This window comes from Piliocolobus tephrosceles, chromosome 15 (genome assembly GCF_002776525.5).
Source record: "Piliocolobus tephrosceles isolate RC106 chromosome 15, ASM277652v3, whole genome shotgun sequence".
NCBI lineage: Eukaryota > Metazoa > Chordata > Mammalia > Primates > Cercopithecidae > Piliocolobus > Piliocolobus tephrosceles.
In genome coordinates, this window is record NC_045448.1 from 18,276,196 (window position 1) to 18,420,374 (window position 144,179).

Sequence of the window (144,179 nt, forward strand, 5' to 3'; positions counted from 1 at the left end):
TTCTCTCTTCCCAGCCATCATCCATGGAAAGTCAAGATGAGCCTCCTGGATGGATTTGTGAGAAGTAGAGCCTCTCCTCCACACCAGAGAAGCCACTGTGTACCAGCTTGCCCTATCAGCATACCACGTGCCCAGGAGTAAACAGGCAATGGTGGGACCACAGACAGATTAACCCATCACCTAAGGTAAGGCAACTGAGCTGGGAAAACCAGAGGTCTATTTAATTTCCTGGTTACTTTTATAGTGATTGAAACAAAAACTATTTATTTATTTATTATTTAAGAGACAGGGTCTCATTCTGTCACCCAGGCTGGAGTACAGTGGCACAATCATAGCTGCCTGCAACTTTGAACTCCTGGGGCTCAAGCAGTCCTCCTGCCTCAGCCCCCCAAGTAGCTAGGACTACAAATGGGTGCCACCATGCCTAGCTAATTTCAAAAAACCATTAAAAACATAAAATAAAATGATGTGCTTGGGAATGTGAAGAGTGTGTGTGGGTTGAAAAATGAATATTTCTTCCAGTGAACAGCAATTTAATAAAACTGAAAATTCAGACATTTTCTTGCTAGTATGGTTGATAGCTGTCTGGTTCATCCAGATGATGGGTTACAGACTGCTTGAAGTGAGAATCCCAAATGAGGTATAAGCAGTGAGCTAATTTTTGCAGAGTGGTGCTGAGTGTCTTAGAGTGCAGTGCTGATGAGGCATCATGGGCTTAGTCACCAGCTGAGGTACTCGGTACCTCAGGTGGTGCAGTCCCAGGACCCAGGGGTTCAACATAAAGCAAAAAGCACTTTGAATGGGTTGGGGCAGGTGCTGGTAATGAAAGACAGTGCCTCTCTTCATTGTATCATGAGTTCTATGACAAGACTTTCACCAACCGTGTAAGATTGATATGAATATTAAATGAGATAATACAATATGCTCAGCTGGAAGGAAAGATAAGGGCTTCTCTGTATTATATATCTGTTCTTTTGTAAAGTCTGGTCACCATAATACAGGGAAATCCTTACCTTCTTTTCTGGTTGAACATCTCATATGTTAGTTAATCCTCATATCAATTTCACACAGTGATATTATTTCTAGGACACAAAGAGAAACTGAGGCACAGTATTTCAGTAAGTTGGCCAAAGTCATACAAGCACTCCGTGAAAGAGCTGACGTTTGTGTAAGTTCTGTCTAAGGCCAACAGTGATACCTTTCACTCTGTGATAGCCATGCTGTGATACCTTCCATTCCTTTGCACTTTCCTGTCTTCCAGTTTAGCTCTTGGCTGCTTTGCTCATGCTGTAACCTGCTCCCCATGCCTAAAAGGCCCTTTCACTTCCTCTTCTCTCAACATGTTCTCAACAAGAAAACATGCCAGCTTTCTCGTAAGAGGGATAATCTCTCCTAGTACCATTGTACTACCTGCTTTCCACATACCAGTGACTCCTCATAATCTTTGGGGAGGACATTTAATTTTTGAACATTCACTAACCTTTAATTTTGACTTCAGGTTGCACTTTTTAGTGTTCTTTTCCAATGGACTGCCTCATAACCTGTGCAACATCAGCATCCAATCACTGTAAAGTACGCAAATGTCCTCATGTTTTTTCTGGTCTATATCCATAGTGGCCCTGATGTTGGTTTAATTCCCAGAGGGTCTTTTACAACCCCTTTTAGGAAGCCTTCATTGACAGCCTCAGGCTAGATTTATGCTATTTCTTTATGTTCCCCTAACACTGCATATTTTACTCTGTCAAAGGATTTTTTGATTCTCTAGTGAATTTTTCAATTTACTCATCTAATTTTCCAGTTATATTGCAAATAATGAAAGCAGGAGTTATAACCAACTCAGTTTGTTACCCACAGTGCTTAGCATAGGAACAGGCTAATAATAGGAATGTAGTAAATGCTTAAAAATAATGTGACTTGAGCCAGGCGCAGTGGCTCACACCTGTAATCCCAGCACTTTGGGAGGCCGAGGCGGGCGGATCATGAGGTCAGGAGATCGAGACTATCCTGGCTAACACAGTGAAACCCCGTCTCTACTAAAAATACAAAAAATTAGCCGGGCCTGGTGGCGGGTGCCTGTAGTCCCAGCTACTCAGGAGGCTGAGGCAGGAGAATGGTGTCAACCCAGGAGGCGGAGGTTGCAGTGAGCTGAGATCGCACAGCTGCACTTCAGCCTGGGCGACAGAGCAAAACTCTGTCTCAAAAAAAAAAAAAAAAAAAAAAAAGTGACTTGAATGTACTTGAATGTACTAATTTATTTAACAAAATGTAGAGAGACCTATGATGTGCAAAGCCCTATGTTAGACTTTTAAGAATGCTGAAACCAAAAATATAGTCACTGCTCTTAAGTGGCTCACAGATAGCAGAGAACCTGATATTTGAATGGATATTTGGGGCGATGTCCCATGGGTTAATGTAAGAGAATGTTTGCTATTGTGGAACTCAGAGGAAAATGCCTAGGAAATGAAGAAAGCTTTTTTCTCTTTAGTTTAGAGGACATTCCGTTCCATAGTTCTGAAGAGCCTCTTTTGCGCTTAGATGGAAATTAACAGGTATTTGATACCAGGAAATAGCCTGGTGTTTGATATTATTAGTTCTCGCGCTAATCTTAAGTACAAGTCTTGGTATATGATCTTGGGCAAATTATTTACTCTTTCTGTGCCACAAATTCCTCATTTGTAAAACAGGAGTAATACACTGCCAGGACCATCAGGTCCATCAAGCAGGGCAGGGACTGCGAGTTATGCTGCTGGCCTTTCTTTCTCTGGGTCTTCAGTTGGAATGTGGCTGGCCTATGCTGATTTTGTGCTTAAATTCTGTATTTATTACAAGAAGAATCTTTTTTAAAGCTGTACATTTATAAAAACTGATCATATACTGTGTATACAAAAATCTCAAGATGGTAGAGACATGTATGAATGTACTAAGTAGTACTAAGTATTCCACATGCTTATTGGTAATGTAGGTTTTATTACAAAATTCACACTAGGTATTTACAAATGTAGCCTGCTTCTTTCCAACTATAAAAACAGTGTCACTACTTTCTAGTTCAGTCTCTACAGACCCTTCTCAACCCTTTTCCTATAGGTAATTTTCTTCTGCATCCTTCCTCCTACCTCCTACATAAAAAAAGAAATGAGTGAACCCAAAATAAATATGGATAATAAATGTATATGCCTACCACATAGGATTGTTGTAAGGTTGAAATGTGGATGTCTTGATATCTTAGGATGATCTTGCATTCAATAAATGCTAGCATCATCAGTCTTTTCATTACAATTATTACTGTTGTCCTCAGCAAACCAGCCAACTCCATAATTCTGGGATAGGCCTTTTCAATGACATGAAAATACAGAGTAGCAGCTCCAGCCCTATATTTATGTTCACGCTTGTGCCATAGAGATTTGTGAGGGGGACACACAAAGTGAGAAAGAGATACGGATTCTGTTTGGATTCATTGGGAGAACATGCATTTTTTAAGAGCTGGAAACTTAGAACATAAAAAAGAAAGATATCCTAGAATTTGTTGCTCAAGGTTCTGAAGAGACTTCTTAAATTTTGAGAGCTGGAAAGAGGAGGAAACGTTTATTCTTTGCAACCTAATAGCAGGAGAACTGTCATGCTACAATTCACCTTTCTCAACTAGATGAGAAAAACAGGCTCGAATGCTTTCCAATGCCTGGAATGTTTAGTGAGAGATGTGAAACTGGTAGAGTCCCCTGGTCCCTGTTTGTAGCCTCATTATGCTTTCTCCTGGAATGTTCTGAATTCCTCTTGCACTCACAGAGATTGGTGGATACTGCCTTGGCTCATCACAGCCAGTTCCAGCACACATCTCCCTCTGGGACTTTTCACCAGCTCCTGAATAAATGGCACATCCCAGCTGCAACCTCTTCTTCCATTCTCCCCTGACTCCACATTCAAGTCTTGAAAATTACATTTTCTACACTTCAATCAACTCCCAAATGTAGACTTCCTCTACCTTTTGCTTTATATCTCCCAAGGTTGCGAATGTATTTCATTCCAGCACTGAAGCAATTTAAAATAACTAGCATATCTTGCCTGGAGAGAGAGGGCTCTTGGTAGCAATCTCCCTGTGGTCTATCCTACTATTTCTAGTTTCTTCTTGATTTAGAGTCTGTCACTGTGAATGGGGACCCATTGTTCTCAGGAAGAAACCTGATATTCTCAAGTAGTCCTCGACACCTTGACTGGCTGCCTCCCTTTTCTTTCTCTGTTCTCGCCCACAGCCTCTGAGGACTAACTTCACACATTTCCCCCATGCTACTTGGCCTAAGACTTGCTTTGCTCCTCCATGCTGGCCTCCCCCAGCCCCCTCCTGGTAACCTGAAGATGTAAAATGCTATAGTATCTCTGGCTTAGACTCCTTATCTGGCCCCAAATTCTTTCCTTCTCCCTCTAAGACATTGAAGAAGAAGAAGTAATGTTCATTTGTAATACCTAACTTCTCTAACTTTTCCTTCCAGTCTCCTTCAGATGACATTTTCGCTCATGCTGCCTTAAAAATGAAATGTCCTTTTCTCAATTGCCCTAGGAGATGTGGCATTTTCCCAGAATTAGTTGGGATTAGATCCTTAGGTTGTTGCATTGGATGAGAAATAGTTTTAACAAAGTTGGTGATGGGTTGTATATCAAAACAGAGAGAAGTGGGAGGCACTCGCTGCTTTGGAGACAGCATCCTCCTTCCACAATGGAATTTTTGGCAAGATCTTCAAGTTCTTGAGTTTCTTTTTCTCTTTCCTTCTCAGAACTGCAGGAAAGAGTAATTTTATATTATTTAGGCTTCTTACCACCACCACTTTATTGTCCTACATGCTTTGTAACATGCTGTAGGTGAAATCTGAATATCACACAAGGCTTCAGAATCAGGAAAATGTGTTCAGTGACTATTCTATTTCCTCTCACCCAGATATTAAACCATGTTATTAATAGTATCTTCGATTGGGTGTGCTTTAATATATTTCCGGAACACTTTCAGGCACATTTTTATTTGACTTCAAAAGTTGGTTTACCTACTTTCTGTCCAGGGGTTGTCTTCTGATCGAGTGGCTACAATGTGGTCAGGGGGACATATACCTTCACCTACCAATGTGAAAAATCAAAACCAACAGACACTAAAGACTTAGGTACACAATTATTTTTGGACCAAGTACTATGAATATGAACCCAAATAGACCTAGTTCCTTCCTAATGAACTTGCATTCTGTGCTGTCCTCAGAATACTTGGGACCCACTTCTGTTGAGTTTATAGAAATGTGCGTGTATGCAAGGCTGGATTTTTATAAAATTTCTCACATACAAAATGATTTTTATAAAATGTCTCACTTATGCTTCTTCCTTTTATAATAATACAAGCCACATACTTTATAAGACACTAAAATATTTTATGAACAATTTTTGAAACCAAATATAAATGTGATCATTTTATAGTAAAGTTCACATCCAGGTTATGAGGAATTAAGAGACTCTTGACAGATAGTCTGGATGTTGGGATGTGGGTATATATGAATATATAGAAATAAATACATCTACATGTATAAATTTATATAAATTCGCACATACATGTAGACCTATTTCAGGGTAAACGTGGTAAGTAATACATTTTTGTTTGACTATTTTACTCTCTTTGTAGATAAATATGTAAGTTTTGCTTATCCTAGTAAAGGAGTACTTCCTAAACAGGATTCTGTTCATCGCAGTGACAGGGGACTAGTGATTCTAAGTTGGAGAACTGGTGTGTCTACTGTCATCACTTACCACAAAGACCTTGGTGTAGGTAGACATAAGTTCCCCTTAATCATGGGCTTTAGGGATTTGGGCTTGTTCCTGCTCCTGGGAGAAGGCTCATAGGGAGAGAGATTTTTGTGATGGAGTAATCCAGATGTTTGAGCAGAGTTGTTTGGGCAATTTTACACAATAATATTTTGTGATCAAGTTTTGGTATGTGAAATGGCCATTGTTTCTCAAAGTTCTTTTACTCAGAAACAGAACATGAATTCATCGAGGGTCACAATTTAATTGAGAAAATGAAATATATCCGTCTGAGATGTTACACTAAAACACAAATGGCTTTTGCTCCATCCCAGACATTCACGTAAAACAAAGCATTCTGCTAAAGAAGAAACCCATAATTATGGGGCTTTTTAAAATAGGACACACTTTGATTGTGATCCAAGGAAGAACTGATAGTGAGAGATTAAAACATTTCCAGGGAAATTTATAACTTCCTGCATTTTTAAGGTTACTTTATGTCTTAATGGGCAGGCATAATTTATATTTGCCATGGCAGAAAGACGCATGGCCAGAGATTTTCTCTGCTACTCAGAATCTTGGTTGATTTAAGAGAGGAGATGCTATCTCATGCAGTACCAAATGGAGCCAAGACTTGTACACTTCACACAGCAACCAAGCCTGTCTATATATGTTGACACGTTTTATAGGCAGTACTTTTCTGAGCTGTTGTTCAAGATCAGAATAAAAATACAAATAATAATACTAAGATTAAAAAAAAGGATAGGAAAAGAGGAGCAGGAGAATAAAGTGAAATTGCTACTGTGCCAGAAATGCTAAGATTAGCATCAGCAATTAATAATCCTAGGGCTTCTGTAATTCTACAGTGTGTGTTAACTAGAGTCAGCTCAGCAAATGTTTATGGAGACTATGTGCCAAGCATTGTGCTAGACATTGAAAGATTAGAAAGGTGAATCAGACTCACCCCTTTATGATGTAGTTGGGAGACTCTCCTATGGGAATTATTGCCAAGAAAAAAAAAAGACATTAAATATGACAGAGAAGCACAAAGAAAAATACTATAGGGACAAAACTCAGAGATTATGCTAGATTTAGAGATTGGGAAAGCCACATGGAGGAAGAGAGACATACAAAGGATTTGACAGGAAGTGTGAATTCTGGTGAATGGATATGGAAAAAAAGACATTTAGCAAAATATGGCATTCACAATTTGTGAAGATGGGAGTATATATAGCGGTGGAGAATGAAGAAGTCTGAGTACATGGAATAAAGGATGCTTTATGGAGACTGTGGCAAGGAAAGTCTGAGTCATCACTAGTAGAATCTGTTCTCATTATTAGTAGCACTAGAGTGAGGTTTGCTCTAGTGTGGACTTAGAATAGGCCATACACTAAAGCTTGATGTAGGTGGGCACTGGTTTGAATCCCACCTCCTGCTTTGTTCCAGTTCTCCAAGCTGCTATCCTATGGTTCATTCTGGCATGAGCTCCTCTATATGCTGCAATAGATTTTAGGGAAACTGAAATGACCTGTCAAAGAGAAGGATCCCTTGACGGTGAAAAGACCAGGCAACACGCTAAGCTAAATAGGATGCATGGCTTTTTACTTCAGTTCTGTTCCAAAGGGACCGTCCTTGGACTATGCTTATCTTCCCCCTCCTTGGAGGCTCCAGATCATTTTCCTTTAGTTTCTAGACATAAGTTCCCCTTAATCATGGGCTTTAGGGATTTGGGCTTGTTCCTGAGAAGTGCTATGAAGTTGTGGACAAAGACTCTGGCTCTGTGTGAGTTCTGCTTACTGGCTATAGCCTAGAAGGATGCTGTGCTATGTGTATAAATCATCATTGTACCCTGGTACCCATTAAAATAGTTGGACTGAGAATCATTGGCTTGGGATTTTGTCTTGGTTTGACTAAAACTGCGCTTTATTGCCTTGGGCCAGTTACTTAACCTATTTGACCTCTAGTTTTGTCTTTTGTAAAATTATTTGGTTCTACTTGATCTCCAAGTTTTCATCCAGCTCTAGTTTTTATTGTTGTTCTACAAAGAAATTTGGATTGTATGGCTTTTAAAACATGAATAATCCAAGAGTGGCTGAAGTTTCACATTTCATATTGACTTTTGCATTAAATTTACTTTTAGCTGATATACTTCAAATTTGATATGAAATGGCAAACATATTAAGTCATTCTTTCCTTGCAAGTATAATTCTAATGTAAGTCATTAATCCTGCCAAGGAGGGAAAAAAGTCAAATATTTTTGTAAACAAACAGCTGAGGGGAATGCTAAGTTTATTTAAGTTTTGAAAATCTTTGTACACCAAGTAGTATCCTGTAGTGATTAAATCAAACAGCTATATTAGGAATTCCTTACCAAAATCAGGTATTTACAGTAAATTTTGTTGTGGAATGTTGGCTGGTTTCTGTACAGTTCTGAGGCTATTTTGCTTCATCTTGAAAGTAGCAGGGTATTAAAATACAGTACCATGAACATTTTACCCTGAAGCTTAGCTGCCTTTTATTTTAGGGAGGAAAAGGTAAAAACTTTGGAATATACTTGTGTAATGTAGCATAATGCAGTATAAAGAGGAATGCCCACATGTTTAATGCCCCACAAATGGAACTTCAGAAAACCACAGTAGCTTTTAAATGGTGCATTGCAAGAATAAAAACATGATCCAACCCTGAAAGCATTCCTGCTGGGTGGCTAGATGTTACTGCCTTTTAGGCCTGACTTTTCTCAGGGGTACATCAGACCTTGTACAGGCTTTTATAGAGTGAGGCTTAGATTGTTCCATTATGCTTAGGAAAATATGAAAAACGAGCTAAGTGTTTCAGCAAATTTTTAAGCTAATTGAATCAGTAAGGCAGAAGCCAAGAGTGGGAGAATTTCTAATTCTGGTCCTTTGCTTTGGGCAGTGATATTGGAAGCTAATGCATAAAGTATGAGTTATAAATGCCTGTTTACTTGTGTGCCTTCCTGACTAAACCGAGTTGCTTGAAGAAAGGGACCTTGGTTTATATAAATGCATATTTCTGTCTGTGGTGACTAGTACATAAATGGGACATAATGGGTCACCAGTGATTATTTGTAGAATAAAATGGAAAAAAGAATTCAATAGAAAAAAATCTTTAGAGCAGAGTAAAATAACAAAAGCAATACATGAATGAGAAGAAGAATGAGCAAACATTTCCAGGATAAATAGTGGGAATTACTAGTTTTGTGAAATGAAGAATTCCTTGGTGCTTGTTAGCTTTCCTTAATGTTCTGTTTAAAATGCATCCATATTTATTGGACCCTTATTTTTGCAATGGGATGAAATCTTGTAAAATTGGGGTTTTTACCTTTCAACAAAGATAGAAGCTGATTCCAGGAATGAAACACAGATTATCCAAAGTGTCATTCTTTGGGGAGCAGTGTGTATAGGATGGGGTTGTCTCCTAGGACCTTTAGATGCTTCAATTTGGCCCATTATACAAATACAACTTGTTACTACCCTTTTATTGACTGTCCTTAAATTGACATTTTCATACTCATTTTCTGCCAATCCATCCTGCGGAAAAGCAGCTTGATATAGTAAAGGGAGAGAATATAAGAGCCCTGGAAATCATTATACTTGGCATTCTGGAGTACAGGGTAGGTTCATAGATCAGAATATATTTGTGTGTGTGTGTGTGCGTGCGCTCGCATGCATGCCGTTGTCTATTTGACTGACTTAATACTACATATTAAGGCTGGAAATGCCCAAAGTGAAAGAAAATTAAGGAAAAGGCATTTTATTATCTGCTTTCCGATATTGATTTACAACATCAAAGCAAAGACACAGAGATTGGTGAGATATTTAGCAATCAATTTTCTATCTCTGTTTTTAAGTTTGTTGTTGGTTTATAACTGGCGTCTTAAAAATTGGTGTGTGGTGGCTGGGCGCAGTGGTTTACACCTGTGAGCCCAGCACTTTGGGAGGCCGAGGCAGGTGTATCACGAGGTCAGGAGCTTAAGACCAGCCTGGCCAACATAGTGAAACCCCGTCTCTACTAAAAATGCAGAAAATTAGCCAGGCAGGCACGTGTAATCCCAGCTACTCGGGAGGCTGAGGCAGGAGAATGGCCTGAACCCGGGAGGTGGTGGTTACAGTGAGCTGAGATCGCGCCATTGCACTCCAGACTGGGCAACAGAGAAAGGCTCCTTCTCTAAATTAATTAATTAATTAATTAATTGGTGTGTGGTTTAAATGCAGATTTTATACTTTAAATTGAGACCATCATCTCAGTTTTGAAGTAGGAAATTCCTAAGATTACTTTGTAAAAAATGAGGTCACTCAAATGGTAGACAATTAATCCCAAGGCTTTAATTGTCATCTAAAAACATAAAGAATAAAGTGTGCCATTTCCTTTTTTTATCTTTTTCTTTTGGCTTTGTTTTAGAGAAAATAAGTTTCTTACCAATTCTGCAGACATAGTGCTAGCTTATATCTTAAGAGCGGATGCTATCAGTTTCAGTACATACCCTGAAGTTCAACTATCTACATTGAGTAGGAGAGGGGAGCTTTCCTGGCATTAAACCCAAACAGAATCTTAGTAAAATTTATAATAAATCTACTTCATTATTGTGTTATATAAATGGTCTTAATCCTAGAAATGGCTATTAATGTGGTGTCCTCTGTATATTTTGATACCATAAACATAGAATGTGACACAAAATTGGACAAATGGAATTCATTCACTTGAATGTGTTCCTGTGGTTGCTTTTTTCTCCCCTGGCTATTCTAGAGGTTAAACCTAAGGAAATGTCTCTAATTTTGATGTTCATTAGGTGCAATCTAAATATGTTTCTTGTTAGTAGTGATTCTATGGAAATAAATTTTTTTAAATAGTTATTTTTGAGATTAGAATTCTTGAGCTTCAGGCACATTTGAAATTATTACTTAAAGGTGGAAAAAGTTACTTTGTAGATTTTAAAGCTGCCAATGTCCCTGATTTAAAAAAGTGGACTTATTCTGGGTCACCCAAAGGAATTAAAAAATTTCTTTTAACAACAGTTATGTATTGAATACTACAAGAAATAGGCTGGGCTTGACTGCCTTCAACAGGTGCATAATCTCTTCTCTACTTAAACCATCTCTCTATCCAAATGTCGTGTTAAGGGCTTTAGATATCATTCTTCTGGGCCATAACATACTGTTTCTATGTCCATCCCCAAATTAATTTTCTTCTATTAATTAGAACAAAATATTGAACTATGTGTTTGTCTTCCCAACCAGGCCCTGAGATCTTCAAAGTCAAGAGCAGTGTTTTGTTCAATCTTATGTTGCAAGAAAAAAGAAAAAAGAAAAAAAAAAAAAAAAAAAAACATGGATCTTGAGACTAAATACTTTAAAAGAATCCCATACTTTGGGCCATTAGATTATTTCCTCTGTCTCCCATTTTGCCTTATATAACATTGCAACAAATATTTTTTCATATGAATCTTGGTTTGCTTTGTCAAATTTTCTCAAATGTTCTTTGTATAATAATAATAAACATTTACATTTATATTTCATGTTTTAATTATATTGCTAAGTACTTCACTTGTGTTACATTAATTAATCCTCATACTAACCTCTAAACTAATTACTATTTTCTTTTTACAAGTGAATAACTTGGTATTTGGAGAAATTAACAATTCATCCAAGGCCACACAGTCAGTAAGCAAATCTAAAACTATCTGAGCCCAAAGCCTGTGTCATTATACATTATGCTCTATTTCCTTATTTTCAGGTAGTGGAATTAATAAGTCAAAATTAAGAATAATAAAACTATTCGTTTTATTAATGGATATGATAAATATATAAGATTCTTGAAAAACTGAATGCTCTACAGGAAAGGGAACATGATGTTTTGCTGCAGGTGTCAAAGTTTTGCATGGGGAGCTTCCTTAGCATGTGACATGTGTGCCTTCTTGTGTGGTCCTAAGGACAGTTCTGTACATGTGCTGATCTGGAAGAACAATGCAGCAATTCAGCACTATAGATCATTCTGGCCTCCAACAGAAAGTAGATCAGAGAAAAAGGTGTTCTCTGTTAAGTGACACCAAGAACACCTAATGATCCAAGAACATCTCACTTTTGTGGCATTGAAGCCAGGATGTCAGCTTGGTCCATGCATTGATATGCCTGGCGTGTTTGTGCCTTTTCTTAAACAGTGGGGGCTGCTGCTTTATGCTAGCAAAAGACATAACTTTGCAACACAAATATCAATGTATCACAAGTCAGAGAGCAAGGAAAGAATGATTGGCCCAAGGAAGCTAGGTGACCAGTGTATACCTTCCAGAATTCATCCCCATGTGACCTGTATCTGGCTCTGTCTGAGGAGGACGGGCCAAAAGATTCACTTTACTCAGTGCTTTTTCACATTTGCCCAAATCTCCTAGTAAATGTAGCATACATAATATAGCATAAAGTGTCCTTAGTATGGTATGTTGGAATGAGGAGACAAAGACCTGTTAGCGTCGTGGAGTAGCTTGTGTGTTCCTAAGTAAAATTTATCTTCTGCACAGAGGCTTCAGTTTCTTCGTTTATAAAATGAGGAGGCAGGGAAAAGATAATCTGTTAAATTTCTTTCCAACTTTTGAGTTGTAATCATGGAAAGTTCTATAGTAACATTTAACATTAAGAGTTCTATAAATAACATTTGGTTCTGATTTAGACTGAAAGCGTGTTCAGATTCTTGCTCTACAACTTACTAGCAGTGTGACTTTGTCCATGTTACTGAACTTTTATGAATCTCAGATTCTATTTCTGTAAAATGGAGCTAATAATACCTTTTTTAGTTTTTTGTGGAAAGACAGCTCAATGCCTAGCACAAAGTCATTCTATGAGAAATGAAGACATGGTAATGATGATGCCATCAATGATTCTGTTTACCACAGGTTTTCATAAAAAGTCACATCAGATGTTCAATGTCCCTGTGCTGTATAGTGTATGTATTAGTTTCCCAGGGCTGTTATTATAAAGCACCGTAAACTGAGTAGCATAAGCTATCAGAAATTTATTCTCACAATTTTAGAGGATAGAAGTCTTAAATCTAGGTGTTGGCCAGGCTGGCTCCTTCTGAAGGTTCTTGGGTAGAATCTGGGCTACTCCTTTCTCCTAGCTTCTAGTAGCTGCTGGAAATCCTTGGCATTTCTTGACTTGCAGTTACATCCCTCACACTCTGCTTCTGTCTTCCATATCCATCTTCCCTCTCTGTGTGTATCAGAGTCCCCATGTCTTCCTAGGATCTTCTTATAAGTACAATAGTCATTGATTGAGGGCCCACCCTAATCTAGCATCACCCCATTTTAACTTGAATACATTGTCAAGGACAACTATTTCCAAGTAAGTTCACATTCTAAGTTAGTAGCAGTTAACACTTCAGTGTATCTTTTTGGGGAACACAATTCTACACAAACTAGTCTATGGGGAACTGTACAAATATAAAGCAGTGAAGTTATGATTTCTGATAGTGATGATCACAGGTTATGCAAAATCAGAATACAAACTAGTGACTTAACTGGATTACCTTGATCTCTCTTTATGCCCATTGCTTACAGAAATCAAGTCAGGGAGGATTTTGGTTACACTCAATGTCATAGATCACTAAAGTCATCTGAGTTTTCCAATTTTGGGGAATAGTCTGTGTTCCTAAATGACTTTTGATTTCCGCCAAAATTTGTGTCTCGGCTGTCTTTGGAAATAGTGACTGCTGAAGGCAGTGAAATTGTCCTTGAACTCAAAAATGACCCATTTTCAAAATGACTGCTGATTTTGTGTCTGTCAGGCTCTGAGTCAGATGATTTATTCTTATTCAGTGGCTTGTCTCTGGTGTGACTCCTCCTGATAGCTCAGAACTGCCCCACCTGCTCCTCGGCCCCACTGACAAGAGCCAGGTCCTAATCCTGCATGACAAATTGCAGCAGCAAACTCATTTACTTCTGAATCACTGAGCAAGAATCCCTTGATTTTAAACCCATCAGCATCATGCCTTCAATTGCCATTTCCTTAGCAAGTGTGAATTTGAGGGGCATAGTCAAAGCCCTCAAGATGTACGGTTTCCACAAGGATGCCAAAGTAATGTGACATTTAGGAAGGGCTCTAAGCTAAGAAAAACATATTTCCTAGGAACCTCCAAGTATCTCCTTCCCCAAACACATGAATTTATGATCCCATGTGTGAGTTGCTGGGCCAGCAGATGATGATAGCTAACAAGCTATCTTCGATTTATTTTCTCTTGAGTCCAGTACACTCGGAAAATAGTATTTTGTTGTTCACTAAGTTCTACCAATGAATGTCTAAGCTTACCAAATGTCTACTGTTTTACTGTCTTCTTCTCCCATAAACATATCTGAAATGTTGTCTGCAGATGTAACTTTCAGGATCAGCATTGTTCCAAGGTCAGGGCATGGCACTGAAGCTGCCTTGTTTCCATTGAGGATTGATATGATTCTGGCCATTCCCCTCTATTCTTTTATGAAATCCTGGGATTATTCAGCCTTTTCTAGGATCTTAAATCTATATTTCTATCCATCATCTATCTATTGACCTGCTTATCTATCATCTATCTGCAATATTATGTTATTTCTTTGAATATATAAAATATTAAAATTTTGAATGGACAAATCTGAAAGACTAGAAATATAAATGGTGGTGGATTTATTTCCAGAAATAATAAACATCTTTTTCTTCTTGAGCTTCAATTTCCCCAATTTCCTTTTGTTCTCATTATTCTTGAACTCTTGCATTCAATTAAGCCTTGGATACTCTACTAAATTTTAATCTTCTTGATGTTTTACTTATTTTCTCCATCATGGTATATTTTTCCAGATTCCAGCTCTTTTTGCCTTTCTGTTATCATTCCTCTCTCCTTCTCTCTTGTCCTCCATCCTTGTCTTCTTATCTCCCTTCCTTTTCTACCTCTTTTATAATTCAAAAATAATGAAAAGTGTATAATGAAAGAAGTAGAAAAAGGATAAGAGGAGGAGAAGGATGAGGAGAAGGAGGAGGGGGACTAGAGGAGAGAAGTGGAGAGAGACAGGGAGAGAGAGAGGGAGAGAGAGAGAAAGAAAAAGGAAAAAGAAGCATAAAGTGGTAAGATGAGAAGATGGGAACAGGGAAGAAGAAAATACCTAAAACTACAAGGCCTAATATTAGTGGGCAATTGATTTAGCACTGAATGCTTGTCCAGTGAACACTAAAAGGGAAATATGACTAGTTGAAAAATATACATTGTTGCTAACAAAGAATCATACCATTTGCTTAATGAAATGGAAAAATATTAGTTTGAAACTACAGTAAGATAAATATTTCTTAATTGAATATCAACCCCTAAACTGGCTTTTAACAACCAAAAGTTTAGATATAATAACTTCAATTCAATGGGAAGTGAAGCCAACCACTTCACTGAAGCACTGACCGCCCAGTTCAAAGCTACATCTCCAAGCTCTGCTGCAGGAAGGCTCGGTAATAAGAACACAGAATCTAGAGTTCTAAGACCTAGGCTTACCTGTTTTTATCACTCACATGTTCTGTGTCCTCAGGCAAGCCTTCTTGTCTCTTTGTTTCTCAAGGGAATAATGAAAAAAAAAAACTCATATACATACAAGTGTTATCATTAGTTATTAATTATTGTCATCCCAAATTGTTATGTTCCAAATACATTTTAAGTCTCAGATAACACCGTTTTTCAGTCTATTGTAACATTGTTCAAATATTTGATTCCATTAAGTTAATTGAATATATTGCATATTACATAGAAAAACTTTAAGTGCTTTTTAAAAAATGTTCAAGGGCTTTTATTTTCTGGTTTTCGGGTCAAATTTTCAGATCACAGATGTTACAAAAATACATATGGAGGGCATCCACTGCAACAGCTCAATATTCTTTTAGATTACGTTTTAAGAAAAAAAAAGAGAACAAAAAACTTACAACAACACCTGCTATTCAGCAGAATTTGACCTGACCCCTTTCTCCTTTTCTTGTTATTATAAACATCAAGCTCTTTAAGTGAGAGCTGTTTAAAGGACTGAGGTTTGTGAGTGTTCCTTCCTAGATCCCAGATGCATTGGGAGACGGATGGACTTTTTGATCTTTATTTTATGAGTGTCTGATAAATTGCCTCTGGCACCTGGCAACTGAAATTTCACTATCTGAAAACTAACCCTCATGTCAAACAATGTGACCAGCCTCAGCCTCTCACTTGAGGATCTCTGTAGCTGGGTGGAGGATGCCTTATACTTCCTGGACAGGTCTACCACCATGCTCAGGGATTTACATACTTTTTATTTTAGAGGGAAGGAAGGATTATTAAAGGGCTTTATATGCTATGCAAAAATGTGTTTTTTGAAAGGTTTCATCATAACTCCCATTCTAGGATTTTTGAATAAGTCAAATAGAGACTTCAGCCCACTGTCTGGCCTGAAAAAAAAAAATGCTGGTAACAGGATAAAGATTTGCAACTTTGGGTCATGAGCCTCTCCTCACTAGACTCCATCTGTGTGTTGATATAAGAAGAATGCAGGTGGTCTTTTTCTGGGAACAGCAAAGCTATAAACAAAGTCATCAGCTCAGGCTATTATCACCTTTCTTTTAACATCTTATCCGGGGGCAAGATTAACTCAACCCCAAGGAAGAGCTCTATAGTTTTCTCTGTTTACAGAGATTCAAATATGCAGATATTTTAATTGTTTAGAAGAGAGAAAAATAACAAAATGATATAAACCCTCTGATATTGTGCTTCTTCAAAGGGAAAGAAGCCTGAGAGAGCAATGATGAATGAAAATATTAATCATCCCATAACTTCAATGAATATGTCATCATCATGGTGGGAACACAGGTCCCGCGACTTGAGACACCTATGTATGTGCCATATTACCACTTGTCACTCTTTTTTCCTCTTCCTCTGCTTTCTAAACTTGTCTGTTTAGAAATAGTTGTTACACCTGGAAGACAATATGTGTACATTTGCTCTCTTCTCCCAATCTTGGAGGAAATTTTTGTTCATCTTTTACCAAGTTTCCTTCCGGGTTGCTGCTTTATGTCCTTTTTGAGATCTCTTACAGAGGTCTAATCCTGTTGGCTAGATGGAATTGAGTTTGGACAGGCTAAAGTTTTGTTTCAATTTCTTTCTGTCTCTCAATTTCCTTCCTTCTTTTTGCAGCCAACAAGAGATTTTTAGTTTAGGCTTGGCTGTCTGAAATACAGTAATACTGTTATAAAAACAGTAATACCCTAGGTCAATCATTTACTTACCTAACAGCATTTATTTGTTATGTATTGAGCAAGCAAAAATTATTATGCTCAATCCTGAGTTTACAGAAGTAAATTGGATATATATCTTGCCATCAAGGGACTCACAGTCTCATGTGAAAAACAAACATGTACACAAACAAGGAAAAGATAATTTGTGTCATTGCTTTCTGAGAAATCTATATTTGGAAGAATGAGGCTACAAAGGGGCGAGAGGGGAAATTTACAGGTGACATATGTACTAAGTCTTGAAAATTGAGAAGCTATTCCTCCGTAATAAAATCCAGGCAAAAAGAACTACCAAGCAATGCATGGACTCTTAAAAGGACACGAGAGGTGGGGGAAGCAGGAAGCAGGTTGAAATGAGTGGATCACTGAGCTTGGCCTCGTGTGAGATGGCACATCCACAGAGGGACATCTGGTTCATCAATCCTGGCAGGGTTTGGATGCTGTGGTGAAAATTTACAGGTAGAAAAAAAAAGAAAAATGAAATTCAGAGCTTATGCATCTTTTTTTTTTTTTAAAAAAGTGACAAAAGGATATTTAATAATACAAGTTAGTTTTGAAAGAAAAATTATTCCATCACTAATATACATCTAGGACATCCATGACTATGATCTGTCATGTGGTGAAAATAGAATTTTAAGGTGAAATTCTAAGAAGAAATCAAGGCTTTGGGTTAATGTCAGCAAACCAATAATAAATGTGGATCCTAAAGTCTGGGATTCATATTGGTTTTGGCTCTTACACAATGAAACAATAAAACCAAGCAACACAAAGTTGGGGTAGGCATGACGGATAGAGCAGTAGACTGCAGGGCCAGAGACTGGAATCTGCTCCTGGTTCTGCCACCAAAACACTCGATGGATTGAGGCAGTTTCTTTTTTTTTTTTTTTTTTTTGAGACGGAGTCTCACTCTGTCGCCCAGGCTGGAGTGCAGTGGCCGGATCTCAGCTCACTGCAAGCTCCGCCTCCCGGGTTCACGCCATTCTCCTGCCACAGCCTCCCGAGTAGCTGGGACTACAGGCGCCTGCCACCTCGCCCGGCTAGTTTTTTTTTTTTTTTTTTTTTGTATTTTTAGTAGAGACGGGGTTTCACAGTGTTAGCCCGGATGGTCTCGATCTCCTGACCTCGTGATCCACCCGTCTCGGCCTCCCAAAGTGCTGGGATTACAGGTTTGAGCCACCGCGCCTGGCCGAGGCAGTTTCTTGACCATTCTGGGACCTCAGTTTCTTCATTTTATATTTCCCTTTGGAAACACTTATTATACTTGCCATGATTCATGTGTGTATATTCCACTAGATTCTAAGGTCCAAGAGCACGGGAGACATGTGCTGAAAGTGATTTTTCTTTTCTGCATGTTTTCGGAGCCCTGTCAGCTCAGGCATGTGGATGTATTTCCAAGGCTTCAGGCTTCAGGTTTTGCTTTACTTATGACGTCATGTTACAGTTTCCTTCCTTCCTTCCTCCCTTCCTTCCTTTCTTCTTTCGTTTCTTTTTTTCTTTTTTGATACTGTGATATCCTCTATAGAACAGAGACCGAAATGTACCATTCTCTTTCCTAGGTGCCTCTGAGAGGGTGAATGGAAGCTGGGCTTTCTCCACAGGGTTCTAAAGGGTTTGGACACATAGATTCAGAGGCATCTTTGGATGATCATACAGGGCTCTTAAACATCTCCCTGTGGAAGAGAGCAGTCCATGCTGCCACCTCCCAGATTCTCATCCTGGGAGACTGGGAGAATACCCTGTGTCATTTCCTGTCCCCCGAGTGCTGCCAATACACATGCAGGTATGAACTCTCGTTAAACCTGGGGTCACCTCAGCATTGAAAAAGCCAAACCCTGATTTCCTGTGAATATAACAATTTAATTACTAAAATCAAAATATGAGTGATATTTCCTCGTTAATAATTCCTCCCAACCACGTAAAGCCAGACAGAATTTAAAGTACTGAGGTAAATTGACTAAACATACACACAACAATGAGAATGATGCAAACTCATAAAAACGTGCAACTGTATCTTATGTATCAATAACTGATAAGTACAATACAAACTCTTGGTCTTAAAAAGTTTGGATCTGTAAGCTATGTATTGGACCCTCCCAAAATACATGAAAGATTTCAGAATGATAAGAAGTCCACAGTCAGTTGTTTGCACTGGCATTTACAGTGTTGACTAGAAATTGCAATTTAACAGCTACGTTTTTGTGTGTGTGTGTTTATATAAAAGAAGATTGCTTATAAAAGTAAGTATTGGTTTGGGAAGTAATAAGTTTAAAAATAATAAAATTGTTGCATTCAGCCTTCCCTCTGGCTTTTCTGCTCTGTCTCTGTGGGTTAGAAAAAGTGAAGCTGTCAGGAGTAAGCAGACTCCTATTGTGCCGAGTGGAAATAGCATGTTGTTTTATTCTTTCTTTTCTTTTTTTTTCATCCTTTCTGTTGTTGATAGTTGCACTGGGTTTTGGACCCAGGAATGCTTCAAAAAATATTTGCTGAATGAATGGAATGCCTACAATGTCTGCTGACATGTAAGATCTTTAGCTAGGTGGCCTGGGAATGAGGCATTGTAGATTAACTCGTACAATGCATTATATGAAAAATTTGCTTCCTGTTGAAGAAATCAGGCAAGAGAACCTGAGATAACAAAGACAAGGGCTGCCACTCCAACCAACCTCATCTCTCCATCAGTTAGGGGAGGGGTAGCATGGGATCATACACAGAGAGGATGTGGTACACATACGTGTGTGTGTGTAAATACGTATGTGGTGTGAGTGTAGAAGCGCATGACACATATGTAATGTGCAGAGGCAGCTTACTCTAGGGAGAAAGAAATGGGAATCTGATGCTTTTTGTACTGCCACTTTCCCTCAGAAATCAGAAGTACGAACATCTGTATTATGTCAGGGAATGCAGACATTTGAACATGTCTGGTTTTGATATTATTAAATGACCAATTTATTAAAGTCATTGAAGGGATGAAAGTGTGGCTCTCCCCACTTTACAGATAAGCTGAGATTGAAGTGTGAGATGGTATAGTCTAGCCAGGTTAGAACTGGATGACCTGCTGCTGCTGAGAGGTAGCTGAAAAATAGTTCTACTTTAATTGTTTTATTGTCTACTTTATATTATCAGTACTTCTGGGAGAGAAGAGTTATAGATAACAAAAGTGACATAACCCATGTGCCTAAGAAGCCCCTGTCAAAAGGCATGAGATGCTTCTTTGGGCATATCACATTTCATTTAGCAAGATTCTCTCTTAGAGTGTCTGAAAAAATATACAGGAAGGTCTCGTATGTACTTTTAACACACGGTCTGTAGAGAGGGTTTTAATCAAAGGTGCAGCAAACAGTACTTAGAAATGAAATAGTACTTAGAAATGAAGAGCTCACCAAAGTTCAGCCTTTCCAGTGTTTAAAGGATCATTTATGACCTCTAGAAGGGCAGATGTTTTCTTACTTTTGGAACTTCTTTAGACAGATGACAGGTGTGCTCTTGCAGTAACAGGTTCATTCATGCAGTGTGGTCATTGAGGAAGGACCCGGTCATCAGAGAGGCCTGGGCTAACATTTTGGCTTAATCGTTTAACAGCAGAGTGGTGAAAATGGATTTTATCTGTGTCTGAATCTCAGTTTTGTTGCCTGCAAAATGAAAATAATATACCTGTTATATAGTGTGAGATTAAAGGAGATAATACAAATTTAAAAATGTAATACAATGCCTGGTAAGTGCTCAATAATGATTCACTTTTATAGTTTTAATCATACATCATCAAATCTAAGACATCAACAACGATAACTTGACCACTAGATTTAATGATAACATGGCGGGGTATGGCTTAAATATGCTATTTTTATTATATTTTTAATCACTAATATACTCTAATCCATATAATAACTATTAACTTCCTCTTTAGGCTCAACATCAATATTTGAGGTGAATCTTGCCCTTATGCAGTCTAAACTTCTTCTGAATCAATTTGGCCACCAGGGATTATAGAGAATACCAGGTGACATTCTCCTTTCTTAACTCCTGCTTGTTCGCTTGACAAAGCACCTTTACTACTGGCTGTAAAATTTGAGGTTTGTCATAGGAGACCAAGTTACCTTTTTCTTTTTTAAATTTTTGCATCAATTGAATTACCTCCTCCAGGAAGTCCAGTAGTCTCTTTTGAAATAAGCCAGAACATTGCTGACAAATTTCTGATGCTTGAAAGACAGTACTTTTTGTCTGGGAGGGTGTAGAAGAGCTTGGGAGTTAATTTGTTTACCTGTCTGTCATCCTGTCTTGGTCCTAAACTACTGCTCTGTCCCCACTATCTTTCCAGCATGAGAAAGCTTAGCTAATTTTGAAAACTATAGAATTTTACTGACATTCGTTGAATTGTCTGACATGTGACAAACAATCTGCTTACGTTTTAAGCAAACAAAAAATACTTCTCTTTCAGTGTTGCTTTATAGTATAATCATCAATGGGTGGTTTTTGTTTGTTTGTTTGTTTGAGACAGAATCCTGCTCTGTCGCCCAGGCTGGAGTGCAGTGGCACGATCTTGGCTCACTTGCAAGCTCCACCTCCCACGTTCACACTGTTCTCCTGCCTCAGCCTCCCAAGTAGCTGGGACTACAGGTGCCGAGTAGCTGGGTCTACAGGTGCTTGCCACCACAACCAGCTAATTTTTTTTTTTTTAATTTTTTAAAATTTATTTATTTATTTTATTATACTTTAAGTGCTAGGGTACTTGTGCACAACATGCAGGTTTGTTACATATGTATACATGTGCCACGTTGGTGTGCTGCACCCATTAACTCATCATTTACATTAGGTATATCTCCTAATGCTATCCCTCCCCCCTCTCCCCTCCCCACAATAGGATCCGGTGTGTGGTATTCTCTTTCCTGTGTCCAAGTGATCTCATTGTTCAGTTCCCACCTATGAGTGAGAACATGCGATATTTGGTTTTCTGTTCTTGCGATAGTTTGCTGAGAATGATAGTTTCCAGCTGCATCCGTGTCCCTACAAAGGACATGAACTCATCCTTTTTTATGGCTGCATAGTATTCCATGGTGTATATGTGTCACATTTTCTTAATCCAGTCTGTCACTGATGGACATTTGGGTTGATTCCAAGTCTTTGCTATGTGAATAGTGCCGCAATGAACATACGTGTGCATGTGTCTTTATAGCAGCATGCCTTATAATCCTTTGGATATATCCCCAGTAATGGGATGGCTGGGTCAAATGATATTTCTAGTTCTAGATCCTTGAGGAATCGCCACACTGTTTTCCACAATGGTTGCACTAGTTTACAGTCCCACCAACAGTGTAAAGGTGTTCCTATTTCTCCACATCCTCTGCAGCACCTGTTGTTTCCTGATGTTTTAATGATGGCCATTCTAACTGGTGTGAGATGGTATCTCATTGTGGTTTTGATTTGCGTTTCTCTGATGGCGAGTGATGATGAGCATTTTTTCCTATGTCTGTTGGCTGTATGAATGTCTTCTTTTGAGAAGTGTCTGTTCATATCCTTTGCCCACTTTTTGATGGGGTTGTTTGTTTTTTTCTTGTAAATTTGATTGAGTTCTTTATAGGTTCAGGATATTAGCCCTCTGTCAGATGAGTAGATTGCAAAAATTTTCTCCCATTCTATAGGTTGCCTGTTCACTCTGATGGTAGTTTCTTTTGCTGTGCAGAAGGTCTTCAGTTTAATTAGATCCCATTTGTCAATTTTGGCTTTTGTTGCCATTGCTTTTGGTGTTTTAGACATGAAGTCCTTGCCCATGCCTATGTCCTGAATGGTATTACCTGTTTGCAGATGACATGATTGTATATTTAGAAAACCCCATCATCTCAACCCAAAATCTCCTTAAGCTGATAAGCAACTTCAGCAAAGTCTCAGGATACAAAATCAATGTGCAAAAATCACAAGCATTCTTATACACCAGTAACAGACAAACAGAGAACCAAATCATGAATGAACTCCCATTCACAATAGCTTCAAAGAGAATAAAATACCTAGGAATCCAACTTACAAGGGATGTAAAGGACTTCTTCAAGGAGAACTACAAACCACTGCTCAGTGAAATAAAAGAGGACACAAACAAATGGAAGAACATACCATGCCCATGGATAGGAAGAATCAATATTGTGAAAATGGCCATACTGCCCAAGGTAATTTATAGATTCAATGCCATCCCCATTAAGCTACCAATGACTTTCTTCACAGAATTGGAAAAAAACTGCTTTAAATTTCATATGGAACCAAAAAAGACCCTGCATTGCCAAGACAATCCTAAGCCAAAAGAACAAAGCTGGAGGCATCATGCTACCTGACTTCATACTATACTACAAGGCTACAATAACCAAAACATCATGGTACTGGTACCAAAACAGAGATATAGACCAATGGAACAGAACAGAGCCCTCAGAAATAATACCACACATCTACAGCCATCTGATCTTTGACATACCTGAGCAAAACAAGAAATGGGGAAAGGATTCCCTATTTAATAAATGGTGCTGGGAAAATTGGCTAGCCATAAGTAGAAAGCTGAAACTGGATCCTTTCCTTACTCCTTATACGAAAATTAATTCAAGATGGGTTAGAGACTTAAATGTTAGACCTAAAGCCATTAATACCCAAGAAGAAAACCTAGGTAAGACTGGCTAATTCATTTTTGTATTTTTAGTAGAGGCAGGGTTTCACCGTATTAGCCAGGGTGGTCTCAATATACTGACCTAGTGATCCACCCGCCTCAGCCTCCCAAAGTCCTTGGATTGCAGGCCCGAGCCACCGGGCCCGGCCTAACCTTCAAATATTTTAAGCAACAATTGGTGTTATAAATGTAAGCTTAAATCTGATTGTATGTGATGGTATCAATGGAAATGACTACCTAGAGATGACTTATGATGAATAGATAGATACCTTATAGATGAGCTATATTCACAGATGAGTAAGCAAGGAAAACTCTCTCACAAACATCACTCTGAGTAACTACTAAGAAGTTGCTTTTGACAATCAGTTTTAAGCTGTGTTTAGTTTTAAAAACAACAAACTATTTTGAAGTGCACAATGCTGTATACAATTATGATAACATCACATTGTACCCTAAAAATGTATGCAATTATAATTTGTCAATTACAAAATAATAATAATTTTTAAAAAGAAAACAAAAAGATCCAACTGCATCTTCTAAATTGAAAAAATAAAAGAAATATGGTGTTATGGATGGCATCTCCTAGCTTATTCTAATTCTCATATATAACATTTCCTCAAATGTGTATCCTCCATAAGGAAAATCTACATGGGTATACACTTGATCCCTTAATAACTCCAGGGTTAGGAACAGTGACCCCTCCCTACCAAGTTGTCAAAAATCCACACATAACTTTTGACTCCTTAAAATATTAACTAATAACACCCTACTCTTGACTGGAAGCCTTATTAATAACATAAACAGTTGATTAATATGTATATTGTATGTTACATATATTATATACTATATTCTTACAATAAAGTGAGTTAGAGGAAAGAATCTTATTGAGATAATTATAAGGAAGAGCAAATATGCTTACTATTCATTAAGTGGAGGGGGAGCATCATGAAGGTTTTCATCCTTGCTGTCATCATGTTGAGTAACTGAGAAGGAGAAGGAAGAGGAGGGGTTGATCTTCTTGTCTCAAGGGTGGCAAAAGAAGAGGTGGAGGAGGTGGAAGCGGAGTCAGGAGGGGCAAGTACACTCTGTGTAACTTTTATTGAAAAAAATCCACTTAGAGTGTACCTGAATGGTTGAAATCCATTTTGTTCAAGGGTCAACTCTGTATATATATATTTGTTTGTTTGTTTCGTTTTATTTTCTTCTATGCTTCTGCAATAGATCACCGTATTTGATTTCTTTTCTGTTACAGTACTGGGCTAGCATATCCATGGAGACAGACCCATTAGCCTCTTTGAGAATTTGAGCTCTAGAAGCAGTGCATCACGTTAGTGTAGACCCAAGAATGAATGATTCTTTTGCAAGCAGATTGCAGCTTAAATTTCATCTCTTGCCATTTGGTGGTTGTGTGGCGTTGGTCAAATAACTTGATCTCTTGTGAACCTGTTTTCTCATCTGTAAAACTGCTATAGTTTGCATTTTGGGGGGTTGTATTTGGCCTGTGTGCTCTATGATTAGATTGTTTCTCCAGTTGCTAGCATAGATCTAGGGTAGCATAAATTGTAACCATTTTGCTAACATAGATCTAACATAGCATAAATTGTAACTTTAAGATTATTGCCATAAATTATTAAAATAATACCATATATGCCTGCTGCTTTGTAGTTTACAAAATGTTTCCTTGAACACTAACTTCAGTTTTGTAACATTACTGTGAGACAGAGTAGTAATAATTTTATTAAATGACAGAAGATTTGATTTAAAAGCACAGCTCCTTACTTGTAGTGCAGTCATCTTGTCCTTTCTCCTTACCTCTTTTAGTGCAGTCATCTTGTCCTTTCTCCTTACCTCTTTTAGTGCAAAATCGACTATAAGTTTGAGCAATTAAAAGCCTTATTTGATGCAGATCTGGTTTTATATTGTATTGTTTCAGTCTAAGTAATTTTTGAGCAAAGGTAGTTTGGTATCAAATAGGAAACTGCAGATATGTGTTGGTATCATTTAGGCCCAAGAAACATTCAAGGAACTTTACTTGCAGTGAGTTAGGTATTTCAAGAAAGGGTTACTAGGCCTTCACAGTGCAAAGTAGAGGTGAACAGCCTGGGGTGGGAGTTGTGGATAAGAGGAGTGTATTCAGGGTCACCTCATTTAGCCCTGTATGTAAGACTACCAGAATAGTACTAATATGGTTTGGCTATGTCTCCACCCAAATCTCACCTTGAATTATAATAATCCCCACATGTCAAGGGCGGGGCCAGGTTGATTGAATTGAATCATGGGGACAGTTTCCCCTATACTGTTCTTGTGGTAGTGAATAAGTCTCATGAAATCTGGTGGTCTTATAAATGAGAGTTCCCCTGCACGATCTCTCTTGCCTGCCACCATGTAAGAGGTGCCTTTCTCCTCCTTTGCCTTCTGCCATGATTGTGAGGCTTCCCCAGCCATGTGGAACCATGAGTCCATTAATCTTCTTCTTTTTTTTTTTTTTTGTAAATTACCCAGTCCCAGGTATGTCTTTATTAGCAGCGTGAGAACTGACTAATACAAGTATCCTGTGAATTTAAAACCTACTTTTAAACCTCTGTGAGCTAATGTTGCAACTAGATATTTTTTTCCTGTCATCTTCTAACCCTAAACTTTTGGTACTCCATGATCAAAGTGCGATCTCAGGCCTCGAGCCTGAATGAGTCTCAGCCCTGGAATCACTAGTAGATTTTCTACGTGCAAAGTTCACGCAAAGTGCAAGGGTTTTGGAATCCAGCTTTGGTGCATCCCATCCTGTAACTATGATATATGATAAAAGGAAAAATTGCAGCCAAACTTGACTATGTTCAAAGCAAGGTGCTAGTGAAACGATGGGATGGAAAATAAGTCCTAAAGGATTAATGGCTCATGATAAATGCTTTATTATAAGAGCTTGTGAATGATTAGATAATTCTTACTTCCAAGAGTAGAATTTAAATATTTCTGCCTGGCTCGTTACCAAAGTAAATAAATCACTTATGTATCTAGTTAATAGTCGAATCTTTATGTGCAAAAATAAAATATAGGAAAGGTAATTTTTTCTTGTAAATAATCAATGTCTAATTTATTCACCACTTATTTTTTAAATCATATTTACTGCTAGTTGAACCAACTTACTAAGAAAATAAAAACATTTTCAGTAAATTATAAAAGGTATTCTATTTGACACCTATCCATTCAACAAAATAAAAATAAAGTGTAGTGAGGAATTTTCTGGCTGCTGTAGTTGTTAGTAGAAATCAAACACTTAATGAAATTGTTTGCTCATTTGCGAAAGTATTTATAACTATTCCAGGACAGTTCTCCCCTCACTAACACCCACGCGATTCCCACTGAGTAGAACACGTGTTGCCTGTTCGAGGGTAGAATCCAAATATGGTATCCATTTGAGCTAATTTTGTTTCTCAGTGTGCTGAGGTCAGATTCTCTTGGACAAACTTATGAATCCAACTGATATCTTTAATATCCTGGAAGCTTATATACCTATTGATTTAAGCATGAGGAAAAAATATTGCTAACTTAATCTAAAAGTGTGGTTGAAATGCCTCTTGTATCTGGATCAGTGATTTGGTTTTACTGGCTTTCACTCAACTCTTTCCTATCATTTTCAGATACAACTATTATAAAGAACAACTGCTTTGTTCTGATCATATTTTCACACATTGCATGTTATCTTCCTCCTAAGACACTTCAGAGCTGTATAAGGACCTTTGGAAAGCTCGGTGTAAGGCACATCTGGGAGTATCTTTTGTCTTTTGAATCAAGATAATCAAGAAGTATTTCATAGTACATACTATAGAGTCTGAAATGAACTAGTAGGTTGTGAAAGTCATTTGTAAACTCAGAAGTGGTTTTTTAAAAATGTTTTTATTTCAATAGCTGTACAAAGTGCAGCTTTTGTGAAATGGATGAATTGTATAGTGGCAAAGTATAAGGTTTTAGTGTACACATCATCCAAATAGTGTACACTATACTGAACAGGTCATTTTTCATCCCTTACTCTCCATCCACCCACCTCTCCCTTTTGAGTCTCCAATGTGCATTATACCACTCTGTATGGTTTATGTACCCATAGCTTAGTGCCCACTTACGAGGTAGAACATGCAGTGTTTGGTTTTTGATTTTTGGGTTACTTCACTTAGAATAACGGTCTCCAGTTCCAGTCCAGTTGCTACAAGAGACATTCTTTCATTCTTTTAATCGCTAGGTAGTATTCCATGGTATGGAATACTACATTTTCTTTATCCATTCATCGGTTAAAGAGCATTTTGGTTGATCCTATATCTTTGCAATTGTGAATTATGCTGTGATAAACATATGCGTGTAGCTGTCTTTTTTATTTAGTGACTTTTCTTTGGAGTAACTACTCAGTAGTGTGATTGCTGGATCAAATGGTAGATTTGCTTTTAGATTTTTTTAGAAATTTCCATATTGTTTTCCATAGGAGTTGTCCTAATTTACATTCTCACCATCAGTGTGTAAGCATTCCTTTTTCACCACAACCATACCAACATATATTGTTTTTGACTTGTTAATAATGGTCATTCTGACTGGGGTAAGGTGATGTATCATTGTTGCTTTAGTTTGCATTTCCCTGATGATTAGAGATGTTGAGCATTTTAAAAAATGTTTATTAGCCATTGTATATCTATTCATGTCTTTTGCTCACTTTTTAATGGGATTATTTGTTGTTTTCTTGCTGACTTGTTTGAGTTCCTTGTAGATTCTGGATATTAGTCCTTTGTCAGTAGCATAATTTCCAAGTATTTTCTCCCATTCTGTAGGTTGTCTTTTTTTTTTTTTTTCTGTTTGCTTGTTTGTTTGTTTTTGAGACAGTGTCTTGCTCTGTTACACAGGCTGGAGTGCAGTGGCATGATCTCGGCCTACTGCAACCTCCGCCTCCTGGGTTCAAGCCATTTTCTTGCCTTCGTCTCCTAAGTAGCTAGCTGTGACTACAGGTGTGTGCCACCAGCTCAGCTATTTTTTTTGTATTTTTAGTAGAGACAGGGTTTCACCGTGTTAGCTGGGATGGTCTTCATCTCCTGACCTCATGATCCACCTGCCTCGGCCTCCCAAAGTGCTGTGATTACAGGCGTGAGCCGCCATGCCCAGCCCAGGTTGTCTGTTTATTCCAAAGATTATTTCTTTTGCTGTGCAGCTTTTTAGCTTAATAAAGTCCCACTTATTTATTTTTGTTTTTGTTAGCATTTGCTTTTGGGATCTTAGTCATAAATTATCTCCTTAGGCCAATGTCCGGAAATTTTACTTAGGTTTCATTCCAGAATTTATATGGTTTAACGTCTTAGATTTAAGTATTGAATCCATTTTGCATTAACTTTTATGTATGGTGAGAGATAGAGATCCAGTTCCATTCTTCTACATGTAGCTATCCAGACTTCCCAGAACGATTCATTGAATAGGATGTACTTTCTCCAATTGATGTTTTTGTATGCTTTGTCAAAGATCAATTGGTTGTATTTGAATTTATTTCTAGATACTCTGTTCTGTTCCATTGATCTGTATCTCCACTTTTATACCACTACCATGCTGTTTGGGTTATTATAGCCTTGTAGCATAATTTGAAGTTGGGTGATGTGTTGCCTCCAGATTTGTTCTTTTAGCTTAGTGTTGCTTTGGCTATTTGGGCTCTTTTTTGGTTCCCTATAAGTCAAAAAAGATTATTTTTTCTTTTTAGAAATTAGAAATAGCAATCTTAATTGTTAATGATGTTGGTATTTTCATAGGCATTGCATTGAATCTGTAAATTGTTTTGGGTGGTATAAAAAATGATGTTGGTATTTTCATAGGAATTGCATTGAATCCATAGATTGCTTTGGGTGGTATAGTCATTTTTATGAAATTTATTCTTCCAACCCATAAACATGGAATATATTTCCATCTGTTTGTGTCATTTATGACTTCTTTCAGCAGTTTTTTGTAGTTCTTTTTGTAGAGAGCTTTGACTTCTTTGGATAAGTATATTCCTAAGAATTTTTTTTTTTTTTTTTTTTTTTTAGCTATTATAAAAAGGACTTCGTTTTTAATTTGATGGTTAGCTTGGGCATTGTTGGTGTATAGCAGTACTACTGACTTGTGTACTTTGGTTTTGTCATCTGAGGCTTTGCTGAATTCATTAATCAGATCTAGGACTCTTTTGGAGGACTCTTTAAGGGTTTTCTAGGTATAAGACCGTATTATTGGCAGACAGCAATAGTTTGACTTTTTCTTTTCCAATTTGGATGCCATTTATTTTTTTTTTTTCTTGCCTGATTGTTCTGGCTAGGACTTCCAGTACTATGTTGAATAGAAGTGGTGAAAGTGGAGATCCTTGTCTTCTTCAAGGATCTTCTCCCAGTTTTCAGGGAGAATGCTTTCAACTTTTCTCCATTCAGCATGATGTTGGCTGTGGGTGTGTCATGTATGGCTTTTATTATTTTTAGGTGTGTTTCTTCTATGCTCAGTTTGTTGAGGGTTTGTATCATAGAGGAATGCCAGATTTTATCAAAGACTTTTTCTTCATCTATTGAGATGATCATATGTTTTTTGTTTTAAATTCTGTTTATGTGATGAATCACATTTATTGACCTGCATATGTTGAATCATCCCTGGAATAAAACCCAGTTTATAATGCTCAATTTTTTTGTTGTGCTGTTGAATTCAGTTTGCTATTATTTTGTTGAGAATTTTTGTATATATATTCATAAGAGATACTGGTGTGTAATTTTCTTTTTTCATTATGTTCTTTTCTGGCTTTTGTATCATGGTGATACTGTCCTCATAGAATGAGTTAGGAAAGATTCCCTCCTTCTCCATCTTTTAAAATAGTTTTAGTAGAATTAGTACCAATTCCTCTTTGACTGTCTGGAAGAATTTGACTGTGAATCAATCTGGCCCTGGGCTTTTTTTTTTTTTTTGTCAGACTTTTTAAATTTTTTAAATTCCTGAGTCAATCTCACTGCTTGTTATTGGTCTGTTAAGTATTTCTATTTATTTCTGATTCAAGTTAAGGGGGATGTATATTTCCAAGGGTTATCTGTTTCCTCTAGATTTTCTAGTTAGTGTGCAGAGAGGTGTGGTGTTTATAGTAGTCTCAAATTCTCTTTTATATTTCTGTGGCATCAGTTGTAATGTCTCCATTTTAATTTTTAATTGAGCTTATTTGAATCTTCTGTCTTAATTTCCTGGTTAACATAGATAGTTTTGTTTATCTTTTCAGATAACCACCTTTTTGTTTCATTGATTTTGTTTTGTTTTGTTTTTTATTTCAATTTCCTTTGGTTCTGCTCTGATCTTTGTTATTTCTTTTCTTTTACTACCTTTGGGTTTGGTTTGTTCTTATTCATCTGATTCCTTGAGGTGTGACGTTAGGTTGTCAATTTGTAATCTGTTAGACTTTTTTAATGGAGACATTTATTGCTATAAACTTTCCTTTTAGAGTGCTTTGGCTGTATCCAGAGGTTTTGATAACTTTTGTCACTGTTATCATTCATATTATTAATTTCATTGTTAACCAAGAAATCATTCAGGAGCTTATCATTCAATTTCCATGAATTTGTACAGTTTTGAGGGTTCTTTTTCAAATTTATTTCTAGTTTTATTCCACTGTGGTCTGAGAAGATATGTGATATTATTTTGATTTTTTTAAATGTATTTGTTCTAGAGTGCAATATAAGTCCAGTGTTTGTTGTCTTTCTGCCTCAATGATCTGTCTAGTGCTGTCAGTAGAGTGCTGATGTCTCCCACCATTATTGTGTTGCTACTTATTTCTTTTCCTAGGTCTGGTGGTAATTGCTTTATAAATCTGGGAGCTCTGGAGTTAGGTGCATATATATTTAGGATTGTTACAACCTCTTGTTAAATTGATCCTTTTATCATTATAAAATGTTATTCTTTGTTTTGTTTTACTGTTGTTGCTTTAAAGTGTGTTTTATCTGATATAAGAGTAGGTGTTCTTGCTCACTTTGGGTTTCCATTTCTGTGAACTATCTTTTTCTACCCCTTTACCTGAAGTCTATAAGAATCCTTAGATGTCAAGTGTGTCTCCTAAAGACAGTAGATATTTGATTTGTGGTTTTTTTAATCTATTCTGCGAATCTGTATCTTTTAAGTGGAACATTTAACATTCAATGTTAATATTGAGATGTGAGATACTGTTCCAGTCATCGTCAGTTGTTACCTAGTGACTTTGTTTTCATCATTGTGTTATTGTTTTATAAGCCCTCTGAATTTTATGCTTTTAGGAATTTCTATTCTGGTGTATGTCAGCTTTTTGTTTCAAGATTTAGAAGTCCTTTCAGCATTTCTTGTAGGACTGGTCAAGTATTGACAAATTCCTTCAGTATTTGCTAATCTGGGAAAGACATTTTTCTCCTTAATTTATGAAACTTAGTTTTTCTGGAGACAAAGTTCTTGACTGACAGTTATTCTGTTTAAGGAGACTAAAGATGTGACCCAAATGCCTTATGGCTTGGAAGGTTTCTGCTGAGAAATCTGCTGTTAGTCTGCTGTTAGGTTTTTCCTTTGTCGGTTATCTGATGCATTTATCCCATTGCTCTTAGAATTCTTCCTTCCAGATTGATTTTAGATAACCTGATGACTATGTGCCTTGGTGATGTCCTTTTTGCAATAAGTCTCCCACAAGTTATTTGAGCTTCTTGTGTTTTGATGTCTAAGTCTCTATCAAGACCAGAGAAGTTTTCCTCAATTACTCACTTAAATAGGTTGCCCAAACATCTGGGTTTTTCTTCTCTCAGGAACAACTATAATTCTTATGTTTGGCAGTTTAACATAATCCCATATTACTTGGATGCTTTGTTAATTTCTTTTAATTATTTTTTCTTTATTTTTGCTTGATTGAGTTAATTCAAAAGCCTTTCCTTTGAGCTCTGAAATTCTTCTACTTGGTTTAGTCCATTGTTTAAACTTTCACTGCATTTAAAAAAAAATTTCGCTAAATGTGTCTTTCATTTCCAGAAATTTTGATTGATTTTTCTTTAAAATGTCATCTGTTTAGGAAACTTTTCATTCATAGTCCCAGTTTTTAACAAACTTCTTTATGTTGTTTTTCACCTTTGTCTTGTATCTCCTTGAATAATGCAATAAGCAGTCTCTTGAATTATTTATCTAGTGTTTCAAAGCTTTCATCTTGGCTTGAGTCTACTGCTGGAGAGCTAGTGTGATCTTTTGGGGGTGTAATAGATCTTCATTTTTTTCATATTGCCAGAATTGTTTTTCTGGTTCCTTCTCATTTGGATATACTATTTCTTCTAATTATAATTGAATTTGTTTTTTATTCAACTGGGTTTAAATTTTTTTTTTTTCTCCTTGAGAATGTGACTTTAATGTTTATAGTTTGTTCTCACCTAAGGTTGGCTTTGAGTGTTTTTATTGTACTGTATGAGTTATTGGTTATAGAGAATCTTTGTATGATGGCTTTCTCAGATGTTGGTTGTAGTAGCTATGTGCTGGATATGTGAGCAGGTTCACTGTCTCCTGTGGGGCTGGAATGGCAGAGGTCTACTAAAGCTTATCTTCTTCCCTAGTGGAGTGCATTTTAAATGTTTTTTCCCCTAGTATCTTATTTGCTGGGTTGAACAGTTCAAAATTTAGGCCTGTAGGGGGTGCCCACAGGTAAAAACTGACTGTGGCTAAAACAGGTGGGTAAGTGCAATACTCCAGTGATGGGCAGAGGTGGACAGAGGTCTCAGCCTTGACAGAGGCAAATGGGGAAGTTCTCAGTAAAATGCATTGTTCTTTTTAGGGGGAGGTGAGGGAGCCCCAACAGCTCTCTTTCCAGACCAGCAGGAAAGCAATCACCAGTCACACTCCTGAGTTGGTCCAGCTATTCAGTGCGACAGGCACCGCTTTTCATCTACAGAAATGCTGATTTCCACATAGATAGGGATTGTGTGACCTTGAACCTAGAGGACACTCCTCCTCTGGGAATGCAGTCACCCTGAAGTGTTCTAGAAAGGCTATCTACAGATGCATCCATGCTGAACTCCTGTGGGAGAAGCCCCAACTCTGTCTGCAGTGGTAGGTGAGGGGAAGAAGAAGTTTCCTTCTGTAAGACCCTTCATGAGCACTGGGGCTACCTGACTGTTGGGGTAGAATTGCAGACTTTCCCCATTGAGTCCAGCACTGCACCTTGGCTTCGGCTGAAAGAAACTTCCCACGAGAGGAAAGTTCAGAGACTGAAGACCTACAGTCTGGTTTCTTCAGTTCCATGCAGTGCTCCCTTAATGTGATGCATTCCTCCTTTTTCTGGGAGTAGCAGTCCATGAGGCCAGACTACTGTGAATCCTGCTGCTACTCCAGATCTAGCTGCCCATTGGGGATGCCATTCTCTAGGCTGGTGCTGGGGAATGTCTGCAAGGGACTCGGTGAGGTGACCTGTCTTCTAGTCTCCCAGAAGCAGGTACAAGCACCACCTCTCATTGGGGGAGGGTGAGGAATGATGTATATATACTCTGAGGTTTTCTTGATTACCAGCAGCCTTAATGTGTTGGCTTTCTCAGACTGCAGCTATAGTAGTAATGAACTAGGTTCATGGACAAACTGAAGACCTCCTGGTTAGGCAGGGTGATGCAGGCAATGGCAATACCTGAGGTCATGCAAAATTTTTTTTCTTCCTAAGTGCTATGCTATTGTGCCTGAAGATGCTGTAATGGGCTCTGCTGGGTGGCTTCGAGCAAGGAGGTGAAGCCTGCAAAGGAGCACTTTTGCAGTGGTAGCAGTGGAATTTATGCTTGCTTTATGTTACCCAGGGGAGGTACTGTGGTGTCTCAGGCAATGGCAGGGGCCATGGAGCTCCCAAACATCCCTGTCCATTATATTATGCTGCCAGAGGTGGTGGAGGGGCAAAGCCAGGTGGGAGCTGGGTCAGGCAAGCCATATCTGGCTCCCCACATATGTGTGCAAGCAGCAGCCCCAGTGGTGTTAACAGGGCAGTTCTCTGGCTGCTGGGTTAATGTTCTAAAGAAAAATGCAGCTGCCTCAGATATACAAAATAATCCTCACAGGCAGTGGTGCGTAGCAGGTGGAAGTATGCTCCATTCAGCTCCTACACACTTGTCAAGGCAGGTCTCACACCCATAGTGTTCTGCTAGCAGCAGATAGCTGGGTTCCAGGCAGCCTGTACTCAGAACTCAAAACTATCCCAGGCCATAAGCATTCCAGATGAAGGCAGAAACTGTGGCTTTCAGGCCACGCCCCTCCTGGTCTGCCCATGAAGTAGGGGCATCCAGCTCCTGTGTGCGTGACTATAGCCACTTCCCACTTGCCCCTCAGTTCTGGCCAACAGGGCGCATCCCCACTCAAGACTATATCACAAATCTCAGTTGGAAGCTTCTCTTAACCTTCGACTGCTGCCTGAGTTAGGTGGCAGACTTCTGAGAGGTCCTCTATGAGGTAGGATCAGGAATGGCTTCCCTCCATCCCTGCTGGAGTCTGGGAGTGCACACAAAGCATGTCCCAATGCTGTTCCTTTTTATATACTCCCTCCTACTCACTAAATCAGCTGCAGTGCTAGGTAGAGTTAAGGCCTTTCTACCTAACCTGGATTGCCTGGCTCCCCTGTGGGAGTGTCACAGAGGCTCTCTCCCCTTCTCACACTCCAAAGACTCACAGTTTTCTATCTGGTTCACAGTTTTCTATCTGCCTGCCATTTGTTTCAAAGGGTCTGTGGTTTCTTCTTAGTTTTTCTGTTAAGTTCCCATGATTCTTCTTGGGAAAAAGCTAACATTGTGAATCTCTACACACTACACACTACTGTGTCTTTCCAAGTAGAAAAGGCTTGCTAACAATGCCTCCATCTGCCATCTTGGGAAAACAAACAAACAACAACAACAACAACAAAATCTGAAATGTTTTAAAGATGACAAATGATAGCATCCATATGCATTATTCTGTGATCGAAATAATTGATAGCTAGACATTACATTGTTTAACAGTGCATAGCACATAGTAGGTGTTCATGCATTTTATTTTTTCAATAGACACCTCTTGGTTGTTTTTGTCACATCAACAAAACCCCTCTGATAAATGGCTCTAGTTTGTCACCATTTTCCCGAGCTGCCAAGCTAAAATTTGATGTTTTTACTTTCTGTTGACCAGAAATGTGTTAGAAAAGAGTCTGGATTTGTCCAAAATCCATAGCTGTGTTTCAACCTTAAGGCTGAAGCTTCTACAGGAAAGTTCTGCAGTTTTTTTAGTGCAAAGACTTGCAAAGTTAATAAACTGTCATTTATTTAAAAACCAATCTGTATCTTGGAGATTGAATATTTTAATTTTAATTGTTTAAATTTATAAAGAGAAGGGAAAATTAACAATATTAAGAATAGAATTTTCTTTCCCGTTCTTTCCAATTTGCCTTTTTAATAAAGTTAATTTTATGAAAATAATTTGAATTACATATGGTTCTTAACATTAGGATACTATTGCATTTGCAAAGTGTGTCATCGACTGCTGATTAGAAAAACTGGATACCTGACACTTTAAATACTATTTATGAGACTGATGGATGGAAATGAAAATATATGTTTATTTACATATGTGTTTCTTGGGGCCAGAAGCTGTATCCCATACAAAGCAGTTTTACCTTTCTGGAATTTCACTGTGGTACATTGTGGGAAATAAACAGTGGAAAGAATATATGGGCCACTCTGTGTTTCCCTTTACGAGGTAAAGTGAGTTGGGTGTAGATCCCCACTTGGTGTGATAAGGACTGAGATGGGGAAGGGGTGGTCCCTGGTAGGATTGAAGTCAGGTGTTGAGATCAGGCGTTCATAACAAGAGTGCCTGATACAGGATGAGGCTGGCTGGATGAACTGATAGATTGGTAGATGGCCTTGTCTAAAGGCTGAATTAAATTTCTTCTCTGTCCCTTTCGCAAATCATAAAAAAAGTATTTGGATTATAAAACTGGCCAATTCTTCTCTATGCCAAGTTCTGGTTGTAGGGACTATTCAGTCTGAAAGGGTATCCAGTGAGAGGGAACAAATTCATAACATTTGACAACAAAACTAAAGTCTGAATATGAGTGCGCAGATGCATAATCAAGTTTAGAGAATTGAATACTCAAGTACACACACACAAAATTAATTTCCTTACTAGAGAGCAAGTAACAATCATCTATTCCACTTTTAATGAGACTGATTTAATGAGGTTGATACTGAATTGCAGTGCAGGTTTCGTATAACACCTGTGTATTCAGCAGGTACTATATACTTAGCACTATACTAGCCACTTTACCAATGTTATTTTATTTTATTCTTATAATGAGCTTGTGGTTTGTGAGGGATGGGCAATGTCCAGTTATGAGAAAAAGGGAAAAGAGGCTAAAAATGTTGCTGAAATTCAGATAGCAGGTAGTTTTCCAATCCAAATTTGAGTCCTAGACTGTACGCAGCCAAAACGAAGGGAATTTAAAAGTTTGGATGAAGACTTTAAAAAATATGGTAATGTCTTTAATAGTTCTCAAATATGGTGTTCTTGCTTGTAAAATCTTGACATGGTCACATTTTACCTCTCTTTATGTGGAAGTTTCATTAGTACCACTGATGAAAACATAGGATGTATATTATCTCATTTTGTTGTGTCAGTACTTGGAGTACAGCAGCAATCTAGAAGAGAATTCTTGTGAAAATGCAAAGAAAGCTAGTAGAAATTAGGTGTCTTTATGTGTTCATACATGAGGTTATATAAGATTTAATGCCCTCAAAAAGATGTATGTGGTCAAATTTGGTCCTGTTTTCCTAGAGCTTGCACAGGCACGAATGTAGTCTTCTATAGGATTGTGAATGGGAGTGGTATCTAGTGTCATTCAGAGGATAATCTGAATCACCCATTGTGTTTAAAAGAAAATAGGTTTCTTTAAAATAAATATTTATCACAGATTTCCTTATACCAGAAAATGATTGTCTAGCATGCATAGTAACTGATATGCTTTGACTGTGTCCCCACCCAAATCTCATCTTGAATTTTAGTTCCCATAATCCTCACGTGTCATGGGAGGGACCCAGTGGGAGGTAATTTAATCATGGGGGCAGTTCCCTCATGCTGTTCTCATGATAGTGAGTGAGTTCTCACGAGATCTGATGGTTTTATAAGGGGCTTTTCCCCCTTTTGCTCTGCACTTCTCCTGGCTGCTGCCATATAAAGAAGGATGTGCTTGCTTCCCTTTCCACCATGATTGCAAGTTTCTTGAGGTCTCCTTAGCTTTATGGAACTGTGAGTCAATTAAACCTATTTTCTTTATAAATTACTAAGTCTCAGGTGTTTCTTCATAGCAGCGTGAGAATGAACTAATACAGTAACCTTTGCTTACTTTGCTGCAAATCTCATTTCCCTCCTGAAGAGTTAACCAATAAGCATATAGAAACTTTCCTGGAACCCCTCCTTACTCCTTATTGTTGTCATATGTGATTGCAGCTTGCCCATTCAGATACCTTCTGTTTCTCCTATGAGAGAAGCCTATGTGTGTATCTATATATGTGTGCATGGACATAGGAAATTGTAATTAGTTAAGATTTCCTCTAGCATATAGAAATTTTCCATTATCCTTACTTAAATGTCTTCCAAAATTTGTACATCAAAAGGCATGCCTAATTTTTAACTTTGCAAAATAAAGTGTCCTGTAAATGACCTGTATGTTATTCCTTCCCTAGTGCCTAGAGGAATGTCTGACAAATTGTACTGGGTAAGAGATGTGTGATAAACTCAATTTAATGTGATGTTTTCTGTGGTCTTTTCTAAGCCTAAAATTCATTGATTTATTGATTCAGTGATTTAATATGTATTTGAGTACTACTACATGAATCATACTGTTGTAGACAATGGGATGTAACAGTGAACAACAATTGTTCTCCCTCATTAAATTTGCATACTGGTAAGGAGAGATGGATAATAAATATACAAATGAATAAATGGGTAATAGAAGTAGTGAACTAGGGGGTGTGATAAACGTTGTGAAAGAAAGTACAGTACAGTGCAAGGCATAGAGTTGGGGTCCTTTTTTTAGATAGGATGGTCAGATGAAACTTTCCTGATAAGATGCCATTTGAGTAGATAACCTGGATGGAGTGAAATATTAAGTGAGACATATATTCACAAGGTAAGCATTGCAGGCAGAAGAGAGGCAGAAGTGAGAGAGTGATTTGAGTTTTAAGAAATAGCAAGCCCACAGTGTTCCAGGGCGGAGCAAAGGAGGTAGGTGAGGAAGTTGGGAAGTGGAGAGATGTCATTGGAATCTAGCTTACACATGGCTTTGAGGGCCTTCAGAAAGTCATTAGAGAAATTTGATCATAGGAGTATCAAGATATTGACATTCGACAGCAAAAAAGGAGTCAATTTGACTGTATAATAATTTAAGGATATAATTTACATATATATTTTACAGGATCTCTTTGATCGCTTTGTGAAAAATATACATTTGGGATCAAGTGTGGAAGCACATTCAGTTAGGAGCATTGGAAAAAACCTGGGTTTACGATGATGGCTGGTTGAACTAGGGTGGCAAAAAGTGCTTTGTTCTTAGAAATACTTCAGTGGTAGAGTCAAGGTAATTTGCTGACAGATTGGACATGAAGTATGAAAGAAAGAAAGGAGTCAAGGCTGACTCTAATTGTACAGGGGTGAGAATGAGCTGCCACAACTTGAAGAATGGAATTCTTATTTCCTAACATGGGGAATGCTGTAGGAGAAACTGGTTGTAGGAAATTGGCAGGTTAAGTTTGGAACTTCTATTAGAATTCAGATGAGAATGTTAAGAAAACAGTTGGAGACTAGTGTTCTATGGCATCTGAACTGGAGGTGTACTTCAGGAGTCAATAGCATGTAGATGGTGTCTAAGTCTGTGGATCTGGATGTCAGCGCCAAGCAAGACAAAGTAGAAAGAGAAAGGATGAGGTCTTAAGACTGAGCTTTCACATGCTTTAACATTTAAAAGTTGGAAGGTGACAGGAGGGATACAAAGAGACTGGATAATAAAAGCAGCCAGTAAGCAAGCATCAACAAGGTGTTTGTTGGTGACAGTTGAAAGTGGCTGTTTTGGCTGATTGTGGAAATGACAGCCTGATTGGAGTAGATCAAGAAAAAATGGGAGGAGAGAAGATGGGATCAGGATTATGACTATTTCTTCCTAATGGTGTTATAAAGAGAAGGCTAGAAATCTGGTGGTGGCCAAGAGGGTATGTGGGTCAAGAGAGGAGTCTGGGTTCTCTCTTTTGTTTCTGAGTTTAAGATGGCAAAGGATTTGACATGTTATATAATGTGGAAGGTTCCAATAGAAAGTGACAGCAGTAGAGATTTATATGTGTGCTTTTTGATAAAACATTTCTGTTGACTGTCCATAAAACAGATGGATTTTGGCATTAGGGCGCCTCCTGGTCCATGGTGGGTGGGAATTCCCTTTGCACTTTGTAACAGAGTCAGCACTGTGACAGAAACTCACACATCACTCCATTTGCTAAGCTAATAAAGAGGGCAATCAAAGGCCCATGTGCTCACAAGGTAGGCTGGTACGATCAGAAAAGGAGATTTATAGACTAAAGTGAACCACAATATTAAAAGGTCACAAATAACATTTCCCTGTTGCATCTACTTTCTGCATATCCTAAGGCCCTGTATTTTTGGCTGCTGTTAGAGAATTCATTTGAGTATGGTTATGAGCTTTTGTGCTAACCCATGATCGATGATCCGGGAGAGCAGAATCCCAGGTGTGTGGAATGAATGGTGGGGCGGGGGCCGGGGCTGGGGTAGTTAGGAGGTTCCTACTGAAAACTATAATTGAAAAGGGTAGAGCTCAAGACTGGCCAGGGCAGGGCAGTGCCTCTTGCTGCTGTAATGTTCTAAGACTTCCCACTGGCACTGACATCCTGTGGTTCAGTGACTGCAGAAACCGATTTTCAATAACAGAGAGAAACTGTTCTTCCTTCTACTTAGGAAACAGACCTGTGCTTTCTTCTATGTTGGATGTATTGTAATTGTCAAATTTCTCCTCAGGAAATTTAACCCTTTTTGACTTTCACCCCCTTTAAATGTCTCTTTTGCTTCAGATATCTTGTCTAAGGGAATGTTCAAGTACCTTCAGTCCTATCGTTTTCTACTAATTAAAGATATTTAGAATCGGTTATCAATAGAGGCTAAAGTTTACTTTTGCCCAATCTATAACAGAAAACAGGTTTTTACATTTGTGTATATGTATCTTGTTGAAGATGTGTTTAGTTTATTTATAGAAACTGTCTTTTCAAATATTAGAAGCACCTGTTTTTCTAGAAACAGCTGTCTTATCGTTAAAGTAGGTTGATCAGGGTGTGGGCAATATTCTGGTAGTTAAGTGATTTGTTTGCACTTTAAGTTTAAAAAAACGCTGCATTCCCTTATGTTGTTGATCCACTTCTACACTAAATATAACACTGGCAAGTAAAGGTGGTGATGAAAAGTGGTTTCAGTGAATCAGTGGTCAGTAGCACTGAAAGAAGTCCTGGCCACCCCTGGCTGCCAGGTGGACCTAGCAATCAGGGACGTAGAGATAGTGGTTTTGTCAAAAACTTTAACGGTAATAATTCACTTTCTTATCCTAAAAAATTAAATTAACAAAGGACTATTCTCATTATCAATTAGGAAGCACTAAGACACAAAACATAATCATGAAGATATTTGGGGAGCTAGAAATCTCCATAAAAGTGGAGCTAATCCCAGTGTTTTCCTTTGATTACTTTTGGTACCATTTAGTCCACTTACTGTATCATCTTGTAATTGCCCTGAACAGTTTTTCATCACAAAAGCAGTTACGTTCTCTCGCTATTTGACACAAAGTATAAAGAAAAAGTATTTAAAATGTCAGGCTACTTTGGTATGTTATACCACAAAGGATGGAACAGATGTTTTTAAATAAACATCAGCCCTGGCTGTGGGTTGTTGAGACACTGAGAGAGCACTTTTCAGAAGCAGGGGCAGCTCATGAATTTAGAGGAGGCTTAAACACTGTACTTTCACATAAAGCCATAAAGAGTTGGCAGAAGTATCAGGGATCAATGAATGGGCACAGAGCTGAGCATGTTATAACTCAAATTGCCAATAAAAACGTCAACCTTGAATCTGAAGCAAATAGTTTTGTAATTCTGAACTGAAAGCATTTTTTAATTGCTTTCGAATGGAAAAACTTCATATAATTTAATAAAATTTATCTCCTTTATAATCAAGAAAGCCATTATTGCAGCAAAGGGAAGTGGAGGATTTAAATGTCATTCCTAGCATCTAATTTCCCAGCTCTTTTATTGGGATGTTATTAAAACAAGACCAAATGTACTTTGCTACATCCATAAAAGCCAGTCAAGCAACAAGAGTTCATCTGGGCAGTGTAGAATCATGAAACATGGCCCGTGGCTGTAGCCAGGCTGGTGTGGGGTGAGACATGTCCTGGAAGCAGGTGTGATATGTCAGGAGCAATGTTTTGGCATTCTGGAACTTGTGGAGCCTAAAGAGCAGCTGGATGCAGGAAGAAGGATGCCAGGGACAATGGCTATCTTTGTACTCTAGGGATCTATTTGGTTCTTTACTGCACGTTGTGAATCAACTAAATGCTTGGAAACAAATAATGGTAGGAAACAAATAATGATAGGAATCAGCTGGGATCCTAGGCAAGGGCTCATTGGAGAGGGCTTTTTCTTTGCTGAAAAGCAGGGCCACTAGCTTGCTAGGTGGATACTTGGGTTCATCGTATAGACCTGTTGAGATAAATTCTAGGGCTAGCAAGAGGGCAAAACCGCCTGTGGATGATGCAACTATTTAGAGTAAAACACTTACCAATGAGATAGAAGGTATCTAGGCACCTTTGGCTGTGAGGAGGGAGATGTCACTACTAGGAAGGCATAGAAAGGAAGCTAAGCATGTTTAAAGTGCTAGATATTACACAGGGTGCCTTACTGGTAGTTGCAGTCCTAGTAATAAATAACATTTTCTAAGAACCATCTGCCAGTCACAATGCTTAACAGTTTGTATATTTTGTTTGATTTACAATAATCCTCTGAGGTCTTATCCCCATCTCACAGATGATTCTAAAACCCAAGTTAGTTCAATGCTTTCTATTCCCTGTTCCATGCTCTCTTTCATCAGTGCCATGGAGCATACAGTGCCAGCATGTAGTGCCAGCTTGGTTTCCTGTGAAAATAAATGGCATTACCTCCCAGTTTCAAAATACTATGGACATATATAACTGCGGGACAGTTCTTTTGGTGGCCTTAGGCTGATCCAGTTCCTCTCCCCATGCCCCCTCTTTTTTGTGTGTGTTTCTCAAGAATGACCATAGACTGTGCTGGGAATACAACATTATGAGATAAAAGGGGAGCCCAATAGCCTGGGCTCTGATCCAGCCCCCTCTTCTCACCCCAGAACAGGATGTTTTCAGTGTTTTAGCCCAGTTGTCATGTAACCCCTGAGTATATATAATCTTAAGTAGGCTGTCTGTCAGAGTTCCTTATCTGTGGTGCAAGTGGGACACACACAGTTGAGACTTCATCCACCCCAGGCAGCTTTCTGAGCCTTGGAGGGCCTGCTCCCAATGACTCCCAGGCTTCTGTTGTTCCTTGCTGCCTACTGTAAGTAATAAACCTGCTTCATGTAACTTGTTGCATATGGATGTGTTCTGTTTCCCTGGATTTAGACAAGTTGGTAACCAGTCCGCTGTGAACTCATTTCATAACAACCTTTACTAAACAATCACAAACCTATGATTCTGTATTCAAATTTCTATTCTAGGCACAGAAGTTATGTAGTGAGTCCAGAAATGCCAAGTCACATCTGTATCTGTAATGAAGTTTGTCTTATACACCTCTGAAATTAAAGAAGATAAGGAAAGGGAAATAATGAATGTAAAAAAGTCTCTATTGAATTTTTTTTTTTTTTTTTTTTTTTTTTTTGTGGTGGAGTTTTGCTCTGTCTCCAGGCTGGAGTGCAGTGGCACAATCTTGGCTCACTGCAACCTCCACCTCCCGGGTTCAAGGGATTCCCCTGCCTCAGCCTCCCAAGTAACTACAGGTATGCGCCACCATTCCTGGCTAATTTTTTATGTTTTTATGGAGTTGGGAATTTCACCATGTTGGCCAGGATGGTCTCGATCTCCTAATCTCGTGGTCTGCCTGCCTCGGCCTCCCAAAGTGCTGGGATTACAGGCACTGGGCAAAAAAAAAAATCCCCCAAAACAAAAAACAAATTGTTTTATGCTTGACTAAACTGTGTGTTCTGTCTATGGCACTATGATAGCAAATTTTAGGTTTCAGATTGTTTGGTAAAGGTTGTTATGAAACGAGTTCACAACGGACTGGTTACCAACTTGTCTAAATCCAGGGAAACAGAACACATTCATATGCAACAACTTACATGAAGCAGGTTTATTACTTACTTTAATAGCACCATTAAGGGTAATTTAAAAAATAATAATAAAAGACAAAGGAAAGCATCCACAATCTCATCAGCTAATAATATTACTGTTTTATTTCTGGGCTAATACATGTTTGTCCATATTCTGACACACTTATATAGCAACCATTATAAGCAGAAATCTTGACAAAAATTTGGGGGACAGTGGTAATCCTGGCTTTATCATTTATGGGCTTGGAAACATTCTGAACTATTTTTCCTTTCAGATTACTCACATGTAAATGGAAATAATATTAGGACTTGCCTCATGAGGCAGCTGAGAAGATGAAATGAGAAAAAACATTAAGTACTCGGCATAATATGGAGCACATAGTATGCATTCATCACAGGTTGGCTTTCATTGCCGTTTGGTGTTTATTCTTCACAGAAATCATGTTTTAAATGTACTTTTACACTACTTAAAATGTGGTTAGCAAAGTGAGGGAGGTTCATTAATCACCAAAACCACTGATAGGGAGATCATGTGGTTGTAAAGTGAGGATGACTGAGAAGGCACCATGAGGTTCTTGGTCTCTTCCATTCCAATGTCTTAAGTCAAAAAGCATAGGGTAAACAAAGATCTGACCCAGTCCGCTCAGATGAAACCTATCTTCTAAATTAAAGTCTTTGTGTGAGAGAGCTGTAATCCAAGTGCCAGAAATCAGGCTTTACTTCTATTTTGAATCTTGACTCTAACATACCTAAGTGTACCGTGAAATTTGGGCAGGTGACAACGTATACAGCCTCCTACTAAGGTCTCTAATAATAGAAATTGTATCTGGCAGGATTGTGTGGAAATTAAACAAAAATTAAATGAGATACAAGTGTCGACAAGAATGTGGAGAAATTGGAATCCTCATACAGTGCTGGTGGGAATGGAAAATGGTGCAGCTACTTTGGAAAACACTTTGGTAGTGCCTCTAAATATTAATCATAGAATTCCTATATCACTCAGCAATTCCACTTTTAGGTATATACCCCCAAAGATGCAAGACACTCTTCCTTTTCCTCACCTCAAGCAGAAGGAAGGGGTCTCTTTTGGAGCCACCAGCTGTGCAGCCTGGCAATTAGGGCCTGAGTGATGTCATTGCTCCCTTGGCTGCCCCAGCTGGGGCCTCAGTATGTCACTACCCGCCTAGTTCACTGTCTCTCAGCCTAGTTCAGTCCTAGGATTAGCCTATGAGTTGAAGTCTTTATGGCTTACACTGCCTTTCAAGTTTGCTTAGAGACCAAGAGCACTTTGGCTGTAGGTGGTGAGGCTGTGGACACTCAAGTTTAGACCTTTGAAATGGGCAATTTCCCTCTGGCTGAGGCTGGTTTAAATGATCCCTCCGTGGGCAGTCCTCAGCTGAGTTTGATCTGGTTTTCCTTTTGGATCTAACAGGACACAGCTGGGCTCAATGCCTCACAATTGCTGTTTTCTTCTTTCTCCAAGCGCCCAGAGATGCTCTCTGCACCACACCACCACTGCTGGGGTCGGGGAGTGGAGTTGGTGATTCGGGAATGTTTTTCTATTTCTTCAGTGCCTCCTTCAGTGATATGAAGTTAAAACCAGGTACTGTGAGTGCTCACCTGATTTTTGGTTCTTATGAAGGTGTTTTTTTTTCTGTGTAGCTAGTTCTTAACTTGGTGTACTTGTGTGGGGGAGGATCCGTGGAGCTTTCAATTTCATCTTGATCTGCCTCTCCGCAAACATGGGCATATTACATGTGGGAAAATTCTATTATTGTACTCTTGAGTATAAAATATGGTTTAAAGGACCCCAGAATTCTTTTCAGCTGTGTAAATTATTTAAAGTAAGGTTTTTATTGCAGATAAAATTAAGCAAAGTGAAGATAAGTGATTTTTGTTCTCTTGTATCTTGTAGCACTACTGTGATATGTTTCTCTGCACAGTTGCTCTTGATATCTATATAGTTAATCTTTCCAACTCTTCATTTACTGTTTCCTAGCCATGTATTTAGCCTTTCTCCTTCACTCACCAACACAGGTACTAATGACCTTTCTACTTAGATAAAGTAATCCTCAAAAATGGCCAATGAAACTGTAACACAAATAGCAACAGCAAAGCAAATCTAAAAGTAATAGGCTGTCAGTGACTTGAAATATTCTCTCAAGATAAAAATATGTGAGGGGAACAAGACGGCCCACAGAATGATTCCAGGATGGTGGGGTGGATGGATCACAGATAAATCTGGCAAGGTTGAACCTTTTCATTCTTGCTGCAGGAGGCCAACCCAAAGCCCTGAGCTGGGACCTATGCTACCCACTTCTCCGTGTCCTGCAACATGTGCTCTGTGCTCCATATTTCACCTGAAAAAAAGGAGGCAGGTGCCATGGAGAAGCTGGCTATAAAATCCTTTGAAACTACACTGTAGAATTCCAGAAAGGGAGTTCAGAAATGTTAATCCAGCTCCCACATTTACTGAAGGGGAAACTTGGGATCAGAAAGGATCTCTTTAAAGACATGGACTCTTTAGATTGTGAGCTCTTTAAAGACAGGGGATTAGTCTTTTTTGTGGCCCTAACAAATACGTAGCACCTCCTACAAAGTGTATGCTCAGGTACATGCACCTTGAGGTAACAGATACCCGGTACTTAAGGAAAGTGTTAAGATGAATATACCCTTGTAAACCACACACAAAATGTAACCACAGAAAGAAACTCTCATTTTTCGGCAAGCTTTACTTACCTATAGAGCTCCACAGAATGCAGCTAGGATTTCAGTTGGGTTAGGAATGGCCAGAAATGCCCAGGTGTTCTGACTGGTGCCCTTGGATAAGCCCACAGATTTTCTGGGGAAATTTAATCACGTTGACACCTACCTCTGGGACCAGGTGGGCTTGTGGAATTTTCTGGCTAACAAAGTTCCATTTAGCATATTAATATGGATTTTGAAAAGTGTATTCTAATGAACTTTAGGAAAGCCAAGATCAGCTAGGCTACTTTTATCCAAATCCAAAGAGTATGTGTATATGTGTGTATATATATAGATTTTTTTTTTCTTTTCATTGTGAAGCATCTGGAATCTAGCAGGAAATTTTGAAGCCATAGGATGTTATATTTTTTGTTTTTGTTTTTTCTCTTTTTAGGTTGAAAGGCAAATTATGACAATTTGGGATTTCTGGAAATAGTAGTTTTCAGTAGGAGTTTTTTGCCCATTTCAACTGTAATTTCAAATTCTCTTTTTGCTCTCAAGAGTACAGTGATGAATGGTTGCAGCTGTGTAGTTGTAGTTTTGGGGTTTCTCAGGAGATGGCAGTGGACCTATAAAGGCTCCGTCTTAACGGTGGTACAAGAACCTTAGCATGCTCACCTCCTGCATGTGCTTTTGTTCATGACAACATTGTAGCATCCCCAAACTGTAGGCATGCTCCCTATTTCATATCAGAAGGCAGGTAAGTTTCCCTTCCTTTATGGGGCAGAGACCTAAGCTGGGAGGTTCGGGAAGTTTGAGGAAGTGCCCAAACTTCCACCACTGGGGACAGAGATTGGCCTGACTCTATTTCTGCCTGGAGAATCCTATCCTTCCCCATCCAACTGATTCTTTCCTGCCCCCTTCAGAGCTGGCACAGAACACATTTAACAAGGATACAAATTTGAGGAGAGGGTCTGCCCTAGTCAAAGGGCTTTTCAGGAAAGTGGCCCTACTCAGACCCCTTCTCCAGCTTTGGAATCAGCACACACGCTGTCAGCACCCACCTGTGTATTGAAAGCAGCCAGGGTGGCAGCAAGGGGGTGCCGCAGCAGATACGCACAAGTCCCCCATTCTGCATCCTCAGCCAGAGGTAGCAAACTGGCAGCTTGCTAGCTGGACCTGGCCTCAGGGTGTTTAGTTTGGCTCTCCCAGAGTTGGCCCACACAGTGTTTTATATTTGATTTATTTGATTATAAAAATGGGGAGATATCACATAAATGTGTAAATTTCCAAACTCTTTTGAAAAACACTTGGGAAATGCTTGGCTCTTTTCCCTTGATTTGCAAAAAGGCTGTAAAATAGCAGGTTTTGCCACCTTTTATAGAAGCATGATATGATATCATGATTTTTAATAAGAAATATGTATTTTGGTCTTTGTTCCCAGTTCCTGAGACAGGGCACCTAGTTCCTTGGAGTGTTCTGGGTGATATAAACATCTTGGTTTTTTTTTTTTTTTTCTAATGAAGTAACTCCTATCAACAGAAAGACCAAGCATGATTAGAAGCTTGGAACTTTCAACCCCACTTCCCATCCTTCAGGAAGGAGAAAAGGGCTAGAGATTAAATTAATAATCAATCATGCTTGTGTGATGAAGCTGCCATAAAAATTATTGAGCTACAGGGTTCAGAGAGCTTCAAGGATGGTGAAAAAGAATACATCTATGTACCAGAAGGGTTGTGTACCCCCAAATACATGGGCACAGAAGTTCCTACACTCAGAACTTTTCCAAACCTTGCCCTATATATGCCTTCATCTGGCTGTTGATTGGTATCCTTTAAAATATCCTTTGTGAAAAACAAAAACAAACAAAAAAACACACAAAGACTAATGAAATAGAATAGAGAACTCACTAATAAACCCAAGCATATACAATCAACTAAATTTTGACAGGACCACCAATAAGGCAAACATGGTGAATGCATTCAACAAGTGGTAATGGGAAAATTTGGGTATCCACATGGAAAAGAATGACACTGGATCCTTAAATGGTATCCTACACAAAAATAAAATCAAAATGTATTAAATACCTAAATATAAAATCTAAAACTGTAAAAATTCCTAGAAGAAAATATATAGAGGAAAAGCTCCTTGACATTGTCCTTCGCAATTAGTTTTTGGGTTTCACAACAAAAACTCAGTCAATAAAAATAAAAATAAACAAGTGGGACTATATCAAACTAAAAAGGTTCTCCAAATAATCAACAAAATAAAAAGACAGCTTATGGATTGGGAGAAAATATTTGCAAACTATATGTCTGATAAGAGATTAACTCCCAAAATATATAAGGAAGTCACACAATTCAATAGCAAAAAAAAAAAAAAAGTTTAATAAATGAGCAAAAGTCTGAATGGACATTTTTCTGAACACATAAAAATATCCAACAGGTATATGAAAAGGTGCTCGCCATCAGTAATCATCAGATAAATATAAATCAAAACCACAATGAGATATCATTTCACATCTGTTAGCATGGCTATTATCAAAAAGACAAGACATAGCAAGTGTTGGTGAGTCAAAATTAAAACTAGAACTACCTTGTGACCCAGTGGTTCCTTTTCTGATCATATGCCCAAAATTAAAGGAATCAACACCTTGTAGATATTTCTACACTCTGATGTACTTCGCAGCATTATTCACACTAGCCAAGATAAGGAGACAACATAAGTGTTCATCAACAGATAAATGGATAAAGAAATGGTATCCATCCATCCATCCTAGAAAGAGGGTTGGGCATGGTGGCTCACGCATGTAATCCAAGCACCTTGGGAGGCTGAGGCAGGCAGATCACGAGGTCAGGAGATTGAGACCATCCTGCACAACATGGTGAAACCCCATCTAAAATACACAAATTACCCGGGTGCGGGGGCGTGCGCCTGTAGTCCCAGCTACTCAGGAGGCTGAAGCAGGAGAATGGCTTGAACCCAGGATGCAGAGGTTGCAGTGAGCCGAGATCACGCCGCTGCGCTCCAGCCTGGGCAACAGAGCGAGACTCCGTCTAAAAAAACAAAGAGAAAGAGATACTACTGTAAACTGGAGGAGGTTGTATTAAATGAAACAAGCCAGACATAGAAGGAAAAATACTGCATGATCTCATTTCTATGTGGAATCTTAAAAAAAAAGCCAAGTGCATAGAAACAGAGAATAGAATGGTGATTACCAGGAGCAAGTGATGGAGCAGAGGAGGAAACACAGAGGAGTAGGTCACTTACAGTTTTGTAGGATGAATAGATGTAGACATCTAATGTGCAGCAGCATGAGGACTGTAGTTAACAATACTATATTGTATACTGAAAGTGTGCTAAGATAATGGATTTTGGGTTGTCTTATCCACAACAAGAGAAAAGTTGAGTTGATGGATATGTCAATTAGCTTGGCTATAGTTATCATTTTATTCTATATATATATATATATATTTTGAAACATCATGATGTGTACCTTAAATATATGTGATAAAGTAAAAAAATTAAAACATGATACTATCCTCAAAAAAGAATCTTTTGTAATAAATCAGCACTGGTAAGTAAAATTGTTTTCCTGGGTTCTGTGAGCCACTCTAGTAAATCAAACCTGAGAAGGGGGTCATAGGAATGTCTAATTTGTAGCCAAGTCAGCAGACATTGTGGATAACCTGTCAACCTATTCCTTGTGGTTTGCTTCTGAAGTAGAAAACAGTTGTATTATGGGGCTAAGTGCTCAACCTGTGGGGTCTCCACTACCCTAGTTAGTGCCAGAATTGAATTGAATTGCAGGACATCCAGTTAGATACAATAGTCCTACCTTATTCATGGTTTTACTTTTTATGGTTTTAGTTACCCGGAGTCAACAACAACCTAAAAATATTAAATAGAAAATTTCAGAAATAATTCATAGGTTTTAAATTATGAGAAACATGACGAAATCTCGCTGTTGCCCTCCATCCCATCCTGGATATGAATCTTCCCTTTGTCTAGCATCTCCATACTGTTTACGCTCCTCTGCATGTGAGTCACTTAGTGGCCTTCTCCATTATCAAACTAACTGGCACAGTATTGCAGTGCTTGTTTCAAGTAACCTTTATTTCACTTCATGATAGCCCCAAAGTGCAAGGGTAGTAATGCTGGCAATTTGGATATGCCAAAGAGAAGCCATGAAGTGCTTTCCTTGTATAAAAAGGTAAAAGTTCTCAACATAGGGGAAAAAATGTATGCTGAGGTTGCTATGATCTACACAAGAATGAGTCTTCTATGTGTGAAATTTTGAAGAAGAAAGAGAAATTTGTGCTTAGTATATATGGGGTTTGGTACTAACCATGGTTTTAGGCAAACACTGAAGGTCATGAAACGTATCCCCCACAGATAAACAGGGAACTGCTGCAATTGCTAGGTGGTGAAACACACTCCACCTGGTCATGTTATTGGAATACATTCTAATGTTTAAAAATTCTGCTATTAATTTGATAATCATTTTAAATGAACTTGTAGTTAACCACAATTACATGTGAATATATTTGAAAAAATTGGTTTCCCATACATGTACAATACATATAATATATTCAGTCAACTCACAGTGATTGATGTATATTTGTATTTGTAGCCCATAGCTTACAAACACTGAGCTACAAAGAAACCATTTTCCAAATTGTGCAATCTCAACACCACTGGAATAAAAATGAAGGAAACATAAATGGAGGAAACAGTAGTTCCCTATTACCTACTCAAAGCTCTTTCTCATTTATTTCCTTACTTGGGCCTTAAAAGGTGAGGAAAGTGGGCCCCTCACTGCCTAACAGATTGTAAAATTGAAAATTTACAATGTTTTATGTAAAATTTCTTCTATGAATAAGTAATCCAAGTTTTCTAAAAAGTAGTTGATGAACTACTGTGAATAAAAGTCACCCAGAAATCTGTATCACATAAAGAAAACCAAACTGTCAATAATTTGAGATACTTTCTTCCATTGTTGGAGTGTGCATGTGTGTGCATACACACACAAAAACATGCATGAGTTGTAAGTTGTATCCTAATGTGTTTACAATTTTACAATCTCTGTTTTCATGACAATTAACATTTATTAAAAACAGGACCTTTTAAAGATTGTGTAATTACTATCATACAGATGACCTATTCTCCTACCATTGCACGTTAGGGTTTAGCCCAAGTGTCTGGCTACTGTAAGTAATGCACATTTATGAATAAAACTTTGTTCAAACTGGATTATTTTCTTAGAATAGATTCCCATATGTAAATATATAAATCTATTGGTATGAAATATTTTATTACTCTTTATTCAAATTGACTTTTAAAAGATTTATGCCAAAAGTATACTGTATTTCCATCATTGATATATGACTATGTAGTATGTTAACACATTCATTTATAATTAATATTCATTGCATGCTTTTAAGTTCATAGAAGGCCCTTTCAAGTATTATTATCTCATTTATTCCTCCATGGCAATCAATACAGTTTAATATCTCCACTTATATAGAAGAAATCTAAGGCAATAGGAAATTAAATAATTTGCCCAAAGTTTTTGCTGCTAAGTGGCATGGCAGAAACTAACTTTGAAGCCTGTCATTTCTCCTAAACCAAATTGCTAAATGAGAAAATCTGTAGTATAAAGAGTTTATAAAAAAAAAAAAAAAAAAGAGTTTATAACTTTTCTAACATTAAACAGGTGGTTAGAGATCTGGGATAAGCATTTACATCTATTTCAACCAAGTTGAGGCTCTCTCTTCCTTTAATTCACCTTTATCTCTTAAGTGTGTATTGATTCTTGTTATTCTATGAGTAATTTAAAATACTGGATGTGTGTGTGTGTTTGTATGTGTGTGTGTGCGTGTATGTGTGTTTAATTTAGAAGGTCAGTCCTCAAACATTAAAACCTTAAAACTCAATCTATTTATGTTTGTTCTAAGGCATTACTTGTCCAGAATCATTAGGGTGTTTCCTGCTATTGCCATTAGCTTGATTATTATTTATTCAGACTTTTCCAAAAATTGACTCATATAAACCCTTCTCTCTTTCCTCATTACACTTCCCTGCCACCCCCAGTCTTTCCTGAAAGATAAATCACATTATTTTTTGGCAGTGGTTTTGTAATGGGGAATTTAGCACAACACTGAGATTGACTCTGTGCAAAATTAGCTGGCCCTGATTCTTATGATTCAGTTTACCAAACAGCTATGTTAATGGACCTAGACAATGTCAGAAATACCTGTGTCGGCTCTGTTACAGAAGCTGGAGAAAATGACTATGACAGGGAAAACCTAGTATCATTAAGTTTGCTGCTTTTTTATTTAATGAAGAAGATTATTTTTCCTTTTGTAAAAAACACTGGGCAAACATATGTAAATGTCTTGATCATCTCTTCCCATTGGGTAAGTATGCCTAAGCAGGAGCAAAAGGCAGAGGAAAAGAAGCTCATTTCCTGAAATGAAATACTGTGTAGATTTGGCTCTATAGCCCAGAGGATGATTGGGATGTGTATTGTTCTTGGATGCCTCTGAAGTGAAGACCAAAAGGAAAGAATTCAGAAACCTTGAACTAGAAGGGTTGGTGTTACTCATCCTCTGATGACTGTCTTCAAAGTCAACAAAATCAAATAGCTGGACTTGAGAGGAGTCACGTTTGTGGTGAAGAAAAGACCAGGTCATTCTTGACTGCCCCCTTGATTTTTACTTCAGCTGCTTTATTTTAACTTTGTTCTTTCAAGGATCACCTGTTTTAATGAGTCTTGGAGTCCTATTAACATTTGCAACTGTCTCTTTGAGAATCTACTTTTGGTGGAAGTGCGAGTGGGTGGGGTGGGCTAAGAATGTTGTCTCTGCCTAGTCTCTTCGTAAACATTTGGATTCCATTTTATTTTTGGACCCTAAGCTCCGAATTTTCGGAGACTATCTTCTTTTTGGTATGTGATTTTGACTGCAAAAAAAGTATCTTAGTCCAATATTTCCCACCCTAAATCAAATTTTTGAGAACCATAAATAGGCCATTAAAATCTTTATACTTTTCCAGTGAAATTAGGAGGGAAATGTTCCAATAAGTTCACACCATTGTTTTAATGTCTCTGAGTGATCCCATGAATAAGCTACGAATCACAAAATCTCTAAGATGAATATGACCTGGAGTAAGAAAGAAAACTTTAAGAAAAACTTATTTTAGAAACAATTGAATTATCATCCCCAGGAGTGTAATATATGTGGTAATATTTCTCACAAATATGGAATCATTGTTACTCATAATTATTTTCGTAGTTATTGATCTTCCTTGCCACTACCTCAACTATGAGACGTGGGTTTTTCCTTCATGTAACCATTAGTCCTTGTTCTGGTCCATACATTTTAGTTACCATCATAGCTACAGATAATGAGCTTTAGCACTGAGAAGCCGTTGGAAGGATATAGCAATTACTTGGTCTAGTGAGTGAGCATAGTTGTGTTAGCTATAGCTCAAAGATGATTACGTGATTAGTATTTATTTGCCAAATAGGATGGGACAAAGATTGTAGTAAAGGCAAATAAAATATTTTTTCCTTAATAAATCTATATGGGATTAAGAATTAGTTCTATATGTGTAAATATTACTTACTCTTGGTAACTTATATTTGTATTTAAGAAGAACAGTGTAGAAGACAATTTTATAATTCATCTCCACAATAAGGGAGGTCTGTTAAAGCGAAAACTAAGCAAGTATTTCCATAAAGGAGAATCCTAGGCAATCAGAAATGGTGCTAGAGTCCTTATTTTCCTGGGAATTTACAGAGCTGATTCACCTTTTAATCTTTAATATGGTAAGGAGATGTTACTGAGATTGCTAAAGTCAGTCCATGTCTGACAAACTATCTTGAAATTTTAAATCAGTAAATCTTACTAAGCTTCAAAGAGGCAGCAATCTAAGTAAGATACATGTGACTTAGGGAGGTGTGTGTGCAGTTATGTATATGTTTCTGATGGAGAAGATCAGGCTTTAGTGGATGGGTCTTATTCCATGGTAAACTGTCAGCCCAGGGGATTTCTAATCTTTAAGCCTGGAATAGACACACTCTTGGCTGACATGTTCCTGGAAGAGGGATGATTAATGGAATTGGAACTAATTTTAAGAACACATCTATCTTTTAAAACAAAAAAAAGATCTACATGTGGTATTATTGGCAAGTTGCTTGCATGATGAGTCTTAACAGAGTTCTTTCCACATGGGTTACCTGAATAAATGAAGCAATAAAGAGAGAGCACTAGCTTGTACTGAGAAACTATTGGATATAAAATAATATATTATAAAATAGCAAAAAAATTGCACATTATGATACTGGTATAAAAATGGATCAGTTGGTTAGAGTATGAATTCCAGAAAAAGAATTAATTGAATGTGTTTAAAGGAACACTTCCCAACAAGAGCTTAAGGATTATTCATTAAATGGTGATCTGATAGATAGCAGTTTTGAAAATGAAGAATTAAATTAAATATTTCTGTGTTGATGATCAAGGATTGATACAATTACCTCCACTCTTTAATAAGGCACTGAAAGATTTTCTAAGCATAAAAATGCAAAAGGACAAAAAAATGAGAAATTGCATTAGCAACAAATTTTTGGAAGATAGAAATTAAAAGATGAGTGCTAAGACACTTAACTGACCTGAGAACACTGAATGTTAAATCAGCAATGGAGAAAGTTGAGCAGCTACTCAATCTGTACCGCAGATCTCACAAGAGGCTTAGAAATTGTCAGCACCAACTATCTCTGGAGAGGACAGGATGGAGTGTATGAAGAGGTTGTTGAAAACAGGAAGTTGGATTCAATTGTGTTTTTAGACTCAGTTAAATCACCAGATTCCTCATCCTCTGTGCAGCTGGAAGAGTTGTTGTCCCTCACCCTGGCAGAAGACTGGAAGTTTATTCTCTAGAGAGGTAAAGCTGAGTGTCTCTGGATTGGGAATATCAGACACATTTTCAAGAAAGTCTAATCTTATTGCAGATTGAGAGATTTAATTAAAGCTTGCCTACTGAATGTTAGGTGCTCCCATACCATTCTTCTCACATTCTGCTCTCAGAAATCGAAAGAGCCTGTCTTATGCTTTTCTTAAAATACTTGAAGATTATTCTCTGCGGAATGTAAATGGTCAATAAGGAAAGACTAAAGTCAGTTCTTTCTTCAGTGTCACAGCCCAGTCAGATCACTCTTTAAAGTGAAGCCCAAAGTTGACAAGCACACACATGCTCAGAAGTGCCAACCAGCCTTTAATGATTACCAGATATTTTAACAAAACCTCTAACCTAAAAGTTAGTAACATAAACAGAAAGCAACAATGTCGGTGGAACAGATTACATAGAGAGCTAAAAAATTAAAAACACCATTATTTCCCAAGCAGCTATGAGACAGCATTATATCAATGAAACAAGAATAATGTGCTTCAAAAAGAGATAATATGACTCAAGAAAAAAGTCCTGAAAATTAAAAACATAAAATATGATAAAATAGTTCTAAAATAGAAGTTTTAGAAACCAATGTTAAGATATTATCTCAGAAAGTAAAACAAACAGCAATGGGAAATAGGAGAGAAAAAAAAATAGTAGAGAATTATCTCAGGAGTGCCAATATTTGAAATTATAGTTCTAAATAGACAAAATACAAAAAAGGAACAGAAAATAATAGTTTAAGTATCTCCCAGAATTGGAGAGAATGAGTTATAGAATTATAATAAGTCCCTAGCAAAATAGATTAAAATATGATTACATCCTGTAATTTCATACTGCCAGTGCCCAAGATAAGATTCTGAAGCTTTTGGAGAGGAAAAAAATCAGATATACTAAAGATTATGAATAGAATGCTTTTGGACTCTGCAGAAACAGACCAATGTTTTCAAAACTTTTAGGGAAACACTTTCAACATTTTTAGGAAAAATGTTTTCTGATCTAGAATTGTGTACTCAAACTGTCAAGTAAAAGTAAGAATAGAATAAAGACATTTTAGGACAGTCAATATTACCAAGAATGCACCTCCTACTTACCTTTTCTCTGAAAGCTACTTTAGGACTTTTTCTACCAACTTAGAAAGTAAAAACAAGAAAGAAGATATAGGATCTGGGAAACAGAGTATCTCACTGTTGCAAGTGGTAAAAAGAATACTCTTGATGATGATGTGCACAGATTTGTAGTATTTAGTAAATATCACTTTCCTTTTCCTATCTCCAAACTCCTGTGTCCCCAAATGTTCTTCAATGGGCAGATCTCTGCAAACCTACACCTAAAGTTAGAGGAAACTGAAAAGCCGAAGAAAAAGGCTGACAAATCAATTTTCTTCGCAAGAAATATTTAATAGGGCCTTAAAAACAGAAGCCATGCTGTCCCCAGTGGCAACGAGATGAGATAGTGGGGCCCCATACCATTAACCCCAGATCTGGGGCTTATATACAGTAGGGAAAGGGTATATGTGATTCAGAAGGGATGTGTAGGACACTTGAAGTGTGATAATATCAAGATTGTTTTGACCTAAGGGAGGGTTTACAGTAAGTATGTGTTCTTACACAAGGAACAATAGATAGACTGAAAATCTTGGAGGTCTTCCTGGAACAGAGGTGAATCAGAAGTCAACATGGCAGATTAGCATCCAAGATGGAGTTGCTTTAGCTTCTACACCAAACTCCCATGCATTAACATGTGGCCTCTGGACTAAGTCTTGTGGATGGAATGGATTGTGCTACTTTCTCACTAGTGTTTTCCACAAGGGATTGTGCCTCTTCTGGCTCCCCTTAAGATAGATGGATACAGGTGATGACTAGGCCCCAGTAGATGGTAGATTCACAAGATTAAAAATAAAAACCTGGATCCATAAATCACCACATGGAGAAGAGGCACCCACTAACCAAGGATTACCATCTTGGATTGTTTCATGGGTAGGAAATAACTTTCTATTCTGGAAGTCTGTTTATCATTGCAGCCTACCCTAACTACTAGGAATGGTGAAAGGAAATACTAGGATAAAACCATGTAACAGGCCGAGAGAGTAACCAGTCCAGATTAGAACAAGTCAGAGGCTCTGGAAGACAAGTTTTCCAGGAAGATGAAGCAGATAGAAAACTGGATGTATTTAACCACTGGGGAAAAGTTTGGGGGTGAATTAGTCATAATAACACAGGCAACAAGGAAAATAAAAGTAAACAACACATCCACTGAATCTAGGGAGAAGGAAATTTATGCAAGATAAGAAAAGTAATTATACCTTGCTGCATGGCTCAATTGTAAATAACATTTACCTAACCTTAGAAGACTGGTCTAAGCAACATAAAATTGTAACTTTCTTCGGGAGTTAGAAGTCTGGAGTCATGCATGTGTATAGTAATGTGGGAGGAAGAAGAGTTAAGTCTGTATGTCCCATCTTGGGAAGTCAATAGATTATGCCTAAAACTGATAAATCAAGAATGGCTATATAAGCATTTCTTATACATAGGGAGATTAATACCAAGAACAAATAGCTACAAGTGTCAATGGTTCATAACACTGAAGAATACAAATATTGAAAGGATATCAGCAGGGGACTTATATTTTATAATAAGCCACATAGATTTATTTTGCTCTTTAAATTCTATATCTATATATAATACATTAAAACAAAAAACATAAATATTGAAAAGTTACATCCACACTCTTTATAAAAATATTCAGATGTATTAGAAATAGAGCTATAACATTAGAATAAAGTTCAATCAGAGTGAAGGAGAAAACAGATAGGAGTGAGGGGATTCTGCTGCTCAAAGCTACAGAAGAAAATGAAGCGAAAAACGCCTGTCTAATAAAAAGCTAAAACTAAAGAAAAATCTGCAACTTTATCAGTTATGAAACTGTAAGTTTTATTATAAAGTAGCTCATTCAAATTATGAAAACTATCAAGGTCTCAGGAGATGAGTTTTAAAAATATTATATGACAAACTAGAATGGGCTAATTGTTAAAAAGGTAAACTTTTCTGTTAAGTGAAAAAATGAAGATTTACCTTTATATGTAACCAACTTAAAAATGGTAACTCTAAATGTTCTTGGAATTATAAGCTTGTGTTGTATATGTAGAGCCAGTCTCAATGCAAAATTTTATGTCTATTTGAGAAGAATGAGATAATTAGCAGCCCTAAACATGTGGAATCTTCGAACTCCATGACAAAGTTTCAGAGATCTGCGAATTTATCCTAAGTAAATAAGTAAAGAAAAAAATCATGCATAGTGAGATAAATGATAATTCCTTACCCTGTAGAGTGGCAACCTAATTATAAGAACCATTCACAACTTGATCGGATTTTTATTATATAATAAATATTAAAATAAATAAGACAATTCTGTAGTTGTGATTTTTATATAAAATGCAAATGCATATGGACACAATTGTCAAAATTCATAAATTTAGATCAATGACTTAGGGTGCTGGCCTGTGAAATGACATTTTTTATTCTTAATTTTTTTAATGTTACAAAACAGATTTGAAGTTTAAGTGTTATCTGCAACACTTGCTGGTCAGTTTAGAAAAAGTACATATATTTTAGAGCCTTATTTTGCTCACCTATCTCTGAGCATTTTCCTGAGAATCCAATGCTATAATGTGTATGAAAGCACTTGGTAAATGCAAAGTACTTTATTAACATACGAAGTTATTGTTATCATTTTCATCAGTAAACCATTGAGAACAATGCTTTGGCAGGATTTTTTCTTCTCTCAACCACAGACAGAGCTTTATCTCCCTGCCTCCAGATGTGACACATTAGAAGTTACTTGAGCTCAAGGTCAATTTTTAACTTTGGCTCCTTAGAGAAGCAATGGAATAAACCAAAGATCAATGTGAATGTTTTCCAATAAAATCATCCAAAAGGAATACCCAGGGAGGGATGGAAAGCTTTCCAAGGACCCCACAGGAAGAACAAGTTTCTGAGAGCTCTGGACTGCTCTAATAAGATTGCCTTAGCCATTGTCCATCTTTCCATTGGGAAAGGCTTTCCTTGGTCAACTCCTATTACATTTCAATGTCTCCTTGGTCAACTGCTGTTACATTTCAGTGTCTTTGAGGGGCTCAATCAGAGGGCCTCAATCAAATGACTTAAACTCAAAATATTTAGGCCCAATCATTACTATAGACTAGGATCAAATTGGAGTTCTTTTTACATAAATAAAAATATGTATCAATAATTTTTCAACTTGGGAGCCTCCCTGAGTTCGACAATTAAAGTTTAGAGATAACTGTTTGGGAATTCTAGTTTGATCTGTTTATTGAAATTAAATACAGGAAAGCCAGAGACTACCTCAATTGCTGTTCTCATGGTTTGTTGTGTCTGGAACATAAAAAGTATGTGAAAATATGTACTGAAGTTGCTCAGTCTTATTTCTTAAGAATATTATTTATTGTTACATGAGCTTTGTTAAAGGCTTATTTGCCGTCTGTCTGTCTCCTTCAGTAAAATGTCCATTCATGTTTTTTGTTGATTTCATAGTTGGACTTTTTGTTGTTTAGATGCTGAGCTTTGAAATACACAGCACTAACCCTTTATGCAATATGTGGCTTGCAAATATTTTATGCCAATTTTGCGAGAGGCTTATCAATTTTATTGATTTTTTTCAAAGTATCAGGCTTTGCTTTCAGTGATTTTTTTCCTATTGTTTTCCTGTTTTACATTTAATTGATTTATCTTCTTATTTTTATCATTCCTTCTTATTTGCTTTTATTGTGCTCTTCTTTTCTAGTTTCTTAAGATAGATACCTGGTTATTAGTTTGAACTCTACTCATTTTCTAATGTAAGCATTTGGGGCTATACATTTCTGTGTCAGCCCTGCTTCAGCTGCATCCCACGAATTTTGTTATGTTTTATTTTCAATGTATTCAGTTGCTTGCATTTTAAATTTTATTTTAGACTTTCTCTGTGACCCACGAGTTGTATAGAAGTGTGTTTGTAAATTTCCAAGTGTTTGAGGTTTTTCCTGTCATCTTTCTGTTAGTGCTTTTGATTCAATTATGGTTGGAAAAATGTTTTATAGGATTTTAATTCCTCTAAGTTTGTAAATGTTTCCTTTATGAGTGAGGATACAGTCTATCTTAATGAACATTTCATGAGTACTTGAGAACAGTGTGTACTCTGTTGTTGGGTGGAATATTCAATAAATGTCATTTAGATCCTATTAATTGATGATCTTGTTCAGTTATTCTATGTCTTTGCTAATTTTCTTCTAGTGACTCCATCGGTTGCTGAGAGTAGGGTGTTGAAGTCCCAACTATAACTGTGGATTTATCTTTTTATATTTCTAGCTCTATCAATTTTTGTTTCATGTATGCATTAGGTTCTTATGTTGCACTAATAAATTACCACAATTTTAATGACTTAATACAGCACAAATCTATTGTCACAGCTCTGCAGGTCAGAAGTCTAAGACAGTTCTCACTGGGCTAAAATCAAGGTGTCAGCAAGGCCGTATTCCTGTCTGGGGGCTCTAAGGGAGAATCTGTTTCCTTGTTCATTTGAGTTGCTGTCAGAATTCAGTTCCTTTTGGCTGTAATTTTGAGGTCTTCATTTACTTGCTGTCTAGTGACTGCCAGCCCCAGCTTCTGTAGCCTGTCGGTATTCCTTAGCTCATGGCTTCCTTCTTCTTCTTTAAAGGCAGTGATGGCAGATCAAGTTCTTTTTATGCTCTGAATTTCTCCTGCCTCTTCTTCTATTGCTGCATACGTCTGAACCACTCTTCTGGCTTCATTAAAATTGTAAGGGCCTATGTGATTTTATCACATGGAGTCCACCTAGATAATCCATGATAATGTATCTCCTTATTTTGAGGTCAAATAATTAATATCTTAATTTCATCTGCAACCTTAATTCCTCTTTGTCATGTAACATACAAGGGATTATGATGTACATGTCTTGGATTCTCAGTACCACATTATATTTTAAAGCTCTGTTGTTTTATTCATACATTTAAGATCATTATGTTTTGGCCAGATTGATCATTGAAATGGCCCCTTTATTCACCAAGTAATTTTTTTCACTCTGAAGTCTACTTTATCTGGTATTAATATAGCCAATCTTGCTTTCTAAAAAAATAATAATATTAGCGTGATATTTTTGTATCTTTTTTTATCTTTGACCTATGTTATGTCATTTTGTTTGAAGAAAGTTTCTTATGAAAAATATTACTTATATATTTAACCTGCCAATCTTCTCTGATATATTGAGACCATTTTATTTAAAGTAATTATTGATATATTAGGGCTTAAGTCTACCATTGTATTATTTGGTTTTTTATTTGTTTCTTCGGTAATTTCTGCTTTTCTCTTTTCTTGCCTTTCTCTGGGTTAAGCATTTGCAGGTTATCCCATCTTGTTTTATTTATCTTATGTTAAGTATATTACTTTGTAGCTTTCTTGGTGGTTACTGTAGGTATCACACAGAGAGAGCACTTCAAAAAGTTATTGGAAAATGACATTAAAAATAAGTAAAAAGTATAAACATGATTACATCCAGTTCAAGACACTTCTGTAAGCAATGATACCATTTAGTCTATCCCTAAAGAACTGAAGATGAGTCTGGGAACTTAACCTTGTCAATGCAGTTTTTTAATATTATTAACTGAGAAAATATGAGTACCCTTTACAAAGTTTTAAAAAATATTAGTAGACAAAAAAAGAAGAAACCAAATTAGGACTGTAAGGTGGATGCTTCATGATTTCCCACTGAAACTCTTGCAAAATTGCCCTTGTTTGATGAGAGGAATGAGCAGGGTCTTTGACCTGGTTGGGAGGGACTCTCTGGTGAAGCTTTCCTGGGCATTTTTCTGCTAAAGGTTTGGCTAACTTTCTCAAAACACTCTCTTAGTAAGCAGATGTTATTGTTCTTTGGCTCTCCAGAAAGTCAACAAGCAAAATGCCTTGAGCATGCAAAAAAACTGTTGCCATGACTTTTGCTCTTGATCAGTCCACTTTTCCTTGGACTAGACCATTTTCACCTTTTAGTACCATTGCTTAGATTGTGTTTTGACTTCAGGATTGTGCCAGTAAAGCCATGTTTCATCTCTTGCTACATTTCTTCAAAGAAATTTGTCAGGATCTTGATCTCATTTATTTAAAATTTCTATTGAAACTTCTGCCTTTGTTTGCAGCTGATACAGGTGCAATGGTTTTGGTACCCATTGTGTAGGAAGTTTGCTTAACTTTAATTTTTTAGTCAGAATTGTGTAAGCTAAACCAGTTGAGATGTCTATGGTGTTTCCTATTGTTTCTGCTGTTAGTCATCAGTCCTCTTCAATTAGGGCACAAACAAGATTAATTTTTTTCTCTCAAATTGATATGGATGATGTGCTGCTGTGGGCTTCATCTTCAACATTATCTCTTGTCTTCTTAAAATGAGTATCAGTTTATAAACTGCTTATTTTGGGGGGACATTGTTCTCATAATGGTTTCCCAATTCTTCCCAATGGTTCTTCTCAATGGTTCTTCCCAATGGTTCTTCTCAATGGTTTCCCAATTCTTCCAAGGTTCACGATAAATTTGATGTTCAGTCTTGCATCAATTTTAACAGAATTTATGTTGCCCTGATATAGGCTCCTTTCAAGCTGACTTATCTTTCTTAATGTCTCCAACTAGATCCAGTTCAGACATGGTATATTAGTATGAGTTTATTTTTGTGCAAAAATATTTTAATATCCATGATAGGTTTTTCATAATACATGTTTTACATGAATTTTTTGAAGACCTTTTGTATATAATTCATTACACACCCCTAATACTGTCACTGTAACTCTTTGAATGAATATTGAAAAATTACTTCCGTTTATTTCCCTTTATCTTCCCTACTTTTTAAATGTAATTTTATCAGTATTTTCTCTACAATTACTGAGCAACACAACTAATATTATAACTTTTGCTTCAACCATCAAATACAATTTTAAAAACTCGTGGAGAAGAATAGTCATTATATTTTCCCTTATTTTTTATTCCACACCTTCTTTTTTATAATTTATTTTATGTTTTGAGAGCTTTATTTAGCCATTCTTTAAGGGTAGTTTTTCTAGAAATGGATTTCTTTAATTTTATTTAAGAATATCTTTATTTCCTATTCATTTCTAAACTGTTCTTTAGCCAGATATAGAAATATGTGACAGTTTTATTTTTTCAACACTTGCGAAATGCTGTGCTGCTTCCTGCTGAACTCTGTGGTTTCAAATGAGAAATATGTTTTCATTAGAATTGGTATTCTGTTATAGATAATGTGTTATTGCTCTGGTTGCTCTTAAGTTTGTCTTTAGTTTTAAGCTATTTACTTATGATATCTATTGCCATAATCTGTCTAATTATTTATGGTTGCTCAGTTTTTTTAATATGTAGTTTTATGTCTTTCACCAAATTCAGACAGCTTTCAGTTCTCATTGTTTTCAGTATACGTTTAGGTCCACCATTCTTTCTCTTCTTGTTTTGAGACTCCAATAATACAACAGTTAGATCTTTTGTTGCAGTCACACAGGTTCCTGATATTCTATTCATTTTTTCCATCTATTTTCTCTCCATTTTGCAGACTGAGTAAATTCTATTGTTCTGCTTTCAAGTTAACTGATTCTGTCCTCTGTTATCTGCTCTGTACTATTGAGGACATGCATCAGGTTTTTATTTCAGTTATTGGATTTTTTTTAGATCAATAATTTTAGTTTGCTCCTGTTTTATAACTTCTATTTCTTTGCTAAGATTTTCTTTTTTGATCCAATGGAATTCATAATAATTTGTTAAAACAATTTTATTGTGGCTGCTGCTTTATAATCTTGTCAGAAATTTCCCATAACTTGGTATTTGTATCAGTCCATTGTTTTTTCTTCTCATTCAAGTTGTAATTTTCCTGTTTCTTGGTATCAGAAATGATATTTCATTCTATCTTGGACATTTTGGATGTTATGCTAAGAGGTTCTTGATCCAATTTTTTATCTTCTATTTTAGCCAGTAGTCATTCCTTTTAGGTTTAACATGTAAATTCTGACATTCTTTTGTGGGCTATGGTTCCAATGATAATTTGGTTTTCTGAGCCTTTGAAATGCTATTATTGTCTGCTTCATTTTTTTTTTGGCTCTGCTCAAGTTTTCTCTGGATCTATGAGAGAGCTCCCTGAGGGGCTGAGGATGCTCATCTCAGCTACCCAGCAAAGTTAGATAATGGGGAGCAGGTACTAGACCTGTAGGACAGAATAAATTCTGTTTTGTTTTCTGGCCATCTGATGTTGGTGAATTTCTTACATTATTTCTGCTGGTGCCACTGGAGAAAAAAGGACTTACCAGGCTGCCTTCTGGCATTGGGTGGAGGATCAATAGCTATAACGTCTGGAGGACTCTCTATCAGCTTGGTGGAGGGCAAGATTATACTGGTTCTGTGTACCTTATGCAATTGAGTAGACAACCAGGAGCTACTGAGTCTCGGTGGCTCTCTGCAGCTGGTTGGAGCACCAGGGGGACATATGTTTTGCTCTGGAGTGGGGCATGAGTTGACGTTGTAGTCCGTTCTCACGCTGCTAATAAAGCTAATAAAAGGCTCTGTTGTGTCTGCCCCTCTAGGCTCTGTTGCTGCTGGGAATACTGGCTTGCTGTCACTGACAGGTGTGGGCAAGGGATAGGTTGGCTACCCAAGATCTTGTGGCATGGCTGCTGCAGGTAGATTAGGCATCATTGCCACAAGGTATGGATTCCAAGTTCCCAGTGAGCTTTCCTTCCCTGATCTTTTGATCAGAGAGAGAAGATTCCTTTTCTTTGCTTTTCTCTTTTTCTCTGTTTTTTTTTTTTTGTTGTTGTTGTTGTTATTTTTACTTTGTTTAATTGTTTTGTTTTGGTTAGCTGTTGTGGGTTACAGGCCTCCCTGGTACCCATTCTGGGATAACAGAATAAACAGGAGGAAAGTTACCATGTTAGTATTTATTAATCTGTGAGACCCTTGAGGAAAGAAAAGAACTTTTATCTGAAGAGCCTTTTAAAATGATCAGCCCCAGAGAAACATTAAAATTAGACAGGAAACACTTCCTGCTTTCTCCCTTAAACACTTCAAACTGCTTATTACTGCCACAAGTAGCTTTCCTCTAACAATGCCACACCACACACATCTTAACAATGTATAGCCAATCACCAATGTTACTTCTGTAAACCAATGAGAATTCCTGACAAAAAAACCTTTGTATCAGTCCACTCCTGTCCCCCGAACCCCCCCCCTTTTTTTTTGCCTTTAAAAACCTGCTTCTAAAAAAAGGCTTATTGGAGCTCATATCTGTGGTTACTTAGTTCTGAGTCTTCCAGGCAGCTGTCCTCACATTGGCTCACGTAAACTCTTTAAGTTATAATTTGTTCTTCAGCCTCTTCCTTTCATGGTGACTCCCTTATCCCACCAATCATCATCTTACTGCCTTTCAGAGTACTTTTCTAATTGCCTGTTGAGTTATTTCCAAAGTATGCCATTGCATATAAAGGAGATGAGCAGTAAAATGATAGTCTATGCCATATTATTCCTGAAGTCTAAATGCTAATCTGCTTTTTTTAAAAAATAATTTACCTCAACCACTGAAGTTTCTTCTAAAGAAATAATATATTGAAAGTATTTTGCTATAAACAATAAAACATGCTAACTAGAAAAATTAGCCAATAAAAAATATAGAAAGTAGGAAAACAATCATCTATAATCATTATCCAAAGCCAAATATAATGAACATTTGGTTAATTACTTTCCAATCTTGTTTTTCTGATGAGTTAAGTTATGTCGTTACTTTTCTGGGTAACCATGACCATGCCATTTTTATGTTTCAATTACTTTAATACAAATATTTTTCCTGTTATTGTAAATTCTTCAGAATTCTTTCTTTTGATGGTGGTTCATTTTGGGGTACCATCATTTTCTTATTGTTAGACATGTAAGTTGTTTTCTGCATTCCAGTTGTTTTATTCTGTTGTAATATTCATGTAATGCATACCTTAATGTATACAACTATTTTGATGGTTTGTTTTATTTAAATACAACAGTGTCCTGGAGGAGGATAACTATAAGAAACTAAAGAAAAAAAATATTTCACCCCAAAATATCCTTCTTTGACATATTTCAAGATGGCTATTAGGAGGGAATGGTAACACAAGAATAGCTAAAAAGCTGCCCTTTGTGGGGGAGATTTGCATCTGTAGAGAAAATCTGCATTGGTAAAATGAACATCCTGGCTTGCTCTGCTTCCCACTCCAGCCTCCCCCTCCACCTTCAGTCTGGATCTAAGGCTGATTGGCTCACTTTGGGGGTCTGACACATACTTTCTCTTTCTGAGCACTGCTACCAGTGAGGTTTTATCTGCATGGCAAAACTTAGTTTGACCTGCTTTCCTCTCTTTACTTCCCAGAGCCCAGACAAAGTGGGTTCCAGAACCCTTTTTCTTTCATTCATTTCTCCTGAAAATCATTTTACTTCTACACCCGCCCCCCAATAAATTCGTATGCCTTTCTCCCTGTTTTCTGTCCATAATCTTGTCTATTGGGGTTTATTTTATTATTTTTATTTTTATTTTTAGAGAGAGGTATGAGGTCTTGCTCTGTCATCCAGGCTGTAGTGCAGGCTGTAGCGCCATTATAGCTCCCTGCAGCCTTGAGCTCCTGGGCACAAAGAATCCTCCCGCTCAGACCCCTGAGTAGCTGGGACCACAGGTGTGCACGATCACACCTGGCTCAGCTTGTTTTAGAGTCTCAAGTCATCTAAACTTCCAGGGAAAAATTTAAACTTCCCTACAAGACAAAGTTGCAAAGAAGGAATAGGCTTTGGTATCAGAAACATAACAACTCGGTCCCTGCCTTTCCTGCTTTCTAGCTGGCCACCTAATCTTCCTGAGCCTCCCTAATCTCCTCCGCTTGACATGGGAATTAACCAAGGTCATATATGTAGAATTCTTAGCCTGCACCAGGTACTCATATATATTACACAGCAGTTCTGTTTCCCTCTTGCCTCACTTACTCCTCCATCTCATTCTCTTCCTGAAGATAATTAGGATGAGTTAACTAGTAAAGCGATTAAGGGTCATTTCTAAAAGATCAGATTTTAAAACAGTCATCAATACAACTCTTTTAAACAATCTGCATCTCACCTCTGTAAAATTATCTTTCTAGCAAAATTAAATAAGCTTCAATAAATTGGAATGGAATTAAAAGATTGTAAGGTTTACCGTTTGAGAATGTGAGTGAAATGGGGTGGGGAGGAGATTAAAATTATCTGTGAGATAGAAGGTTAAATTTTTTTAAATGTTAAGAAAAACATGAGTAAACATTTGATGTCAGCACACAGCATGGCAGTGAAGTGCCATGCAATTTCCAAAAGTCTCTTTATCCCACAGAAACCATATTTGGATTTCTTGTGTATGGTAGTTTCCCTATGAAGAGACCCAGAGGAGTTGCTCTGCTCTTTTTTGATGATGATGATGATGATGATGATGATGATGATGATGATGATGATGACGGTGGTGGTGGTGGTGATGATGGATAAGACCTCAGAGGGGAAGAGGAGACAAAAACAGAAAGGGGAAAATGGGAGGGAGATTAATTTATATCCATTGTTGAGTGCCTATTGTTTAGAATATTATTTTTTTCTGATGGTGAATCTGGGGTCATTTCTTCTTTCCCTTTCTGTTATCTGTTATTTACTTTTGTCCTGTTTGTGCATCTTTACTGCATGTACTACCAATATGAGAGATGGCCCATTTCTATGCATTTGACCACATTGCCTACTCTTCTTTTTAAATTACTAACGTTTATAAAGGTAATAAGCTATATCATTAATTTGTTAGTTTCTCATTGCTGGCAAGTTATGCACATGTCTTTTATAAATTATGTTTGAGATTGGAATAAATCAGAATTGAGGATCAAATTATTATGAATAGAGAGAGTGCTTTTCTCATCTTTTATATTTTGTCTACTCCAATTAGTTTTTATTGGAGTTTTGTATAAGTTTATGGGGTGATGAATTTTTATCTGTGTTTATTTTCTCTGCTAAACAAGAACTCTGAGAAGCTGGGTTACATGCCTTTGGTTTTGGGACTCAGATAGTTTTATTTAGAGAAGTTATGAGGTTCAACATTTCTGAGACTAACTGTATCCATGCACAAAACCCTGCCTTGGCTTCACCTTTGAACCTAGGTTCCTCGAAGACCCAATTTACTCTTCATTTTAGTTCATTATCCCCAATGGGAGAGTGAGATACTGTTCAGCCAAGTAGGCTCAGCCTGAAAGAGCCTACTTTCTCTAAACAAAATCTAATCACGAGATTCCTGGAAGAGCGAGCTAGTTTGACTGTTTGGTCAGGAAAGTGCCATGGTAAGGTGAACTCATCTAACTATACTTGGTCCTCATGGCCTAATCTTTTTCTATGTGAAACATCACAGAGAAGATTCTGTGTCCTGAACTCTAATGGGCTCCAATTATTTTCTTGGGGAGAGTGAGATTGGTTGGAAGGAATGCTTTTAGGATTTTTGGCATAATGGGTAGACACTGAACATAATGCAATATTTCTGTCATATAATAACTATTCTGTATCTGAATATGCTCTTCATTAAATGTATCAGCTTAGGAACTCTACCAAGATTATAGCCAAATAATATGTCACTCCATATATAACCATGACAATCTTGAGATTAAATAACCATGGGATGCTACTTTTAATGGTTTTTCTAGCGTCTTTAAACTTAGAAATGTGAACATTTGGCAGATATTTTTATATTTCACTTTGTATTGTAAAAGGGTCTTAACCTGAAAAAGTAGCCAGATTTTCACTTGACAGTTCTTGAATCTCAGTTTTTCTATGACTCAAACAAGGGCCTTTAAGCAGCAATGTGCTACATCTTTTGTTAGTCACTAGAGTTAAAAAAAAAAAAATTAGAAAGACATTCACTTGTTTACTCATTCATTTGGATGTCATTTGTTGAGCATCCATTATGTGCTCAGCATCATGCTAGGTTCTGTGAGGTGATGTGGAAATGAATGTAGTAAATTTATTCATTCATTCAATGAACATTATTGAGAATCTGTGATTTGATGAATTCATAAAATGTGTTTCCCATCTTCAATAAATTCACAGTGTAGCTACAGAAACCCCAGCTAATAAAATGGTTGAGATCCTTTGTGTTAAACTTGAAATAAATGGAAACTATCATAGATGCTAGGAAACTACTTTGCAAATAATGAAACTTTGCACTCGAGAGTTTTGTTTAGCATCAAACAAAACAGCCTTTTCTGTCTCCTGACCATACAGGGTACTGGGAACATATATTAATTTAGTTTATTTGACTAGAAATTTACCATATGACTCCGTAATTATAGGTCCTGTGCCAGACATTGGGAATAACAAGATCAAAGAAGCACAGTTCCTACCCTTGAAGAACTTAGTAGCAATGGCAATGAGGATGCTCAGGAATTGTGCAATGGTACAAGTGATGCGTGAGCACTGAAGAGGGAGCAGAGAACGTCCCTAACAGTAATGGTGCATGAACTGAATTTCAAAACAGTAAAGAGAATAGGGCATCAGTATTCTGGCCACAAATGAAAAAGATCAGAGGTCAGAGAGAGCTTGCTCTGTCGGAGGAACTACATGTCGTGTGTTATTACTGGAGCATGAATTCCATGGAAGAGCATTGGGAAAGGTCTTGGATATCAGGAGAGAGCATTTGGATATCTTTCTGGAAGAGATGGTGAGTCAGAGATCTACTTTCCATCTAATCTGCCAGTATTTCCTAACTTCTTTTTTCTAATACCCTATGAATTTTTTGCATTTTACTTAAAAGTAATATTGTTTGAGTTCCCCAGCAGCAGAGAGTAATGAACAATGATCAGAACAGTTTGGTTAGAAGAACATAAAACTAGTTCCCAAGTGTCAGGACACATTCTTTACTGGTGCTGTGTCCCATGTGGGGTATGAGAAGCACCTTCTGTTATATTTATCTCCTTTGGTCCTCTCAATAGATTTATAGAGTGAAGTGGAATTTCATTCATTTGCTAGAAAAGAAAACAGAGACCCTGGGAGATAAACTGATGTTTGCCAAGCCACGCAGAGAGCCAGCAGTGGTTTACTTCCAGAGCCCAGGCCTCCTGGTCCCAGTGAAGTGTTTCTGCCATGAGTCACATATGGACTTTCTGCTCTCCTGTGACCCCAGGGATGCCCAGCTTACACTCAGGGCTTGCAATTTAGAGTGTGAAAAAGATGGATCCCATACCTATGGTTGTAATGTTATCCATTTCATACTTCCAGCAAGCATCCAATCATTTATTTGTTAATCACTTACTGTGTGCATTTTTATACCCAACGATGTGTAGAAGATCAGACCCGGGCATTGAATTCCAGCTTTTATACTACATGCCTCTTAATTTTGAGCAAGTTTTTCAAACTCTTGGTTTTATTTGTTCATCTGTAAAAGTTGACACAATCATGATACCCAAAACATGAGGTAATATGTTCTTAGAAGAGAGCATGACATGTGTTAACCTTTCAGAACCATTATACAGTAGCTAAAATAAGTAATAAGATCTGGGCCCTGCTTTCTCCATGCTTTATCTCAGTGAGAACACCAAAATTCAAAAGAGTTCTTGAAGTTTCAGTAAGATGAGAGAGCAGGATATCCCAGGCACCCTAGACCCTCTCTTTGCACAATGGAGTCACACATTCTTGGCTATTTACCTTCTTTCTGTGGCTTCTGACAATACTGACCAAAGTGTTCTGTTGAGGAAAAATGCCTACTACAGGGGAGTAGACTGACATAATCTTGGGAATCACCCTCGTCCTCTTTTCCCCCTGCCTCCTCCTGCACCACTAAATGCTCTTAAATTCCCTTTATCCTCCTTTCCTCTGGCTGTTTTTCTTGGCCTGCTTAGAAGTTATGTTTTCTAACTGGGTCTCTCATGGAATTGAGTGTTCCTCCATTGTTTATAGTTGCACCCATATGCTTGTCGCAGATACACATGGAGCTATGGATAAGTATGAGTTAGGTCTTGACTGTGCATGCATGTGCACACACACACACACACCCCCCACACACACACATACACAGACACAGACAGAACATGCCTGTTTCCATTTAATTTTGCTTTTTGGGTAAAATCGTTTACATAAGTAGGACCGTAGGTTAAGTGTGTCCATGTTGGATGATTTGGCAAATGAATTGGTCTGACAAGCATTTTTGATATCAGAGGGCCTGAACAGCATCATTTTCAGGGGTCAGGCCCTACTGGGTCTGGCTCAGAGTTCTCTGCCAGTTTTGTGGGTGTGGTGCGCAGAGTCTGATGTTTGCTTTAATGAATGTGCGAAGTCTCTTAAACAGATTGTCTGCCTAGAAAAACATTTCAGATGCTTCTCAGTCCTGAACTTTGGCTTCTTCAGCCATGACCAAAGAAATATTAGGCTAGTTTAAAACCTTTTCCAATCATTCCATAACAATTGTGGTTTCCCTCCTCTATCAAATCAGCTAATCTCATTTAACCATGACCACTGCTTAAACGCAATTAAATTATAGTCAGAAAATTCTCTTTCCTTGACAAGAACCTAAAATAAGGTGCACATACCAATGAACGTAGCTCACACAAGGCTAAGGTCTAAGTTTACAAGCTCCATGAGGACAGGGGCTTTTTGTTCATCTTGTTCTCTGTTATATGCCCAGCCCCTATAACAGGGTCTTCATTACTGCCTGCAGAGTAAGAGTTCATAAAGAAAGTTTGATGAATCTTTTCATCTCTGATATGGATGCTTGGCAACTAGTGGACTTTTCATTAAATATTTGGGTAAATAAATGCTGACTCCTGGAATTCCATCCTCTGATATTCATGAGTCTAGATTGAGACACTGATGATTGTTAAGATGCAGAGGTGACTCACAGAGTCAGTTGGTTTCATGTCTTCATAAATAAAGGACCTGAGATGGGAGGCAAGAGAGATTGTGCTGAGGGCCTGGCTACCGAGGGAGGTGACAGTAAATGGATGCAATGGTGGGGCAGGTTGGATGCAAACAAGACTTTTTCCCCTTTACTTCTAAACCTCAGTCAGCCATCAACCAGCCCCTCCTGGCTCTCTCCCACCGGCTGTCCCAGGTTTTTCAGGTTACTCCTCAGCTGCTGGGAGACAGCTCCTTCGGAATCTCAGGCTACTCTCTTTCTGATTCAACGTTGAAGGTCCAAGGTGAGTATTTCCTTGGAGTCAGCCTTTTGTCACAGCCCCAATGGATCCTACATATAGCATTTTTCTTAAATATGTATTTTATATGACTATAAAAGCAATACTCATTTGAAGATAATTGAGGCTATTTATAAGGTATAAATAGGCAGAATAAAATTATTCATTAACATTTAGTTACAGTTTGTTCCGGCTATTTTTTATGCTTAGGGTTTTTTCTTTTGTGCTATTGAGGTCATATGGTATGAACAATAATATATTTTGATTTTTTACCTAGTAGGATTAATATAGGAATTTTCTCATATCATTAAATGACATTCATTGCAAATGCTATTCCAAAAAATCACAAACTTTTGTACTTTGCGAATGTACTGTAATTTACTTAGACTTTCTTCCACTGCTTGACAGTAATTGATACATAGCAGAATGAAGAGTTTCTCTAGGCATGGAGAGTACAGTATTAGGTCATATTTGGAACTGCCCAAGCAAGGCTTCTGTTCTCCCGGGGAGAGGTAGTTTTCTAGATCTAATCTGTGTTAACTAGTCATTTGATTAAAATAGATGCTTCACTGAGTACAGACACAGTAAGATGTATACGGGGAAATATGAATATCCATATTTTGTTTCTTCTGACTTAAATTTTTGAAATGATATAAATAACACTCAGACTAATGGGTTACTAAAGGGAAACAAGTCACAAACACTAATGCAGTTTTTTAACCTTTAAGCCTTAGTTCAAAACAACATAACTGTACATTTCAATCTTAATTTGAGTGACTCATGAGTTTGATTTGATAAAATTAAATTAAACTTACTCAGCTGCCATCAGTGCTAGCCACCATTCAGAAGGCTCTGGAAGGATATAAAATAGTGCAGCCATTTTGGAAAACATTATGGCAGTTCCTCAAAAAAGTGAAAATAGGATTACCATATGATCCAGCAGTTCCACTTATTGATCTATATCCAAAAGAATTGAAAACAGGGACTGGAACAGATACTGTACATTCATGTTCTGAACAGCATTGTTTGTAATAGCCAAAAGGTGGAAGCAACCCAAGGGTCCACTGATGAATGAATGGATATACCCATAAAAACTGAAAATAACTGTTTAAGAAAAGACATGAATAAAGTGATATATGCATATGAAATAAAACATTATCCAGCCTTCAAAAGGAAGAAAATTCTGACACACATTTTGAGGATGTGCTTAATGAAACAAACTAGTCACAAAATACAAATCCTTGATATTTCATTTATATGAGACATTTAGAATAGTCAAATATGTAGAGATGTAAATCAGAATGGCAGATGACAGGGAAGGGGGAAGAGGGAGATGGATAATTGCTGTTTAATGGGTATTCAGTTTCAATTTTGCAAGATCAAAATAATTCTGGAGAAGGATTGCAGTGATGGTTGCATGATATGAATGTACTTAATACTGCTTAACTGTATATGCAAAAATGGTTAAGATGGTAAATTTTATTATATGTATACTTCTACCAAAATTTTTATGAAATAGGCTCTGGGAAAACAAAATAAATAATGTAAAAATACATTATCTTAGTGACCTCTTAGGGATGTGTCAGTAGTTAGGTCAAGGAGGCTAGGGGAAAATAGGCTGGTTCATAAATTACAACACAGAGAATAAGTGAAGTGGGTGTAAAATCTACAGAAGACACTTAAAGAAGTTAAGTAAGAGAGAGGCACGTGTGAGCAAGTGGGGACTGCGGGTCAGGGATGGTCTCATGAAGGAAGTGGCTAGAGCTTCCACAGAGGGATGCGGGGGATGGACAGGAGAGTCAGCACAGGGGGACGTGATGGTTAATATTGATTGTCAACCTGACTGGATTGAAAGATGCAAAGTATTGTTCCTGGGTGTGTCTGTGAGGGTGTTGCCAAAGGAGTTTAACATTTGAGTCAGTGGACTGGGAGAGGCAGACCCACCCTCATTCTGGATGGGCACCATCTAATCAGCTGCCAGCAGGGCTAGAATAAAGCAGGCAGGAGAAGATGGAAGAGCAGACTGCCTAAGCTGAGTCAATTCTCCTTAATAAACTCCCTTTCATATATGTATATATCCGATTAGTTCTGACCCTCTAGAGAACCCTGACTAATACAGGGGAAGAGAGGAAACTGGGAGGAAAAGACGTGGAATGAGCTTAGGGCAAGTTTGGAGTATTAAGGAAATAAAGTGTCATGGAATAAACAGCTCAAAGATCCTCTCTTCAGCTGTGTCAGTGTTTGGGCCAGCAAGTTTTTTATACTAATGATTTGATGTAAGACTGAGAGTGTCCTAGTCATACATCTGTCAGTCTAGGAAGAGGCAGAGCTGGAGGTTTGGAAGCATTTAGTTCAAAGTGAAAGCAGGTTTGTTTTGTTGGAGAGTCAGTAGATCTGGAAATGAAATCTCACAAATTGTTTGTCAAATTGGATTTGTGGGAACAGATTGAATTAAATATTATTCAATTGAATATAAAACTTAGAGGTACATGATATATTTGTGATACATTAGTGCTATTTTCAAAGGTTACTTAAGTATTTTTTTTAAAGAAAACTTTAACCAACGTAGTACCTACTGGATGATTAAGACTGTTAGAAGAGAGGCGAAAGGGCAAGAAAGGAAAATTGAAAGCCAAATTGATCAAAGTTCCTGAGTCAATGGAAATAATAGTTCAGCAGGGGAGAGACATTGCATGGTTATTGTAAGGTAGTATGGGATGGGGCTTGATCATGCTGGGTGGGACTGAAGATCAAGCTAGCCTCAGGACACAAGGATAGAATTTGATGTCAAGGAGATAGAGGGAACTCGAAAAATCTTGCCTCTCAGCCTAGTGGCTTGGGTAGTGAATCCTTCAGGGTCTGGATGAGATAATAGAGTGGAGTAGCTTGGGTTACTGAAATATTCAATCTAAGAGGTGCAGAAGGAAAGATTAAAGATCCTACAGGGAAGGAGTTTCCAAGCTGCAGGTTGTTACCAACATTCGTTACAAACATAAAGTAGGCCAGAATAGCATGTAATTGAGTAAGAAATATTAGTGTGATATTGAAGACAGTGAAGTATAATTTCATCAAACTATGGTTTCAGTTTTGAGGGCGGAGTCATAGTATAGGTCATATTTCTTACTGTGAGTCTCAGTGACCAATGTTTGGCAGCAGTGCAGTAGGCATCTGCAGGAAGCAGAGAAAGCAAATTAAGAAGACAATTGAATATGTTACCTTGCATGGACAATGAATAGTATCATAATAGAATGTTCTTTTTTTAATAATAAAGCTTTGATTAAACTTATTTCAATGTTACTCGAAAGTTTAAGATTAAATATATATATAAATATATATACATATATGTACATATATACATATATACATATACACACATATATACATATATACACATATATATGAACAAAGAGTTAAAAATAACAAAACATAACACTGCTTATGAATACATACTAGACATGGAAGAAAGAAGCTATGATGCCCATGTGTTTATGTGAATGAGTGCATGTGTTTGTGTCTGCCCATGAAATACTACTCATCTAAAAGAAGAATTAGATTGTCCTTTACAAGTAGCAAGCTGACACTGAATACAGTGGTAAGATAATTTATATGGACTTGTGATTTGGTCTCATGGCTATATGGGTCTCATTGAGTATGCCTGAGCATCTTCTTAACCAATAATCTTGTTATTTTCTTCAAAATATGGGAATTACATACTTTTTTTTTTTGAGATGGAGTCTCACTCTGTCACCCAGGCTGACGTGCAGTGAGATCTTGGCACACTGCAATTTCTGCCTCCCAGGTTCAAGTGATTCTCTCAACTCAGCCTCCCAAGTAGCTGGGATTACAGGCTCCCACCACGACACCTGGTTAAGTTTTGTATTTTTAGTAGAGACGAGATTTCACCATGTTGGTCTGGCTGGTCTCAAACTCCTGACCTCAGTTGATCCGCCTGCCTCAGCCTCCCAAAGTGCTGGGATTTCAGGAGTGAGCCACTGTGCCCGGCCCACAGAATTACATAATTTTTAGGAAAAAAAAAAAATTCTACATTTCAGGAAGTTAATTTCAGATCCATGACTGTGATTGCAAGGATTACAAAAGCCATTTCTCCTCTCATTAGAGAAAAAACAAAACAAAAACAACTTAAAATATAGAAGAGAGTTGCTACCAATAATTTTAGGGGTTTTCTTATAAGATCAAAGTGAGGTGGTCTAACAATCAAAATATCAAAAGATAGCAAGTGTTAGCAAGTATGTGGAGAAAAGAGAACCCTTATACAGTGCTGGTGGGAATGTATATTAGTATGGCCACTCTAGAAAACAGAATGAAAGTTCCTAAAAAATTAAAAATAAAACAACTATAAGATCCAGCAACCCCTCTTCTAGGTATATATCTTGAGAAAGTAAAATCACTCTGGAAGAGATACTTGCACTTCTGTGTTCACTGCAGCGTTAGTCACAATAGCCAAGATACAGGAAAAAAATGTTATGTGATGGATGAATGGATAACAAATGTGAGATGTGTGTGTGTATGTACATATCAATGGAATATTATTCAGCTTTACAAAAGAAGGGACAGAAATTCTGCCATTTGTGACAACATGCGTGAACCTGAGAAACGGTTATAGCATGTGAAGTAAGTCAGACACAGAAAGATAAATACTACATGATCTCACATGTGGAATCTAAGAAACAAAACAAAAAGTTGAATTCATACTAACATAGAGTAGAATGGTGGTTACCAGGGGCAGGAGAATAGGGGGAAAGCAGAGATATTGGTCAGAGTACAAAATTTCAATTATGAGCAAATTCTAGAGAACTAATGGTGACCAGAGTTAATAATAATGTATTGTATACTTGAATTTGCCAAGAGAATTAGCTGAGAGCAGATCTCAAATGTAGTCGGTACACACACTAACATGGCACTGATGTGAGATATGTTAATTAGCTTTCACAATGTATACATACATATCAAAACATCATAGTATACACTTTAAAATATATAAGTTTTATTTGTCAACATACCTCAATTAAAAAGAATTAGTTTCTAAATGAAGATGGTAATATCTAGAAAGGAGTTCTGGCAATTAGCACAATGATACTGATTGTTTTGGAGTCCTGTCTTATGAGTGAATTTCATGAGCCTGTTATCCTGTCTAATTTCCAATAATTTCCAATGCTGGCTTAAAAAAAATACTTCATGTGTTTGAGCGTGTGCACCACCAGCTGGGTGGAATTCCTTTTACAAAGGCCCAGCTGAATGGATTGGAGAGGACTCTTTATTTATCTATGATTTCAGCTCCACCTGTTTACCATTTTCTTGTTAAAAGGAATTAGTGACTATTGGGTATATGGCTATGAAGCAATTGAACAAATCTCCACTGCAACTATAATACAAATCCATCTTCAATCCCAGAGCAAATTGTTCTCATCTTGGGAGGGGAAAAAGGTATTTTCTCAGCTAAAAACAAAAATTAACAAATATTTTGCAAAAGGTGAACTCCAGGGTCCCAACCAAATCCTGAACAAATTAGAGTGAAACAGAAACAGCTGTTGAGTAAAATGCACATCCTTAGCGTAGGTTGTGGACTGTCAAGCCAGATTGCTCTGAGTTGGCCCATCCCAGCTTTACCATTTCTCAGCACCTTGGCAAACAAGTGGAAACTGTGGAAAGGGGAGCACAGGTTCCAAAAAAATAGCAGAAGCTCCAAGTTTTCTTTGCTTTGGGACCTGAGGGATCTCAAGGTCCTTATTTCTGGTTTTCCCCTGGGAAGTTGCCATGCAAATGAAGAAGATTTCCTTTTGTGACAGGAGAAAGCATGAAGCTGTAAACCCACTAAGCTTCTCAAGGGAAAAAGTGAGCCCCAAAACAGGATTTGGTTCAGTAATCCTGTGACCTCACCTGGGAAGGTTAAACTATGCACAACACTGAATTTAAAAAAAAAAAAAAAAAAAAAAAAAAACTTTATTTTATCCAATCACTTTTAAGTCTTGAGATACGGGATAACAAAGAGAGATTGAAATACAAGCTTGGCCATTTTTTAAGTTCCAAATTTGTTTCCACTCCACCTAAAAATGTTGTGTTTCAGTTCAAGAAAGGTGTCAAATTGTTCTGAACATCCTATAATATTTTAAAAATGCTACGGAGTTGTAAAGTAATTCAGTGCTTGTTTCTGTCTTTCAAATTTATGCTCTATTATATTTCTTGTTAAATATGTTAGAATGTGCCAGGGGCCCATATGAAAAGCACACCTCTCTTCTACCAAGTTCTGAACCAGTAAAAAATAAGAACAAAAAAAATGAAAATGTCAGTGCCAGAATATAACTTTTATAATGGATAAAGCAAGTATAGTTCAATGTGGCTTATTTCTTGGGACATGTGGACTTTTTAACACTAAACTAAAATTAGGAAAACTTATGAAGCCCCTCAGCAGGTGGCACCAGCCAATACCACAGACTTTCCTCGGGGGTGGCTATTATTTTTTGCTATGTGGCCAAGAACAATCAAGAAGATATCCTCTCCGTGGAATATAAATATCCCTCCACAACACATAGTATAATTTATCTTTTAATACGTAGTTAAGTTTCTATTTGTAATGCATACAAAACATCAGAACAGATGAGAAAGAAATAAAAAGATAAAGTCTCTTTCCCATTTCCCCCCACTCTCTTTTCATTGCACACTCCAGAGGCAACCGCTTTTAAACAACTTCTATTTTTACTTTCTTTGGTTGTTATCATTATAATTTTAAATGACATACTTCTATTTCCACTTCTAAAATTACCAACTTTAAACAATATTTATTGATTCTCTTTCAAAAAGATGAGGAGCTTAGCACACTTAACTAGCTCCTGCCTTTTCTTTCCCCCTGTCTTCTAATGTTTATCAACTATTTTGTTTTATTTCTTCTGTGAGAGGGAAGCTAGTTAAAAGTAGACTCCAGGACAGGCGTGGTGGTTCGTGCCTATAATCCCAGCACTTTGTGAGGCTGACGCAGGTGGATCACTTGATGTCAGGAGTTCAAGACCAGTGTGGCCAACATGGTGAAACACTGTCTCTACTAAAAATACAAAAATTAGCTGGACATCATCGTGCATACCTATAATCCCAGCTACTTAGGAGGCTGGGACACAGGAATCACTTGAACCCAGTAGGTGGAGGTTGCAGTGAGCTGAGATCATACCACTACACTTCAGCCTGGTTGACAGAGTGAGACGCTATCTCAAAAAAAAAAAAAAAATGTAGGCTAGGCCCAGTGGCTCTTGCCTGTAATCCCAGCACTTCTGGAGGCCAAGGTGGGAGAATCACTTGAGGCCAGGAGTTTGAGACCAGTCTGGACAACATGATGAGACCCCATCCCTACAAAAAGTATAAAAATTAGCCTTGTGTGGTGGCCTGTGCCTGTAGCCCCAGCTGCTTGGGAGGCTAAGGTGAAAGGGTCTCTTGAGCCCAGGAGGTAGAAGCTGCAGTGAGCTGTGTTCATGCCACTGCATTCCAGCCTGTGGGACAGAGTAAGGCCCTGTGAAAGAAAAGGAAGGGGAAGGAAAGGAAAGAAGGGAGGAAGGGAGGGAGGGAGGAAGGAAGGAATGAAGGAAGGAAGGAAGGAGGGAGGGAGGGGGAGAAGGGAAAGAAAGAAGAGAAAAGAAAGAATGAAAAAAAGAAAAAAAATGTAATTGTTTGTCACTAAAATTTTATCCTGTAAAGCAGGGATCCTCAAACCCTGGGCCACAGACTGGTATTGGTCCATGGCCTGTTAGGAACAGGCCACACAGCGGAAGGTGATCGGCAGGCTAGGGAACGTTATCCCCTGATCCCCTCCTCCTGTCAGGTCAGCAGAGTCTCACAGGAGCACGACCCTGTTGTGAACTGCACGTGTGAGGTATCTAGGTTGTACACTCCTTATGAGAATCTAGTGCCTGATGGTCTGAGGTAGAACAATTTCATCCGAAATTCATCTCCCCCGACATCTGTGGAAAAATTGTCTCCCATGAAATTGATCCCTGGGGCCAAAAAGGTTGGGGACCACTGCTCTAAAAAATACTCTCCCAAGTGTCAAGATGTAAAATACAAGAATGTATTTAACAATGTATTTGTTAAATACATTCCCTTAATTTCTTCTAGGTTTCCTTATTATTTATTTTTTGTCATATTCATTTCCTGTATCTCTTGGATTGGGAAGCAATACAGTGCTGCTGTTCAGCTTATAGACTGTGTGTGTGTGACATTTTGCAAGTTGCTTGGACTTGCTATGCCTTACTTTTCTCATAATTAGATAAGGATAACAATCGATCTTCCCCACAGTATTATTATGAGTAAGAAGTAAAATAATACACACATAGCACGTAGAAAAGTGTCCAGTACACCATATTATTTTGCTTGCTTTTTTTTCCTTTTTTAATTTTACTAGAGTAGCTTCATTCAGTTATTCACACAGAATGTCAGGGCACTAAATGTTCTGTGTATATACAAAGTAAATTTTTATGTTTTTCTCTTCTTATCATAATTGAGTGCTTACAAGATTCTGAATTCAAAGATGAAGTGTGGAGTTCTGGAGTTCTGTTTCCCATAATGATAGACTAGCTTGTTGCATACCAACACTCCAACCAGGAACATCTAGAGAAGGCAGAAAAATATCCATGTAGGTACTGGAGAGCTACTAAGGCAGCCAGGACTAGAAGGTCCCAGAACCTAGAAAGAAGGTGAATAAGTACACTGAGATGAACCTAAAATTTTGAATTTTTTTTTTACTCGAGATATTTGCTGTTCCTTTTTGTTGAGATTTTGACTTCCTTGTAGATTGTGGATATTTTTCCCTGTCCAATGTGTAGTTTGCAAATATTTTCTCCCATTCTGTAAGTTGTCTTTTCTTTTGCGGTTTAGAAGCTTTTTTGTTTAATTAAGTCCCATTTGTCTATTTTTGTTTTGTTGCTTGAGCTTTTGAGGCCTTGGTCATGAATTCTTTGCCTAAACCAGTGTTCGGAAGAGTCTTCCCTAGGTTTTCTTCTAGTATTTTTTATAGTTTTGGGTTTTACATTTAAGTCTTTAATCCATCTTTCATTGATTTTTATATATGATGAGAGATAGGGGTCCAGTTTTATTCTTTTGTGTATATATGGCAATCCAACTTTCCAAACACCATTTATTTAAAAGGATGTCCTTTAGCCAGTGTAACCTTATTAAAAAGTGGGCAAAGGATATGAATAGACATTTTTTCAAAAGAAGACATACAGATGGCCAACAAGCATGAAAATTGCTCAACATCAGTAATCATGAGAGAATGCAAATTAAAACCACAATGAGATATTATCCTACACCAGCCAGAATGGCTATTATTAAAAAGACACACACACACACACACAAAAAAAAACATGTTGGCAAAGATGCAGAGAAAAGGGAATAAGGGAATGCTTATACACTGTTGGAAGGAGTGTAAATTAGTAAATTAGTACAGCCTCTATGAAGAAACAGTATGGAGATTTCTTAAATAACTAAAAATAAAACAACCATTCAATTCATTCAATTCAGCACTTCCACTACTGGGTATCTACCTAAAAGAAAATAAATCATCATATAAAAGATACCTGCATTTTTATGTTTATTGCAGCACTAGTCACAATTGAAAAGATAAGGAATCAACCTCAGTGTCCATCAATAGATGATTGGGTAAAGAAAATGTGAGATACACTCATACACACATACACACATATACACATACACACACACACAATAGAATAATATTCAACCATAAAAAAGAATGAAATCATGCTTTCTGTAGTAACATGGATGGAACTGGAAGCCATTATCTTAGGTAAAACAACTTAGACACAGAAAAACAAATATTGTATGTTCTTGTTCATCAGTGGGAGCTAAATAATGTGCATGCATGGACATAAAGTATGGAATGATAGACACTGGAGACACAGAAGGACTGGGGAATGGGAGAGGGTGGATGATGAGAAATTATGTAATAAGGACAATGTATATTATTCAGGTGATAGATACGCTAAGAGCCCAGACTTCATCTTCATACATGCAAAATAGTCATGTAACCAAATCGCACTTGTACCCCTTAAATTTATACCAAAAAATGGTATTTGTTGTTCTTGGCATGGGTGAAGAGCCTAAAAAGTTGAGCAGAAAGCAGCAGCTAATTGAGCAGAGCATTTTGGAATCTCATGGTACCAGAGGAGAAAAAAGTTGGATTCATGCTCTACCAAAGAGACAAAGGCCTGGTAAAGCCCCCTTCTTCCTATTAGAACCCTCAAGGCATATATACCAGAAGCAAAGGCAAACTCAAAATGGATTGGCCCTCATAAAAACTGGAATTGAGCTTAGAATCAGTTCAACCCCAGGCTGGATTATAATAATCTGTACCTACTCTAAATGCCTGCCAGCGAGCAAATCTACTTCCTCACTGGAGGAAGATAAATCAAATTTTGAAAGATCTTTATATATTTTTCATTCATAATGTCTAATGTTAAATAAAAAGTCATGAAGTATGTCACAAAACAGGACCAAATGACCCAAACCAAGAGAAAATACAGACAATAGAATCCAGTCAAGTGCTCCATTTATTATTTGACATCTATTTTAAAATGACTGTGATTACTATAATCAAAGTAATACATGTCAAGAGTAAGAACTTCACCGGGGGAACTAGGATATATACAATCACCTAATGAAAATGGAAAACCATGAATTTAATATACAGGTTTAGTATCAGATTGCCAGATCAGAAGAGAGTTATTTGTAAGTAAGAAAGATAAGTTACTATCAAATATCCACACTCTGCACACAGAGAAAAAAAGATGTAAGTTACATAAAACTCCATAAAAGCTACTTGGGTCATGGTGAAAACATCTGACATATCGTACAATGAAGTCCCAGAAGAGGCAAAGAAATTATGCAGGAAACAACATTTGAAGAGATAGTGGTCAAGAATTATTCCAAACTCATGGAACCCATCAAGATGCATAATTCAAAAATAATTGCAAACCCTAAACAGATCAATAAGCCAACAAACACACAAAAATGCAGGCACACAATAGTAAAACTACTGAAAACAGAAGACAGAAGGAAATCTTAAAGGCAGCCCAAAAAATACATTTTACTTTCAAATGAGCAATGGTAAGACAGTAAGACAAACCACCAACTTATCAAAAAGAGTGATACAAACTTATCAAAAAGAGTGACACAAAGCACAAAAGAAAATGTATGAAAACCTGAAATTCTATATCCAGACAAATAAACTTCAAAAATGAAGACAAAATAAGGACATTTAGTAATATAAAGAAAATGTCTATTTACAGTTCCATGCTAAAAGAAATAATCAGAATACAAAAGGTCAGATTATTGATTTAAACCCAAATGTATAAGAAATTAGTTAAATCTGGACTCTGAGGTTCCCTTTTCAACTTGCAAAATATGTGCATGTAGCATGAGTGAGAAATTAACCTTTGTCGTTTTAAGCCTGTGATTTAAGAGGAGTTTTTGAATCAAGTAGCTAGCCTGTACTGACTTACAAACATCGGTGCATGTTTTTTCCCCCCTCATTGGATCACTTTTTTTTCCTACTGTTTGTAAGTTATACTCTATGCCTATGCTTTCAGTGATTACTCTCGTGTCTTAACTTGCTTATTAACAAAGTTTCAAACTTTAAATTCTCAAACTTTAAAGTACATTCAGATAATCTGGGGATCTTGTTATAAAGCAGATTCTGATTCAGCAGATCTGGGGTGGAGTCTGAGAATCTGGATTTCTAATAAGCTCCTGAGTGATGTCAAAGCTTCTGGAACACACTTAGAGTAGCAAGGCATAAATTACTTATATTGTCTTATCCTGTCTTCCAACTAATATCTAGCTATTGTCCCACCTTTCAGCTGTATTTCCCCGCAAATTAAACATGATTACTTTGACATAGTCAGTATTTGTTTGGATTAACTCACTGTTCACAATTTCTTTGCTCACTACTCTTTCCTGCTTCTTCTTTCTTTTAGAATTTCCTTTAGTGTAGACATATTGGTGGTATACTTCATGTTTTATAATGCAGAAAAATGTTTTAATTTTATTCTCATTCTTGAAAAAATAATTGCATTGGGCATAACATTCAGGGCATTGCATTGTCTTCACATGTCCATTTATACTAATGTGAAATGAGTCATCTGTTTAATTGATATTTATGTGATCTGCTTGTGCTATTTACTGGCTTTAAGGGCGATTTTTCTTTGATGCTCATGGCTTCTCTATAATATATCTTTGTGTGAAGTTCATTTCATATTTATTCTTTTTTGAATTAATTGGGCTTCTTGGATCTGAGAACTGGTATCCTTCATGGGTCTGGATAATTGTCAAACATAATGTCATTAAATATTGGCTCATTTTCATTCTATTGTCTACTTCTAAAACTATAACTAAATAATTGTTGGCTTTCCCCACCCTCTGCTCTGGCTCTTAATTTCTTTTTCATGTTTTCTATCTCTGTCTTTCTGGGTCACATTTTTCATATTATCTTTTAAATCTATTTTCTAGGCCACTCAATGCTGTCTACTTTAATCTTCTATTTAACTTCTCCAGTATGCTTTTAATTTTAACTATTATACCTCTTCATTTCTAATATTTTATTTGCTTCTTCAAAAATATCCCTACAATTTAAAAATTACATTTATTTTTTGTTTATATTTTTTTTTTTTGCTGCTTTATTTCTTCAAAGTAAATAAAGTTGTATATTCCATGGTCATGACAATATCTGATATATTCAGTAACCTGACTCTCCTGCATTTCATTCAAGGTGCCTTTTTCTGTGTGTTTTTCTGTTTTCCAGTGAGTTGATCGTTTTCCTTGGAACTTTATCTGTGGGAATTCTTTGAAACCTGGGTTGAATTAGTATTCCTCTAGAAATGATTTGTGTTTGCTTCTGCCAGTTTCCTGGGGGGGCACTGCTGGCCTAGGACCACTTTAAATTAAATTGTCCATTTGAGATTTTTCAGACCTCACAGGTGGCATAAATTTGGATGGCAAACCTGTGAAGGGTCTGTGGTGGTTATAAAATCTCAGAATGGATTTTTTCCCCTCCACTAGTGCCAATGCAGACTGTAAAGTTTCCCTGCTCTTCTATTCTTGGCGGTGAGTTTATTTCTCATTCAACCTTCTACAAAGAGTATAGGCCAGTGGGATTCCAACTTCGTGCATGGGTCTCCTGTTAGACTCCCCACCTGGGGCAAGCCTGGCCATTTTGTCCTGTCCCCTGAATGCTATGCAGTTTTTATGATGCAAAACTCTTGTGTCTTGGATATTGGAACACATTTGTCTTCCTTATTCCTTTCCTTCAGATGCCTAGTTGCTGTGGTCTGAAGGTTTATGTTTCCTCCAGATTTGTGTGTTGAAATCCCCAAACTGATGGTTTGGTATAAGGAGATGGAGCCTTTTGGGGGTGATTAGGTCATAATGGTGGAGTCCTAATGAATGGGGTTAGTGCCTTTGGAAAGAAACCCCAGAGAGATGCCTCACTCCTTCTTCCATGTGAGATTGTAGTGAAAAGATGGCCATCTAGGAAGAAGGGCTTCACCAGACACCAAATTGACCAGACCCCTTTATCTCAGGCTTCCATCCTCTACAACAGTGAGAAATACAATTCTGTTGTTTACATGTCATTCAGTATATGGTATTTTGTTACAGAGGTTCAAACAGATTAAGATGCTTTGGAGACCCAAGGAGGCATGTGAGGAAGGTCTATTGTATGGTGAGAACACTTAGATACCTCCTACCCATTCCCCGTCACCCCACACTGCTTTACATTTCTGCTCTAAGATTTTCATGGGAACATTACAAGGTGATGAAATCCATTTCAGTCTGTTCTCAACTAAATTGAATTTCTCAGGAAAATAGGGGCAGTGTCTTAAATATAATCTGTTTTGCCAGCACCACCCTGCACAGTTCATAGCTTGTTCTTCCCACATAGTAGCTTCTTATTACATGTCCAAAAGGACATTTAAAATGATTAACATTTATGCTAACATTTTACTCATCTGTCTGTTAAAATGTGGAAATAAACAGAAATATTGAATTTATCTAACAACTGGTTAGTGCTAGCTTGATCATTTCTGTATTTGGGTACCTACAAACTCTCTGCAGAGAAATCAAATTCAGTTTCACGACTATGTTTCAGAATGTTATACGCCCCAGAATTAAACTTCCCTCTGATTTTCTGTCCTCAGCCATCCACCCAAACCGTAGATGGAATCAAAACTAGATAATCAAGTGGAAGAGGTTGACAATGTGTGTTCTGAGAATGTTCCCAGAGCATTCCCTGTAGTTGAGATCCACCGATATCGTTCATACCCTCATCATGCTGGGAGGGTGGTGGAGGCCCTCCTCAGGGCAGAAGTTGAAGCCCAGAAAAAGGGTTGTGGTCAGTTCCAGCACAATTCTTTATCATGCTGAGGTCAGGCCAGTCAGGTCCTCCATAAGTCATGGGTTAGGCATGTGCTTTGGACCCAGGCCGCCCTCCAGCTGTCTCTGGAAGCCCGCTGGCTGGGCCCTCTGTCACTTTTCTCCAGCAGGCAGTCCACCAGGCCCCTCCTGCACTGCTCATTCTTCTGCAGCTTGATGTCAGGTCCCGATGGATGGCTTGAACCCTGTGTTGACCCACCATATATCCTGAACTTCTCCCCCTTCCTCTATCCTGACAACGTTTTACCACCACCAAATTTCTCAGGGTGAGCGCCAAAATAATTCTAGATGTAAAGAAACAACATTTTGGAATCGCTGTAGATTTATCTCTGGTGATACTTAAAATTCATGTTATTTCAGAATAAAGGGAGGAAATGGACACTCAGGGGCTGCTTCCACAGTGTTTCTTTTTATTGGCCGTCATCTCCAAAATCTCTGATTTATTGAGAGTCCCTCTACTCATCTATTTCATATCCTTAGGGATGGTGCTGTTCTCTTCTTTCCAGCCTTCCTGGGAGATGATTTTTTCCCCCTACTTTTTATTTCTTGTTAAATCTGGGAAGCTTTTCTTCACTCATTCCAACCCACATTCTTTTCTTCCCGTTCTTTGTTGCTGCATGCTAGTAAAATGGGAAAAGTGTTTCTTCTACCCAGTGAAATGTTCCAATGGCTTAGAAGACAGACCCCAGTATGGAAATCAATTTTTGGGCAGTTTATTTTCAAGACCCTGGGTCTGTTTGTCACACCACCCGTCCCTTTTTTAAAGAATTCAGCATGATTAAATGGAGTTAGCTAGCCTGGGCTTGGGAGCCCATAATCTAGATTCTATTCCTTGCTCTGTCATTAAATCAACTGTGTGGTTTACGTCAGAATATTTATTTATTTGGTTAGTTAGTTTTCTTATCTGTAAAGTGCGTAAATTAGTACCTAACTTGTGTGGAGGTTTTGAGCATTAGAGATGTTATTGAATTTAGACCAGTGCTTTGCAAATAGAAAGGACCCAATAAATGTTAACAATTATTTTTATTGTTTATTCATATATTCACTCAAAAAACATTAACTGTGTGATTGAAATTGTGGCAATGGTGATACCTCATGATTACAGTAACTTGGAGGTGCCCCAGGGCCCTGCCTGAAGCACTCATTGCTCTGAAAGGAGGGTGATTTTCTACTAACGGAGTCAAATGCCTTGAAGTTCTGAGCCAAATGACCATGAAGCTTCTCTTGTTTGAAACACCACGACCCCCCAACCCTCAGACCTAGTAAGGAATTCCTATGTCGTTAGTCCCCCTCATGTATTGCTTCTGAGGCTCTTAGGCCAGTGTGTCTGGGAAAGTTTCAGGCTGGAGGCATCAAGGAGTATTAATGTGCAGATGTAGGATCTGTCAAGAATACGAGCTGTGGTGCAACAAAAACCACCTGCGTGGCTTGTGATGTTTTGAAACAGAGTGCCGGAAAGAAGGGGCCCAGGGCCAAGAAAGGAAAACGGAGCTGTGGATTTGTGTGCAGCTCAGAGCAAAGCTCAAGAGCAGGAGGCAGAGGAAACTGCAGTGGTACTGCCACTGCCCCCACCCCGCCCCCCGCTGATGTTGGTGTTGCATTTGTATGACTGATGGGCAGTGCGTACACAGGACAGAATGGGAAAGTTCAGTGTCACCTTTGAAACTCAGAGGATGAGTTATCTCAAGGAGTGACTCCCCCATACCACTTACATCAGAACATAATAAAAAGTTTCCAAACAGTAACACAAAGCCATCCATGACTCGCCAGGACCTAAGCTGCGTGTCCTTCAGACCTTGGGAACAGTAAATCTGGAAGGCAAGCAGTTAGCCTCCCAATTAGAGAACACTAGTAACGGTCATCTCCCACTACTCTTCTGAGCTTGCCAAAATCACAACAAGGATGCTGCCACAGGTTTGGGAGTGGAGCCACTGAAAACAGGTAGCCTAGTGCCCACCAGTGGCTCCGCTTCCATGGGCTGGAAAACGCGCGGCAGACTGATTGGCTGGGCTGTCCTATTTCCCTCACTGAGAGAGAGCCTTTGCCAAAGCAGGCCTCATGGCTTTACTGATTGCTTTTCAGAGCCATGAGTTAAAACATGGTTTTTCTGTTCCTAATTTATGCCACGAGAGCCTGGACTGTGACTTAATTGGGAGCTCCGTGATGGTGGAAAAGCAGCTACTGAGGTCCGCAGTGCTGGCAGAATCCTGGAGCCAGCAACTGCAGTTCAAAGGGCTGCAAAAACATGGTTTGCTGAATGAAGGGTGACCCTGCAAAATAGTTTCCCACCAAGTGACACAGGAATACGTCCAGCAATGTCAGGAGCAGGGAGATATTGTGGACATTATCCAGACCAGCTTTCCCACCTACAGTGCTAACGTCCATTCTCCCAACACTCCAGCATTTCCTTCACTTCTCCCCTAACCTGCATGAGGCTCTCCAGTGCCCTCAGCTTTCTGTCCACTGCAAGGGCAGTCCCGTCTGATTTCCTGCACTGGTTGATGAAAACCCATATGGGCAGGAGAGAAGGAGCAGGGTGGGGAGTGTAGACAGCACCTGACGAGAAGGGAGAACTCCACACCTGTGACTGGGGTGAAGAGTTGAAGACAGCACAAACTGTAGCATTTAGCCAGGATGTAAGTACATTGATGGAGAGATGCATTACAAACTTTTTTTTTTTTTTTTGTCTGACGTGAACAATTAGCAACACAGCAGTCTTGAGAAAATGCAGAATTGTACTGTGAAGAAAATTTATCTGTTTGCTTAAGTGGAATATTTGCTTTTGCTAAGAGAGAGATAAACCTGTTTTCTCCCTTGGATATGCTAATTTTAAATGATATTGATTATATTATTTCATTTGTGTCTCACAACAGTTCTGTGGAGTAAGCATGTAAGATTATATCATGTTCATATTTCAAAGGAGTGAATTTTAATGTTCAAACCCATGTACATCAGATTAGAAGAACTGGATTCTGACCCCCTTTTTCTGACTTCAAACCTTGTGTTCTTTTCATTTGAACTCATATTTATTTTTATTTACTTAGATGCCTACACCCCAGGTGTTCCTAAAATAAAACATCATAAATGCTTATTTTAGACACAGGAATATTGTGTATGGTTGCATGTATGCATATGTTTATTTTTCTTTTTTTAGGGCACATTTAACATTACTTGGTTGCACTCAAGCTATATAAAAGGAGGAGAACTTCTAGCTTCCCTCTTGAGTAAAGAGATATTAAATATATTTGAAAATAATCTACTTGAAAGGAAATAAAAGCATAAAGAACATCTGATTTCTAAGCAATATTTCTTCAAGATATGCTTTCATTATTTTAGGAGAAGGAGAATAACAAGCTAAAGTAAGAATGATCTCAAATTATTGTAATCTGTTCTTGAGAGCTGTGTGCTGTGGAATGACTACTGGATTAAGAGATATGTTTTTGATTGGCTCTAACTAGCTGTGTGGCCAAAACAAACTGGCCAAATATTTGTCTGTCTCAAGGGTTCAGTTTCCTCACCTTCAAAATGAAGAGATGGACTTAAAGATTGTTAATGAATTGCTGTGAACCTCTCTGAGATTCCTAAACCAAGAAAGTACTTAAAATACTGACTTGCAGCTTCAGTTCAATAGGCGTTTATTGAGAACCTACTTCCTCTGCATGTTTCAGGCAGCATGTTACACTCTGGAGTTGCAGGGATAAAAACCTATCTCTTTCTCTGGTTGAGGGGATTGAATTTTAACCCACCATCTGTGTTTCTGTGCTGTTTACCTGTGTTAGGATAGCCTAGGTTATACCCAGTAACAACACCCAAATCTTGACAGCCTTTCACAAGAAAGTTTGTGTTGACTCCACACAGTTCACAAAAGATCCAGATGAATCTACAGAACCTATCTTCCATGTGGCAGTTCCATGATTCTGAGGATTTCCGTCTACGTTCTGAATAGGAGACTTCCACACTTGCAGAAACAGGGAAAGCTTGATATTTCATGTTTTCTCTTCTGAACTTTGTTCTGGAAGCAACATATGTCAATTCTCACAGTCCCTTGGCCACTGTCACATGATTCCACTTAATTGGAAAGATATCTTGGAAATGAAGTCTATCTTCTATCCAGAAATAAGAAGACAAATTGAAATTTGTGACCACTAGTAAGGCCTACCACACTGTTTCTATATGAGAGTCACAGGGAGAGGCTGTAGGCAACCACAAACAGTAGCAGAGTAAGAACCAAAAGAAGAACACACAGTTGGAATTGGAACAGTTTATGAATTCATGTGGGCTGAGATGGTCAGGGAGGCAAAGCTAAGCTGGACTTTGAAACATGAGGAGAGGTTGGAAAGAGAAAGGGGAGTTTCAGATAGGACAAGACACAGAGGTTGGTTTCAGAGAAAAGAACAAATCAGGTGAGTAATATTCAGGTCCACTCAGATTAATGACTCAGCACTGACTGCATTTTTTACTAGTGCTAAATTATGCAAAAGAAATCAAGAAATGAAAATAGGTCAGGAGACAGCAAAAATCACATGTGGAGATGTATCCATACAAGACTTCAGTGAACATGGATTGCCTGGGAAAGCTCTGATGAACCATCTTTAGGGCATTGATAGCTTCCTTTTTTTTTTTTTTTTTGAGATAGGGTTTTTCTCTGTGACTTAGGCTGGCATGCAGTGGCATGCGATCACTAAACTCACTGCAGCTTCAAATACCTGGTCTCAAGGAATCCTCCCACCTCAGCTTCTCAAAGTGTGCTGGAATTACAGGCATTATGCACTGTGCCTGGCCTATTGATGCCTTCTTGAAGGGTGTTTCCAGTAAGCCATAAGGATGCCAAGTATGCCAGTCAACCTATTTGGCCAACTCTTAATCTGTTTTTTGTTTTTTTTTTTAATTTTGAGTCAGGGTTATTGGAGTATAATTTACATTCAATAAAATTTACCCCTTTTGTAAGTAAAGGCCTGTGGTTTTTAATAAAATGCATGCAATCATGTGACCACCAGATTGTTGAAGATAGTGACTATTTCTATCACTTAAAAAAGTTCCCTTACCCTTCTTTGCAGTTAATACACTTTTTTCACACCCAGCCTTGGCTACCACTGTTCTATATCCTTATATTTTGCCTCTTCTACAATCTCATATAAAGGGAGTCATACAGTATGCAGATTTTTGAATGTGGCTTCTTTCATTTGGAATAATGCATTTCTGGTTCATCCGTATTGTCACATGCATCAGTAATTCACTTCATTTTATTGCTGAATACTATTCCATTGAATGGATGTTCCAATGTGTTTATCCATTCACCAGATGAAAGACATTTGGGTTGTTTCCAGCTTTTGGCAATTATGAATAAAGCTGCAATAAACTTTTCCATCCAGATTTTTATGTGAGCATATATTTTCATTTCTCTTGGGTAAATACCTAGGAGTGGGATTGCTAGGTCAAATGGCAAGTGTATGTTTAACTTTCTTATTGCCAGACTGAATTCCAGAGTGATACAGCTTTCCTTTTAATTCCAGCTGCTGCTTGCTCTCATGATGCACTGAGGAAGTTTTTAAAGGTAGTGGTATCTAATCCTCGTATATTCACAAATTTCACAATTTACCGAGCACCTTCTATGCATTGTTTCATGTGATTCTTGTAGCATCAGAATGGGAATGATGCCAGATTCAGAGTCAAATGACCTGGAGTAGGTTATTCCAACCTTATATAAATACTTTAACTTTTCAGGGCCTAAATTTCTTTATTTGAATAAAGGAAATGATACTCATAAGGCCATTATGGGAAACATTCTGATCAAAAACTTAAATTGTAGTGCCAGTCTTGTGTTTCACTTCTAACTCTGCCATTTACTGTCTGTTATGTCAGGCAAGTTGTTTACTGTATCTGAGCGTCATATAAAATGAGAATGACAATAATTATTTACTGAATTATCATAACAATTCAATGAAATATGAGTTAAGCACTTAAAAGAGTAACCCCTGTGGGATAAATGCTTCATAAATAACTGCTATTGTTATTATTGACAGTATTATTGCTGTAGAGATGGCATGCCTGAGAGCATCCTGCAGATTGAAAAGTACTATATGAAAGCAAACCAGCCAGGCGCAGTGGCTCCCACCTGTAATCCCAGCACTTTGGGAGGTCGAGGTAGGCAGACCCCCTGAGATCAGGGGTTTGAGACCAGCCTCACCTACATGGTGAAACCCCATCTCTACTAAACATACAAAAATTAGCCGGGTGTGGTGGCACATACCTGTAATCCCAGCTACTCAGGAGGCTGAAGCAAGAGAATCACTTGGACTTGGGAGGCAGAGGTTGCAGTGAACCAGGGTCACACCACTGCACTTCAGCCTAGGCGACAAAGTGAGACTTCGTGTCAAAGAAAAAAATAAAATAAAATAAAATAAAGAAAAATCATCTGGCACATTAGGATTCAGTATATACAGTATTAGTGACACTGTCAGTCATGATACTTCTAAATATACTTGAACTCTATTTCCAGAACTCTATCTGGCTCATAGTATCACCTCTTTAGAATCTTTCAAGGGGTGGCTGAGAACGGTGGTATGTGCTTATAGTCCCAGCTACTTGGGAGGCTGACTAGGAAGATGACTGAAGCCTAACAGTCTTGACAACATAGCAAAACCCTGTCTCAAAACAAACAAACAAACAAACAAACGCGCGCACACACGCACACACAAAGAAAAAAAAAAAAACAAGGTTGGTGGGGGGTGTGTGAAACTTTTAAAATAATTTCTCCTGTGAATTGAGCCTGCAAAGCTATAATACCATGCCCTTGTTTTTCATCATTCTTTACTCTCTGACATCACATTCATTAAGATAGAATATCATGGCCATGAAGGAAGAGAACTCAGCATTAAGGTCATAACTCATCTAAAAACACGTTGTCTAGGAATCACCTGGGCTAAGGCATTTGGTGGGAGGGAGCATTATTGGAGCCCTTTTCTTCAGGATGATTGTCCTGCTCATGATGTCACCAAGACCGTACTTGGAATGTATCATTATAGTTATCAAGGCCAGTTCTCTAACCTGGAAGACTCTTAGGGGGTTGAGTTGAGGTATATGGATTTTTTTCTTATGTGCTTGTTAAAAGTGTCTCTAAATGTGCACACACATTCAGCGCTGAAGGATGATTTGGACTTGCCAGCCTGTTGCTGCCTGACTAATTAAACTAACTGGGCACATGTTGTTCACATCATTAGATGAAACTTGGTCGCACATCTTCTATGGATTTGTTTATTTTTACATTTTATTTTGAAGTAACTTCAACCTAGCAGAAAATTTGCAAAAATATTGCTGAAAACTTCTGTATATAATTTACCAAGATTCATCAGTTTTTAACATTTCACCATATTTGCTTTATTACAACCTTTTAATACCTGTGTGTACATGTGTGCACACTCATGCATGTGCATATTTTGTAATTTTTCTGAACTGTTTGAGAATAGTTTACATATATCATACTCCTTTACCTTTTAAGATCTTCATATGTATTTTCTTAAAGTTACAAACTTATGTAACCACTGTACAATTACCAACTTTAAGAAATGTAACAATAATACATTTTTTATTGCATCTGCATTGCATATTCCATTTTGTCAATTGCACCAATCATGCCCTTAATATCCTTTTTCCCTCCATTACTATATTTCTGTCATCCTTCTTCCACAGTGAGAGTCTTGGCTCCCAATGACATCAACACATTTACTCAATTCTACAATAGAAAAATTAGTTTTAGAATTGGTGAACCCAAATGACTATATATTAAAAACATACTTGGGAGTTTGAGATTTGGTTTATTTCAATTTCCTAGACTGAAGTAATATATTAATAATATTGTGTTCTATAGTTGCTTGCATCCATTTAATTTTTTCTTCAATATGATTATTTTCTTTTTCTTTTTTAAAAATTTTACCTTTACTTCTGGGATACAAGTACAGAACGTGTAGGTTTGTTATACATAGGTATACATGTGCCATGGTGGTCTGCTGCACCTGTCAACCCGTCATCTAGGTTTTAAGCCCTGCATGCATTAGCTATTTGTCCTAATGCTCTCCCTCCTCTCTCACCTCACCTCTGATTTTGCAAAGAATCACACAAAAAGAGGGAGTCATTTGCTTTCAACCCGGTGTGTATTGTTCCCCTCCCTGTGTCCATGTGTTCTCATTGTTCAGCTTCCACTTATGAGTGAGAACATTATTTTCTTCATTTCAAATACAATTGGATTTGTTTCTTTTGCATTTAGTTTGAGGTTTTCCCTACCATCTTTGTTAATGTTATTTTTTGCTATATGGAATACTACTATGCTTCCCAAAGTCCAGACTACAGAATTATACATTCAGAGGAGTGTCAGTCCTTCATTCCTGCTCCTCCTCTATCTAGGTGACGAGTTTTGTTTATTTTAACCCTTCTCATGTTTGTGTTAAAAAATTAGATTTATGTGTATTTTCATATTCCCTTTCCTTTTCACCTAACTGGTGACATATATCACCTTTTCACTATTTCTTTATGAAGACTCAATATAACAATGTTGGACCCTGCCTTCTGTCTTGTTCTTGCTGTGGGTTTATAACACCTTCATATTGTGGCTTATGTAGAGAAAAGATACCTCTGAAGCTTTTTTTCTGCACTCCAAGGCTTAACATAGAATTGGCCTCTCATAACCATTTTTGGATAGATGTTTCATTGATCTGATTATTGAATGGAACAAAAGGACAGCACTGAACTATAACAGCACATACTGGACTGTGACCACTGTGACTCTGAAGTTGAAACCCTGCAGTCTTGCATGAAATACTGGGCTCCTTCTGTTATTCACTCATATAGATCTTACACAGCTGCCTCTTGGAAGTACTTGATCTTCATTCTAACATGTTTTCCAAACCTTTAAGAATTTGAAATTCCATTTTAGTAGTCCAGAATTCTCTTTCCACCTTTTATGCCTGGTCAACATTTAACCATCTAGTTAAAGGAGATTGATTTGTCTAACTTACTTGTTAGATAGCTCTCATTGAACTACTCTGGCAAACTTAGTATTTCTATAATGACACTTCAGAAACATCTCAACTATAGCCCTTTTTGGCCTGTATTGGAATCATTGGTTTACGTTTAGTACCATAGCCTCCCCCATGAGATTTTGAGTTCCCTCAGTGTCAGGACCCTTCTTTATCTCCAGTGATTAACATAGTTACTGCTTAACATTTTTTTGAATAATGTGATAAATTGATAAGACCTTTCCCTACTTTGAATCTTAGTTTATTTTATATGTCTAAAGGGTCTACTTGAGATTCTCTCTACAGTATCTATTTCAAACTCTAACAGTTTGAAATGTAGAAGATGAGATATCTCTCTATTTCATATTCTAGCATTCTATGTATATATACATATATTTATTGTTTATTATTTGTTTCTAGTTTATTATATATCTAAGTATATATATGTGTGTGTACATATATATTTCTCCTTGACTAGATTCATCACTGACAGGAAGGGGGCGCCATTTAACAGCCTGTGGAGAAAGAAAGTTTTTGTAACTTCTTTTGTAGAAAGGGATGGTTATTATTATCCTAGCTGAAATTGAAGTATATTTTATTGTCCTCTCTGAAACGTCAATTTACTTAACATTTGACATTGGAATTGATTAAAAAAAAAAAAAGCCAAGGATACCTCATCTAAGCTCCTTTGCAAATTATGCACAGCAGCGATTATTCTCCTTCTAAATTTCATGTGAGTTTACAAAAGGTAACAAAGAGTAGTTGGTAAGTCTTGATGTAACAAAAATGTATTAATATATATCATATATATGACCATGGGTGGATGTGTGTCTGCATTACAGTGTAACATGTGGAATTGGGGAGGGTTACTTTTGAGCAAAAACTGACACCAAAGTGTACTTACAATGCCTGTGTCTACCAGGATAAGCAGAAAAAGCATTTCTGTCTGTCTGTTGTATCACTAACAGACGCTTTGTATTAAGATGTCCACATTTCAAGGCCTTTAGCACCTGAAACATTTCAGAACCCAGACCATGTGGTGGTGGTCCCTTAGAATTCTATGTAATCTCTGAGGTCTAAGCAATCAGACTCAGGACCAGGCTGTCTTATTTAAAGGGGAGACATCTTGGTAAAAGCCTCTTGAAGCTGCCTGTTCCTACCTTCTGGATACCTGAGTTGCTTTGGTCTGAGTTGCCCCAATTGCCTGGGCCCAGCCCCACAAGGCACAAATAGATTTGTTATTTTAAGAGACAACAAGAAGCCACTCTCTCGTGCAGTTACATAAATAAGACCAGGGCTGGCTTGGAAAGGGTGTAAATCTCTGGCCAAAATGAGAGAAGAGGGAGTCATTTGCTTTCAACCACAGTTAACGTGCTGACTGAGTTTCCAAATAAACTTTTATCTCTTAAGACTGATTGCTAGTGATGGTTATAAAAATGAGTGTGAGAATGTAGCCAAGGAAGTGACCACACCTGTCCAGATTCTTCCCTAGCTCTGCCTTCGGTGGTGGTTTTCCTATAAACCACAAAGGGGTAGCTCTGGTTCCTAGGTGTAACTCAGCTGTCTTGTAGACAGAAAAGAGGAGTATTCCCCATCGTTCAGCTTCTCTCATACCCCCTCTTTTCTGCCAATTACAGTAGACAAAGGTGAACAGGAGAGATGAGTAAGAACACAGATCTTAACCCAGTCGTTTCTTTCTGCATTCATTGTGCTAAATCATCCTGCCTTTGCCTTCTTGTGCTGCACAGAAAAAAACCTTCAAGCAGCCAAAGGAAAATGCCTCATCTTTGAGTGAAATTCTTGTAGGTATTGCAAAAGGAGTTAGAGGGACTTTTCCCTTCTGCACATTTCTACAACATTGTGCAAGTTAAAAAACGGTTGCTTGTAAATTGTAGTCGACAGTGTTCTTAGAAAAGTAACAACTGTAGCATTGCTTTGAGGTCCTACATTCATTTAGCTTTCTGGTTTCTTCTCCCTTGATTTAGAATTTTATTTTTCCTGAAGAACTATTTTTTTATGCTGCCAATGCACACAATGTAAAAAAGCAAAAATTTGATTTTTCTCCCACAATTAAACTGTACTTTTCTATATTAGGTTAGATATTTGTGGTAAAGAGCAATAATTATGAATTATTGTTTTCTCTCACTTTTTGGAATCTACACATCTTAAAATAGTTTTAAGTACTTTTAAGGAATTTGCTTCATTTTGTTTTGGATGACGTTTATTTTCTTCCTCCCTCTGAAACAAATATATTTTTCTTTCCTTCTTTTATCCCTCCTCTTTCGTAATTCATATTACCAATGAAAGCACTTTTGAACAAACAAATGAAAATCCTGTGATAACTGAAACAGAAGCAGCCAAATATGATGTTCTGGTAAATATTTATAAATATGAAATGCAGACTTTCTTCTGATACCCTCAAATGCTGGTCACCTTAGGGCACTGAAAAGAATTATGACTCAATAAACTGCATGCTGACATGTAACTAAATAAGTAAATAACTGGACTGAAGGCCAACTGCTGCTTAACAGCTTCCCAAGTTACGTACACACTTTCAAACAAGCATGAAATGTAGGTCTCTGGACGTCGCTTAAAAGAACCACAAATAAACAGAGTGTGATCCCACACTCCTATTCCTTCCGGACAGCTAGAAAGCTTGGCTGGGAATTGGGGTGATTTTTGTTGCTCTTCTGTCCCGTGCACTGTAAACACAAACACTGCTCAGAGCACCAGGGTCATGCTGCTGCCGACAGAGTCACTGAGCCTGGAAAAGTGAGGAGGCAAAGAGCCTGTGACCTTTGGCCCATCACCTCACCTCCAGTTTTGCAAAGAATCACACTCCAGACTTGGATACTTCGATAGTAACATCTGGGCTAAGTCAGCAGAAGGGACAGAGAGCCTGATTTGCCAATTCTCAAGTGTGGCTCTCTTTTTTCACATGCAAGATATATGTTAAGCTCAAGCTCTGCAGTTTGGGGTCAAACAGATGCCAAAATAATAGAACGTTTTCACGGAATACGTTTCTATTACATTAAACACAAAGTTGAAGCTGAAAGGCTCGTTAGACGTTATCTATTGTGAATATTTATTTCTACATATAAGGAAACTGGGGTAAAGAACAGAGTTCAGAATAGAGCTCAAATGCCCTCATTCTTGGACCACTGCCATCCTTGGACATTTAACTGTCTCTATCAGTTACCTGTAGCTACATAGCAAACCATTCCAAAAGTAATGTCAAATAGCAAAGATTTATTATTTGTCACAATTCTATGTTCCCTTAGGCTCACTCAAACAACTAACATTCACCAGGCCAGTTGGCTGGAGGCTGGACTCAACTGCATGGCTGAGACGCCTGGGCTCTTTCTCTCTACTTGGTCTTTCACCCCAGACTTTTTCACAGCTTGAGGATTCATGGAAAAAGATCCAAGAGGTCAAGCCCTGGTGGGTGGGCTTTTAAAAAATACCCACTTACTATCTTTGCTGACGTCCACTGTCCAAAGCAAATAACTTAGCCCAACTCAAAATAAAGTGGAAGAGGAATGCACAAGAGTGTGGGTCAGTCAGGAGAAGCCTGACCAATTGTGAGATGGTTACTGCAACAATCTTTTGTACTACTTATGACAATCCTCCCCAAAGCGTTCTCTATAGTAATAGTATCCTGCAAGATAGTAAAAGGCCTTCCTAGCAAAAAGAATCTCCCTAGTCAAGTTTGTAAGAGTTTCTCAAAGAAGAAGTGAAAATGGCATTTGACTGAGATTTTCTTTTCCTTGTGAAATAGCTATTAACATCATGGAAAACACTTTTGAAAAGACAAGCCTCGTGCATTAGTACCTAACAGGGTATTAGTACTACTACTAATGCCTTATTAAGTAGGCAAGACCTTCGCAAAATCCCTGAAGATCTTCTGGTTTTCAGATTCATGTCTTTTCATTTTTTGCTGGATCATCTTTTTTTTTTTGAGTCTCGCTGTCTCACCCAGGCTGGAGTGTGATGGCGTAATCTCAGCTCACTGCAACTTCCACCTCCTGGGTTCAAGTGATTCTCATGCCTCAGCCTCCCAAGTAGCTGGGATTTACAGGCACCTGCCACCATGCCCAACCAATTTTTGTATTTTTATTAGAGACCGGGTTTCACCACATTGGCCAGGCTGGTCTCAAACTCCTGACCTCAAGCGACCCGTCCGCCTCGGCCTCTCAAAATGCTGGGATTACAGGTATGAGCCACCATACCCAGCTGGGATCATCCTATAAGTCATAAATTTCAGTCTACTGCAACTGGCCCTGCTGTTTATATTGTCTGTTTATGCTGTTTGTTACAAGCTATCAACGTGAACTTTCCGTCTGGCCCGGAGCAGTAGGTTGGTAACAAAGCATTGGTAGGGTGTAACTGGCATGGATAAAGGCAAGTCCCAAGAGTCTACTTCATTTTTCTGAGTCTTAGCTTTCCCTTTGCTAAAAATTGGAAAATCACAGTAGCCTTATAGATAGTTATGATGATAAAATATACAAATATATTTGGAAATATTTTGTGATCTCTAGGTATTCCACAACCATTATCCAGCTCCAGTTAAATGTTAATATATTTGTTATAATCAGGGTTCGATTGCTTTTTAAGTATAGAATAGACCTCCAAAGTGCCCAGCTAATGCCAATAATCAGTGAAATTCTGAAAATGCTAATGTGATCATGTTACTGCCATTTTAAAACCTCTCCAATGGTTTTTTACCACTAAAATTAGCTTTTAAGGGCTTGTGTGATTGATGCCTGCTCAGATCTTCAGCCTTCACAGCTCACAAGCCAACCCTGACCATCCCTTTTTCCTTGTTTGCTTCAGCAGAATAGTCTTTTGTTTTCTAAATACTGTCTGTGGCTCTGGTCATTTGTACAGACAATTTTTTTCTTCCATGCTCAGACCACTCTTTTTCCATGACAAGTAGCATCCCCCATCCCCATCCTTTCTACCTCCTCCCACTGTAAGTCCAGGTTAGGTGCTGACCTCTTCCACTGAGCATCCAGATCATCATGTTTTCCTCCATTTGGACATTAAACCAGTAGGCTCATTGCTTGATTTCTTGTCTCTATTTCAAATGCTATTGAATTAAGTAGGTATTCATTAAACACATTAAACACTTTCTGATTGAATGGATGTATGTATTATTTAATACATCCATGAAGAAATCAGATCCCTGGATAGTATTTTGTGTAGCCTTGGAATGGAAGAGTGTGGTGAAGCCTCCATGAAACCCTATGGAGTGGATTAAAGTTAATATATAATATATATATTATATAATTAATATTTATTATATATAAAAATAATGGTTTTTTTAAGAAAGGAAAGTAAAATGAATGTCTTTATAGTCAAGAAAGGTTGAGTTTTTCATGATCACCCTTTCATGGCACATCTGCTGGAGAAAAGGAACTTCTTTCTGTAAAACTCAAGATTGAATCCTGCATATAGTGGGATGGTGGTGAGTGAGGGGGAGTTAAGAGATAGAAGCCAGTTGGAGAATTGTTTGGTTGGTTGTGGGAAATCCAACTTCAGGCTATGAAATTCGGCCAGCCTAACCCTTGCTGTGAAATGAGATGTGATTCTGAGAGGGAATCTAGATTTAGACAAGGATAGTTACTCTATAATCAGGATTGCGTATGAGTGTGTTGTGTGTGTGTGCATATGTGATGAGCATGGGGCAGGTTTCAGGTAGATCTGTGGTACAAAAGTGTACATGTTTAGTTTGTCCAGAAACAGAAGAAGTCATGTACAGAAATAGGCATATTCAGTCAATTAAATTTCATTGATTAGCATAAATCATCTGTTTTCTTTGATAAAAGAAAATATTTTTGATTAGATATTAGCACAGCTCTTTGCTATTATTATTTTAAAACGTTTTCACTTCCTCCTGCTTCTCTCTGTGTGTGTGTGTGCGTGCGCACACACGCGTGTATGTGTATTAGAGGTTTTCTGGAAGTAAATATTCAGAAAAGTTTTAAAATTGTAAAAATGACAGAAAACCTCCTAATGGTATGGTTGCTAAAATTAGGATCATTTTAATTTAATTTTATTTTAAGTTCCGGGATACCTGTGCAGGATACGCAGGTTTGTTACATAGGTAAACATGTCCCATAGTGGTTTGTTGCACCCATTGGCCCATCACCTAACTATTAAACCTTGCATGCATTAGCTATTTTTAAGTCAGGGTCATTTTTACATTAAATTTAAGTGTCCACCAATGTTTTTAAAGTTTTTTGTCCACTGAATTTTACATTAGAACATGCTGCTTTGCATATGCCTAAAAAATTTTATGAGACATTAAAGTTCATATTAGAAAACATATGGATCAATAGTGACTATCTTAGTCTGATCCTGCTGCTAAAACAAATATCTTCGATTGGGCAATTTATAAACAACAGAAATTTATTTCTCACAGTTCTGGAGACTGCAGAGTCCAAGATCAAGACACTGGCAGATGTGGTGTCTGGGGAAGGTTCACTCTTTGCTTCATAAATGGCAGCTCTTGCTGCATTCTCCACATGGCAGACGAGGAAAGAAAGAACAAACAGATTTTCTTATGTCCTCTTACAAGTGCACTAATTCCACTCACGAGGGCCCAGCCTTCATGACCTAATCACCTCCTAAAGGCCCTGTCTCTTAATATTATGGCATTGGGGATTCAGTAGCAACATGAATTTTGGAGGAATACAAACATTCAAAACATAGCAGTGATGTTTAACACATTAAACATCCAGTGAAGTTTGTGTCTCTGTTTTCAACCTTCATGTTCAATCATCACAGTACTACATCCCTATAGAAAGGAGCTTCCTTGAGTAAAGACAGAAAGCTGTGCTGCACCATTTCCATATGGCAAGGGGAGACAATGAGGTCCTATCGTGGAAAAGGATCTATGGAAACGCTGGGGAAGGGATGGAGCTTGATTTTGAACACTGGTTTTTTTAGGCTTGAGCAGTTTGATATGAACACATATCATGTGAACACATTTTTGGAAGAGGTGGTTTCCAAAGTGCCTACTCAGGGGACTTTGTCTAGCCTGATATACAGAGTCCTCCAGAATCTGGCACCACCAGCGCTGACCTCACCTGAGAGACAGCACAGCAGGGTGGTTAGGAGTTTGGTCTCTGGTACATGGAAGAGGTCTTTTTGGATCTCAAGTTTGTTATTTATTAGTGTAGCAACATGGGCAATGTACTTAATTTCTCTTGCCCCACATTTCTTCATCTTTAAAAATCTGTATAATAGGGCCAGTCACAGTGGATCACACCTGTGCTCCTAGCGATTTGGGAGGTGGGTTGGTCACCTGAGGTTAGGCATTTGAGACCAGCCTGGCAAACATGGTGAAATGCTGTCTCTACTATAATCTATATATCTATATATGTATACCTGTATCTATACAGCTACTCAGGAGTCTGAGAACCACTTGAACCTGCCAGGCGAAAGTTGCAGTGAGCTGAGATCATGCCATTACACTCCAGCCTGGGCAACCGGGCAAGACTTCCTGTAAAAAATATGTGTACAATAGCAATAATTATTGTTTGCTGCCTTGTCATGAGGATCAAATGGGGAAATGAATATATGCCTGGCATTTAAAAAATGTTCAATCAGTGTTGGCCATTATATTTAGTTCAAGCTTTAGTTTTATAATGTAGTTTATGGTTTTTAAATTATTTTGTTTTCTTTTTAAAGTTAAAGTAATATATGTACATGGTTTAAAAAGTCAAATAGTTCTACAAATTTGTTTTGAAAAATAGTAGATTTTTGCCCCTTTTCCTCTCCACCTCATTACTCTCTCTCTCCAGAGGAAATCACTTCCTATTCATTTAACTTATACTTTTGGTATTTACCTCACTATCCTTAAATCAGAGCTTCTCAAACAGTAAGGAACAAATAGGCTACAGGTGTGGGGAGACAGTGATGTCTTCTTCCGTTGGGGTGGTCAGGTGGAACAAGGTGGTATGAGTTCCCATCTGGTTGCCTCTGGTCTCAATCAGCCTTTTGCATTTATTCCTGTGTGCCTTATAAATATTTATGTGCGTGTATGCCATGTCTTGAACAAGGCTAAGAAGAATTGATAAATATAGTGCTACTTACAGATGTTTCAGTTTAGGCATTATCCATTGACTTCACACATGTGTCTGCATGTGTACACACCCACACAAACACTTCTCATTTCTTCTGCCCCTCCAATATAGTATCATAATTTTGATTATATACATTTTCAGTGTTGCCTGTATTATAACTAGGTAAATCATAAACTGTGTAGTAAATGATAGTTTCTTTTTCCTTTCTGAACAATTTTCCTTTCCTCTGGAATGAATACTTGATTTTTTTCTTTCTTTCATTTTCTCTATACATATCACTAATCCAGCCCAAATTTTTCCTGAACTGTCAAAATCCTCAGGTGTTCTTTTAATTGTACATTCCAGAAGAAATCTTATCAAAATTCCTAACATATGCTCCTAATGGATCTGTTTTTATGCTTCACGCACAGGTATTGCCTTACAATCGCCTTTGTTACCTTAGGGACTTCCTTTCTATTTCCCATGTTAGATTCCCCCTTGTTTTAACCATGTCTTCTGTCTTGATCATCTCCTTGTTTTGCTAGAGCACATCACTCAGTAGTTTCACAAGAAAGGACTAATGAAAAGTAACATTTTTTAGACGATGGCATGCCTTAAAATGTCTTCGTTCTAGTACCACTCAATTGAAAGTTTGGTAGTTTGGTTGAGTATAGAATTTTATGTCCCAGCTCATTTTCTCCCAGAATTTGAAGACTTTGATGCATTGTCTTGTATCTTCGAGCTCTATTTTTGATACCTCATCCTTTGTATGTAACTATTTATTTCTCTTTTTGTAGATATGTAGGATCTTCTCTGAAATTTCATGATGCACTATCTTGGTATAATTCTGTTTACATTCACTGTGCCAGATACTCGGCGACTGATGTGCTTCAATTCTGAATATATTTTAATGTAGTTTTCCACTGTGATTTCTTCCTCCTTCTTTTTAAATCAGTGCTGTCTTCCTGAAACTCCTATTATTGGATATTAAAAATACCTAACTGATTTTAAGTTTTCTTTGTGTTCTCTCCTCTTTTTCATTGCCTAGACATTTGGTCCTGCTTTTTGGGGAACTTCCCCAATTTTACATTGCAACCCTCTTTCTACTGGAGTTTTTATTTCTTCTCTCATACTTATTTCCAAGACTTTTTAAAAAATTGTCAGATTAATTGTTTTTGTAAAGGGCTTTGGTTCTTATTTTATGAATGTTGTGTATTAATAATTTTGACTTCTTTCTTGCATTTTCCCTATTGTATCTAAGTGGCTTTTTGTCCTTTTTATTTGCATTTAGGTCTCTGTTTTTCATGTTAGCATTTATTTGAATGATCCGGTAATTTTTTAGAGTGATACCCTTAAAGGCTGATGTGAAATTCTGTGTACTGTGGTAGAACTTGTCAGTCACAGTCTTCAACGTAGAGAGACGATTTTGATGGGCTCCTTTGTGGAGGAAGCCTCAATGCTGGACCCTTAGTATCTGCCCACTTGGACTGTTCATTGCAAGTATGGTATATGTGCTGCTGAAGTGAAAGCCATCTGGGCCATTCAGATTCCAGTCTTTTCCTTGCAGGATATTGGTTTAATTTTCAGTGTTTTAGAGACCTAGCAGTGATTAGACTAGGACTGGGGTATTAGGGTGAATTTGAGCACTTAGCATATAAAAAGTGCACATAATTTCTCTAATTTCAACAAGATAATACCATCATTTGAAATGCAGAAGAGAATCTGAGGAGGTGTTTCTTAAGCAAGTCTTCAATGAATTATTCTCTTTTTAGCCCAATTCTCATTTTTACTCTTAGAGGCACCTGGTGCTAAAGAACCTCTGAACATTGGGGATTTCTGCCATAAATTTGGTCACATTTTAGCTTTTCTTACTGCAAACTTGGAATTCATATTGCTCACGTCTCCTATGTCGTTTAGCATAAGTCCAATTGCTCGACCAATTCTAAAGTTTTATTGTTTTCTCTTCTGTTATTTTGTTTTTATGGTTTTATGCCTTAAAAGCATGTTTTCCATGAGATTTTCTTAGGATTTCATAAAAAAAGCAAGACTATCTGCATGTACATTTAATTTACTATCTTTACCCGGAAATCTCACTTAAGGTTTTCTCTTCCAACTTTTTTATTATTCTGTCCTCTCAGGTGGTAATGTCTTCCTTTTGACTTTCTTTCCCTTCACTGACATCCAGCTATAGCCATGGTTCCATCCTCAAGCCATCCTTAATAACTCCAGACCACAGGGCTACATTTTCTTTGCCCTTAAAGCAATTTGATTTCTCTCTGCCTAGTACCTGGATTTTCATGTGCCACTGCTACTGCTGCTGCTACCATGGCTATTTCTAATAATAACAATATAACTGAACACCGACATTTACTGAATGCTAAGTGCTATTCTAATTGCTTCCCTTGTGTTTTCTTACCTCTTCCTCACAACTCTTTCACTTTAGTATTGGTATCATCTCCATTTTACAGATGAGAAAATTAAGGTACTTGGAAGTTAAACTGCTCCTGCATCACAGAACTCATAACTGGTAAAAGCAGATTTTTAAAAGTATGACTGTCTGTTTCCAGTACCTGTGTTCTTAATTGTTCACAATTAATTTCAAAAAGAATACTATTATGCCTATTTCATAAATAAGATTTTGATCTAGAGAATTTATTATCTTTTCAAAATTTCTTTATGACTAGTAGAAAGAATAACCAGAGTTTTATGATAACAACTCCAGGACTCTATCCATTATACTTCCAGGATAAATTGTGTCCTTTCCTAACTTGCAAAGTATTGTTTTGCTCTTTCAGTTTTCTTTACTAAATTGTTTTTTAACTGATTAAATATTTACTTCCAGGATATATTATGCCCTTTCCTAACTTGCAGAGTATTATCTCGCTGTTTCAGTTTTCTTTACTAAATTGTTGATTAACTGATTAAATATTTACCGTATGCTCCATGCAAATGTAACATGTAGTGTAAAAAATACATTTTCAGCATATCAGCATTGAATTACAAGTTGAAGCCACTTAATCCAACTGCCTTCTTTGGCAGATGCAGGTGATGCTCAACGAAGCTGAGTAACTTATCCAAGCTTACATTGCTAATTACTAAAAAAGCTGTGTTGAAACCCAGTCGTCAAATGCTTTTATTTAATAAAATACTTTTCAAATGACTCACTGTTAGCAACCTAACGTTTTTTTCTAGAGGGTTTGTTTTGCTGAAAATAACTTTATAGGATATATATTTTTCTTAAAGGTAAAATTTCTGTATGTCAGATTTTCTTTTCCATAATAGAATAGACTTGTTTTCTGACAAATGTATTTTGGCCCCCTAAAGCACAATAAAGACTACACAACACAACAAACTCACAAATATGTATATTATTTAAATGTAAGTTTTTTTTCCTGCTAAAGCATGTGTGACACTGAAAAGAGATAGTATCAATACAGCCCTGTGACTAAAAATACCGCAAATCAGAAACAACCTTCTTCTCTTCTTGATCCACTAAAGAGAGGTTGTGTTCTATGTGCTGTCTGTTTCCTTAAACTCATTTTTGGGTTTTATCTCGGTTCCAAGGTAAATATTCTTTAAAAGTCCGAATCTCTTAGCTGTTCTTTTAAAAGGTTTGTCTTGTGCATGTATTGCTTGTTTATTTAGCAACCCTATGAGTCTATTGAAGTGTTTGTTTAGTGGTCTTTCTAAATTACTTATGGTGAGAGCCAACTGATCTTTGGTCACAGTGCATTTCAGGCTCTGGAAATCACTATGCTGAATGCTTATATTTCCAATCGGAAATTTCTGCAAGGTGCTCAAGCTTACGTTTATGTTATATCTTCAAACACCTTTGTACAAAGAGAAATGAGTGGATCTTATTTCCAAAGGAAAGTTTGGAAAACCGATGAGCTTGGGATAAGGGAAGGAATAACTTCCTTTTTCATACTTTCTTTTCTGTCCTTTTAAAAAATTATTATTTGTTGAGGTGAAAGTAGGGAAGACAGGAGTTTTAATCAGGCACTCATAAGAAACTGAAAAAGTAATAAAGACAGGAGCAAAATAAGAAAAGTCACAGCAAATATGTCTTGTAAGAAATGTCAACAAAACAAGGGAAATGCAATCTTTGGCTCCTCATCCTATCTTAAGTCTTGGCAGTTTTACAATTCAGGGCAAATGACCAGCATACTCTGAGCTATACTTCTCTAGTTCACAGAAGGGCCTCAGTACTTTTAAGAAAAGGGAGTGTTCAACTTCATCTTTGAGGGCAAAGATTAGAATCATAGAATGTTAGCACTCAAAAGGAATTCATAGATCATCTACTTTCTAATCCAATCTCTTTGTTTCACAGCTGAGGTCGCTCTGAGGCCAAGAGAAAGGATATAAGTCTTCTGCAGTCATACAGTCAGTTAATGGCAGGCATTGATTAAAATGCACCAAAATCTTGGTTCTCAGACTACAATGTCAGCAATCATGTATTAAAATGCAATTTTAAAAAGTCCAAGCTACTTAACTTGGCTGACCTCATCTCCTGTCACTCTCCTTATTATTCCCTCTGTTCCTGCCACATTGGTCTTCTTCTTGATCCTGGGACACACCAAGACATCTCTTGTATTCAGATATAAGCAGTGGCTATTCTCTCAGTCTGGAGGGTTGTCTTCTGTCCCTGACTATGTTGCCTCATTATAGGTGTTTCTTGTCAGTTAGATCTCAGTCTCATTCTAAATGCCATCTTCTCTGTGAGCACTTCCTTAACTAGGCAATGCTACGATGATGCTCAGAGTCTCTTTATCACATCATCATACTCCTTTTCTTAGCCCCACAATCCATTTTTTGTTGTTACTCTTCCCTAGTAGAAGTAGGCTTCATATTGATCTTATTTGTTGATTGTGTTCTTTAATGCCTAGGGCATGACAAACACATAGTAGATGTATAATAAATACATATTAAATAAATGTAGTTGACCCTTGAGCAATACGGTTTGAACTGCCTGGGTCCACTTACATACGGCTTTTCTTTTGTCTCTGCTGCTTGTGAGACTACAGGACTAACTTTCCTCTTTCTCCTTCTCCTCAGCCTATTTGATGTGAAGACTATGGAGATGAAGAATTTTATAATGATCCACATACAGTTTATAAATAGTAAATATATTGTATCTTTCTTATGATTTTCTTAATAGCATTTTCTTTTCTCTAGCTTACTTTATTTAAGAATGCAATATATAACATGTAAAATATGTGTTAATCTACTGTTTGTGTTATCACTAAGACTTCTGGTCAATGGTAGGCTATTAGTAGTTAAGTTTTTGGAGAGTCAAAAGTTATACATGGATTTTCAACAGCTCAGGGAAGTTGGTGCCCCTTTTCCCAGTATTGCTCAAAGGTCAACTATACATACATGAATACATAAATATAAAGTAGTTGGAAATATTGAAAAAGATATTATCTATGGTAGACATTAGTTTTAAACACACCAACTTCATCGTGCTCTCTGCTTTATTTTTAATATTAAAATGTATTAAATTTGTGTATTTCAAATTAATACATAAATTTATATATGAAAAATCATGCATGTATAAGCACATAATCTTCAATGATTGGATCCTCTCTAGATAACCAAATATTGACATGAAAAAGGAAGAGTGTTGCACATTTTATGACCTTTTATTGCATAGAAAATATTTTTTTCGGAGAGTTTTTGAATTCTGTAAGAATTCTGGCTCTTTCTAAATGCAAATCTTTGGTGTTGTTATAAACAGAACAGTTTGATGACTATGGGAGGTTGAGAGAGTGATTATGTCCATTCTTCATCAATAGCTTCACACTTGAGGCAACCTGGAGACATAGGAGGCTCTAATGGGGATAATACTCACCATCTTCAAGTTGCTAAACAGTCTAAGATGCTGATTGTCTTTTTGCCTGAAACTTCCTTCATGTTGGAGAGATGTTTACATTTCTTGACATCCTCCCTGTAACTTGACAGGTTTAGGACAACCTGGAAGGGAATAGAAACACACTGGAAGGAGTGGTAAAAACACATCTTCACTATTCCTGTCTCTCACTGTTCATGCGTACCCTGATGAGACACATCTACTTTAATTTGAGAATTGTAAGGATACTGTTAGTTGCATAAGTACAACTGATTGTCAGTTACTCATTTTTTCATTTTAAATATCTAATCTTGCTTTAACCTGAATACCTTATACTTGATCTTAAATGTGGAGAACTAGAGAACAGAAGAGATTGACATATGAAAGTCAAAAGAGGAGGGTCTGCCTCGCTTTATCCATTGGGAATCTTGTTCTGATAAAAAGAGAGAGAGAGAATGGGCAGGACCCCTGTCCTGGAAAGAACAAATGAATTATTTTGCTCATAGAGGGTCATGAAACGATTAAACTTATAAATCTCTAAGTGACAGTCACATTCCTAGCTGTCAAGCTGTCATTGGGGCAAAATTTTCTATGCCCTATGATGCCAAAATGCTGTTTTCACTCCAGCACTAGAGAGGTACTCACTAAATCATGACCTACTGACAAGAAACCTATTAGTTCCATAAAGAGAATGATGTACTCTCCCTATAGCACCACTATCTCCATTGGGATCCAGCTGGAGTCAGACTAATATTTCAGCATTGTTTCTACAAACAGAAGGGACATGTTAAGAACCAGATTCTTGCTTTTCTTTTTAAGAAGGATAAATGCTTGACACCAAAAACACAAGCAACAAAATAAAAAAATAGATATGTTGAATTTCATCAAAGTTAAAAATATTGTGTTTCAAAATACATCAAGAACGTAATTGGAAAAAAGTTTTTGCAGATCACATATCTATACCTGGAATATAAAAAGATCACTCAGAACTCAGTAATTTAAAAAAAAACCCAGTTAAAAATGAGCAAATGATCTGAATAGATATTTCTCCAAATAAGATATAAAAACGATCCATAAGCACAGAAGATGCTTCATATCATTGATTCCTGACTTCATGTTCTTACCACTCCTGATCTAAGCAACTGCTAACCTATTTTCTGTCTCTACAAATTTTTCTATTCTGATTATATTATATAAATGGAATCAAACAATGTTTTTTGTGTGACTAGTTTATTTCATTTATTCATCCATGTTGTACTATGTAAAAATATTTTGTTTTATGGTCAAATAATATTCCTTTGTATGGATATATCCCATTTTCTTTCCTATCAGTTGAGGGACCTTTGGGTTGTTTCTGCTCTTTAGCTAATATAGGTAAAGTTGCTATGAACATTCATGTACAAGGGTTTATGTAGTTGTATGTTTTAATTTGTCCTGGATATATACCTAAAAGTAGAATTTCTGGATCATATGATAACTTTATGTTATCATGTGATAACATAAAGTTAGCCAGGCGTGGTGGTGGGCGCCTGTAGTCCTGGCTGCTAGGGAAACTCCCAAACTCTTTAGCAAGATGGCTCTAACATTTTACATTCTTGTCAGCAATGTAGGAGGGCTCCATTTCTTCCACATCATTGTCAATACTTGTCATCATCTGGCTTTTTTATTATACCCATCCAAGTGGATGGGAAGTGATATCCCATCACAGTTTTGATTTGTATTTACCCAATAACTAATGATGTTGGGCATCTTTTCATGAGCTTATTGACCATTTCTATATTGTCTTTGGAGAATGTTCTATTCAAATTCTTGTCCATTTAAAAAATATGTTATTTGTCTTTTTATAAATGAGTTTTAAGACATTTTTGTACATTCTGAATACAAATTCATTGTCATATATAAGATTTGAAAATATCTTCTATTCTGTGGGTTGTCTTTTCATTTTCTTTATGACATAGTTTGCAGTATAAAGATCTTAAATTTATATGGCCCAATTTGTCTATATGTTCATTGTCACTTTTGCTCTGGTTTCATATTTAAGAAATCATTCCTTAACCCAAGTTCACATAGAATCATTTCCTTTATTTATAACAATTTTATGGTTGTAACTCATATTTAGGTATATAATTTATTTTGGGCTGGTTTATATATGATTTGAGGTTGAGGTCCAAATTATTGATATGATTAGATTTACTTGTGCCATTTTGCTTTTTCCTCCTATAAGTAGTGTAACATTTTAATTGCTTCAGTGATTTTTAATTATATTTTTGAGTTATTTTCTTAGTGATTAATCTCAGGTTTACCATATGCATCTTAACTTCTTAGAATCCATAGTGCAGCATCACTTCACTTTCTCCCTACTTTTTACAACTTTTATATATCTCATGTTGATATATATTATAAATCTAATATTGTTATAATTATTACTATTATTCTTTTAAATAATATGAGCAAATAAAAGATACCAAATATATATATATGTATAATGTTTGTTAAATTGACTATCTTATCAACCCTTCCTGGTTCTTTGCAGTTTTTTCTGTGGGTTTAAGTTACCAACTGTTGTGTCATTTTTGTACATCAATACAACTAATTATTGTCAAATAAGTTACATTTCTACATATTTTAGCCCCAATGATATAATTATATACATATTGACTTACGCTTTTTAAATCAAGAGAAAGGAGAAAAAATATTCAATTATACTTTTTTTTTTTTTTTTACAAAGCTATCACTACCAATATTTCTTTTCTATGTGTATTAAAATTACCAACTGGTATCTCCTGCTTTTAGCCTGAAGGACTTCTTTTAGTATTTTACATATTAAAGGTCTGCTATCAACAAATATGTTCAATTTTTGTTTACCTGGGAATATCTTTATTTTGCCTTCATTTTTCAATGACAGTTTTACTAAATATAAGATTCTTGGTTAACATTTTAACTTTCAACATTTTCCCCCTACCTTCTGGCTACTTTGTTTCTGATATTCTAGCTGTTAATCTTATTGTGGTTCCCTTGTATGTACTAAGCCATTTTTTTTCCTTGCTTTAATATTTTCTCTTGTTTTGCTTTCAACTTCTGTTATGATGTGTCTGGGTGGATCTTCAGTATAGTGGTAGTTCTACCCAGAGAGGAAGTAGACCATAAAGGAAAAGAGCTCTAGAGCTTGTCAGGTTAGTCATTGTACAGAAGATAGGAATGGGATGCATAGGAATGGGATGCACTTTTTTTCTGAAGTTCCCCAACTCTGTAAGTAAGTATGAAGTAGGTGAATGAGTAGGAAGACCATAGTCTCCTGTACTAGCCTCTCCTGATGTAGAACTTTTACCCTATGAACTAACTGAGACAAGGGCACTTGGGGGCCCATTATTCTTGACCTCCTGGTCCTGGAGTAGCGTTTCTACAACAGAGGTCTTGGGGAATTAGAAATGCCAGCATCCTTCCCCTCCTGGGGTGAAACCATACACCAGTACTTATCGAAGCCCTGAGCTGTGAGGTTTCTATGCTACCAAGCTGCTGTGTGTTTGGCAGCTAGGGGCAATAATGGTGTGGACTGTAGCTAAATACCACAGACTCTCCACATTCTTACTGAAAGTTGGTACAATTTCTTGCTTGAATGCCTCTCCATTTCCTGTATGGCCTTAGGACAATTTCTGGAGACTTTCAATATGTAGTTTTTAAATTTCCACTGGTTAGTTTTTTTTTTTCCTCTGGAAGACAGGTTCATTGAGCTCCCTATCTGTATTCTCTCTGTCCTGAGAGAGCTAATTTTAAAGTTAAAGCTAAATAGGGGAAATCAGTTCTGTGTGCGTTTATATTTATTTTATTTCTCTTTTACTCAGCTACTTTCATAGGCTCCCCACTGCCTGAGTCTACATTATTTATGCTAAGAGCCAAGGTCCTGCATAATTTGGTCTGTGAATTCTTTCCTAGTATCTGCAATATTTATATTTCATAACACCTTCACTTCATGCAAGTTGGTTCACTTATCTTCTGTTATTGTTCATATATTTTAGTCTTTGTTTATGATCTCTGTCTTTTTGGCCAAAGTATTCAAATTTATTATTCATGGCCAATTCCAGATGGTCAGAGACCAGGAAAGTTAATAAGATCTCCCATTCACCAGAGTATCAGCACCATTTAAACCAGACTGTTCTGTGCTGGTCCTTACTTTATTATGTGCATGCTATAGGTATACAGCTTAGTTTTGTTGCTGTTGTTGTTGTTGTTGTTGTTGTTTTGAGATGGAGTCTTGCTCTGTCACCCAGGCTGGAGTGCAATGGCGGGATCTCAGCTCACTGCAAGCTCTGCCTCCTGGGTTCACGCCATTCTCCTCCCTCAGCCTCCCGAGCATCCAGGACTACAGGTGCCTGCCACCATGCCTGGCTAACTTTTGTATTTTTAGTAGAGATGGGGTTACACTGTATTAGCCAGGATGATCTCGATCTCCTGACCTCTTGATCTGCCCGCCTTGGCCTCCCAAAGTGCTGGGATTACAGGCATGAGCCACCGTGCCTGACCATATCTAGCTTAGTTTTAAGCACCTCAATTAGAAAGTGTTTCTCATTCCATTTTGGCCTTAGAACACCTAGCCCAGGAATGGTCACACAGCAGGTATTAAATAATATTGTGGAGTGAATTCTTTGTACATGTTCACTTCCAGCTTAGAGATACTGCTTCTCTTCAGAGATGCAAGCACAGTCCTGGTGAATTTCTACTTAAGTTTTAAGTACAGAAGGATTTTGAGCTTTGCTCATTTTATGGTTCTTGACATAAAATGTATCTCGAATTTCACAGTGTGTGAATGTTCCCAGTTTTAGTTGCCTAAAACAAATTCCATGTTGGGGTAATTTTTCTAAAGGCCCAAGGAGTAAGATTATCAAGGAAGATATTCCTTGCCCAGCAAAGTCATAAAATTATATTAAATAAATGTTTATAAATATTCACAACCAGGCATCACAGGGGATATCATGTGTTTACAAATTCAATCAGCAAAAACAACAAGTTTAGGACCTTCTAATCCAATGGAGAAAATTGTAGTAAGAAATAAGCAAAATCAGCACACATATAAGCCAAACTGTGTCACTGGCACAATGTATTGTAGGTCCATGCAGTCCTTCAGTTGAGGAAGGTGCTCATTGAGGATATGGCACTTTTTATCCTCTGGGACCTTAAAGAATAGAACGCTTTTGGGAGATGAAAATAATAACCTGTAGCTTTCATGTAAAAGGAAGAACAAAGGCCCACAGGGGAAATCTAAGTGATTTTTTTAAAAAAATCATGAGCATTCTGTTATGTTTGTACCATAGGGTCCATGATAAGATACAGCAGGAAACCAGAATGGACATTTAAGTTGAACCAGATCCTGAAGAACCTTAAGTTGGCAAGTTGATAAGTTTTCAGTTTATTTCATTCTCACCATTAGGATACAATTGAATTACCGAATATTATAGAATCAGACAGTGGATGATTAGATCTAGATCTGTGCTGTCCAATATGGTAGCCACTAACCACATATAGTTTCATTTGTAACTAAATACATTAAAAGAAAATTAAAATTCAGTTCTTCAGTTACACAAGTTGCAATCTGAAATTCAAACTATGTTTCAAGTGCTCAATGTGTGCCTTGAACCTCATGTTGGTACAGAACATTTCATTTCTATCAGTGCAGTAATTTCTATTTTTTGTTTTTGTTTTTGTGAGACAGAATTTCTCTCTGTCACCCAGGCTGGAGTGCAGTGGTGCAATCTCGGCTCACTGCAAGCTCTGCCTCCCGGGTTCAGGCCATTCTCCTGCCTCAGCCTCTCGAGTAGCTGTGACTGCAGGCACCCACCACCAAGCCCGGCTAATTTTTTGTATTTTTAGTAGAGACGGGGTTTCACCATGTTAGCCAGGATGGTCTCAATCTCCTGACCTTGTGATCCACCCACCTTGGCCTCCGAAAGTGCTGGGATTACAGGCGTGAGCCACCGCTCCCGGCCTCTGTGCAGTAATTTCTATTGGACAACATTGTACTAGATTTTAGTATCTGATATGAGTATAAGGAAGGGTTGACGGGATTTGAGAAACAGATGAGAGGATGGGAAAGAAACAGTGTGACCCATAGATTGTTCTCAAAGCAGTCCAGATGAAATTAAGGCCTCAGCCAGTAATGGCAACAAAGGGAGAGCTGAGTAGATGACTGGGATACACAATTTGGATAGTGACAAAAGATTCTATGACTAAATAATTACCTAGTAAGCAAGGAATGAGGAAGATGGAGAAGCTAAAACAGAAAGTTGGCATACTTTTAGTGACTAGGTGAACTGGAGTGCCGTTCACAGAGATAAGACATACAACAGGAAGAGTTAGTTGACACAGGAAACAGTGGTACTATATAGCAATGTTAACTTTGGGTTCTGTATGGTAGAGCCAGGTAGAGCCTTCCAGAAGACTCAAAAGAATATTCTGGCAATTGTGACAGAAGAAAAAACTGATATCCAGTATTTCTTACATAGAAGTAATGGCTAAAACAATAAAGAAAGGAGAATAGAGTCAAAGAAAACACCTAGGGGTGTTTCACTGTGTTTATTTCCCATTTATTCAAATCTTGATTAAAGAAATCTATGTCAAGATTGCAAAGTTTATACATTGTTTCCAATTATTTTAATATAATCTTAGTTTCTTAGGAGTGGAATGCCCAGTGACACCATAAGTACATTTTACTGGATACTGTCAAATGATTTGTGATATCAAAGTTTTCTTGCATAATACGACTGACTGAACTTGACTGAAGAAATGGAGTCAGAGATGACACCAGGAAATGGAATAGCATATGTGGCATAATCAATCTTTTAAGATCAGAATATAACTTGTGAAATAACAACACATGTCATTACTCATGGATTTCTAATTGCTAACTTTTATATCTATATATCCTTAAAGGATGTTATTCCCTTAATTCATTTAGCAAGTATTTACTGATTATTTACAAAATGAACACATTTGGGGTTTACAAAGACTTCTACAACTCAGATCCATGTTCACAAGGATCTTACATTTCAGTGAGAGGACACACGTGAACACAAATAATCACAATACAGTGTGATCAGTTGCTAGAGAAATATAAGTGGAGAAAAGCATTAAATGCTGTTTGAGCACACAGGAAAGAAACAGCCTGTCTAGGGGAGTCAGATAAAGTTTCTCAGAGAAGGTGATTTCTGAAGTAGAAGTTAAAGAGTGAAGAGAGGCTGGGAGCTGTGGCTTATGCCTGTAATCCCATGCCTGTAATCCCAGCACTTTGGTAGGCTGAGTTGGGCAGATCATGAGGTCAAGAGTTCAACACCAGCTGAGCTGATAAGGTGACACCGGGTCTCTACTGAAAATGCAAAAATTAGCCAGGCATGGTGGCACGCACCTGTAATCCCAGCTATTCATGAGGCTGAGGCAGAAGAATCGCTTGAACCTAAGAGGCGGAGATTGCAGTGAGCCTAGATCACACCACTGCACTCCAGCCTGGGCAACAGAGTGAGAGTCCATCTCAAAATAAAAAATGAAGAAAAGCGCACACGCTGAGACACCAGTGTGAAAGGCCTTGGTTCACTCATAACACAGAGGCCAGGAAAGAGCCATATTTTGATCGTCCTTTAATGTCATTCTAAGGAGTTAGGTTTATTTTAAAGAGAATAAAATAAAGGAGAATTATTCAAGGACTTAAGGATATGAGATTATGTTGTCAGAGTCTCATTTTAGACAGATACCTAGTAGCAGTGGGGCAGGTAGATGGTAGAGAGGTGATATTGGAGGGAACACCACTTAAAAACCTGCAGGTAGATGCTACACTTGAAGAGGACTAGTAAGAATTTGAGTCTAGAGATATTTAGGGGCCAATTAATACACTCAGTATTTATAAGACTATAGAGATAAGTTAAAAGGAGACTCTGGAATCATTCTTTAGTGCCTTTGGAGCCTAGACAAAAAGAGGTACCATTGAAGCAAAACATTCTGGGAGAAGAAGCAGGTGTTTCATGAAGATGAGTTTCAGCTTGGTAATGCTGAGTTTCAGATTCCTGTGGGTCACCCAGGGAGACATGTGAACTCAGAGATAGAGCTCAAATATTGTTTGAATATTATCTTTTATCTGTACCGAATGAAGCATTTATTCATTCTCTATACATTGTTCATTTAGTTCATTGTTCCTTAGTTTTTTTGATTTCATGATTAATATCATGGCCTTAAGGTCTGATGCTGCCAATGGAAGGTAAAATGACATTTTTGGAGATGCCACAAAGTGGGAACGGATATGGAATTTTGTAGCACTTCAGGTTTCCACATAAACTTGAATCTTACATACTTTCTCATTCTGGAACTTCCCTGAGAGATATTTTACTAACGCTTTCCTCCCATAAAATATTCTCTCTTGTCTTTCTGTCTTCCTCTCTCCTTTCCTCCCTTCTTTCCTCATGACCCTCACTTTTCTCTTTGTTCAGATCATTTTCTGTTTGGACCTCCTTGAAATCTAAATTTCATTCCTGGGCATATTCCTAAACCTCCTATTACTCTACCACTTCAACCAGTGCATGCCAGCCCTTAGAAAACCAGCAATTTAGAGATAGATGGAAACTTAGTGAATATCCTGTGTAAGGCCCTGATTTTGATGAGTTAAAAACTAAGGTTCAAAGAGGAAGGGTTTTTTACAATGTTACATCACAGACGATGCCTTGCATGCATATTTGATTATCTAAAGCATTTTAAGTTCAATTCTTTTGTAAGTGTTTTCTATTTGTAGTATAAATATATATCACAAGATTTTAATACTTGAAACATGGGCCGGGCACCTGTAATCCCAGCACTTTGGGAGGATCACAAGGTCAGGAATTCTCAGGCGGATCATGAGGTCATTAGATCAAGAATGTCCTGACCAACATGGGGAAACCCCGTCTCTACTAAAAATACAAAAATTAGCCAGGTGTGGTGGTGCGCACCTGTAGTCCCAGCTAGTCGGGAGGCTGAGGCAGAAGAATTGCTTGAACCCAGGAGGTGGAGGCTGCAGTGAGCAGAGATTGCGTCACTGCACTCCAGCCTGGGTGACAGAACAAGACTCCATCTCAAAAAAAAAAAAAAAAAAAAAAACACCACACACATACACCTTGAAACATGGATTCTTGGTTGTAAATGAATTTACATTGCACATGAAGAAACATTCTGAGACTTGTTTTAAAATGTTTTCTCAGCCAGGCATGGTGGCTGACACCTGTAATCTCAGCAATTTGAAAGGCCGAGGCGGGTAGATCACCTGAGGTTGGGAGTTTGAGATCAGCCTGACCAACATGGAGAAACCTCATCTCTACTAAAAATATAAAATCAGCTGAGTGTAGTGGTGCATGCCTGTAATCCCCCCTACTCAGGAGGCTGGCCTGAGGCAGGAGAATCGCTTAAATCCGGGAGGTGGAGGTCACCCTGAGCCGAGATGGTGCCATTGCATTCCAACCTGGGCAACTAAGAGCGAAACTCTGTCAAAAAAAAAAAAAAAAAACAGTTTTCTCTGGCCTATTTAAACATTATCATACTTGTTTATTCAATCCATTAATTTGCATTTAGATTTCCTGATTAGTTGTTTTTTACAGTTTATTGCATAAATGCAGTGTTTTTCATATTTGATGGTATATTTAATCCACTTTAAAACTATTGATTTGCTAAGTTATAAATTTAGTTTTATAAATGCTGCCAATTAGTTAAAACACATTCTTTCTGATCATCAAATTAATACATATTTTTATGTAACATTTGAAAATTAGAAAATTTCAAAAGTTACCCTGGGCTTTATTATAATTATATAACATATAGTATTTTAGTGTAGGTCTCCATTTATATTTTTTCTGCATGTTCATGTGACCATTCTCTTGTAAACCAAAAATAAAATTCGAAGGCCTCCAATCATCTGAGTGGACCCCTCCTTTTGGCCAAGGTGATTCAAAAATTAACCTTAAAAACTAGTTCAGACCATGATGCAAGGGAGAGCTGGAAATGCTTCATTATCCCGTCCTCCCTTTTAGAATTACTGAAAGAACAGACTCTTTAAGTCTGATAAGAAACATTTATAATCCAGTCTCTCTGAAGCCTGCTACCTGGAGGCTTGATGTGCGTGATAAAACTTTGGATTCCACAACCCCTTATCATAACACAGACATTCCTTTCTATTGATAATAGCTCTTCCAAACAATTGCCAATCAAAAAATCTTTAAAGCTACCTGTAACCTGAAAGTGCCCCCCGCCTGTTACCACCCTGCTTCATGTTGCACTGGCTTTCTGGACTGGACCAGTGCTAACCAATGTACATCTTACATACATTGATTGATGTCTCATGTCTTTCTAACATGTATGAAACCGGGCTACACCCAAACCACCTTGGGCACATGTTCTCAGGATCGCATGAGGACTGTGTCATGGGTCGTTGATCACTGACATTTGGCTCAGAATAAATCTCTTCAAATATTTTACAGTTTGACTCTTTTCAATGGCACACTAAGAAAATTTTATTCTTTTTTTCTAACCTAACATTTATGTTTCTATGATTTTTATTCTGATTTTAACAATTTTAATGGCCTGGTAATATTTCATCACATTTCTGATGTATTAATCTTTCAATGTCCTTTTTTTTGGATACTTAGCTTATTTTCTATTATTAAAATTATGCTACAAATAATTGTGTTGAGTATCAAGTTTTGTCAAATTTTGGATATTGTTGCCTTGTAATAGATGTCCAAATATAGAAACATTGGGTGAGAGGGACTAAATCTTTGTGCATGAGGGTGATGCTGTTGACTTGGGGTCAGCACCACATACATGCTATAAGCAAATTCTTAACAGTTTTAGTGAATATGGTCTGAACAGTCTCACTCTTGGGTTCCCCTGTGACCAGTAGAATACAGTGTGAGACAGTTGAGATAAGGGTACAATTGGTATCTGAGGAAGCCAACATTTTGCCTTGCTCAAGCTAACTTGCTCAGATGGGCCATAAACTTTGTATTAGCACTGGAGTTATAATAATTAAGCTAATGAGGTCAATTGTCTATACTCCCAGAGTGTAGACTTTATAAATGTATATTACAGTTACTCGGTCTACCTGGACATTTTATAGAATCATAAAATCTTGTAGTAGAAAAGTACCCTTAGAGACATTCTAACTCCTACATTCTACAAACAAGATAATATTAAGGAGGAAGAGAGGAACTTTGAAACCGTTCAGAGAGAGTCACAGCTGAAATTTAAGCCTCTTTGTTCCCAGGTAAGAGATTTTAACTTAGAAACTAGATAAGAATGAATAGTAATATTATCGAATGGGGTTTCAATGAACCCTAGTAGTCTTTACTCCATTAAGAAACTTGTCTGCCTCCAATTTCATTGATTCTTAGATAGAGGTTAATGTGGGTGAAGATAGATCTTGACTACAGATTATTTGAGAAGCAAAGATACGAGAACATAATTTCTGCCATAATCTTATCTCTTTATTCAATTCCTAGAATTTGATATTCATAGAGGCACAAATTATAGGATAGTGTAATATTTGCCGTTATGGGAATGCAATATGTACAAGCCACAGTACTTACAGAGAAGGATGATGCTGCAGATATAGACACAGAAGTCTTTTGCAGAAAAGTAACTCTTAAGCTGGATCTTGAGGAAGAGAAGTAATTTGCCTTATAGACAAGACAGTAAGGGTATTCCAAATAAAGGAAGAGTCTATGGAGAAGTGTGGAGACGTGACACTCAGCTGCATTCATTGTACTGTAAGGGGTGAATATGGCTGAGAGGATGACAATGAAGCAGCTACAAAAAAGATGGTTAGGAAGTCAGGTCCCTAAAGACTGCAGACTCAGAAGGGGTTCGGACTTTATTTGATGGGGAATGGTAAGCCAGTACATGTTTCTAACCAGGGAACAAAGCTCAATTTGCATATGGAATTGTAAAAGGTAGTTAAAATTGTTTAAGTTAATTTGCCAATGAGCAAACTGAATGTTTTACATCTCAATACAGTATTGAGTTGACATTTGCTGTGGCTTCATTAATCAAGGGGGAGTTGACTGAGGTCATATTCAGTGATGTGTAATTCACTCTTTCATTTCTATGAACAGTAATATTTTTAGAAATTATAGCCCATTGTTTCATGAATGAAGTAGCCACACGAGCTGCTAAAAGTAGTGCTTTAGTGAAATCCTTCTCTAGATGATCTTATGTCTGACCTTCTGTACTTTATCTTCCAAAGATCAGCTTGTGGTGTTAATTATGGGGTAAGTAAGCAGTTACTTCCTACAGCAAATCAGCCAAAGTCCAGGTTTGCTCTGGAGGTCCCAGGGATCAGAGCTCTGTGTTTCTTCAGGTTTCAATTTACCAGCCTCAAACCACTTAAAAGCAGGAGGAGGAGAGGCTGGGGAGTGATCGGTTTACAAGTGACCTGGGAGTTCACAGCTTTCATCCCTCCAAATCACAGTCCATATAATAGGCCTTGTGCAGATACAATTGGGACAAATTGACTCAGGCGTCTTGCTTTCAGAAATGAAAACCTTTCTTCTTCCTTATCAGAGTCCCTATGCCTGAATTGTTGGAATCAAGCATTTGATGGAGGATGGTTGTTGTTCTGAGGTCAAACAGGGGATGTAAGTCCTGAAGAAGAGGGTAGGCTGTTAAGTGGCCCCCAACTGTGTTAATTGGTTTAATAGGACTCTAGCTGGTTTAGGGACTTAAAAGTCAAGCCAGAGAAACAAAGCCTAACAAGCCTTCTTCTTTTTAGGTCAGTGAGAGATTCAAGTAGAACAATTTACAGCTGGCACATCTTCAAACCAGGTTGCTGTTGTACCAAATATTTTTAGATATATCCTGTTAGAGATGCCTTCAGAATTTTTAAAATGTTTTCAAAAGAGGCAGTATTTTCAACTTGGAGCTTGAAGTTGGCTTTCAGGGGCACTATGAGTCTCCAAGAACCCAGGTTAGTGGGTGCGATGATGATCATTGCCAAATAATCATTCTCTGCAAACAGAAACACAACTTAGAGAGAATTCAGATTTATCTGAATGATTTGCAAGCAAGCTAGTTTTCATGACCCTTTCCAAAGTAGAATAAACATAGAATTTGAGAGGGATTGCTTTTTATATTAATTTAGAAATAGAATAGGAATTCAGCAGTCTTGCTTTAAAGTCATGTATCCTACAATTTGAGCAAAACTTCCTTAACACATCCTTACCACATGTACAGGCACCTCATAAAGTGACAAGTATTGTGAGGGCATAGCACTATCAAATTATGGCATGCTAGATGTATTAGAGATGAGTAGATGATCTAGTGACTATATTGTCATGGTTCAATGCATTAATACTGAGAAAAATCACCATTAGTCATTATCAGTTACTGATTAATGGTAATTATTCTCCAATTCATTCTATTACTGGGATGATCTTTCTGAAATTCAGTTCTAAACTTGACACTTGCCTATCTAAAACCTTTCAGTGGCTCCCCCATGCCCCATAGAATATGCTTCTGTCTGCCATTTTCAAAGACTAAAATATTCTGCCCTGAATTAGTCTATCCAATACACTCCAAGGAATGGTATTTTCAAATGACATCAGATAACTCACTGGTTCTTCTACCAGGCATGAATAGCCATATCTTATCTCTTAACTCTTCAAGAAGTTTCTACTGTTTTTTTCTCCCAGTAGAAACCTCACTTGTTCTTCAAATGCAACTTGGTTAGGGAAATTTTCCCAGCTTTTAAAAATGCCGCCCTGCTTTTTTTTTTTCTGAAGTTCACCTCCAGCTACCACCATTCTCATTATTTCCATGAAACTGCTGCCATTAAAGTTACCATCAATCTTTTTGTGGTTAAACCCAAAGAACACATTTTAGTATTTATTTGTCCTGACTTCTCAGCAATGTTTTATACAGTTAACTGATTCCCTTCTTAAACTCTTTTTTTCCCTTTGTCTTCCACAACATGACATTCTCCCAATGTTCTTTTGCGTTTACTCATTCTTCATTGTGACAATCTCTTCCTCTGTTCACCCAGCAAATAGTTGTATTTCTCAGGTGGTTTATTCCAAGGTCAAAGACTTAATTAGTTCTTACATATTGATGGCTCCTACATTTACATTTTCAGACTATCTTTTCATTATATGCTTCAGATCCATATTCTGAACTGTCCAATGGTTGGAAACAGTTGGACATCCGACATAAGTCTTAAAATCAACATGTCTCACTTGAAGTCATGATTTTTACTCTTAAATCTGCTCATTTTTATCATTGCTGAACTCAGATAATGTCACCATCATATTCAGCTTCTCAGATTCAAAACCTGCTTTCATCTTTGTTTACCTTTCTTCATGTCCAATCAGATATAACATTTTAATAAATACCTGAATTAAACTAAATAAAACTGTTCACATATATACATATATTTACTTATACTTGTGCACATATGTAAACCTATATGTGTGTATATATATATATATGCACACACAGATATGTATGTATGTAAGTATATATGTATTTATGTATGTATAAATGATGTCCTCTCTTATTCACCTCCAGTGTCACGGTTCTAGTTTAGGCTATTATAATCTCGCACATGGTTTTTACCAATGGCCTCTTCACTGTTTTTTATGCTTCCTATTTGCAGTCCTCAAGCCATTCTTCCCATTATAAATAGAGTGATCTTTATGAAATACAAGCTAGTTGTGTCATTCCCTTACTAACCATTTTTCAGTTAACTTCCTGTTATATTCTGGATGAGATCCAAATTTTTTAATATATTTCATAAGACCTTGTTTTTAATGTCACCTCTTACCACCTCTCGCTTGCTACTCTGCTTTAAGCCATAATGAGTCATGGTCCCTTTTTCTTCTTAATTAGTTAAACTCTCTCTCACTGCACATGTCCAGGCCTTCCCCTTGCATAGAACATTCCTGCCTTCTTCTAGGTAAGTCTCAGGGAACCCACCTCTCCTTAGTCCTTATCATTTATCAGTACCCCATGCACTTGGTGCTCCCTTGTCACCATATAATACCGTCCTTTGTGTTGCATGAAACCCTCTATTTTCTTAGTGTGGCACTTTGATTGCACTATGTTGAATTTTTAATGTCATTTTATCTAGTCCCCACTAGATTGTGGTTATTCTGTTTTCGTAAAATAAAATAGACCTCAGGACCCTGAGGATTAAATAATGAAACTAAAATAATTACAATCTAGTGGGGGCTAGATTATTGTTATTATGTTCTGTGTTCAGTTCTAAACTTGACACTTGCCTATCTAAAACCTTTCAATGGCTCCCTAGTGCCCCATGGAATATGTTGCTGTCATTTTCAAAGACTAGAATAATCTGCCCTGAATAAGTCTATCCAACATTCCCCAATGAATGGTCCCTCCCCCAATTATGGCCCCTCATGGGCAATAATCTAACAACCATCACCAACTTACTAATCATTAGCAGCTTAAAAGCTGTACATGTTCTCTTGTTTTTTACTCACAACAATTCTGTAATATCAATGTAATTACTATTATTGTTGCTGTTTCAATGATAAAATGGGATTTAAGCAGGGTACAAAGTATATCTACTGTCTTCATAAAGCTCCCATGAAAATGAATAACTAAATATATATATTTATATTTATATTTATATTTATATTTATATTTATATTTATATTTATATTTATATTTATATATGCCAGAAAGTGCTTTCTTCTGATAATGCTAATTTATCCAAATGCTGAAATGGCTAGTTAAATGCATTTTGTTTTAAGATTATTATTGTTACATATTCTTTAAGCATGTGATACTGTACTACACTCTTTGGTGCGGTGACTAGTATTCAAACTATCAGAGCTATTATGATGATCTGTATACTTGAAAATGATTTTTTTTTTTTTTTTGCTACATGAACATACTCCAAAGAATATTCTTCTGTTATTTGATGTCAAGTACCACTTTAGCTCCATACTTTTCTCTTCAAGTTTCTGATGAGAGAGATCTTTATTAACATCAGAAGACTGATGCTTCCCTAAGAGGCTTTTGTGGTTTCACACCTGTTTATATATGATGGAAAATAAATATTACATTTATAGAATCTATGTTCAATGAAATTATCTGAATTTTTCTAACTACATCTATAATAAGAAGGTTAGAGTAAAACCTATGAATAGACTTTTCCAGTCCTAAGGGTCTAAGAATTTTTCCCCATTCAATATTCACTAAACACAGCGTTAAGAACATAATCTTCTTTATGCTGCTATCACTCTTAGACTTTAACATCTACAAAGAAATATGTAAATTTTCTTTAAGTACCAAATGTTTTAGCCTAAGCCACATTTTAAACTAAGGCATTTATTATAAATTTCACTTATAATTATTAGTTTAGAGAATTTGTCTGTGTTTGACAAACCATAGTTAATAAATATCAAATATGAAGAGGAGTATATACTTGAAAGTATACTACTACAGAAAATAAACTCTGGATTACAAAAATCACTTCAAGGAAAATATATCTTGTAGGAAAATGAATCCATTGAAAATGAGCTACTGTAATTGTTCACAATGTTATACTTTTACTATAAAAAGTAACTCAGCATTTTTGGTAGTGTTACAATACTGCTGGTAATTTGATAAATATTTTCAAAGGGTTTTTCGGGCATTATAGTTTGGGAGTATACCTCCCTATTGATGCATGACACTATGTTAAGTCTCTAAAATTTTCAGCAACTGCCCAGTGGAAAAACAGCACTTAGTCAAATGATGTATAATATTATAAATATAACTTTTACATATAATTTTTTCAAGATATATACAGATGTTTAATTTTTAAGTAGCTAATAGTATGTCACTTATTAGCAATTTAGTATTTATATGTGCTTTTTTATCATATAGTGTGACTTTAGCACATTACTTGACAAATATATTCTACATTTCACATTTCTAATAGTCATTACACATTAAGCAATTGTCTAAGCAATCTTTACTAGAGAATCATGGAGAATCAAAAATTCCTGCCAGTGACTTGGCATTTTCTAAGATTTTTTTATTTCTTCCCCTCCTCTCCTTCCTTCCTTCTTTCACTCTTACTGTTTTTAGTAAAGTCACTTGACCACATGCCTTCTGTTAGATCATAGTTTATTCCATTGTATTTAACATATTTTAGTTTTGTTCCTTAAAGTGTGGTACATGTAAGCTTTTCTGATTCAGGACCTAGCAAACCCAAAGAAACTCTGAAATTCTAGCCCCCCCTGCAGCCCTCGGTTGGGCGGTAATTAGATCATTCTGTATTACACTAACAGATTTAGTGTTTTCATTCCCACAGGAGCCTGCAGGCCCCACCTGTCTGCTGGAGAGACACAATCTCATAAAGCTGCCAATACTATGATTTAGCTGAATACATGTTTGTTAATAAATCTTTCATCATATTATAATCAAAGACCTCTTTCAGTTTATGACCCACCTAATGAAGGATTTGGAGTGTCTGCTCATCAATTTAATGTTTATAAAGACAAAGGTAGGGGGTGTTCATTAGTGTGTGTTTACCCCCTTGGCTCAGGTGAAAAGTGGAGCAGGATAGGTGGTAAAAGAAATGAGAGAAAATGTTCATTAAGAATGAACTCGTGGTGTGATCCACAAACACATTAGCTTTGAGCATAAATGTCTTGTGAAAAAAAGCAAACATTTTTTTTTTAAGTTCAATGAGCCTCTAAGATCTACAACAGTTCTTTATCAAAGGCCTTTTTCAGTGATGTAGCCAGCACCATTATCATCCAAAGAATTTGCTATGGTTCTCTGAGTTACGGGAGTGTAATTGTTAATATGGTGTGAGTGAAGTTCAGAACTTTCGAGGGCTTGCAATCTACTAGTGTACAATAATGGACATTCATAGCACCTTTCATGCCATTAATGTTAGGTGCTCAGATCTCAATTTTATGATTTGTTTGTGGTTAAACTTACAATTAGTCAAACTTTTTTTGGTTTTCTTTCTTAATACATTGAGGATAGATATAATTATTATAGTCCTGGTGTTATTTTAAAATAATTGTATATATTTATAGGGGTACGGTATGATGTTTCAATATACACACAATGTATACATTGTGTAATTATATATGATAATACATAACCTCCATGGAAATACACCAACGATTTTAATGAATGAACAACAAATACAAAATGATATTATGTATGTATGCACATATATACACATTCATAATATGTGCGTGCGCACACACACATATATATGTAATTTGCTAAAGTTATAAAGTAGGTCACATCTTCTACTTAAAAAAAAATCTTTAAAATTGTTACTTTCCCAAGGAATTCTCTGCCCTGTCAAAGCTTTTCTCTGTGGTCCAATGCTCAGCTGCCATTGGACTGAGATCCAAACAAGTTTAGGAAAAGAGACAGTACACTGACCCTTGTCTCCTGTTTCCCTCCAACTCTAGAGCAAGTTCTATTTCAGCTCCACAATCAACAAATAGCTCTGAAAACCAAATAGGCCACACTGTTGGAAGTCAGAGAGAGTGAGGTCAAAGAGAAGTCCCAAAAGAGGGAATATAATATCTTCTCATTTCCTTGGTGGAAATTTCCAGCCTTCACACTCATCCGTCAGGATATCCTCCTTCTCTGCTCTTATCACTCAAATCTTTCGGCTGTTCCAGTGTCCACCTGAAGATGACACAGCTGTATCAGACTGGATGATCTTTTATGTTGTGTCTGCATTCATTGCTTTCTCTATTTCCTTTCCTTTGTGATATTTTCAGCATTAGGAAGTTTCACTCACTTTGACCATTGTTTTCATGCATTTGGGTTTTAGACACAGGATTGTTTAATTTGAATCCAAAAGGATGGACAGGAAGGAAAGCAGACAGCAGAGATATCTTTCACTTCCTAACTGAATCATAACATTCTACTTTCATGACTTTGTCACACTACAGAAAAATGCAGGGCATTCATTTGAAGAAATGTAAACAGTAAGACTGTGACATGTTCTCTTACTCAGGGTGTTCATTCAAAAGGTGAAGACTAAGCTTGTTTTTGGAGGGGATTTTTGATTTTCTGATTGCACATTCTCCTGATAAAGGCCAGATTTGGCTCAAAGTGAATGTGCAATTTCTTAGCACTAAAATTCTTTCATGAGTTGCTTAAGTGTTAATAGAAATCACTCATTGCGCTGTTTTGATAGTAGGTCTGCAGAAATTAAGCTGCCTGATTGATGCTTCAGCATTGCCACTGAAACTTTTGTATGTGTGTGTGTCTCGGATTTTGTTTTATTTCCTTTTTGTGCAAAAGCTGTGGTGCTGAACAGATCTGGTTATGAATATTGGCTTGGCCATGTACCAGATGCATAGCTTTGGGCACCATAGTGAGCTTTCCTAAGTCATGGCTTCCTCACTACTATGTTGGGGATGAATAAATGTATGGTGTTTAATGACTACATGAGAAAAAATATATATTAAGTGCTTAACCCAATGCAAACCACGTAATAAGCATTCATTTAAGATAGCTGTTATTCTAGTTAATGTCTATTGGTGTTGGGTTTTCTAGACTTTACATATTCCTTAGATCACTGCAATATGCGTATAATATAATCTGCACTCCAGGCATCCATAGCTATTTTAATTATCATGTCAATAAATTTTATTATTTGTGTTTCTTTAATATGCTATACAACTTTTTAAGAATAATCTCAGAATATTATATAAATTATTAAATATATATATGTGTGTGTATATATATATATGTATATATATCCTGTATATTATGATGTCCTGACATCTTAGAAAACTTTTCAGTCTGGGAAAATACTAGACAATACCTGGGGATAACAAGAGGCCCAGCCTCTGTTCCACACACCCCAAGAAGCAATATTCCTCTGCCTTTGTCATTCCAAACCAAGGCAACAGGCAACTAAAGACCACCCCTATAGCTTACAGCCCTCCGAATTATTTAAACCAGACAATCTTAAACTGTTAACCCCACCCTGTCTTCCTTTACTGAGGAAAACCCAGTAAAGACTGTGGTATAAGTGCACCCCTCATTCCTGACTGCTGCCTCCTGACCACACTGATGTTTTCCCCAGGACCCTTGAGCAACATGCAATGACCCTCAATCTGGGACCTATGAGTGTTCTACGTTTCTTCCTTCCAAGCCTCATTTTGGTTTCTCCTGTGGGTGTACTGACCATACTGTCTCCCACATTGACAATCTTAAAACATGTAACATGCAATAATTTCTCCCAAAGTCAAAAAGCATTCTGTAGTGTCATATTGCCTATAGAAGGGCTGAAGTCAACAGCTCATGTCTGTCCTGGTGCTGGTGGTCCCTGAGGCGCATTGTCTGCTTCAGCATCTACCATTCAACCTCAGGTCCAAGAGGAGAAAGGCCTGCCTCAGTCCTACAGCTTCCTTGGCGCCATGTCCTCTGTGGTTCCCCCTCAGTGAGGATTCTTATATGCTTGTCACTATTGGCTTGTTTGAGTTCAACTACCTATTCAGAAGGACCAAAATAGGAGAAGAAAAACAGTGTGATTTTATGACTTCTTGACTACCTTGAGGTGTCCTAAAAAATGGTTAGTAAAGAAAACTACTGACATAAAAGCTCATCATGCCATATTAGGAATTGAGTGAAGTAGGGTTCCCTCAGAGGGCATGATGAGAAAGTTGGGCGGTGGTACTTTGGTGATATTAGGGCTTATATTGGAAGCACACAAGGAATGGATAGGATTAAAAGGCAGAGTGCATGCTTCTCAAACTGCTGTGAGACAGCACAAAATTATGTGCATAATGAGTTCTTATTATTTACTTACTGGATTAATGGATAAAATATTTACCAAATATCCCAAAATTTCACAGTTCAGAAGTTTGCCATGTCTACTCTAGGTTCCAGCATTTCTTACTAGTGGTTATTGTCTTTAGTCATACTCAGCTCATTAAAAGCAGGGTAATTTCTTGGGCTTCGTGGCGAGGGAGCAGAAGAATGAAAGGTTTTAAATGTGATACAAGGGAGGCTGATTATGTATGAGGTGGAGAAAGTGCATGGAAGGATCTGAGAGAAGCCTCTAGGAGCTCAGAGTGACCCCTATCCAGTAGCCAACACAAGACAAGTAACCACCACAGGGAACAGGATTCAATCAGCAACCTTAGTAAGTATTAAAGCAGTGTTTTCCTTACAGCTTTCAGATAGGAACCCAGCCTAGCTAACACATCAGCCTCAGTCTGTGAGACACTGAGAATCCAGCGAGCCTGGGAAGACTACAGACCTAAAGAACTCAGAGACAATATGTGGCTATTGTTTTAATCAGCTAAGTTGGTGGTAATTCACCATTTTGCAATAAAAAACTAATAAAAAGGGTTATCAAAAAATTAGCATATATTAAAACTACCACTGTAGTTAATTTTAGTGAAGATACTTTGAGGTTATGCAAATATTTTATTTCCCCATTTCTAATCTCCATGACTTTTATTTTATTTTATTTCATTTTCTGTATTTGTTTTGTTGTACCTCATGGATTTCCAGTGTGATGCTGAATAAAATTGATGAGAGAGGACACATTTGTCTTCTTCCTGATCATTAAGGGTAAAGCATTCATTCATTCTCACCAGTAAGTATCCTGTCAGCTATAGACTTTGTGTAGATGCCTTTTATTAGATTAAAGTAATTCTCTTCAATTCCTAGTTTGTTGAGAGTTTTTATCATGACTGGATGTGCTTTTTTTTATTCTTTGTCTGTTGAGATAATCACATGCTTTTGCTTTCTTAGTCTTTTATATAGTGAATCCCATTGATTTATTTTTGAGAGTTGAACCAGCCTTGAATTCCTATAATTAATTACCACTCGTTCAAGGTGTAGTTTCCTAGTTTCCTTTCAAAAGTATTGTTAGATTTAATTTTCTTTCTTTTTTATTATCTTGACTCTGCGTGAGAGAAAACTATAGCATTGTTTTCTTTTTTTTTTTTTTTTTTTTTTTTTTTGAGACGGAGTCTCGCTCTGTCACCCAGGCTGGAGTGCAGTGGCCGGATCTCAGCTCACTGCAAGCTCCGCCTCCCGGGTTTACGCCATTCTCCTGCCTCAGCCTCCCGAGTAGCTGGGACTACAGGCGCTCGCCACCTCGCCCGGCTAGTTTTTTGTATTTTTAGTAGAGACGGGGTTTCACCGTGTTAGCCAGGATGGTCTCGATCTCCTGACCTCGTGATCCGCCCGTCTCGGCCTCCCTAAGTGCTGGGATTACAGGCTTGAGCCACCGCGCCCGGCCGCATTGTTTTCTTGTAATACTTTTGTTTAGTTTTTATATTAGGGTAATCCTGGAATTATTAAATGAAAAGAGAAGAATTATTTTTGTTTTTATATTGTGGGAGAAGTTGCATATAATGACAGTATTATTTCCTTAAATGTTTATTAGAATTTGCCAATGGAATGTTCTAGGCCAAGTTGGTGAATGTTCCATCTACTCTTGAAAATAAAATGTATTCTGTTGTTTTAGGTGCCACTATTTTTGGTTTGATTTCACTCAGTGTGCCACATTCTTTAAATTTCCCTAGAGACAATTTGTGTCTAGGATGGGGGTGGTTAACCAGAACATCTATATGATTCTGAGATATAGTTCTTATTTGTGTGTCTTAGGCTCTCTTTGCAAGCTGTTCTTCCTCTTTAATCTTTCTCTAGCAGTATTCTTCCATTACTTGTTATTGCAAGCATCTTAGGTTAGTGGTAATGAGGTGTGGTTTCTATTGTTCTAATTAAAGATTGGTCTTAGGTTTGTCCCAAGTCCTTGGGTCTTAGCACTGTAGTCCTCTCTGTCCTCTGCCCTTGTCCTGGTTCAGCTGGAGATCAGCACATTAACTCTATTCCACCCCAGGGACAGGATCCCCACGACATACTTTTATTCTTCCTTCAACTGCATTGAGGGCTGTGCCGTAAGGTCATAGTATTATCCTTCTCCCTCAGATAATGGCTTCTATTTCATAGTGGGGACATAGGGGAAGCATCCCTCCTGTGTGGCCACTGTTCCTGTCCCTCAGGTCTGCACCATGACACCAAGAACTTTCTTAGGGTTCTTTTTGATCTTTTCAGTGAGCACCTGGGGAATCCATGCAGAGCAGTCTGAAAATATTGTGAACTTGCCTAATTTCTGTGAACCCCCCACCCCCACACCAAGAAGTTTACTCTTTCCCACCAACCTGCACTTGGCCTATGCTAACTTGTCAGCTATTCTAGCTGAACTCTTATTATTGACTTTTGATTATATCTATCTCAGGTGAGTACATGTTCACACCTTCTCTCTCCCTGCAGGCACCATCTCTCCTTACATATTGTGTCAGACCTCTGCTATGTGATGAGTTTGGAAAATGCCATGAATTTGAAGTTAACATGGCCCTTTTTCATTGCTTCAACGCTGCTTTTCCAGCTCTCTGTATCTGTGGGCTAAGGTTTAAGGCAATTGCAATTCACTGACACCATGTTTTAAGATTATTAGCTTTTATTCATTTCTTCATCTATTCATGTATTTAAACACTGATGAAGCAATTTTATTCTATTTGTATTTATGTCCCTACCACTTGTTCTAGGAACATAAATGCAAATGGAGTAAGACTGTTTTCTCATGAACCTCACTGTCTGTGGGGAATAGAGACAGCCTAAAGAGCAAGCAGTTATCCTAGAATGAGATCCAATGAATGTGCACTGAGGGGGCTTGTGGGATTGGGAGCAGGGTAGTGTTGGTGCTCTTCAAAATGATCAAGAATATGCCAGGAAGGCAAAAGTGGTGAAGTACATTTTTTTATTTTTTATTTTTACTTTTTAGTTGAGATAGGGTCTTGCTCTGACACCTAGGCTAGAATGCAGTGGCACATTCACAGCTCACTGCAGCCTCCACTTCTTGGGCTCAAACAATCTTCCTGCTTCAGCCCCCTGAGTAGCTGGGACTACAGGTGCACACCACCATGCCCAGCTAATTTTTGTAGAGATGGGGTTTCTCCATGTTGCTGAGGTTGGTCTCAAACTCCTGGACTCAAGGGATCCTCCCACCTCAGTCTCCCAAAGTACTGGGATTACAGATGTGAGCCACCATGCCTGGCCTAGAAGTGAATTATAAGCAAAGGGAACAGAATATGCAAAGCACAAAGCATGAAACAAGCACAAACTTTTGAAATTTTAAGTGAGATGATGTTCCTCAATCATAGGATATATACATCTCTATAGAAGATAGCTTTGGTTGAAGAAAATGTTATGCTGCTATAATATTTCAGGCTATTGAAAACTGTATTCTGTATTTTTTTTCTGTGTACTAAGCTTTTTGTACAAAGCCCAAAATTCTCTAGAAATCTCACCCTTATCCAATCCATTCTCCGTTCAACTGACACTTTTCCCAAGTGCACAAAACCACCTAAGTTTGCTCTTTTGCCACAATTAAATAGCTATGCAAATTTATCTATTTTTGTGTCTGCCTTAATATGCCCATCTGTCAGTTGAGATAACAGTTCTTTCCCTGGTTCCCTCACAGGAATGGAGTGAAGATATTCTAAGACCAAGGACAAGAACACACTGTAACAAACAAAAACCCTTAAAATGTGACACGAACAGATTTTATCCCTGCCAAGAAATATTTTCTGAATTCCTAGATTGATTAAATGGTCCTTCTCTGTGCTCTCATAATATCCTGACTTACATCTGTTTTATCACTTATAATATTTTATTGAAATTATCTGTTCATGTGCATATTTCCTCCAGTAGACCATAAACTCCTTAAATCCAGGAACCACAGCGTATTTATCTTCATACCTCTCACCCTTAAATTCATATTACGTATTTGGTTTGTGAACTGACATTCACCAATAAAAAAGTTGTCTCTCTCCAGAAACCAGCTCAGTTTCTTGGCACTTCCCTGTGGCCTGTACCACCTTGTATTATTATGTATGAGGCGAATGAGTCAGGCTCCTTGGTGGCCGCTCTGGGCAGCACAGTGCTGCCTGCTCCTGTAAAGATATCACCCATAAAATCTGTGCAGGTGAGGAAAACTTCATCTCTCCTCCAAAATGACCCCAATATTTCTGAAACTCCTTAATACCAAAGCTTCTCATCTCCTGAAAAGAAATTGGATGAAATTCAAATAAAACCATAAAATGGCAGAGCTTCAAGAGTCTTTAGAGATTAGTAGTAAATTGTGTTCTGAAAATAGTTGTTGCCAGGAGGCAGAAGAAGGCTATGAGAGTAGAAATGATAACTTGCTGAGGACAGGGCATGAAAAGAGGAGGATCCAGTCCTCTCATCTTTTAGTTTTTCCCCATTTTGCCAATGGTCAACTTTAGTCCCTTCTGTCCTTTAAGCCTGAGAATAAAATATTTATATCAGGGTGTAACTGGGAACTTTCAGCATTGCTAGATTTCAGTAGAGGAAATTTCCTCAAAAGACTACCCCCTAGGACCGTAGGCATATGAATTAAGTACTTGTTGGATGCTAAAGACCTGCTTTAACTTACTTCAGGTCAAGGATATACATGTGTTCTGTAAACCATGAAAGGCCGCTTCAGGGTAAGAGAGAGTATCAGTGATGGTGACTGAAAGAGCTCAGGGGTTCCCCTCTTCCTTCTGTGGGTTACTCCATAGGCCCTGGATGCCTCAGGACACAATTGGCTGGGATTCTGGAGACACAGATCTGGAGAGTTCAGTCTTGAGCCTGAGTACACCTTTTATGCCCCAGTATTTAAAGCTTAACTACAGCAAGGGCACCGTAGGTCTCCCCCTCAACTCCAGAACTGTGACACAGGAAAGGGGCACACCCCAGGGGTGATAGCAGAATTCCAGGAGGCCTCCAAGTGCTTGGCAGGATGCCCAGCAAGCATTTCTTTCAACCAGAGAGAGAAGACAGATCATTGTGGGAACGAGATTCAGAAACTCGGGAATATGTTGGAACTAGGCCAAATGTTGAATCCTGAAAGAAAAAGAGAAACTCCAGGCATTGGACGGATGTCCCTGGCTGGAACAATTGAGTTACATATATACATGCATGTCTATATATACTCACATGTGTTTATGTATATGCACATATATTTATTTAATATTTCATAATTTGTAATGTTCAGACATATAACAGTTACACTCTAGGAGGTGGATTCAAACAAAGTCTTCAGGAATCTGAAAATTTTGCCCAACAATCTTTAAACTCTGTCATTGGACATTAAAACTGGAAGAAAACTTAAAAATGAACCCTGGCCTTCCGCTCCTTTTTCGTGGATGAGGAGAATAAAGCCTAGGGAAATGATGTGACTTACTCAACATCATATGGGGAGAACTAGTGGGAGTTTTTCCTAAATTCAGGGCAGAGAAAGCCTGACACTCCTCCTCACTTCATTTCTCTGTGTGAGCCCCTCTGGGTCTTATGACTGAGGGCCCTTGTAGCCTAGCCTGTATGTGTAAGAGCTTACTCACCCAAGATCTCTACTTTTGTGGAAAGTTAGGACAACTGTTCATTTCTGCACGTGTCACAGGAGGAAGCTGGAGTTAAGAGAGGTTAAGTGATGCACCCAAGATCCTCTAAGAAATGGAGGACACTGACTTAAACCAAAGACCATCTGCCTCTCAGTCCATTACAGCCTCTCAAGGGGAAAGAAAACCAATTTTAATTGGGTTAGGAAGCCATGAGTGTGACTGCCTAGGATTCTTGCCAGGTTCTCACTAAAGTCCCTGCAATTTGACATCCTTTATTCCTCACCATGGTGCAGACATCACTGGCACCCTCTGTGTGCTTTTATTCTTGCTGGTCGCTCTTCAGGGCATCTTCTTTCTTCCTACCCATGCATCCCAGCTTGAAGGTTCCTGGGTTAAGACTTGACAAACCCCTCTTTTTTCTTGGAAGAGAAATTGCTTTGTCTTCAAGGTTCTTTTAGAAGCTTGTGTGTATCTCTGTTTCAGCAGCTATAAGCTAGGCTATGCTAGAATCTCCTGCTCCTCTTGACTAAGGTGGGAATGTGTGCAAATCTTCATGCATGCTCTGCATAAGGCCTGACACATCAAAGGTATTCAATAGATGTTTGATGAGAAAATATAACATGAATATTATCCCAGGAATATTAGTTCTTTAGAGTCTAAAACACGCTAACTACGTAGTTTCTTGCACAGAGTGAATGTTCCCAGAATGTTTCATCAACCTTGACCAGCGTCCTCTTTCTTATTGCATTGTCTTCAGCAAGTGGTATCTGTCTTCTCAGGTTGCTGCCATCCTGGTCGTCTGTCACTCTACTCCTCCACTGGCCATAATGGCTGAGAACATCAGAGGGGAACATATTTGATGGAAAAGATTTCAAATGAGTATGAATAGAAAAGCATTTCAAGAAATCAAAACAGATGGGAAACTTTGGTATCTCCAGAGCTCACCTAAAGGTCCTTTTGCAATGAAAACCCTGAGACCATACTTGATGTGTTTGGCAAGGGTCTGAATGAATAGAGAACCATGACTTTAGGCTATTTCTGTTGGTTTTTGTGACCATGTTCACAAGCAAAGCTATAAATCTTACAACATAGAACAATCTGTGGTTTGAGTGAAAGCTGAAGGTTGGAGGTGGAGAGATCTTTCTTCCAGCTCCACTTAATGGTCTAAGACTCAGCTGCCCTTTGATCTTGGAGTGGAGATTTGGCTTTCAGAGAGAGTACACAGGTGGCAAGATGTAAACAAAATAACATCCCAGGGCCTTCATCAGGCCTTTGGAAAACAAAGTGGAAACATGGTTGGCTCCTGAGCTGACTGGACATTAAATAATGAGTCTGACACATAGTGAAGTCTTCACACCCTCAGCCATTCACGTGGACCTATGACAAGGCGATGCACTTCCAAAGGGTTCACTGGCTTTTCCCTTGCCTAACCGTAAACCACACTTATTTGTGCACACAAGGCTTTAGTAACAAAAGAGAAAATGCATCTCTGCCCTGGGTTTATTGCTGAGCCTTTCCTGGGCATTCTCAAGATCCATCCCAGAGTGAGTTCTATGGGATCAATGTGGGAAGAGATTTAAAAAAAAGTGGTCCTTCCTTCCTTCCTTCCTTCCTTCCTTCCTTCCTTCCTTCCTTCCTTCCTTCCTTCCTTCCTTCCTTCCTCTCTTTCTTTCTTTCTTCCATTTTTCTTTCTTTCTTCCCCTCCTTCCCTCCCTCCCTCCTTTCCTTCCTTCCTCCTTTTTTTTTTTTTTTTTTTAACCTATGTCTGTCTGTCTTTTCTTTCCTTTTTCTTAGTAGAAAACAAGAACACAAGAAAGGAGTGGGTTTGTGCACTCTTGAATTCTTTCTCCATTTTACCCTCATGGAGGGACTGAAACTGGTACTGTTTCTTGAGAACCTGTCCTGTCTCTGGCCCCATGCCCACCGACTTTCCTGGAACTTCTTCTACCTGGTGCTCCCAGAGCCTGGCAGCAGCTGAAAGGGAGAGCTCTGTGCAGAGCAAAGGCAGGCTTTATTAAGACGTTGGTTCGGACGGGGCCAAGCTCTCAGAGGCAGAGGAGGGACTGTCTCATTCACTCACCTCCGGACCAGAAGCCTCTCTCGTACTCAAGGACTGACTCATTCCTGGTCTCACCCCTGTTCTCTTATGAATTCCTCCAGAGCAAGAAACAGTATTTGTGTATTTTGAGAAGTCAAGGGCTGGTGTTAAATATTCCTACCTCTGAGAGAAAGCACATTGCCTTCCTCATTGTCGTGCTGGGAAGAAACCCCAGCTCCTCTGTGTGCTCAAGACTCCAACCAGGCCTCCTCGGTGCCAGGTTCTCATCCGTGCCGCACCCCTGAGAACAAGCAGCAAGGCTCAGCTGCAGTTAATTTTCATTTGCTGTTTGTATATAAATGCTTTTAGTACTTAAACTAAATTCAGATCAATTAAACTAATGTTGTTTGACATAATATTCCTTGTTCCAAAATCAATATCCCTTCATTTGACAGACTTATTCTTGAATTCAGGATGTTTATTGTTCTTAAAGCTTACCTATAGACCTGGTTTTTGTCTTTAATGATATAAAACAGCTCTTCTTCACATACTGTACGCCAGCATGTAATGGGGCTCAAATTTCTCTGGTAAATATCTTTAATTGTACCATCATGCCTTTTAATCTCAGCAGTACATGACCACTCTTTCTCTGTCTCCATTTGTCTCCTTAGTTTTAAATACATTCCTTTAGTGGTGTCTGTTTAGAAAGAACTGGGGTGAAGGAAAGAGCCAGGCTGAGATTTGCAGTCCAGAGTTCCGTCTTTCCAAAGAGTAGGGCCAACAGAGCTCTCCCAGCCTGGCTATTTAACTGTGGCCACTTATTCTTCGCCAGACCCCCAACTCCCCCTCTGACCTAACCCAATCATCATAAAGTAACATGCAGCTACCAAAACGCACCATGTTTTCTCATTGGTCTTTCCCCTGTGCCCTGCAGCTCTTCTTCACCCTGCTTTTGGCTCTTATAAATCTTTTTCTGTTTTCCCTGGCCTTTGTCCAGAGACAGGCCTTGCTTGGCTTTGGGGAGAGAAGCCTGAGGGTCATTTATCACTTGAACAGTGGGAATGGGGGATTGAACGGTAGTTTTTTTGCTGTCACCATGGCAAAGGTCTGTGCACAGTTACCTAATTGGAAGAAGCTGGCCCCAGTTCCCATAATTGCCCCACCTTGATAACTGTCCAGCTCAGACCTGCTCACTTCATGACAAAGGAAAGGATCTCTGCAGAGGAACGACCTCTTGGTGATAAAACAAGAATGGTTTGCAATGTTTTTCTTTTTTTTTTTTCCAGGCAAATATATTCTTTAAATTAATAGTTACTGAAATGATAGAAGCTGGCATTTGTGAGAGCTTTAATCAGCCTCTGAAATGTACCCGACTTTGCTCTGTGACCAGCCTTCAGACAAGATGAAGCCTCATGAAACCTGAGCTGGGCTTGCTTGTCTGTCTTCCTACTGGAGAGACTCCTGCAGCAAAGTGTGCCCAGAACCTAGAAAGGGAGCTGCTCTGCCCCACTGCACACACACACACACACACACACCCCACATGCAGGTACACACACACATGCACACATACACATGCCCCACATAAACACACACTACACATGCATACACATGTACACACACGTGCACACATGCGTGCACACACATGCTTTTTTTCTATAGTATTTTTCAAAGAAGCATAGCTTGAGATCACAGAGATTTGGTTAAACTCAGGAGTGTTTTTTTTTTTTCCTTTTAAACTTTTATTTTAGGTTTGGGGGTCCATGTGAAGGTTTGTTACAAAGATAAACACATGTCATGGGGGTTGTTGTACATATTATTACATCACCCAGGTATTAAGCTCAGTACCCAATAGTTGTCTTTTCTGCTCCTCTCCTTCCTCCCACTCTCTCCCTCAAGCAGACCCCAGTATCTGCTGTTTCCTTCTTTTTGTTCATAAGTTCTCATCATTTAGCTCTCACTAAAAGTGAGAACATGCTGTATTTGGTTTTCTGTTCCTGAGTTCATTTGCTAAGGATGATAGCCTCCAGCTTTATCCATGTTCCTGCAAAACTCATGATCTTGTTCTTTTTTTACAGTTGCTTAATATTCCATGGTGCATATGTGCCGCATTTTCTTTATCCATGTCTGTCATGAATGGGCATTTAGGTTGATCCATGTCTTTGCTATTTGAAGAGTGCTGCAATGAATAGTTGCATGCATGTGTCTTTATGGTAGAATGCTTTATGTTCTTCTGGGTATATACCCAGTAACGGGATTGCTGGGTCGAATGGTAGTTCTGCTTTTAGGTCTTTAGGGAATCACTGTACTGCTTTCCACAGTACTTGAACTAATTTATATTCCCACTAACAATGTATAAGGGTTCCCTTTTCTCCACAACCTCACCAGCATCTGTTATTTTTTGATTTTTTAATAATAGCCATTCTGAATGGTGTGAGATGGTATCTCACTGTGATTTTGATTTACATTTCTCTAATGATCAGTGATATTAAGCGTACAACAGACACATGAAAAAATGCTCGTCATCACTGGCCATCAGAGAAATGCAAATCAAAACCACAAGGAGATACCATCTCACACCAGTGGGAATGGCAATTATTAAAAAGTCCAGAAACAACAGGTGCTGGAGAGGATGTAGAGAAATAGGAACACTTTTACACTGTTGGTGGGATTGTAAACTAGTTCAACCATTAGGGAAAACAATATGGTGATTTCTCAAGGATCTAGAACTAGAAGTACCATATGACCCAGCCATCCCATTACTGGGTATATACCCAAAGGATTATAAATCATGCTGCTATAAAGACACATGCACACGTATGTTCATTGCGGCACTATTCACAATAGCAAAGACTTGGAATCAACCCAGATGTCCACCAGTGACAGACTGGATTAAGAAAATGTGGCACATATACACCATGGAATACTATGCAGCCATAAAAAAGGATGAGTTTGTGTGCTTTGTAGGGACATGGATGCAGCTGGAAACCATCATTCTCATCAAACTATCGCAGGAACAGAAAACCAAATATCGCATGTTCTCACTCATAGGTGGGAACTGAACAATGAGATCACTTGGACTCAGGAAGGGGAACATCACACATGGGGGCCTATTATGGGGAGGGGGAAGGGGGGAGGGATTGCATTGGGAGTTACACCTGATGTAGATGACGAGTTGATGGGTGCTGACGAGTTGATTGGTGCAGCACACCAACATGGCACAAGTATACATATGTAACAAACCTGCACGTTATGCACATGTACCCTAGAACTTAAAGTATAATAATAATAATAAAAAGAAGAAAACGTATATGTGTCTAACAAGCATATTTTTTTAAAAAACTCAGGAGTCTTTAACTTTATTGGCGAGGTTCTAGTGGGGAAAGCAAGTGAGAAAATAAATGGTTTATGCTACTGCATTTTGTTTTCTGTCAAACATGTACACAGCTTAACTTTCATTCTGCACAAAAAAATGTGACTTCATTCTCCTAGGGATTGGTATCTCTCTATTCTCCTTGGCCTTGTTTCTCCCTACTCTCACATTTGTTCTTTCTTCTCATTTTCTTCCCTTTCTTTTAATCCCTCTGCTCTCAACTTGTCTGCTGTATCCCATCTGGAATAATATCCTGTGTGTTCTGAACATGGATACAGTAAATCTTTCATAATCGTATGCTGGATGCAAGGGCACTGATTAATAAACATTGCAGGGAAGAGTTTTCCGACAGTCCCTCTCTTCAGTTAGCCGTGTTTCTTCTCATGGGATACCTTTGATCATTTCTTTGGTGACTGCACCTGACTGCATTTTATTTCCATTCCTCCAGATTTGCATTCCCTCTAACTGATTGCCTTGCTCTTATTTGATGAGTCCTGTTTCTGTGGTGACTTATCCTGGTCCTGAGGGGAGGCACTGCGTTGTCCCATTCTGGAGAGAAATTTCTGAATGCCCTTTGGCCCTTCCCTCAGCTTCACCCTGAGAAGACTCTCAGCAGAGGCCAGGGTAGGAGGCCCTGGGTCTAGTTACGAAGGTAATGAGGGCAACTGGCTCTCACCATCATGACCTAGGAAAGATCAGGAAGAGGAAAGCCTGTGCAGAGGTTGATCTAGAGATGTCCCTCATCTACCACTCCAGGAAGGAGAGCCAGGGCCTGTTGCCGTCCTGTTACCTCACAGATGGTCAGCGATTGCATCTACGTAATCCTTGACACTGCACATAAGCAAATATTTAGTGTTTTTAAAATGTTATTTAACCTCCATCATTTCCACATGAGATGGGAAGGGCTGATTGTCATACCTATTTCATGGATGAGGAAAGCGAACCCTGGAATAGTGACTTGTGCAAGAAGGGAGAATCTGGCCCCAGTTTCCATCATTACCCCACCTTGATAACTGTGCCCAGCTCAGACTTATGGGAACTGTGCTCAGCTCAGAATTAAGGGAACTGGGGCCAGGTGGCACAGTTATAAAGGTGGGGCAGTTATGATTCTTCACTCCAGATTCTTCACTACAGTCACTTAGCGAGTATGTGGAGGTGCCCTGGGCTTCCAGTGCCTCTTCCATGGCGCCTCCACTGTGTGGTATTGTAGCCCTTTTTGATGTAGAACCCCCATTGTTGGTCTCTGCCATTCTTTTTGCTTCCCTTGGCCTAAAGTACTTGACACAGGCTTACATCTTAGAGGCTTAACCCTTTCCAGAGCCAGGCCTTCCCAGAGTGCTGGCCAGAGACTACCCAAATGGCTGAGTGGGGAGGGACACTGTTGGGACAGACAGTCCAGGGAGCCATGCAGTGAAGCAGCCCTCAGGTTCCCAGGCAGCAGGTGGGAGCCTACCACGTGGTTCTTATGTCGTAATCAGTGTAGTACTTGATTTATTTCTGGCTTTAGAATTCTGGGGTGCATGTCTGGACTCCCTCAGAATCCCTGGTTCAGGTTGGATGTGTGACTCAACTCCTAAAAACAACTGTTAATTCATTATTTTATTTCATCTTTACCACAACCCTCTAATGTAGCATTATGAGTGTTCCCACATTGTGGATGCAAAAAACTGAGATTCAGAAAAATGAAGTGATTTCTCCAAGGCAGACTGCAATTGACACGTTGCAGCCCAGCTGTACAGGATATCCCCCTCCTCTTGCTTTCACTTGAGCACTCACACCTGATAAAGATGTCAGACAGATGAAGAGACCAGCATAAAGTACCCATGCGTATTTGAAGAGATTGACATTAAGATTGCTTAATAATGAAGTTAATTAAACATCATCTTGGGACCAGTCTTTGGTCACACCCTTAATATGATACAGGGCATCTAGTTCATATTATATGGGTCTTAGGATAAAGAAACTTCTAAACAAATGTAGTATATTAACTTTTAAAAGAAAGGAGAGCTTAATAAAGAAACCAGAGGTG